Source organism: Nannobrachium achirus (genome assembly GCF_963921795.1).
Source record: "Nannobrachium achirus genome assembly, chromosome: 23".
NCBI lineage: Eukaryota > Metazoa > Chordata > Actinopteri > Myctophiformes > Myctophidae > Nannobrachium > Nannobrachium achirus.
The window spans coordinates 35,833,476-35,940,721 of NC_137830.1; the positions used below are offsets into that span (position 1 = coordinate 35,833,476).

Below are 107,246 nucleotides of genomic sequence, written 5' to 3' on the forward strand. Positions count from 1 at the left end.
CATGCCCTGAGCTACATCTGTGCAAAATTTTGCACTTTTAGACTGATTAGCACGAGAAAAAAAACCCTAAGGCCTCCGACTAACATGAATACTCACCCATACGTGTATTGTTTTCTGAGGCCATTTCTAGCCCACGGAATGTTTTTTGTGCAAAACAAATGCCTGCAATGGATTCAGCATCATGACAAACCCCTAGTTAGACCCCTCAGATCCTCCTTAAATACCCAGAAAAAAATCTTTTTCTGGGTATTTTCTTCCTGTATAGAAAGTCGATGGGAGCCCAACTTGATTTGGCCGCTGTGGCGACCCCGAAGGTCGCAGACTCGGGCGCCCTAGCTAAATCATTAGAGCAAGCCCTGGGCTACATCTGTGCAAAATTTCGCGCTTTAAGTCAAAATTGCACGAAATTAGCATTTGCTCCCCTTAAATCCCCACACTATAGTGACTATATCAGTGAAAATCCAAAATGAATTAACTCCCAGATTTAGTCGCTCTCAGAGTTAATTAAACTCTAGGAGTGAGTGTGTCCTCCAGCGATTTCCCCTAGTAGTTTTGTCATGGGCCATTTTTGGACTGAATTGAGAATTAAACTAGCATAACATTGTCTTTGAGTTCCCTTTGTTATGTCCTGAGTCCCAGAGTCCACCCAAAGAAGCTTTTGGATCTCCCCCCCGGCTTCACATGATAAGCAAGCCAGGAATGGGCAGTACCAGCAGGTCTGAGAGCTGGGGGGGGGGGCAAGAGAGAGAGAGAGAGAGAGAGAGAGAGAGAGAGAGAGAGAGAGAGAGAGGGCGCAGCCAAGGAGACGGAGAAAAACGTCCCCCCAAATCCTCACACAGAGCTCACAGAGACGGAGCAAAGGAAAGACGCACAGACAAAAGCATTCTTGGCTTTCAGTAAAAAATTCAACCAAAAAAAAAAGAAAAAAAGAAAAAGAAAAAAGAAAAGAAAAGAAAAAAGAGAGAAGAAGAAAAAACTACAACTAAACAAAACTATAGAAAAAAGAGAAGAAAATAACTTGGCGAAATAATTTAGACTACTTTAGCCTACAGATTTTAGGAGAAAGGCGTGACAGCCAAGCTAGAGCAGTGTCGCTCAACATCAAGACTGTTGCCGCATTTGTGCAAAACATAACGGATTGCAGGCAGCGCATCATTGAATGAAGAATAACAACACACTAACCTGTGTGAAAGAAAACCAGAGGCAGGATGAAAACGACAGCGCGAATTACGTGGGCGCTTGTATCACTTGGTGAGTAACATGGTTTTGTCTATTTTGTTTGTGAACTAGTCGATAATATAGTCTACCATTGATTAGCAGAATCACTTTCATAGTCTGCGATACTGGCAACACTTGATGGTCCAATAATGACCTGGCTGTCGCTGACAGTTAAAATCCAAACTTCTGCGCTGTCACACTAACAGCCTAGCTTCTGCAACAGGTGCGCACGCTTTGGTCTGTAGCCAGAGGCGTCACAAGGGGGGGGGAAGTGGGACTGAGTTATAGGGCCCAAGCAAGGTGGAGGGGTCTTAATTATTTTACACTTTAGCTATTGAAAAATAGCAGATCTACAAGCTCACGGTGCCGCCGAGCTTGTAGATCTGCTATTTTTTTAAACGTCGTGAAAATGTGTGCAAATCTTTGAATATAGCCTATGTATATTTTAGGCAACCATTACATTGTGTAACTCAAATTTTGCTTCTGGGGGGGTCCCTGGTCCCTGGAAATAAATATTTTTAAGTTGGGGGTCCGCGCCGCGGCCAATACATATCATTTTGGGGGTCCTTGATATGAAAAAGTTTGAGCACCACTGACATGTTTCTAAACCCATGTATAGGTTTTTCAAAAAACCTTAAAGGAGTAGTTCACCCCCAAAATGACTTTCTTTCTATTGATTAGTCATGCCATGGAGAGTAGAGTTCAATAATATTTTTTGGTTTTTGTCACATTCCTAAGACAAAAATTTGATTCGAGTAAATTTACCCCCATTGATTCCGGATGGTGACCAGTTTCGAAACGGGTCACCATCTGGAATGAATGGGGGTAAATTTATTGTTATCACATTTTTGTCTTAGGAATGTGACAAAAACCAAAAGAATTTATTGAACTCTAGTCTCCATGGCGTGACTAATCAATATAAAAAAAAATGTCATTTTGGGGGTGAACTACTCCTTTAAAAGGATTTGAAATATTCAGACTTCATGATCTTTCAAAAATAGCAGATCTACAAGCTCGCAGCACTCGGCTGTGAGCTTGTAATCCTTGTATATCTGTGATTTTTCAATAGACCCCCATTTGAAAATATATGCCAGGGACCCCCATAAGAGAAGATTTTTACAGCTCTAGCAGTGATTCTCAACCTTTTTATTTTCAAGGACCCCTGCAGTTTGACATGCATTAGGCTGCGGACCCCCCATTTAATAACATTTCTATCTCTGAGACCCCAATCTATAAATCAAGGACCATTTGTACACTCTCTGAGTTACAGACCCATGCATAGCCACAAGGGTCCATTTGGTTCCTAACTATCATTTAGCTGGGGACCCCCAGGGACCCACTTTGAGAACCACTGCCTACCTGTTACCTGCAACTGTTCTAATTGCAATGAATAAAAGTAATTTGAACCAATACGGTAGCAGGCATAAACATTCTGGAGTGTTCAGACTTTGGAGGTGGTCTCCCTACCCTTCCACTAAGACAGGGGTCTTCAACGTTTTCAGGCCAAGGACCCCTAAGTTGAGAGAGAGATGAAGCAGGGACCCCCACAACCTTTTCATAGATTCCATATAGTTTCATCATTTGACAGCACAATCATCATTGTATTTTGAATTCATCTAAATGTTTCAGATATTTAACCACTTGAACCGTCAAAACTTGATAAACTTGACATCCTTTCCCTCCCTCTACACCAAACCTCTTTGCCGAAAATACCCGATCTACAAGCCCACAACGCCTTGCAGCGCGAGGCGTTGTGAGCTTGTAGATCTGCTATTTTTGGCCAAAGTTCTCCGAATATGTACGCAAAGTATATAAAAAAGGAGAAAAAAGTTTCTATCACTCAAAGATTTGGAGGACCCCCTAGTAACTCTGAGGTAGCCTGGCGTTGCGGACCCCCTAGGGGTCCCGGACCCCCTGTACTAAGACATGACACTACCATGGTGGGTAGGACACATACTGTGTGTATGGCTACTGGTTGACAAGAAGCCTAGGTACTTGATCTAGTTGGCCTAGTACAGCCTGAAGCTCATATACTAGTCTATTGGTTCTAAAACTAGTACTTATGTAATATATTTGGTAATATATTTGACCCCCATTTGAGAATATTTCGTGCCAGGGACCCCCATACACGATTTGCGTAAGGGTAGTGTTCTCACACTTTTTGAGCAGTGGTAAACCGCTCCTAAGAGTGGCTGTGCGTGTGTCTGTAGCCACTTTTCCTCAGCGTTTTGCCATAGCAATGTGTTTTCCTCAGCGTTTTGCCATAGCAATATGTGTGTGTGTGTGTGTGTGTGTGTGTGTGTGTGTGTGTGTGTGTGTGTGTGTAGCCATATTACATCATATTACATCACCAATTATCTGTAGCCACTATCTGTAGCCACTTTTCCTCAGCGTTTTGCCATAGCAATGTGTTTTCCTCAGCGTTTTGCCATAGCAATATGTGTGTGTGTGTGTGTGTGTGTGTGTGTGTGTGTGTGTGTGTGTGTGTAACCATATTACATCATATTACATCACCAATTATCTGTAGCCACTTTTCCTCAGCGTTTTGCCATAACAATGTGTTTTCCTCAGCGTTTTGCCATAGTAATATGTGTGTGTGTGTGTGTGTGTAGCCATATTACATCACCAATTACATCCTAGACCTATCTGTAGCCACTTTTCAGCGCTTTGCCATAGCAATGTGTTTTCCTCAGCTTTTTGCCATAGCAATGTGCGTGTGTGTAGCCTGTATTACATCACCAATTACCAATTGAAGACGTTATGCAAGCACGACCACCGCTCACTTCACATTGGGTGTGATTCTTTTCATGTTTATTTTTGAAAATAGCAGATCTACAAGCTCACAACCTGTTGCACTGCGAAGCGTTGAGAGATTCCATCTTGATAACGGTTTGATTCGGTTGTCCTATACTGACTGCAGCTTTAAACATGCAGTTTTAAAGCTGCAAAGGTGCGAGAGGCACACTGATCGTGGAAGTAAAAGATCTGCCCTCCTTCTCACCACCCCTCCCTCAAGTGCCCAGAGACACAACAGGCCCGAATAATGAAGTGCACCCGTGACCTCGTATTGGAGAGCCCTCCTGCTCCTCCCCGGTCCACGGGAGGAAAGTGTTTTTCTTTAATTATGCATGGTTCGCACCTGCCCCCTCACCAACAGTATGTGAATTCGTTCAGATGGGGGAACCAGACGGGACGGGAGGCTATTGTTTCTGACCAAAGGAACAACACAAGAGGCCTACAGCTGTCAGCACATTGTCAAAAACGAAGAAAGAAAGAAAGAAAGAAAGAAAGAAAGAAAGACTTAGTTTTGTCTGACGATATAAGAAAGAAAGAGTTAGTTTTGTCTGACGATATAAGAAAGAAAGAGTTAGTTTTGTCTGACGATATAAGACATACACAGAATATCGTTACGGTCTAGCTGAAACCTTGTATCTCCAACTTTCAAATATGCATGTTTATTTTGTAAATTAAAGCCCTGCCTCAAAACTAGTTTGTTTAGTTTAGTTTATTAACACATTGACCGCCATTTTAACATACCTCCGTACTCCCACCTGCCATTCGTCTCCATAGACTTCCATGTAATTGGGTGTGCACGGATCATGCACACCCATGCCTAGATAATGCACCACGTGTGTCCACATTGCTCACAGCTTTCAAACAAAAAAATCCGAATGGAAATCCGTTCAGGCATTCATGAGATAACAGCCACTATGTTTAACAAAGATGGCTGCCAAAATGGCTGCCATGCTTGAAAGATGGGGTTGCTATGGGGGTTAAACATGCAATTTCGCGATTGCTATCATGCCTACTCCATTTTTGGGGGTCAAAAAAAAAATTTGAAAAATTTTTTTTTGATTTTTTTTTTTTTCTTTTTAATTCTCGGGACTATCGGGCCTGGCGGGGAAAGACATTGGAATAATCTCGGGACTATCGGGCCTGGCAGGGAATGAGTTAAGGATCCCCATTAGTCTACACCGTAGTGGAGACTATTCTTAATAAAACAACATCACAATACAAAAAAATAAAATGCAATACAGTATTATATTAAATCATATACAGCCTTTCCATGATGGACTCTGCATGGCAGGGGCGTCCTCTTCCCTGAGCCAGGCCTAAGCCTGACCGCATACCAAAAAAACATTATGAATGTTACACAGACAGATGTTACAGAAGAATTGAAACAATAAAACAGGTTTGTCTGTCCAAAAAGTGAAGTGAAAATTGCCGATCTACAAGCACACGTTTGTAGATCTGCCATTTTCACTTTTTTTTTAATTGTTTTGTTCTATAATGATGAATAAAAAATGGTGTTGGACATACAAGGTTTCCACTCAACAACAGCGATCATATACTGTACCACGCATCGCGTTATGGATATGCTGTTGAAAAATGGCTGTGTCATTATTACTATTATCAGTCCTCTCCAGGGGGCCTGAATTGAACCACTTCCTAAAGTCACAACCACACCATGTCATCTTCACGCTGCGGGGTCGCCCTGGTTCACGATGTGCCTTTTCCTGCAAGATTAAGACAGCCAGGATGTCTTGCCTGGTCAGCGGCCATGCTGGTGTTTCGTGGCATTGTTGTACCAACATCCTCACTCAGGCCCATGTGCTCGAATAGTTAGTTCTCAAACCTTTTCGTGCCAAGGACGCCCAAATTGGTATGTATTTGGCCGGGAGCGTGTTGCTGTTACTACATGTTACATGTTATTTTTTTCTTTTTTTTACACCCGACTAACCCTCACCCTGACCCTAACCTCCGTGGAGTGAGTCGCTAACCCTCCGGTCGAAATGATGGTCGTTCGAAAGAGCGTGATTTCCCCTATATGGCCACGGACCCCCCATCTGAAAAGACTTTGTGCCAGGGGCCCCCAGACGTCAACGCATTTTGGATAAAGTGGTTAAAAAGATTATGGTGTACTACTTTAGCTGGGGACCCCCTGTAACTCCCCCAAGGACCCCTGGGGTCCCCGGACACCACTTTGAGAACCACTGTGCCAGAACACTTGTTCCAGTGGTTCCCAGACCCCCAGGGGTCCTCAAGGGGGTTCCAGGGGGTCCCTGATTGATAGCTACGTGCACCCTTATGGGTCTGTAAAACAACAGCGAGTGTACAAATGGTACAAATTGTTCCATTTGTACACTCAGAGTTAAATCAACACTGGAGGAAAATACAAATGGGGGTCCACCATGGCCTGAATGCATATCAAACTTAGGGTCCTTGAAATGAAAAAAAAGGAGGACCCCTCCCTCCGCAGGGAGGGAGCAGAGAACAATTGATAGGAAAACGTTATCAACAAATCCCCCCCTGTTCCCATGGAAGGTGTGGCACCAGACAGCCTTGGTTTCTCGTCTCTCCCACTCGTTGCACCACCGGCGGCTTCGAGGGGACAAGTTTTCCTGCTGCCGGACGGACGGACGGACAGACAGACAGCCGCGGGACAAAAGCGCGGGAGGGGAAACGTGTGGAAGTGGGAAGATTATTTAACAGAGCATATCCATCACACTGGGCCCTGTGTTTTGAAAGGTCAGAGAGCTGAGACGAGAGGAGAGAGAGAGAGAACAGCAGGGACGTGCAGAGACTGTTAGAGAGGCAGGGGCTGAAATTTCTAAAAAGGGCCTTTTGGTGATAATATAGAAAATAGCAGACCTCCGAGCTCACAATTGGAGTTCGGCTATTTTCAGTAATTGATACCACACTAAACTAAGCATACAAAAGGCAATACTGGAGATGTGGCGTACGGCATGGATTTCTACATGATACATGTATGATATGAGTTCAGGAGAGTTTGGACAAGGCAATTCTCTTGAATGCTGCCTTCAAGTATGGCATGGAAAGAGGGGAATTTGCATTTCTTGCACCATAGTAAAAACTTCATTCATGGTCTAGAGAGGGGACTTTTTACAGACTATGTATAAAAGGGCAGGGGCTCAAGCCCCCTTTCATGTCTATGTGTGCACGTGCCTGGAGAGCAGTTTCTTTCAGGGAGCAGCGATGCATTTCATCACTGTCCGACGCCACTGATAAAGACCGGCTCGCCCTCACCTTCCACTGTAACCTTGCACTCCCTAGTCGTGGCGCTACCCAGCATGCCGCGCTGCATGCCCAGGTGTCCGCTGATAACCGCGCCTGTGGCTGGTACCACCACCGCGGAGAGCTTCACTCAAATTCCACCTCCCTCCCTCATCCAACTCCTACTCATCCTCCTCATTCCTTAGCTCTTGTTTTCTCTTTCACTCGAACCCCACTTCATCTCCCTCTCCGCCTTGCATGCCCGTGCAATGCAGTCACGCTCCTGCAAGATGTATACATTATCTACTAGGGCATTAACCAAAAAGTCCACAAGTCGACTCAGTAGACTTCATTACACAAGTCGACTTCCACCAGGGATATATAAAAAAAAACTAAACATGTATTTTCTCATCATTATGTTTGCTCCATGTGTACGTGTGTACATCATTTACACTGTAGGATTGCTTATTGACAGAATGATTCTCTCCTTTTCCAACTGTGTCTTTTCAATGGAATTGAGCACAGGGTTTGGGGTTTTGTCCCCCGTTGACGCTCACCCCCGTGTGACGACGTCATCAATCAATAAAGTTGACTTCACAAGTCGTTAATGCCCTATTATCTACACTACTGGTTCTCAACCTGGGGTCCGGGGATGCCCAGGGGTCCTTTGGAGGGTTCCAGGGGGTCCGTTGCTAAATTATGAATTGTTATGAACCAAATGGACCATTACGGCAGGCCTCTAACGTAAACTATAACACTGCTTTTGTTTTCTTAATACTTATTACTCCTGCCTCATCACTTTCATGGCAACTCCCAGCACTTCTAAGAAAGAAAACAAAGCAGATGTTTCTTCATTAGCCAGGCAAGCAAAGTGTCAGCTTATTCCCAGTGTTGAATTAGTCTTGGGTCGTGCCCAGATCACAACATTTAGTGCATTTGAAACTACATCGCAGTGCACATCCTCCTGTGAATTGTTTTATTTTTGTTTATTTCGTTGCTGAGTGAGGTCAGCAGACTAAGTGACGTGAGTGAGATGAAAAAACCTGGGTGAAATGTGCCAATCTCAACAGGAAACATTGGTATGTGTGTGCCTACGTGTTTTCCAACACGACCCATGGCTGAATAAAAGGCTGGCCTTTCCACTCTCCTTGAGTGGGTTCCAGGGGGTCCCCAGCTTAATGACTGATAGTTAGGATCTATCAATTCCATGACGGTTCTATTTGGACACTCTCAGAGTTAAATTCAGAGAGATGAATATTGTGTTAAGTGTGGGGTCCAGGTAGGACATTAAGAAGGTTGAGAATGACTCCTCTTGCACTCCAGGTTGTGAAAGCGAGGTTGACTGATGTCTTTTAGAGGTCAGTAGATTAATGGGCCTCTGGCTTCTGCTGGAGGCCTGTTGCTCATTTCGTACCTCTCTCTCCTCTCCCCCACCTTTCTCCCAGAGAAGGAGGAGGAGAGAGGTGTCATCATAACTGCAACATTGAACTCTATTGAACCTCACCATCAGAGGAGACCCCCACAGCTCAGCCTATACATAAACACACACATAGCAGCCTGGTTACTAAGGACGGGGAATGTGCCTGTGTGTTGGTTGACAAGTGCCGGTAGGCTATGTACATGCGTGAAAGGTTGTGTGTGTGTGTGTGTGTGTGTGTGTGTGTGTGTGTGTGTGTGTGTGTGTGTGTGTGTGTGTGTGTGTGTGTGGTCAGTCGTTTCCATTTGGCAGTTAGATTTACAGTGTCTAAAGAGACCTCTCTGTCTCTCCTTGTCCCGCCCTGGACTAGCGCTTCTCTCCTCCCTTTTCACTTGTACCTCTTTCATGCCTGCGGAGAGTTTTTGCATTCACAGCTTCTCTCTCCCCTCCTTGCATTGAATTACGATGCACTCAAAGCAAAGCAAAGAAAGAAAAAAACTCTCTCTCTCTCTCTCTCTCTCTCTCTCTCTCTCTCTCTCTGCTATTTCTTCAAAGTCGTGAAAATGTGTGCAAATCTTTGAATATTGTGTATTTTTTAAGCCAACATTTGCAACTCAAATTTTGCTTCTGGGGGTCCCTGGAACTAAATACATATCATTTTGGGGGGTCCTTGACATGAAAACGTTTGAGCACCACTGACATAGAAACAGGTTTTTCAAAAAAGATTTGAAATATTCAAAGACTTGCACACATTTTCACAATTTAAAAAAAATAGCAGATCTACAAGCTCGCTGTGAGCTGCAGTAGTGGAAGCAAGGCCCCCAGCCACAGCAGGGGGGGGGGCCCAGAGTGAGGCGGTCAGTACCCTACCCTGGCAGAGCCACACGTGGGGCGAGTGGGGGCCTTTGTGTGGGCTGTCACCGAGCTAACGGGGCGGCTTTTGTCCATCCGGAGCGTCTGAGCGACAGCTACATTTATTTATTTACTCTCTCTTCCCCTCTTTTGGCGCATATGGAGCAAGTTTACGCTCGGACACACGTTAATCTCTGGGGCCCGGGCGTTCCTGGCACCACTGCTGACTGAAACAGCTAACTCTGCACAGTAGAGCACACACACACACACACACACACACACACACACACACACACACACACACACACACACACACACACACACACACACACACACACACACACACACACACACACACACACAGCTCACGGATGGGGTCAATAACATCCTATACTCCTTAAATTACATTATGTTTTAATTACTTGAGCCCAATTCAAAAACTGATCTTCAGGCACACAACACACAACAGTGTGTATTATGAGCTCATTGAACTGCAAGATTTCCATATATTTTTAAAAATGTATACTAAAAATCAAACCTCGGTTCGAAGTGGAGCGGTGAATCTGAGCAGCTATACCCTGTGTGTGTTGCTAAATGCCTAAACTGTAAACTGTAAACTGTGCCTGTGAGTGAGTGGTGAGTGTACCTGGCCTGCACAAAACAGCGCCCCTCCTTTAACTAGTGTGTTGTGTGTGGCCACTCAAGGTATTGCCAGGCTACGGACACGGCCAGCCACCCAGCCACCCACCCAGCCACCCAGCCACCCACCCACGGACATACCCACGGACATACCTGTCTATTGGGAGCGCTTTCACCGCTCCAAAAACCAAAAAAAAAAAAACACTTTGCATATAAGGACTTGCTTATATGCAAGGGACACCAGTGTCTGAAATTGGTTAAGTGTTATCAAGTCCCTTTTGTTCTTCCCTCAAACCACTGTGTGGGGTCTGGGGGTGTTTTTACAGCATGGCAGACAGGAAGGCAGGACAATTCAACAAGTCTCCACCCTCTGGCCCTGATTGTCATGCTGCTTTAACTGTGTACGGATGGAGCCTCCGCACTAAACAGGATTGGGTTGACGCCCGCTGGAGCCAAACAACAGAACCTCCCGTGGGGAGGGCAGCGGGGAAGAGCGCCCTGTGACCTTCTCCGTGGCCCCCACTCGCACCCCCACACGGCACAGTCAAGGTCCAGGGCTTTACTATTATGGAACCATAGGCTTCAAAGGTAGACGGGGGTCAGGGATGCCATCATCCATGGTTCTAGGAAGATACATCCTAGCCAGGGCAGGGATTTCATGGATGCCATGAAAGGCCATGGCTGCCGTTGCCCCTCAGTTAGGCCTTGTGCCCCTCAAAGAAATGGCTTGACCTGAGGCCACAGTTGCCTTAATGCCCAAGCTGTCTGTACCACTTTCTCCTCTGTCTCTTTCTTGTCAATGTGTAGACAGTAGACACCGGTGTCTCTTTCTTGTCATGTAACACCAGAGTCCCCATCTTTAAACCAATGTGTGACTTTGATTGGTGCAGGGATCAGATAAATGTAAATACCATCATTGATCTATTTCACTGCAGATTAGGTTAACCCTTAAATTCAACAAATTCTTTCAATGGACTAAAATATTGTTTTATTTGATGGCCTTTCTGCCCTGGCATTTGGCCTTTGTGCCCTCAAAAAATGGACACCACCAAAGGCCAAGTGGCCTTGCCCCTAAAATGACGAGATTCCAGGCCTGATCCTAGCACTCTTGTTGGTGCATGTATGCCGGTGTACCTGCTGCAATCCTCAGTGTCATTTTAACTCTGAGTCAGAGAACGGGTCCATTTTGGGTCACCGTGCACGCGTGGTGTCTCTGGTAGCCCCAGCTAACCTTGAGCCACAGCTAGGAGTGAATGGTGAATGTTATTATGCCCTGGAATAAATCCCCTGAACGCACGCACGGACAGAACGCACACATGCACATACTGTTACTGTATACACACATGCACGCACACACGCTCGCGCGCGCACGCACGCACGCACGCACACGCACACGCACACACACACACACACACACACACACACACACACACACACACACACAGTAAAGTAAAGAGAGGTTGTTTCCTTCTGTGTAACTGAGCCAAGGTTGGAAAGGAAGAGCTGTAGAAAAACAGAAGGTTCTCACACCCTCTGCAGTCTGTCCCATGAGACGATCCGGTTGATCATCTCAGCCCGCGGGGGGGGGGGGGGGGGGGGGGGGGAGAGACCTAGCGGGAGAGCAGCCTTTCTCAACCAGTGGACACGGTGACCCAAATGTGGGTTGAAAGTCTAACACACTGAGTAGGGGGTCCCGACTCCTGTATTCATCATTGATGCTCAACCAGTCGAGAACCGCTGAAATTGATTGAAAAAGAGTTCTATAAACACTAGCTCTGTGTGTGTGTGTGTGTGTGTGTGTGTGTGTGTGTGTGTGTGTGTGTGTGTGTGTGTGTGTGTGTGTGTGTGTGTGCGCGCGTGCGGGCGTGCGCGCGGGCGTGCGTGCGTGTTTGGTGTAGCGAGGAATGTCCCGGTGAGGTAAAAGCAGTCTTAGAGCTGATAACAGCAGTATCAGGGGACGCTGTGCTGTCACCTGCTAAGAAACAGGCACATCAGTGACACACGGGGTCAACTAGGGTCATCCCAAATATGACACCACACCTCAGGAAGGGCGAGAGGGGATGGGAGCTAAGTGGACAGGGTCAAACTAGAGTGAAGATGTATTATTTGTAGCTTCAACTTCTGAGGGTCAAATAAACAACAAATTGGTACAATGCAGGGGTCTTCAACGTTTTCAGGCCAAGGACCCCTAAGTTGAGAGAGAGATGAAGCAGGGACCCCCAAAACCTGTTCATAGATTCCATATAGTTTCATTGTTTGACAGCATGATCAATCATCAGTGTATTTTGGATTCATGTAAATTTGTGTTTTCAGATATTTAACCAGTAACCACTTGAACCGTCAATACTTAATAAACTTGACCTTTACTCCATACTCTGCTCTTTTTCCCTTCTACACCAAAGCTTTGCCGAAAATAGCCGATCTGCTATTTTTGGCTAAAGTTCTCAGAATATGGACACTAGGGTTCAAGCGGTTAATATAGAAAAGGAGAAAAAAATTCTATCACACAAAGATTTGGAGGACCTTCTGTAGTAACTCTGAGGACACCCTAGGGGTCCCAGACCCCCTGTTGAAGACCCCTGAACTAGAGTGAAGATGTATTATTTGTAGCTTCAACTTCTGAGGGTCAGATAAACAACAAATTGGTATAAAGTAAATATTCAGTCTAGAATCTATTGGATTGTCATTAGGAAAACGTGAACCATGAATCCCATTTGTTCATGTGTTGAATGAAAATGTCATATAGCAGAGCGTAGCAGCAGTATTCTAAACAAGGCAAAGATGTAGCCCCTCCTCCAACTCTGCCTGAATTGAGCGCATTGTGAGCTTGTAGATTGTCTATTTTTGGCGAGGCTATTTGGTGTAGTAATAATAATAACAATAATAAACATTTAAAAAAAAACAGAGCTACAAAGCACTTCACACAGCAATAAATATTAAAAACAACATAAGAATTGTGCGAAAAATATGGAAGCATACAAATGTGCAAGACACAATAAAAAACACAAAAGAAATGAGAGAGAGTACAAGCAGTGGTGTGTTATAGACTTTTTTTGAGGGCATACTATAATCTATGATCCGCGGCTATTCGTGTGGCCAGGGCTACGCCAGTGCATAATGCCTATCAAATACGTTACTTTGAAAGGTTCACGAGGGCAGACGCTGTTCATATTTTTAATTCTGACAGCAGACGCCGTATACGTGCGTTACAGGTAGAACACAGCACTGAGTACAAGGAATATTAATCCATTTAGGCCTAGAATTATTGAATGCTTTAACTATTGAAAAATAGCAGATATACAAGCTCGGTGCCGCGCTGCGAGCTTGTAGATCTGCTATTTTTTTTAAAGTCGTGAAAATGTGTGCAAATCTTTGAATATAATGTATTTTCAAAGCGAACGTTTGTAACTCAAATTTTGCTTCTGGGTGGTCCCTGGAACTAAATATTTTGAGATACGGGTCCGTAGCCAAATACATATCAGTTTGGGGGTCCTTCACATGAAAAGGTTTGAGAACCACTGACATAGTAGTCTCTCAAGAACAGACTTAAGCCTCTATCAGAGTCGGTACCGCGGTGGTAAGCTATCCACCGCGGTGTAGTGCGGTGTAGTCTTTTTGAGTCATAAAACTACAACGTTAACGCTCAAAAAGACTACACCGCACTACACCGCGGAGCCGACTCTGATCGAGGCTCAACTGAGCTCCAGTTAAGTTAAAAGGACCTTTTCTTTGACGATTGCTGGCCAGATTGCTGACATAGAAACATAGGTTTTTCAAAAAAAGGATTCAAAAGACACATATAGAATCGGTTCAAAATTCTAATTTTCACGATTTTTCAAAAATAGCAGATCTACAAGCTCACGAGTGCCGCGCTGCGAGCTTGTATATCTGCTATTTTTCAATAGTTAAATCATAAAATAATGATACACAAAATGTGTGCCCGTTCTGAATGGGTTAAAACATAAAGCTGCGTTAGAAACATTATGAAAGAGCATAAAATGTGCAAGAAACATAAAAACCACAGGACAGGTTATGAGAACCATTTATAATGTGGAGGACAGAACAAACTGAACGCATGACTTCTTTATAAGCAGTCTTGTGGGGACAGTATCTACTGTAGGGGCAAGAGGAGGATGTACAAATCATGTCTGTAAGTGTTTCTGCAGATACAGTCAGGAACAAATCGTCACTGTCAGGCAGAACACCTGTTGTTATGTTTTTTTTTTAAATTAAAGCCCTACTTCATCATACAAAAGTGTTGCACAAAAGTAGTGAAAATAGCCGATACAATGCCTCGGTTTCCACCCGACAACAACGAAATAGTGCATCCAATTTAGCCTCGGCATGGAAGGTAACAGAGAGGTCACATGCATTGTAGAGGCATAGAGGCATTGTTTACAACTTTATCAATAGTGTTAAACTGTATTCCTGGGTTGTGGGCGTTTTCAGAAATGAGCCTGGACAAATACTGAACTTGCGCGTCCACCACAGCATTCAAATTAATACGAATATAGAAAAACGTTTAATTCAAAAGCTTTCCATTTCCTCTCTGCCTTTCCCTTAAAGTGACTACATTATCTAGGCTAGGGTGGAAGGGTGAAGTTTTCTCTGTACACATTAGCACGTATATGCAATAATGATGGAATGATGGGCTACATGACAGATCAGTAATGCTCTTACCAATATCAGAAAAGGTTCCAGGTATGATGCACTACAAAAGGTGTTGCAACTGCAAGGATGGCTGCCAATAGATAGCCTACTGCAATAGCTTTGCCACATGTTGTGTCAAAACATGTTGAAATTAAAACTCTTTAACCACACCAAAATGACAGCCATCATGGAAGAAGTGTATTATTCAACGTATACAGAAAAGAGAAGGATTGCTTGAGCCTACTGTACCTTAAGAGAAGCTCACATTGACAACCCGTTTCTCTTTACAAGCTCATTGTGTCTCTTTATGTGGCCCTCTTAAGTTGACAGGTGATGTCACTTCACCCACCATTGGTGGCTTCACTATTTCCAATGTGACTTCATGTTTACTACTTTTTTCTCTCTTTTGTAGAAAGTCATACAAGATTTACCATTTTGTGTCATAAGTAACACAAAATGGTAAATGTGTCCCCAGTCTCTTCACTTCCATTTTCCACAAGTCAATAATCCTCCTTGTTCATCTGCAAGCAAGCATGCATGCACGCACGCAGGCAGCCATTGTTCAAAGCACACAAGCAAGTGTACTTGTGATGATGAGCTTAGCTCAAATGTAAATTTGAGTAAATCAAGGAGGTGTGCTGTGACACCTGTCACTCAGTGTCACTTACCACAATGAAAGTGAATGGAAGTATATCTGGGCTGTATAAAATCATCTCATATACATAAACATTTTGTCCTTATAACCCTGGTCAACCAAGTATACTGTATACCAGGGGTGGGCAACTTTCATGATGGCCACTAAATTTCCAACTTCACTCCAGAGGGCCACATTGCATGCGCTGCGATGCGTTTTGAGCTTGTAGATCGGCTATTTTTAGCTCCTTTTGAATTGGAATCCTGAATAATTTTTTGTATAAATACATTGAACATAAAAAAATACATTTTAATACTACTATACTAGTCATTAAGCTACTAATATAGACTGACCGAATTAAAGCAGATCAAGGTTGTAATTGTAACAGCTGAAATCAATAATATATCAGTATTCCAGTATCAACCTGCAGGCCGCATTGAGTGAAGGTGGGGGCCGCATGTGGCCCCCGGGCCGCCAGTTGCCCATGTATGCTGTATAGGGTTAGATGCTCACAACACATCGCAACATAGAGCGTTGTAGATCTTTGATTTGGTGTAGATACACCAGATGAAAAGTACAAAGACAATTCAGGTCTTGTGTGTTTGCTTTCTAACATTGTATTGTATAAACATCATTTTTTCCCCCAAATATTTTCCAGTGAAAATAGCAAAAAAGTTCTATAAACAAATGGTAAAAAAGAAGAAATAGCATATCTAACTAAGCTCTGTGAGCTTGTGGATCAGCTGTTTTCACTATATTGGAAATATGGCTAAAGCGGTTAACTCATAATTTACTTTTTCCCTTCCTAGAAATGTAGTGGAGACAAAAGTACAATACCGGTATTTGCCTTGGAATAGTGGAGTGAAAGTCGTAGTCAAGTCAAGGATTCATAAATACAGACACTCATGTAAAGTACAGATACTCAAGTCAACAGTACACAAGTAAATTAACTTCATTACTGTCCACAACTGGTTCTAGGTCCATGAACCATACAGCAGGAACTGTGGCTGATATTTGGAGGCCATTGTTCTCATTCCACTGGGTTGCAGCCTTAAGATGGAGCCAGGATTGTTCAGGGTGCGTTGGGGTAAACCTTCGCTGGTGGGTGTGGAGCTTCCTACGTTATTGTTTGGAACATCCTGGCCTGTTGACTATAAATAGAGGAACAGACGTGTCTGGAGGTTCGTCGCTGGAGCTTGTGGCTGTTTCCCAAAAAGCCTATTCAGACCAAAGTTTAGGCGAAAATGTTTTAACCCGAAAATAGCTGATCTACAAGCTCACAACACGTCGCCCTGCAACACATTGTGAGCTTGTAGATTGCCTGTTTTCACTATTCGTCTCATGACAAAGTATAGCCTACCATAGGGGTTAAACGAGTGGTGCTCACCTTTGGAGCTACATAACCCAGAGTATATTCAAATGAATACATTATTATGTCTTTACAACTACCTAGTTTGTATTAATAGACCTACTATTCATGCAGCACCCAAAAGTAATGTTTCCTGTTTCTTCCCTCTAGGCCTTCTTTGTCACTGCGTCTCTAATTCTACGGCCCAAGACCCGGACGCCACTACGCCTAAAGCAACGATCACCACAGCACCTTCTGAAAAAACCACAATGGCACTCACCACGACAACTGCCGCTGCCGCTGCTGCTGCCGCCACCACCTTGCCAATCACCTCTGCGACTCAACCAACCACATCACCCCCTGTAGCCACGTCTGCCGCCAAAACAATCACCACCAACCCCACCACAGTGACTCAAGGCCCTTCGGCAAAGGTGACGACGATCGGTGCTGGGGCTGCCACGACACAAACGGATCCGGGTCCTAACAGCTCTGGGTCTACGCCATCTACGCTCGTCACCCCAACAAAGCAGCTGACTGGCACCGACCCGGCTACCACTGCGCCGACAGTGGCAGCCGCCACATCGGACAATTCCAGTGCGACAGTCGTAACCCAGAATACGTCACCGGGACTGCCAGTGAATGACCCTAGTGTCGCTGCGACACCCTCCGCCGCCGCCAACGCCAAACAGAGCACGGATGGTACTTACGACCAGCACTGTGTTAGGAATAGGATGCACTTTTACTACCCAGTTATAAAGTGTGGGATGAATCACTCTATTGGCCCAAATGAGCTTAGTAGCAATTTGACAGTGTGGGTAGACACAAGATTATAAAAACAGACCAAGTCTGATTAAGGTCGGGTGACCAGATGTCCCGGTTTGGACAGGTTTGTCCCGATAGCTGTGTGTTCTGAGTTCCGAAAAATATCTCTAAAACACTAATATGTCCCGGTTTTCATCATTCACTACGAAATTGTCCCGGTTTCTGTCAGAATTAAAATAATAATAGCTGTTTCCAGTGGTTGCATAGAAGTTCATCATGTTCTTTTCGTGTAAACATGCTCACCCAACCTAACCAATCAGAAAATATAAACAATTTGCGTCTCTGAATTCAACGCTGAGGCTGATGTTTGTCAATTAGTCGCTGCCTGTATGCAACACCTATGGTGCGTACTTACCGTATCTACTGTACTTGTGTGTGAGGAGACCAATACACATTTTTGACAGGGAGTCACAATCTTTTTTTTCAAAAGGGCCAGCGTGGCATTATCTTACTCTTAACCCAAATTACAGAAATACATACATTCCACTTTTTTATTTTTAGGGTCTTTTCAGCATTTCTTGAATCTGCTTTTAACCCCTACTTCAGGGGTCTTCAACAGGGTTCCTCAGAGTTACTACAGGGGGGCCTCCAAATCTTTGTGTGATAAATTAACAACTTGAAGGAGGAGGACTTTAGCCAAAAATAATAGATCTACGAGCTGAGCTTGTAGATCGGCTATTTTTTGGCAAGTAGGTTTGTTGTTGAGGTAAAAAAGATAGTCTACCAAGTACAGAGTGAAAGATCAAAATAATGTACTATAAGTATCAACGAATAGTTGAATGTCTGAAAAAACACATTAACACAAATCCAACATAGACTGATGAAATCTGCAACACAATGTTATACAATATGTAGTGGGGGTCCCTGCTTTATCTCCCTCTCAACTAAGGGGTCCTTGGCCTGAAAACGTTGAAGAACCCTGCCCTACTTCATTAGACGATTATTAAAAAAAGCGTTGTGATGTGTTGTGAGCGATTAGATATGCTATTTTTTTTCTCTTTTTGAAAATGTTGAAATCTTTTGAACATTATTGTTGATTAATTTGCCTTTCATGACATGCCCAAAATAGGAATGGCGGGTTGAAAGCGGTTCATTCTACCACAGGGATGCAATGGTCAAATTATCCTCATGTGGGACACAAGTCCCCACAACTTTTTTGAAGCAGTTCTGTTGCGTTTTCTATAAACCAATTCTTATTCTTTTGACACAAAGGGACATCAGGAAATGTCATTTCCACGGCATTAACCACAAGCCCTGTGAAGACCACATCCAGGACTCCTAACCCGTCCGGGGTCACACCTACTACTATTGCTGTCACAGAGAAGAAGGTCACTACATCACCAGTACAGCAGTCCACAATGACAGCACCAGCCGCTGTGTCCACCACCTTCAAAACAATAACACCACCAACACCAACAACAACAACAGTTGCAGCCATAGAAACCCAGACACCAAAGACAATCTCGGTAAGACTCAGGTGACAATTCCAGATAGCCAGTGCTGATGTGTGAGAAAATAACGGCATAATTTGATATTAACCGGAGATTTTTCATCACTGTACACATCTGTGATGATACTCTGAAGCCAACACAGACCTCTAGTTCACTGGTATCTATTCTACACGCAAATAGAATGTTAACAATCTATTCTCTGCTGTTTTTTTTTTGTTCGCAGTTTACTAAAGGGCGAGAGCGAGGGGTAAGATGTTTTTGTAATTGCACCCATTGGCCTTAACCCTTAAAGCTTTCTTCACAAATGTATTCATAAAGGTGTCTACTATCACCTCTGAACTTTGTCAAACACAACTCCCTTGACATACTTTGTGGGAGCCAATCAAAGTTGGGGGTATCGGGATTCCCAGGGCCTTGGATTAAAGGGGGAAAAATAAAAAATTGACAATATGAACATGTGAGGTGTGTAATTAGGGTATTGTTGGGCTGCTGAATCCATTCCAACCATTAGTTATCAGTAAAAATGACTCCTTGGCCAAAAGAATGCCTAATTGGCTAAGGCTTAGCCAATCATGTCATTCGAGTTCACCTGTGTCCTGTTAGTCCCTATGTTTTAAACCCTGTTTGAGTGTTCCTTGTCAGATTGTATCATGTTATCCTGTGTGTCATGATGTGCCAACCCTAACCCTAACCCACCTGATCTTGAATAGTTTTCTTGAATTCGAACCCTACTCCAACCTTTTTTTATTGCCATTATATCATGTCTCATGGACACACAAAAGTAGGTGTGGCCTATTTTATGGCCAAGGAGTCATTTTAACTGAAAAATAATGGTTGGAATGGATTCAGCAGCCCAAAATTACCCAAATTACACACCTCATACGTTCATATTGGCCATTTTGTATTTTTCCCCCTTAATCCCAGGCCCTCGGGATACCCAATAACTTTGATTGGCTCCCACAAAGTATGTCAAGGGAGTTGGGTTTGACAAAGTTCAGAGGTGATAGTAGACACCTTTATGAACACATTTGTGAAGAAAGCTATTGATTTAGATTTAGTTCCCAGATTGGTCTAGCAATAGGCTAACTTTCCCTTACTAAATGGGAAGTGGGCTTCTTACTATTCCAATCAAATGTTTTATACAGATTCTTTCAAATGTCTTCTTCAATTTGGAGTGTGATTTAAATGATCTTAAAATATTTTTTTATTATACATGCATTCCATACATTCCATATAGGGTGTGCCAAATGTAGTTCTAAGAGCGGCCATTTCTTGGGTAAACACAGCCTTACACAGGTGTTCTGATTAGACTATCAAACATATAATTTTCCGAATGTCTGTCTGAGTGTCTGTCTGTCTGTCTGAGTGTATGTCACAGCGTTTCTCCTCAGTGGCTGGAGCAATTGATCTGAAATCGCATCACCATTAGCATATGAACACACCTGACATAACTGTGAAGCCCGTTTGTCACTTTCACAAATCATATGCTGTATATTAGCATTTTTATGGTGTATCTATATCTATTCTGCATCTAGCTTGAGGCATGTCTATTCTGCATCTAGCATGAGGCAACATGTTTAACCAGCTCTGTGTGTGTGTGTGTGTGTGTGTGTGTGTGTGTGTGTGTGTGTGTGTGTGTGTGTGTGTGTGTAGGCGGGTGGGCAGGCAGGCGGGTGGGCGGGGAGGGGGGTCGTTTGTCTTGCCCTGTTACAGATGTTGTCCAAAAATCATGCAGATCGGTACACAGTATCTCTATAGCCATTAAACGAAACGGGTATTTCTTACATTGATGCTCCTACATATTATCATGCAAGCACCAGTTAAAGTTACTTTCCATCCCTCATATACTGTGTGCACAGTGCACATCCCATAACCCACACACTGCACATCATTTCGGAGCTCATATCTTTGAACGGGTAAGGGCTAGTAGCATTAGTTCTATGCAATCAAACAATTGAAACACCTGTGTTTTTACCCAAGAAATGGCCGCTAAGGACTACAATGACGTAGCCGCTGGCACACACTATAGGGACAGACCACACATGGACAAATGAGATCATCAACTTGCGACAGGCATTTCCCCTATTTAGTGAAAGATTAGCTATTTCTAAAGTCAAATATTTAAGGTGTTTTTTAATTTTATATTGTAGTTATAGGGGGCAATTATAATGTCATTATATTACTGCTTTAGGAATGCGACAAAAACAACAGTCTCCATGAATTCAAGGCTTCGTGGTTTGTAATTGATCGAAATTAACTACTTTCTTGGGTGAACGATTCCTTTAAGTCAATTTAATTAGCTCAACCCATGCATTTAGCCATGTTTAACCATGTTCACACACAGTGGCTACATACGATAGCCTTGCAGTCCAGGGGTTGAACAACCACACCCCAACAGGGTGAGTTTTCCTGGCAGTGACATATATTAAAGGACAACTCCTCCCCAAATCACTTCTAGGCTCATTTTCCCACTTATATTGATCCAAAAAGTTTCCCCAGCAGAACCCAGCAGCTCTCATAACATAGAGTGGAGCTTATAAGCCTATCGCTTTTACACTATTTGTTGTGGTCAAAAGTGTTCTTATTTTTCATGAATGTGGTACTAGTTGTCATTTCAAACACATCCATGTCATCGTTGTCCCACACAAGCCCTCACACTCTGCTAAACAGATGTTATTCTCTTATGTGTTTTGCCAAGTCCCGGAAAAGATGCCCTGTGATTGGCCAGTACAGTCACTTTGATTGGCACTTGTGCCGAATGCTCACCCCAAAACATTATTTATGAGATTGTGGTGGCTTGTGTGGGACAACCAAGGCATGGATCTGTTTGTAATGACAACTAGTAACACATTCATGAAAAAGAAAATCACTTTTGAATACAACAAATAGTGTAAAAGTGATAGGCTTATAGGCTCCACTCTATGCTATGACAGCTGCTGGGTTCTGCTGGGGAAACTGGACAACAGTGGCATTTGTGCCTAATAGACCCCATGGACAGTCATTTGGAATCAATATAAGTTGGAAAATGAGCCTAGAAGTGTTTTAGGGAGGAGTTGTCCTTTAAGCGCAAAATGGCCACCATGTCAAATTATGGTCAGTGGACCAAAGTGCTGGTCAGCACCAGACCGCGCACACATTGGAAGCATAATTGCAAGTCAACTGTAGAACGAACAGGGAAAGGGAAGAGGAAACACTGATGTGATCTTAGACATTCTGTTTCCAGCTACAAGGCAGGAAACAGTGAAGCAACGCTTTAAAAATAAAAGGATTCCAGTCGTCGGGTGGAAAAACTATCTTAATGGGAACCCTTCCTGCCTTTCACTAGTTTCCTACTTTCCCACACCTCTTTCAATTTCTGTCTCTTTTTTTGGGACTCGCGACTCGCAGCTGCGCGTCGTTCTGTAAAACGCCAGGAATAATCCACACATCACAACAGAGGAAGTTATGACCTCAGTGTCCACCTTTGACCCCTAGAACACAGTGTGATCAAAGGACAGTGATGTCACATCAGCAGAGCAACCATTGTTACGTTGACAGTTCAGGGCAAGGATGACAATGGGATGCATAGAATCTATGGGTCAATGTGACTTGATGTGTGAGGTACGTGTACAGACTTTATATTTAGTTGTGCGCTGTCACAAAGTGGCTATTTTTAAAGGAGTAGTTCACCCCCAAAATGACTTTTTTTCCTGGATTGAATTACTCACGCCATGGAGACTTGATTTTGTTCTTTTTTTGTATTTGTTGCATTCCTAAGACAAAAAAAAATGTTTTATAGTATATTTACCCCCATTGATTCCGGATGGGGACCCAAATGCATTTGGGTCTCCATCCACAATCAATGGGGTACATATTGTTATCAAATATTGTTATTGAACTTTAAGTACATGTCATTTTAGATGTTTTTGCTATAATAGCACATTAGTTCTGAAAAAGTACTTTGGCTATTCAAAAATAGCAGATATACTAGTATACAGGCTCAGCTCAGCGCGTCACTTTGTGCCGCAATATGAGCGTGTAGATCTGCAATACTTTTTAAATCGTGGAAATGTGTGCAAATCTTTGAATATATATTTAAAGCAAACATTTTTAACACAAATCTTTGCTTCTGGGGTTCCCTGGAACTAAATATTTTGAGATGGGGGTCCACGGACAAATACACGTCATTTTGGGGGTCCTTGACATGAAAAGGTTTGAGCATCACTGATAGACGGCCTCAGTCTTAATGGGTTGTTGACATGTTTGGTCTCGTTGTCAGAACAAAGAAGAGAAGGAGCTAGAGTACGTGTGCACCAAACTGATGGCAACCATGCACGCTGCAAACTGCACCGTGACCGTACGACAACACGAGGGCAAGACAAAATTCGAGAGCGTACAAATCGAGGGCACAGGTAACCCACCCAACTAAACCGTTTCAGCAACTCATTCTGCTAACCCAGTCACTGAACTGTTGTGGATTAATCATGGTGTACAGTAGGGCATTAAGGACTTGTGATTTTTGTAAGTTGACTCGACCCAGTAAAAAATTGAGTTGAAGCCGACTTTATTGTTTGATGACGTCATCACATCATAAACGACCGCCCAATTATTTTTGAGGGTCCCCAGATGATTAACTTAATGTGCAACATTGTTTTCTCACTCAACTGTAAACACACCAACATAAAGTTTAAGTGTATTTCTAAAGTGCAAATTTAAGGACTTTTTAATACCTCTAAAATGGCAAATTAAACATTGTCCAAATTGTCAAATATAGAGGCAGAAATTGTGAAAATAGCCGAACTACATGCTCACAATGCCTTGCATCGCGAGGCGTTGTGAGCATGTAGATCTGCTATTTTCACAATAGAAATATATATATATATTTTTTTCAACTTCAACTTTCGACTTTCTCTGGTGGGAGTCGACTTGTGTAATGAAGTCGACTGAGTCGACTTGTCGACTTTTTCGTTAATGCCCTAGTGTACATATGACCTAATATTATCATCTGCTCACATATTATGATTATGTCCTTACAGTGAATCCCTCTCTTGCAACCCAGTATTATGAAGAATTCACAAAGTCAAACACAAAAGTAAGTCACCTTGATTTGTAGAGATAAAAATATAATGATATTGGATTCATCAGGTCTTATTGAAACAAGATCAAAAACGTAAGAACCCTGGTGGATATTAGTTCAGTGTGGTCGCAAGGAACAGGTTGCAAAACATGTATCCTTTATCTTTTTATTTCATGATCAAACTAAGTTTGGACAAAGATTTGATGTTTTTGTCTCGGAAAAGGCCCTGGTACCATCTCACCTTCTCTCTCCCTTTACCTGTGACAGAAGTCGGGTGACAACTCGACCCTCATTGCCATCCTGGCATCTTGTGGAGCTCTGCTCGTCATGATCGTCGGCCTCGCCATTTACGCCCACCACCGCAAACCCTACAATGAGAACCAGGTACACTGTGACTCTGCATGGCCAAACCCTGAGTGATCATTAAACACAGAGTGTTGAAATTCTTCACGCTCTGAGTTTATATTAAATCATCACATACTGTAGGGTTTTGCAGTGTATGTAGACCCAACACAAATGGGCCATTTTAAGAGTGATGAGTTAAAGGAGTAGTTCTTTTACACACCTCATGAAGCCTTGGAGATATTGTTGTCACATTCCTAAGCCAATAATTTGATGACTCAATTGAGACTCCTCTGGTCATCAAATGATTGGCTCAAGAGTGCGACAAAAACAAAAACAATCTCCATCTCCTCGAGGCTTCACGGGGTGTGTAATTGATAGGAAATACGTTTTTTCTTTTGCGTGAACCACTCATTTAAGGCTTGTCTCAGAATGCTCCACAGAGTGTACAAATGTAACCAAACAGACCCACAACAGTCTATTTGGTTACATGTATGAGTTACAAATGAGTATATTAACATTGAGGATTTTACTGAGTTACCGTAAATTGCCTCCAAGGACCCCCGGAGCTCCAGGGACCCCCAGGTCCCTGGGGGACCCCCAGATGTAAAAAATGACCAAATGCGCAAACATGACCAAATGACCACCCCAACGGGGCTGCTCACGGGGAATTCCCGGGGACCACCGACTCCTGGTGCTCCAGAACGGATGCAAAAGTGGTGGCGCCCCCAGTGGAGGACCCCCTACACTGCAGCTCACATAAAATGCCGTAACTCCGGCTAGGAGCGACCGGGACAGCCGGGGCCGGTACCTATTCGTCCGCCTTGCCGGCGCGGAGACCCCACCCCTCATTTCTCACATGGCCCTCTTCTAGCGCCACCATGAGGCCGATTCTTGCAAAACACATTTTTGGACACTGCTCCTACAATTTTCGCCCTAAAATCACGCAAATCGGTACACAGTATGTCTACACTCATCCCATCAACATGAATCTGTCCCATATAGCGCCACCTCCAGGCCGATTTTTAAAAACACATTTTTGGACACTGCTCCTACAGATTTTGCCCTAAAATCACGAAAATCACTACACAGTATGTCTACACTCATGTCATCAACATGGATCAGTAAGATTTTGGCAAAACACATTTTTGCCCTATTTGTGGAGATAAGTGACCTACGGTCGCTTATCTCCCGATTAGGGAGCCTTACTGGTATTTGTAGTTTATGGCAGGGGTTTACAACAGGGGGTCCTCCAAATCTTTGTGTGATAGAAACTTTTTCTCCTTTTTTATATTAACCACTTGAACCCTAGCATCCATATTTTGAGAACTTTAGCCGAAAATAGCCGATCTACAAGCTCACAACGCCTCGCAGAGGTGTAGAGGGTAAAAAGAGCAGACTAAGTACAGAGTGAAAGGTCAAGTTTATTAAGTATTGACGGCTCAAGTGGTTAAATATCTGAAAACACAAATTGACATGAATCCAAAATACACGCTGTCAAACGATTAAACTATGTATATGGAATCTATGAAAAAGTTGTGAGTCTCCCCGCCTCATCTCTCTCTCAACTAAGGGGTCCTTGGCCTGAAAACGTTGAAGACCCCTGGTTTATGGCAAGGCCTGATCCATAGCATGGACATTCAATAACTGATTATAAACGTACCTTCTTTGTCTCCGCAGCAACATCTGACCGAGGAGCTGCACACGGTGGAGAACGGGTACCACGACAACCCCACGCTGGAGGTGATGGAGGTGCAGCCGGAGATGCAGGAGAAGAAGATGGCCCTGAACGGCGAGTTCAACGACAGCTGGATCGTCCCCATCGACAACCTGCTGAAGGAGGACATCCCCGAAGAGGAGGACACCCACCTGTAGGGACGGCGAGGAGGAGGAGGAGCGACAGAGAGAGGAGAACAAGACAGAAGGACAGGACCCTAGAGCTAAAACCGCCACCACCACCCTGAACTACGCTGCTCATCAGTGACTCGCTGACACTGAGAGTGACACAGATAGAAATACATCCCGTAGAACTGAGAGTGAGAACTTCACGTCATGTTCTGTTAGATTGTGTTGTATCTGCTTCCTCCACCTTCCGGTCTTCAAACCCACCGATAAAAGACTTTATGGAGCTTTTAGCATCCGATGGCACAAAACAAAGAGGAAACAAAAAGAAGAGTTGAAGGATTGGAGAATGTTATACATGTTGTATGTCGACAAATACTTGCTGGACGGGGTGGGGGGGGGGGGGGGGGGATACCCAATCGGGAATATGGGGCGGGAGGGTGGGGGTACCCAATCGGGAATATGGGGCGGGGGGGGGGGGGGGGGGGGGGGGGGGAATACCACTGACATAATGGCTTTGGAAATGTGATGCACAGAGCAGGAGGCTGACTGACTTCCGTCTGTGCCTACTTTTAATAGGCTTAAAACAAACATTGAGACCTGGTGATAACCTACGTAGCACAATTTAAAATCCCTAGTGCCACTTAACTCATTCTGTGCCAATCACGTGTATACACGTGATATATTAGCGCATCCCACAGTGCCAATCACGTATATACACGTGATTCAAAAAAAAAAAAAAAAAAAAAAAATTTTTTTTTTTGAAATTTTTTTTTTTGGACCCCATCAAAACTAGTGAACATGATTTCAATCGCGATTTTGCATGTTTAACCCCCATACAACCCCCATACAACTCAGGTAGCAGACCTCCAAGCTCACAACAGTGTAAAACATAATGGCTATTATCTCAAGAATGCCTGAACGGATTTCCAATCGGATTTTTTTGTTTGAAAGCTGTGAACAAACTGCACAAACCCACAACAATGCAATCCAGGATTGCATTGGATTTTTTAGAGCTCATTCTTCTCTGTTTTTTTCCCATGCATGAGGTGTGCAAGGTTTAATCATGGCTAAGTTGACGAAAATAAGGCTTTTAAAATGCTTGGTAGCCAATAGCTAACTTCAAGCTAACTTCATCCTCTTCCTGTACATGCACAAAGGAAAGTGTTTAGGCAAGTCATGGCTGCAGGGCTTCTGCATATACCAGCATATCTCTATGGGATTGTCTGTGGCACACTGGGCCCCCTCTAGTGGTGAAAGGGTGGCATTAAATGAGTTAATAGATTTCTGACATTCTAAACTATAGATTCAAGTAAATTCAAGTGATCAAAATGAAATGGTCACTGACAAATGTTCAGGTAGAGGCATGCACTCCAACGTCTCTTATACTCACCAAAAGAGTGTTGATTTATACATAAGCACCTGTAAATAATATATTTAAAAAAAAAAGTTTAGTCTTGTGAAGTAAACAATCTTTCAAACGTATCAACTTGCAAGATTGTCCATATGGAAACTCATTTCCATCACTGAATAAAAATAAACAGGCTTGAATTCTTAAAAACGTACTTAGCCACTTACTTTACCACTTAAGCCCAACATGCGATGCAACACATTGTGAGCTTGAACAACTTCCATTTACGCAATTTCTGTTAATATTTTAGTTTTTTTCTTCTCACAATAAGTAAGTATACCCAATTAGAAGAAAAAGAAGAGCTATAAAATGAGAATTGCACGAATAAATAATCCAGACATTTTTATTTTATGGCAAAAATGGGCTTCCATAGGCATGTGATGCCAGGGCAGTCTTGGACAGATAGATAAAATCTTAACAGCGTAACAAACAGGCCTGACAGTTTTATCTTTTAGAACTAGTACGTTAGAGCTAGATGACCTCAGGATAATCTAGTGCCTAATTTCTGCTTGTCACATGCCAAAAATAGCAGACCAACAAGCTCAGTACGCATTGCAACCGCAAAACTTAATGAGCTTGTAGGGTGGCTTTTTTCGGCATGCAACGCCAAAGTATGAATCGGGCTCAACTCATCCTGGTGATTTTGACTACTGTATATTAGCTCAAGGACCTGCCAATGGCTGTGAAGGCCACAGTGGTACACATTTGAACTTATTGATGCAGAACGATAGTGTCGGTAGAGACAGAAGTTTCTGGGGAAATAAAACTAAGGGAAATAAACACTGTAAATAGAGGGTATGCGCGCAACATCATCATCATACCTGGAAGTTATGCTGGAACGCCTACTGACTGAGTGGCAAAAAAACTACTTTCTGGCCTTGACAGCCCAAACATCCAAACAGAAAGGTCCTATCTGATTGCATTAAACATTAAACTCACTTTGCATGCGCATACCCTGGATGGTTGTAATTGTTGATGCTGGGCATAGTTGAGCCATTTTATATTCTGAAAAGGCAGACTGAACCACACAGCTTTGTGTGTACATTTTAAGACTTTTTTAATTTAATTTTTGTTGCCGTTTGATTGTTTGCACTGTCAATCAACTCTTTCACCTCCCCTTCACTCACTAAAATGTTATATATTTACATTCATACCACAAGCTTCACCTTATCGAAGCAAAATCAATCACCTTGGGGACAAAGAAAATACACCCAATTTTTGTCGTGTACAGTCTCACTTTTATACTTTTTGATGTTTTCACCAAAGTATGTACCAGTATTTTATATATTTATGGTTTGTTTGCTGATGAAGCCAAGCAACAGGGGTCTGACACACTGGAACTTGTAAATTGTCAATTGCCTTGCAGACTGACGAAGGCAATAACATTTTCTTGTAAGATTTGCAAATAAAAGTATTTTTTTCTTTTTCCAATCAAATCCATGGCAGGACTATTATGTACAGTATGCATGATCACAATGTTAATAAACATTGCAGAGAGTGAATTAAGAAAACCTGAACAAAATACAATCTTTATTCGTTATATACAATACATACAATGCAATACTACAAGGATTTCTACACATTCACGTTATCCACAGAGTAGTGCTTCCCGACCCAAGAGTACCAGTCTACTCCCGAGTCAAAATCAAGGGTGGAGGAAGGGTAAAATGAAAAGAAAAGAGATGAAAAAATAACATTCCATCCAGCTAAATTTGTGTTAAGAATCTTAACGCTACAATTTGCACACAAAAAAGTGAATTTGGCATTTGTTCTTTTTCTTTTTTTTACAAAAGGTGCTTTCCTTTCTTTCTTTTTTTTAACAGTTCTCATTTTCTTCAGGCATAAACAAAAATAAACAAATCTCTAAGCAGTCACAATAAACCCTAGAGTTTTGTGAAATGATAAATAGAAATTCTCAAAGTAGCCTTTTGTTTTTGTACTTTGTACCAGTACCGGACGGTACATTGTTGTTGATGATATGACAGAACTTTCTCCACTCAGCTTGTACGAGGGCAGCAGACACATAGGCATACATTTGCACAGACACAATACCAAACACACATACTCTCAAAAAACATATGCATGACAATGGTAATGGCCAAGAAACGGAATGCTGTGGACTTAAGTGATTGCATAGTGAAATCACCAGGTCTAACAGATTAATTGGACCTCTGATCATGAGATTCAATCTTGAACAGATTCCTTCAGGACTAATTTTCAACCACATGCGTCTGGCAGCAACGTTGAGCTTGAGTTGGCCTGCAAATGTTCTGATGTCCGTAGTACCAGAGAGATTTCAGAGAGCTTGTAAATCGCTGCGAGCTTGTAGATCTGCTATTTTTTTTAATTCGTGAAAATTAGAATTTTGACCCGATTCTATAAGTGTCTTTTGAATCCTTCAAAGGTTTTTTTGAAAAACCAATGTTTCTGTCAGCAATCTGGCGAGCCATCGTCAAAGAAAAGGTCCTTTTCACTTAAATGGAGCTCAGTCTGTTCTTGAGAGACTACTATGTCAGTGGAGATTTCACTGTGACAGAACAAAAATTATTCGACAGATAGATTAAAGGCGTGTCTACAAAACAGCCATTCCTCCAGACAGTTTACACCGGAGGTTTGCTTGTCAATTCACCCTCGCGTCACTATTCTGGGGGGCGAACATTCGGCACAAGCAGATCTATAGTTTTTAGATTGTCCATTTTCTGCAAAGAAATTCGTGGGGAAAAATGAGGGGGGCAAGTATAGCACCCTTAGGGACACCGGTCAACTAAGTCATATAGGGTTTAAGTGGTTAAACTTCTTAAAAACCAATCTCCACAGATCTGAACCTTTCCCATTTTGTTTGTTTGTTAAACCACCTTTGCCTGTATGACATGTCCAAAATAGGAACGCCAGCATGAAAGAGGTTAACTCTCCGATTACTTATTTGACAAAAAAAAAAAAAGGTTTTGTTAGCAGTTAGCGCACATCAATTGAATGATTAATGGAGTGGATCTTCAGTAGAAAACACCCCACATTATCCTATGTTTGTGGTTGAGAGGACGTGTACTGTCGAAATAATATATTGCAATTTGAAAATTCTGGTTGATACAAACATAATTGGAATAAAAAAAATGTTACTGAAATATAGTCTTATTCCATAGATAAAAAAAAACATCACAACTATTCTTAGTGTATCATCAGGAGAGACAGTCGGGTGTTGCTTTATCAATAAATAGTTTTTATATTAAACAACCCAATAGTCTTATTGAGAGCTATGGAAGACGGTAGGTTTTTCTTTTTTTGTATCACTGTACACAGATATTAGACAGTAGGTTCACTTCCACAAGCATTCTATTAATGACCAGGGTGGAAATCACAACGCCTGTCAAATTTAGCAGCTTATATAACAATAATAATAATTAAATAAAAAAGGATTTCACAAGCCTTCCAAGCGGGCAAGCCTCAAACAGTTCCTAATGGGTCTGAATCACTGATTCTTCATGTCACTATTAGTTCCCCGTAGACAGTTTGAGAAGCTAGTGTTTTTATAAACAGATATTACTGTGTGGTGAATTTCAAAAGTGTACATTTTGCATTAAGTGGGCAGAGAGCACCTATGATCAGCGCATAGAGCCAGAGAACAAGGTTATGTGTACAAACTTTGACCACTTGATGTACGTATGTCAGAACCCAATGAATCCCTTTAACTGGATTAGACCAAACTAGAGCCGTCTGCGCGTGCACGTGAGAAGTGTCGTTTAAAATTTATATATATTCTGCCTGCTCCAACTATGGGAAAAAACGGTGGTGAACACTCAAGAGTCTTGGAAGAAAAAACATTGGGGTTTTCATCCATTCATATAATCACACAGACCATATGCAATGGCAACATAACAGGGTAAATAGAAGAACAGCTTCTCCTACAAGAAATTTAAATAAAATGTGATTATTGGCACTGGCAGGCTCAAGTCACACACACACATATATATTTTTATAAATTATATATTGTATATCTTAGGATCATTCCGCTATTCTTTCTACAGCACTAATAAATGTTGACCACCCATGTCTGAACGACCATCTGTATCATAGATAGGATATTAAGGGCAGTTAGCGAGCAAAAATACAAACATACAAACTAAAGAATCATCTAGGACTATTTCAACATAATGTTGTTGTCTGACATAAACCTTGTATCTCCATATTTAATATATTCTTATGGGGTTTTCTTTCACCATAATGTATTGCTCTATTTTCAATTTTGTAACGTGACGCCACCACAAATGCCCCCCCCCCCCCCCCCCCCCAAAAAAAAAAAAAAACTTGCAGAAAAAAAATTACAGATCTACAAGCTCACAATGCGATTCGGTCTGTTACCATTTCTGCTACTTTTGCGTGACACAAACATCATGATGAGAGGGTGTTGTGAGCTTGTAGATCTGGAAAATATTTCACTGTACAATGACATGCCCAAACTACTAGGTTGAAAAAGTCTTGGTGGTTAAATCTGTCTGTGGGTTTTTATGAATATATATTTAGATAAAGTTAAATATACACTAATTTCTCACCAAATAATAATTATAATGGATCCATCTATTATGGTTTTGGACATACAAGGTTTCTGCCCAACAGCAACGATAATCTTAACAAAAACACGTCTCAATGGATGTCATTTCACCATCTACTCTCCCACAACGAGGACGAATGCCTATGCCCGTGGTCGACTGCACGTACGTCCATGTTTTCCATTGGAGAACAAAGAGTAAGGAGTTGGGGGGGATGGGGGGGGCCAACTTAAAAAACAGGGAAGAACTACACGAACATGAGCAAATAATGCCAAGCAAACGTTGCGTGCAAATCCTCTTCATGTAAACCTTCTGAAATCAAGTGAAAACGTTTTTAACACTAATGCTACGTTTGGCAGAGTTCGATGGGGTTCTCTACGCACTCCCAATTCAAACGAATTCTTCGTAAAAAAAAAAAGATATCAGGACCTCGAAAACACAAACTGACACGGGCTGCTGTGGCGTTTTAGTTTTTTCTCGTAATCAAATAAACACAGTGTGGTTCAGTATTCGCGTCCACCCGCCTCCTCTCTTTCAAACCCACGTACGCGTGTGTCCGCTTATGGCCCCCAATTCGCCCGCCTGCTTCAGTACCACAGCCAAGAGCGGCTAAGGAGAAGAGGAGCAGCAGACGAATGCAGTCCACGGGCAGGTCACGGTCGGGCGACAGAGAGCGTTCTCGGGTCATAGAAAAATAACCCGCTGCGCCTCCGTTCGACGGGGGGAAGTCCCGTTGGGGCGAGGGCCAGCGGTGTGGCTGTGTTTTGGTAGCGGGACGGGGCTACAGGGTGATGAGGTCCACCAGGTTCCCCTTGGGCGGGGTCATGCTGTCTGGGAAGAAGTTGACCAGTGTGTCGAAGAGCTGCGTGCGCTGGGCGTAGGTCTGGTCCACGTCTGAGAAACCTGACGGAGGTGGAGGAGAAATAGAGAGAGAGGAGGAGGTGGTGAGAAAGAGAGAGAAAAAGGAGATGTGCAGAAAGGAAAGAAAAACAGACAAAGAGGAGACAGAGAAATGGAATGAGAGAAAAGACACGAGTTCAGCAGTCAGTGGGTGGAGGATTTTTACAACTCCATTCCAACAGGAAGGTGTGTTCCCACAGATAGTTAAAGGTCAGGAAACCGTACAAAAGGACCCATGGGATCAAAGAACAAGGACTTCTTGTATATTGTGTTTATAGTACTGAATAAATGCGTATGAGACGGTTTACATCGCCAGACACCAGGCCTAATCATATTGGTGTTTGGGTTGAAGGACATGGCTAAAGAATTTGCTCTCCACGGGGCCTCCGAGTTAAATTAACACTCTGGATTTTGCTGTGAGGGATAGTGAATAGGACATGGACTTACCCAGTGGGATGAAGTCAGAGCTGGACTTGAACAGGGCTGAGGGCAGGAGCTGGAACTGAACACAGTGAACGCACAGTGAATCTCATTTAATTCATGCTCAATGGCAGTGACTAAGCAGTTCCACCTGCAGGCGTGCTAATAGTTTATCATTAATTTATCACAGAATTCTAGGGATGGGACGATATGAAAAAGTCATATCACGATTATTGTGACAAAAGAAATCGTGATTTACGATATTATCGCGATAATCAAAATGTGTGTGTGTGTGTGTGTGTGTGTGTGTGTGTGTGTGTGTGCAACAGCGCCCCTCCCTTAACATGTGTGGTCAGAAAAGGTTACTGCAGGCTACAGACAGACAGACAGACACGGAGACACGGAGACAGACAGACAGACAGACAGACCCACACACACGGCCACGTATAGGAGCGTTGTGACCACCGCTCAAAAACTGTAGATCGGCCAATTTTTTGTCAAAGAGATTTTTTAGAGAGTGAAAAAACTGTATCAAGTTTAAGTGGTACCGGATATGCAGCTCGGCAAATAAAAGGTGAATTGATCCCAGTGCATGACGGAGGACGATATCACGATAAATCTCCACGATACGATTATCGTGAGTGTTTTTTATCACGATGAACGATAATATCGCGTATCGTCCCATCCCTACTGAAATCCCCTCCTGGATAAAAAAAAAAAATCACAATCAAAATGTACAAAGCCACAAAACGTGATGTACCGGGCCTGTGGAACAGCCTTCCTATCTATTTCAGAGCACTGCAGACCCTGGACTCTTTTAAAACAGGCCTAAAAAACGTTTTTATAGCAACTTTTTGTGTTAGATTGTTGTGTACACACTAAACCAGTAACCACCCAGTGTCAGCAATATCCTTTTGTGCTTGACCTTTTTAAACGCCTTCTGTGAATGATTTTGTGTTTTAAAATTTAGCACTCTGGGATGGGGGAATAAAAAGTGCAATACAAATAAAATGTATTATTATTTCCACTCACCTTTGGTCTACAGTACACATATTTCATGCTTGTAATGAGGGGTTGAAATAATTATAAATGTCAGATAGCTCCACGTTCTTCTTTATTTTCCTTTATATTTTGCTCGCCAACGCACACTCGATGACGTCAACGAGCTTGTTGTGCAAACAGCAACTCCATGACAGATGTGCTGCTCTGCTTTGTATCTTAGTATCTGCCAGTGTGAACGCAGCATTAGGTAACAGGTCAGAACAAACTTGGCCCGCCAGTAAAATGAAATTATTTACACAATATTCTATTAGTAATTTGACAGTCCCACAAATAGGCTATTGATTCTCAAAGTGGGGTCCAGGGACCGCCAGGGGTCCTTGAGGGGCTTCCAGGGAGGGGGTCCCCAGCTAAATTGTACTAAATTGTTTGGAACTAAATGGACCCATTTTTATTTTTTATCGCAACGATCTCCATCTGCTGTAAAAAAAAAAAACGGATCCGGTTTCCAACAAGAAACAGGAAGTAGGCGTGATAAAAAAAAAAAATGGATCTCCATCCGCTCTCATGTTAATTTTAGCAGGAAAACACCCATATTAATACAGTATCTGGCTTAAAGTCCTATTCGCAATTTGGTGTTAGGGGAGTTTCTCACCTGAACTGAGTCAGTGGGTCCCTAGACATGAAAAATCACTGAGGTGCTCGTCCGCCATAGTGCCACGAATGGCGCAATGGCCAAATCAAATATGGCTGCCATCGGCTATGATGAAAATCCAACTTTTCTGTATATGCACATGTAATACCTCCATTTGGACTAATTGGGGTATGGGGAATTCATTTCTGATATTGTTTTGACCATTTTGGGTGATTTGGACCTCAAAAGGTCATGGTCAAGGTCATTTTGCTATTCCGAAGACCGTGGGCCATAACTTGGCCATTGTTAGGAGTAAAAACAGGTGCAGTAGGTCTAAATCAACTAATGCTGACATGTATAATTCATTTCTGACATTGTTTTGACCATTAAGGATCATCTTGTCTTTGAAATATCAATGTCAATGCCATTTTCCAAAAACGATTTTGTTCATTACTTGCACTTTTATAGTATTTTTTGTAAGTTTGTCACTATTTTATAGTAAGTTTGTTTTGTTTATAACAAAATACATACTAGTGAGAAAGACAACAAGTAAACATCCACATTTAACTTTAAAGGGGGGTTTTAAATGGGTGTTTAAATGAGCAGATAAGACTATTTACGAATAAAAGTGACAAATAAAATTACACAACAAAATCACACACAACATTAAATAACAATTTACCTCAAAGTGCACCATATTGTGATTGTGTGCATGCAAGTTAGTATGAGGTGTTTTTACAGGATGGATTTGTCATTGTTCCATGGCAAAATATGATGCACAGAACTCCATCAGTGTCGAGTGTCTTGCTTCAGACATGGCAGGAGTGTACAAAAGTCAAAGTGCTCCTTCCATCCATCAGAGCTTGACATTGACTTTTTGAGGCAGTTGTCCTTTGGACAAGTATATTTCCCATTCACTTGTCCGGGGACAAAAGTCACTTGTCCGGATAAAAATGTCATACATTGAAATAATAACAAAAGGACGGCTAAAATGAACCCCCTTGCTCCCTCCACTCCATAGTATGGGCACTTGTCCCAGACAACAGGACAAGCCTTTATGTCATGTCCTGTTCCATGTTCCATTGGTTCTAGTCTTTCCTCAGGTTCCTTGGCTGTTGCAAGCAGGTGTCAAGAAATGCGCTAGAAAGGTGCCTTGTTGGTCTCAGCAGTTGTACTTCTCTGCTACCAATGCTGTGTCTTGTTCTGTCAAGGTCTTTGCCTCTCCAAAGTGTGTTAGATATTGTATTCAGTCAGAAGCCATAACTACATGTTTAATCCTCACCTGGCCCATGCAGTCATCTCCTGTATCCAAGGCATATGTGCCTTGATCACTGTCTTGGCTAGTGGTGCTCCAAGATCAGACTGCTTGATGCAGTAGAAGTGAGTCTCACCAGAGCCATACTGCTGCCAGATCTCCTTCATCCCCAGTGCTTGGAAATATGGGGTGTAATATAGCAGTAATGTGAAGGAGACAACAACTCTCTGGGGTCCGCTCATAGTTACGACATCTCATTATTCTGACCATTATGTTAGTGAAGGTTAGGGATAGGCTTAGTTATAATGGAGGCTGAACATGCACCAGGTGTCAGCCTCCTCAATCCTATTCAAGATGTCTGGGATCTCTTCTCCACTAGCGACATCATCAACAGAGACAACAGAGCTGATAATGGTAAATGGACTGCATTTACAGTATATAGCGCTCTTCTCCAAAGCACTGTACAATGTATTTCACATTTGCCCATTAACACACACATTCACACATACATTCACACCATGAAACCATGCAAGGTGCTCACCGGGAGCAGTTAGGGGTTCAGTGTCTTGCTTAAGGACACTTCGACAAATAAGCAGGAGGAGACAGAAATCGACCCTGGAACCTTCAGATTCCAAGGCAGCCGTTCTACCTACATCGCCACAAGCTTGAATGGACACCATATTCCGAACACAAAGCTGGAGAGCTGTGTGTTCTCCTCAGACACCCAGAATTTGTAAAGTTGATGAGGGATGGGTGCGTCTGTTATCTCTGATGATGATGAGTGGCTCCCTGCAAAAGGGGCTGGAGGTGAAGAGATCCCAAAGATTGAACTAGATTGAGGAGGCTGTCACCAAGCTGCTGGTACATGTGGATTGTGGAGTCAACTGGCCCTATTATAACTAAACCTACCCGTAACCTAATGGAGGGAATAATGGGTCGCCAGGATTATGAGTGGACCCCAGAGAGTTGTCGTAGTGATACTTCCAAGCACTGGGGATTAAGTAGATCTGGTAGCAGTATGGCACTAGGTGTGCAGCGGCACATGCTTCTACAGCATCAAGCAGTCTCTCATCTTGGAGCACCACTAGCCAAGACAGTGATCAGGGGACATATGCCTTGGAAACTGGAGATGACTGCATGGGCCAGGTGGGGACTAAGCATGCAGCTATGGCTTCTGACCAAATACAATATCTAACACACTTTGGAGAGGCAAAGACCTTGACAGAACACGACACAGCATTGGTAGCAGAGAAGTACAACTGCTGAGACCAACAAGGCACCTTTCTAGTGCATGTCTTGCCACCTGCTTGCAACAGCCAAGGAACCTGAGGAAAGACTAGAACCAATGGAACATGGATGGATGCAAGGAACACTTCGACTCTCGAGGATATGGCTGCCTTGCTGATGGATATCGGTGCATCATATTTTGCCATGGAACAATGGCAAATCCATCCTGTAAAACACATCATACTAACTTGGATGCACACAATCACAATATGGTGCACTTTGAGGGAAATTGTTATTTAATTTTGTGTGTGCTTTTGTTGTGTGATTTTATTTGTCACTTTTATTCGTAAATAGTCTTATTTGCTCATTTAAACACCGATTTAAAACCCCCCTTTAAAGTTAAATGTGGATGTTTACTTGTTGTATTTCTCACTAGTATGTCTAGTAAACAACCTTACTATAAAACAGTGACAAACTTACAAAAAATACTATAAAAGTGCAAGTAATGAACAAAATCGTTTTTGAAAAATGGCATTGACATTGATATTTCAAAGACAAGATGATCCTTAATGGTCAAAACAATGTCAGAAATGAATTATACAGTCAGCATTAGTTGATTTAGACCTACTGCACCTGTATTTACTCCTAACAATGGCCAAGTTATGGCCCACGGTCTTCGGAATAGCAAAATGACCTTGACCATAACCTTTTGAGGTCCAAATCACCCAAAATGGTCAAAACAATATCAGAAATGAATTCCCCACACCACAATTAGTCCAAATAGAGGTATTACATGTGCATATACACCCAGAAACAGAAAAGTTGGATTTTCATCATAGCCGATGGCAGCCATATTTGATTTGGCCATTGAGCCACTCGTGGCACTATGGCGGACGAGCACCTTGGTGATTTTTCATGTCTAGGGACCCACTGACTCAGTTCAGGTGAGAAACTCCCCTAACACCAAATTGCGAACAGGACTTTAAGCCAGATACTGTATTATATGTCCGTTTCCTGTTTTCAGGAGGGTCTGCTTTCTAAACATGCTAACTATAGCTCATATCTTTGGAAAGGCTGGATCATTTAAAACAGCGCAGTGTTTGAGATCGGACTGGATCTTACTTGAGATAAATATGCCGTGACTACTTTTAAAAAGGTAAGAGTCGTCGTTTGGCTAAATATTCTGGCAGTCAATGAGTTAAAAGCTCAGTGTGTACAAATGGATCCAAATGCAGCCGTTCCATTTGTACAATCTCAGAATTGTGGGGGTCCGTGACCTAAACATTGGAGAGATCCTTTTAATTAAAAAGTGTGAGAAGCACTCTACCATAAATGTACCATAAATGTCAAAATAAGAGAATCTGCCCCCACCGTAAGAATGTTGGCAGTGTGATTCACAGGCAGGTGTTTCATAAAGTTTCTCTCCATATCTAGGAAGAGACCTTGAGCTCCTATTCAATGAAAGAGCTTTTTTATCTCTGTTCAAAAGGGAGTACGTCTGTGTCTGACCGTCTACATTTTTTCAGAATTGGCCTTCACAAAATGATTACCCAAATGATATGCATCAGCCTGTGATATTTGTACGTGCACACACACACACACACACACACACACACACACACACACACACACACACACACACACACACACACACACACACACACACACACACACACACACACACACACACACACACACACACACACACACACACACACACTCTCAGAAGAAGTCGCCAGCACACAAGGAAATCCTTTTCACATGTGAAAAAGTTCAGATCTTAGGTTCATGTGAAAAGTTAAGGTTCAGATCTTAAATTAATGTTTAGGCCCGTCTAACCCAGACTTATAGCAAGTACATTTTCCTCAGGCCAATGTCTCTCTAACCCCTGCTGTAGTTTACCACACCCTGAATTCTCACTTAATCCAGCCACACTAATCTTACCCAGTTCAGGTGCTTTGTACAAGCTCATGATTGCCGATATATCTCTATTATTTGACTTTTTTGGTGACGTCTGTATCTGCGATTATGCTGTTGATGTGCCACTTCAACCTCTATTATGGGCATGTCGTTATAGGCCATAGTTAAAACAAATTTGAAACATTAGTGTACGTATCGCACTGCCGCAATAGGGCTTGAATGGTTAAAGAAAATAAAGTTCACTTCATATTTTCTGTATACGTACGTTCTGAAATAGAAAATGTAATCATATCAAAAAATTATTTTTACTGATTAGAAAAGAACATCAGTCAAAACATTAGTAATCTGTGGTCTAGGATTCTCCCAAATCGGGTTCGGAAACAAAAATCTGGCATCGGCCGGTCTGTACTTAAATACTACCATTACATCTGCTGTAGCGTTTCCCTACCTCTTTGGTCTCCTCTGGGTCACTGTGGTCCACAGTCAGAGACAGGTCATTCTGCAGGTACTTCAGGGCGTTCAGTGGTTCTGACTGTGCCTTCTCCTCAAACCTAGCAATCGACCCGGACCCCCCAAAAACAAACACATCAACTGTAAAAGTCAAGAGTGTTGGTCTGAATGGCATGGAAACTGGGCTGTGGTTACAAAAACCGAACACTAGAGGGCAGTAAACGCCAAACAATTCTTGTCCTGGCAGTGTCAAGTTCAGGGGCATGAGCACACACTGGTGGAATAGCACACCTGTATTTTCTGATGAGGTATCTACAGTGGCGGAGGAGGTATTCCTTGGAGGGCCGGCACAGTTTGAGGGACCAGAAGTCATCCAGACGCATCTTGGGAGAGCAGGACTTTCCCGGGTTACCACCAAACAGGTAGTGCACCTGGACACAGGATGTTGAATGAGTACATGCTAAGCTAACCTGGTCCAACTCTTGTCTATGTCCGTGTGTGTGTGTGTGTGTGTGTGTGTGTGTGTGTGTGTGTGTGTGTGTGTGCTGTACTTTTACTATATTTAGAGGCCTGAACAGCCATCAAAGATTCCGTATATATTTTTTACCAGTCATCACAGGGGAAAAACAAAACTAGTATCAGAGATTTACACTTTTAGGTCCTTAACCACTTAAACCCTTTAATTATGCATTTCGTTGACAGGTGTCCCCCAGGGCTCTGTACTTGGCCCGCTCCTTTTTTTTGCCCCCTCTACGCCAAATCTCTTCGCTGAAAATAGCCAATCTACCGTACAAGCTCACCACCTGTCGCGATGCGTTGTGAGCTTGTAGCTCGGCTATTTGTTTTGACGCTAGGGCTGATGTAGTTAAAACCGATTTAGTGCCACCGACATGAAAGGGTTAATTGTTCAGCGTGCCGGTCGATTGCTCCGTCCGCGGCCAGTCTCTTATTTTGAAGGCCGGAAGTAGATCGACCTAACAATTCCTACTTGACGATCTTCAAGATTCACCCGGAAGTAGTTCTGGTCTGAAACGTAAACAGTGATGGAAGATGGATGCCTTCATGCTTGTGCTATTTTAGCGAGAATCCAATGCCATCCTTGGCATCAAAAGTGTTTTTTGGAGAAAACGGACTGTAAAGATGAGAAAGACCGTTGGTTTCTATGGGATGGGATCACTATTGTGTGCACGTGGATGCGTGATGATGATGAATCGGCGACTTCACCCGTGCCAGCGTATTTCAACGGACGGTAGGTAGCCAGCCCAGCTTTACTGTATATACAGTATATTTCGCGAGTCATCCCGCGATCGGCACTGTAAATACTTTTGATATTTCGCGAGTCATCGCGGGATCGGCAATATACGAGTTAAAAGAAAATGGATGGTGTCACCTTGTGCATCTCATCGTAGACCAGCTGGTGGGCGAAGCGCGGACAAGGCTCCTCCTCCTGCAGAGCTTTGCTGGGGTTCTCTTTCACCGCTTGATCATTCTTATATACACATGACCTGAGCGCACACGCACACGCACACACACACACACACACACACACACACACACACACACACACACACACACACTTTAGTGGTAATAATAAAAGCCCTGGAGCAGGGATGGGACGATATGAAAATTTCATATCACGATTATTGTGACAAAAGAAATCGCGATTTACGATATCATCGCGATAATCAAAACCCATTATCCTTGGGTGGAACATTTGCCAAAAAATAGCAGATCTACAAGCTCACAACTTATAGATCGGCTATTTTTTGGCAAATACATCTGATAGAGAGTGAAAAAAAGACTATCAAGTACGTACATTATAAGTATCTTTTACCAATTCTAGAAGGTTTAAGACTTTAAGTTGTACCGGATATGCAGCTCGGCAAATAAAAGGTGAATTGAACCCAGTGCATGACGGAGGACGATATCACGATAAATTAAATCTCCACGATACGATTATCCTGAGTGTTTTTATCACAATATACGATAATATCACTTATCGTCCCATCCCTATCCTTGAGTGAACGCTGTACATCTCTCTCCCCCTAGTATAGAGGAAAGGGTACAGATGAACATTATGCTTGAAGTGTCTTATGGACTTATTTCAGTGGACACGCTGTAACAGTTTCTGAGACAAATGTACTGGAACTAGAGAGGCTACATACTGTTCTTACTGTTCCAAACAGCTTACATCAGAGAGAGCGGAACACTGAGTTTCACTACTGGTTGCACATGCATGCACACAACACACACCCCTTGTGTGAGGGATAATTATGAAGTAGTTTTCGGGAGGTCAGGAAATCCTTTGAAGTATGATACGCTGCGGTGGCGATTGTATCGAAAAGGTCTTGACTAAACCGTTTATTTGTATGCAACTTGTTTGTGTGTGAGAAACAGAGAAAGAGAGCGATAAAGACAGACTGAGAGAGAGAGAGCGAGCGTGAGAAAGAAAGCATAATACTTTTGGTTACCAGTTGTTGCGGGCGATGTCGTAGATCCAGAAGGAGTTGCGGACGTTCTCTTCCCGCTTGTCCTTGTCCTTGCTGAGGCCTGACAGGACGTGGATCTCGTTAAGCTCGGGGTCTATGGTGGCTCTCTGGGTAAAACCTGTCATTGGTACTGAGGGGTGGGGCAAGGGCACACACACACAAAACAACAGTAGCGCTTAGAGATGGAGGTCAAGTCAAGAAATAACATCACATTCCTTGTCCAAGACTAGCAATCCATTCCAAACTACCCCCTTTAGCACAGTACAGTAGGTAGGAAAGCTGCTTGGGTCAGCAGCCAGAAATGACAGATATGGTAATGTTCAGAAGCTAGCTGTGCCAGTAGGACAGATTAGCACAGTAAAACATAAAGGAGGCGGCAGAGGAGCATCAACTGACATCTCTGTGTAACGATGCACCTTTTAATGGGGTATTTTACAAAACCGTTAAACCAATGGGCGGATGGAAGTACGAGAGGCGAAGCACAACAGCTTGATAACATAGCAACATGCCGCCATGGCAACGTGACCCGGAGGAGCCGGGGAAAAGAACACAGGACTGTGATGTAAATTTCAAGCGGAGCGATCATCATCCCTGGCCGCAGTGCCCTGCAGTACACATCGGTTCAATGGATAAATGTCAACACATGCTGGACTTCCTTCTGCAGAGTAAACATGGCAAGGGAACAGGTTAGATATGGAGGTGGCTGACAAACTCTGCTGGCCCAATGAAATGGATTGTTTGGACAGTGAGCCGCTTTGGTAGATGGTACAGAAACAAGTCATCTTAAAGCACAACGGGGATCCAAACACCAGCCAGCCTTCGTAGGTTTTAAAACATCCATCTGCTTATGAATTTTTCAAAAGCACCATAAAGAAAACAAGCCGTTTCTCTAGTGAGCTTGACAAAGCCAGGTTGTTGATCTATTATTCATCCATGCTACGTTCCAACGCTGACATTAACTTATTATTATTATTTTTTTTTTAAGATTTGTTTTTGGGCTTTTATGCCTTTACTGATAGGACAGTAGACTGACAGGAAATGGGGGGAGAGACGGGGAGTGACATGCGGCAAAGGTCGTCCGGATCGGGAATCGAACTGGCGACGCTGCCAGGCATCCATGCCTATGTGGTATGCACCCGGACCAGTAGGCGCCCAAACTTATTACTAATACCAGGCCTAGTAAGTAGGTCAAGTCACCAGGACTGTGTGTGGCATATCATGCCATACTGACAAACGTTTGCCAAACTGAACTGGCTCGATTCTCGATTTCTTTCAATTTAATTTGAAGTGAATGAGATGAGAGCAGACACACACACACACACACACACACACATACTGAAGGCAGACAGGCTGCGCCCCGTACAGAGGAAGAGCTCATTAGGCAGCAGTTATGAAATGGAAATGAACAGCGTGGAGATGTTGTTGTTGCAGCGCTAGTACGTCGTCTGGCCCCGACCGCTGCACCCATAAACATTCAAGAACTGTTACGAGACAGAGGGAGGGAGGGAGAAAAGACAGACAGAGAGACGGAGACAGAGCAATGTTCGGGCTTGCAGCTTTCTTCTTGCCAAAATACATTGTGTTCTTCCTCTCTCTCTCCGTTTCATTCTTGCTCATCCCTTCAGATATTTTCGATTCCTTTGCCTCTCACGGTAAGGCCCGTGTCCGCAGCCCTGCCCTCCCTCTCCCCATCGTCCCCCGCAGTGTTGATTTTGTTGACTAAAAACTATGACGAAAAATGTTTGTCGACTAAAACTAAGCTGTGATGACTAAAACTACAAGTAGGTCGGGAGTGGCTTATTGTCGGTATCAGCCGGTAACACGCGGGAGTCTGTCCCCGTTACAATGCGCTAGACCCCTGGGAGATGGACTGCTGAGGTGGAGCGCCACACCTACCATCAGCTCCCAGTACTTGCCGCACGACTTGCCAAACCGTGCTACTCATACGCTGAGTTGGCGGTGCCCGGAATCGAACCCATGACCTTGCGGTACAAAGGCAAGAGCTCTACCGACTGAGCTACCCGGGCACACAAAAACTAAGACTAAATATATTGACAATTTCGTCAACAAAATAAAAACTAGACTAAAACGTTAGGGAGGGACTAGTGGAGAAGAGTCATTTTATGTTTCGTTGCTGAAAATAGCTGATCTACAAGCTCACAACGCGTCGCAGCGCGTGTAAAGTCCGTCATTATGATGCCATCAAGGCCTGCCAAAATACATTTTAGTTGACTAAATCAACTGCAGATTTAGTCGCCAAAAAACGTATGATATTTAGTCGACTAAAATTAGACTAAAACTAAAACTTTTCAGGTGACTAAATTATGAATTAAATTACATTTTATTCAAAAGACTATGACTAAAACTAAATCAAAATGTGCTGTCAAAAACAACACTGGTCCCCCGCTCCCTCCCTGCTGTTAGGGCTGATACAGAGCGGCACAAGGCCCCATGGATGGACCGACGTCTATTTATACTGTGCTGTGGGCGAAATCTGCCGGGGTGGCAGGGATCACACTCAATCTGTCTATCTGGGCAGGAAGTGGCCGACTGCTGCGCTGCCGGAGCTTTTAACCAGGTGCTGCAGAGAATCTGTCACATCCTCTCTCTCACAGAGGACAGGAACAGATGCTATCTCTTTCTAGAAACATCCACATCTACATCTACACACACTGGACCCTGCAGTGGCCATTTAAGAGTCTTCAGCATAGTGTATTCGTGTTCGGAGATAGTTGGCGGTGGGGGGTTGTTAGTCGGAGTGTGGTGGGGGGGGGGGGGGGGGGTTATTTTGTCCAATGGAGTCACAGTCTTGACGGGAAAGGACACACATTTACCCATGAGACTACGGTGCCGCCGCTACACTAACACACACACACACACACACACACACGCGACCGCTGATGAGTCAGCTGACGGCCTGTAAATGGAGCGCATTGTTGTTATTTGCGGGGCTTGATGTTCAGGCCAACACACGTGCTCGCCTCTCTGTCAGACAGGAGAGAAGAGGATGCGGAAAAGAGGGGTCTTAACTGTTAAGAGGGCCTGCAAGAAATGTGCAGGCTTGTGTTAAAACACTTACTTAAGCCAAAAGAGCTACATAATCAGTGTTTGCAATGCATACAAGTTGAGTAAAATCACACAGAATGACTGGGTGTGAATTTCTTTGGCATCGATTTGGCCCGGACTAAATTTAAAATTCCTGTTACTGATTAAATCGATATTGTCCTCTCTGGGGGACATTTTACTGTTCCCAAGGGCAGCTTCTGTCATCACTAATAAACACGGCACGAAAGGACACCATTTACAATTATTTACAGTAAATTATTCCAGCAATTCTGATTTAGTTTTCCTTTCAGCACCTTTTCAGCTTTCATATTGTCACTATTGACTCTTTATAGAAAGGGGCATTATCATGTGTGTAAGAGGAACTATATAAATATATATATATATATAATAATTATTATTATTATAAAATAATAAATAAAACAAATGGTAGACTACGGGGTGCCATGGCATTAGTCGGAAATCCCATTGTTCCTACATCCCATTAGTCCGAATCTGGTGATGTTAACCTGGTGAAAAATACTATGCCTAAACCTAAACCTAACCCTAACCTAAGTAAAACTATGCCTAAACCTAACCCAAACTATGCCCTAACTATGCCCGGTGTCCCGAAAAATATCTCTAAAACACTAATATGTCCCGGTTTTCAACATTCACTACAAAATTGTCCCGGTTTTCGCCAGAATTAAAATAATAGTAGCTGTTTTCAGTGGTTGCATAGATATTTATCATGTTCTTTTCATGAAAACATACTCACCTAACCAATCAGAAAAAAGGAACAAATTCATTGCGTGTCTGAATTCAATACTGAGCCTGTTTGTCAATCACTCACTGCCTGTTTGCAACCCTGCGGTGCGTGTGTGCGCATGCGCATTGCTTTTAGGGTCCCAGTTTTAGACAACAGTGTTTTGCGTCCCGGTTTGAGTGGCTGAAAATATGGTCACCCTAGCCTAAACCAAACCCTAAAACCTAACCCTAACTAAATTCAGACTAATGAGATGTAGGACTAATGAGATTTCAGACTTATGGTCAGTCCCCGACAAGGGACAGCATGGCTGGCAGCCAAACCGTCCAGAACAGGGTTTGTCTGCATTATCTGTATGGATGTACAGCATGTCTGTCTCCTCAAAAGATCAATCACAGGCTTCACAGGCCATGCCACTATGTGCATGAAACAGATCACCAAATGCAGCATTAACAGTCTGGCCGTGAAAACTGTGTGAAGGTTGGTTTTGCAGTTGATAATCTATGAATGTAAAAAATGTATTCATTTTCTTTCCTCTTTCCTCCAGTGAATCTCTTACATCAGGGGGTCTTCAACAGGGGGTCCGGGACCCCTAGGGGGTCCTCAGAGATACTACAGGGAGGCCGCCAAATCTTTGTGTGATAGGATAATGTTTTTTTTTACATTAACCACTTGCACCCTAGCATCCCTATTCTGAGTGGAACATTACCCAAAAATAGCTTACAACACCTCGCAACGTTGTAAGCTTGTAGATCGGCTATTTTTGTCAAAGAAGAGCAGACTAAAGTATTTGATATTTCAAGTGGTTAAATGTCTGAAAATACACATTACTCAAACATGATGACAGTGACTGTCAAACAAGTCTAAGCTGTCTAAGAAATCTATGAAAATCTTTCTTCTGCAACACAATTTTATACAATACGTAGTGGGGGTCCCTGCTTCATCTCTCTCTCAGCTAAGGGGTCCCTGGCCTGAAAATGTTGAAGACCCCTGTCTTACATTGTTCTTGTTCTTTGTGCCATTTCCATTTGGCCAAAGAAGACACGTGAGTTGACGTGCGTGTTTACGGCTGTTATGTGTCAGCCATTGTTTGTATACTAATTACACGTCTGATGAAGATCTCACAGTGACAGAAACTCTTTGTGGTTGCCTAGCAACAAACCCAAAAAGCAACTAGGAGGACAATTGCCTTCTCCCCTGGCCTGGCGCCGTGCCAAGCGGGCGATCGCTGTGCACACCACGTCCCATCTGAGGGCTCAGGTTTACAACACTCCAGAATCTCAGTGCTAAAATCAGTTCCTGCTTGGAACTGAACGAAAACACTGTGCTTGGAGGTTATCAGCCAAGTTTACTGCCATTTCTGCCTCATTTGAGCCATTAAAAACAGGAAATATATTATAACATCACATTGATTGGCTATTCAAAAATAGCAGATATACAAGCTCGAGCTTGTAGATCTGAAGATACATTTTTTTCCACCCAATTTTACACACCTGTGATGTGACAATAACGTCTGAATCTGAATTACTGACCTCGGACCAGATGTATGTCTTCCTCATTTAACCCAGTGGCTCTCAACATGTGGGTCGGGAAAACCAGGGGCGTCCCCAAATACTTTTGGGGGGTCCCCAGATGATTAACTTAATGTGCAAAATTGTTTTCTCACTCAACAGTAAACAAACCAACATAAGTGTATAGAGTGTATAGAGGGCATATATGCACATTTCTAAAGTGACAATTTAAGGACTTTTTAATACCTCTAAAATGACAAATTAAACATTGGCCCAATTTTCAAATATTAAGCCCTTTGCACACAGACGTGTTTTTCTCGCACAGAAAAAACGGACGATTTTTTTTTTTTTAAAGAAAACAATGATTCTCTATGACCTCATGCACACCGGCTACGAATTTGCCATGCGGCAGGTGGCTGTGGCTGTGCGTTTTTTCCCCGATCTAACCCAGTTCGATTTGTGCGTCTTGTCGCATGCGGTAAAAACCCATTGACTCCTTTTATGACTCCTCTTCGGATCCGCAGTGTGGATTCCGCACAGCCTTGCACACCAAATCCAATGCGTTTTAATCATGCAGCAAACGGAAAGAAACGAAACGGTCCTGTGTGCAAAGCCCTTTAGAGTGAGAAATAGTGAAAATAGCCGATTGCGAGGCGTTGTGAGCATGTAGATCGGCTATTTTCACAATAGAACCGTGTTATACAAAATGTAATGCCTCAACTCTTACAACTCCAATTGCTCGTCAGGGTGGCGGGGGGGGGGGGGGGGTCCCCCAGTTCAAATATGATTATTTTCAGGGTCGTGACCTGAAAAGGTTGAGAACCACCGATTTAATTTACCAGCCCTACTAGCAGACATGCATGTCACAACTCTTACCCATGCCCGAGTCCTTCTTGGTCCCATCAGATATGATCTCTACGTGGTCCCCGTCCACGTCATAGCTGAAGAAGTCATTCAGGTACGTCTTTGACCTCTGACCCCCAAACACGTAGAGACAGCGGTTTCTCTGTAGAGAGAGAGCGGGCAAAGGAAGTGGGACTTTTAGTTGAACAAAGAGGCGAAGACAGGGTGTGAGAACAACCGAGGGTGAAGGAGAGCATAGACCAGCCAGGTCAGCAGCACCGCATTCACGCCAACACTCTAAATAGCTGACATTTTCCCCACTGTTCCTATTTTCCTTGGCTCATTGAAAGCAGAGGAAATGTGGTGCGCATTTCATGCAGTTCATGGCTAAGATGCAAAACGGAAGGAGTGTCCTCTGCGTACTACATTGCATTGGTTTAAGATTTGTGTCCCCCTCCCATTATTCCACATTATCTTTGGCTACAATCTACGAACTGGCCACAACAGACGTCTGGCCTCTGGCCCTGAACAATGTTGACCAAAAAATAAATAAACTCAACCAACATTTACAGTACAATTGGGATTGGCCAATCTGAATACAATTAAACGTAATTTCCCTTTTGCACATATTGATTTGTTGACCACAGGCTGACCATAGCACCAAAACACAGCTTGGTCACAGAATGAAATGCATGGTCAAATGTGGTAAATCACAGCAGTCAATACCATTTCTTTCTTCAACTACATTAATACAATGCACAAAAAATAGAGAAGATAGCCCATCTACAAGCTCACATGTTGAGCTGTGAGCTTGTAGATCTCGCTACAGCATTTTGTTATTTGGAGAAGGATCACTCACGGTGTGGAAGAGCATGCAGTGACCGATGCGGGACTGGATGTCCTCTGGGCCGGCGTTGCAGGAGTCCTCTCGCAGCAGGCTCCACGTGCCAGCCTGGCACTGGTAGGCGTACAGGCCACTGAACTGAGGCTCCGACGTCCGACTGTCCTCCACGCTGCCGTTGCACGTCAGGATCCGACCCCCGAACGTATAGATCATGTGCTTCTCCGAGTCCATGCACATCTGACGGGGGGGGGGGGGGGGGGGGGGGGTGATTAGTCCGGTAATTAAAGTAAAAGAATCCACTCAGGTTGGACAAAATTGTTTTATTTTGAATGCTGAATCCATTGCAAGCATTTATTTTGCACAAAAAAACATTCCTTGGGCTAAAAATTGCCCCAGAAAACGATGGTTTAGTGATGAGTCATCACTTTTTCACAGTTTTGTGGGAGTTTTCTGGGGCCATGGAATGTTTTCTGTGCAAAACAAATGCTTGCAATGGATTCAGCATCATGATAAACCCCTAGTTAGACCCCCCTTTTTTCAGGGTATTTTCCTCCTGTATAGAAAGTCGATGGGAGCCCAACTTGATTTGGCCACTGTGGGTATTTGCCATGAGCTGATTAGGGTAGATTTTTTATCCTGGCTAGTAGACCTAATGTCCTGTCAGAATCAGTTGAAAAACAAAATAAAACAATTTTATCCAACCTCTGCCATTTAATTACTGGACTAGATATGAAAATGTCATATCACGATTATTATGACAAAAGAAATCGCGATTTACGATGTTATCGTGATAATCGAAATCCATTATCCCGGGGCGGAATATCTGCCAAAGAATAGCAGATCTACAAGCTCACAACGCGTCACAACGTGTTGTGAGCTTGTAGCTTGTGGCAAAGACATATGATAGAGAGTGAAAAAAACTATGTATATTATAAGTACCTTTTAGAGGGTTTAAATGGTACCAGATATGCAGCTCGGCAAATAAAAGGTGAATTGATCCCAGTGCATGACGAAGGACGATAGCACGATAAAATAAATCACCACGATACGATTAGCGTGAGTGTTTTTTATCACGATAAACGATAATATCGCGTATCGTCCCATCCCTAGGTGGGGGTGTGTGTAAGAGACATCCCAGAGGAAGTGGGAAAAGGAAAACAAGAGAGGTTACTAAAAGGACAGCGGGATGAGACTCTGGATGCCACTCTGTTGGATTTGGAACGATGGATTACGGTTGCAAATATTAAAACATGTCTGCCTGAATTCTAGTTTCTGAAGAACCGCTGTTGGCCTGTGTGCATATCATCAAACAATCTAGAGGTTTTCATGAACCCGTCTGATTTGCCAAAGAAGCCCAGAGATCTGTTGGCTTCTGTTCGATACAATCCTGCCATTAGTATATTATAAACATTTAGTAGTCTGTACTTTACTGTTTTTGTAAGATTGTCTCTATTGTCTTTCAGACTTGCACTGATAATTTGTTGCCTAAATGGACAACTGAATCATCATGGGACTCCACCCATTGAGCTGCAACCACCTGAATGTATTTAATATGAGGGCCAGTGTTGGCTGAAACATATTGGTTTTCTATGTTCTACTACAGTGTACTAGCCAAGCCATAAAACCTGGCTTTAAAACAAGAGCTGACTTAGCGTTTCTCCATCTTTTTCAAATCTAGAGGTTTCTTGGAACCCATCTGACTCACTAAATGCCTCACAGAAGCCCAGACAGACATCTCTTGGCTTCTCTTCTGTCTATGCCTGTTTTGTCCGTGGGAGCCAGGGCGGGGAAACATTTCTGCAATGGGTTCCGAAATTCACCAGCCAATTTCATCATCTAAACAGGCAACATCAGTCTCCACTCTCCAGACTAATGTGATCTCTGAACACCTGCTAGTACTGTACCTTGCCAAAGAAGCAGATCTGTACAAGTAGTTGTAGTAGTTGTTTTACCTGCATCCATTCATCGAGGCTGTTGGTCAATGTTGTTTTTGACAGCACATTTTGATTTAGTTTTAGTCATAGTCTTTTGAATAAAATGTAATTTCATTTTAGTCATAATTTAGTCACCTGAAAAGTTTTAGTCTAATTTTAGTCGACTAAATATAATTTTAGTCGATTTAGTCAACAAAAATGTATTTTGGCGGGCCTTGATGGCATCGTAATGACTGATTTTACACTTGGTTGCGTGTTGAAAATAGCAGATCTACAAGCTCACAACGCGTCGCAGCGGGTTGTGAGCTTGTAGATCAGCTATATTCAGCACGCAACACCTGAGAGCATCTAAACATACGTAAAATGACTCTCTTCTCCACTAGTCCCTCCCTAACGTTTTAGTCTAGTTTTTATTTTGTTGACGAAATTTAGTCTTAGTTTTAGTCATCACAGCTTAGTTTTTATTTTGTTTTATTTCGTTTTCGTCAGTGAAAAAAAAGGCAGTCGATAAACATTTTTCGTCATAGTTTTAGTCGACAAAATCAACACTGCTGTTGGTCCTAATTTCCAAAGCTACGATAGATGAAAATAAGAGGACACGGAGACGGAGGCGGACTGACCTGGTGGTCGAACACCAACTTGGGCCCGCCGTCAGCAGACGTGTCCTCACTGAGCAGCGTCCAGGTGTTTGCGTCGATGTCATAGCGGTAGAAGTCGCTCTTCAGGGACTTGCTGTTTCTGACACTGGAGTCCAGGTACCTGCCCAGAGTGTAGATCTGTCGCCGCTGGGAATCGATGCACATCTTGTGGCAGGAGCGCGCACTCGGTCCGCTCTGCACAGAGGGCAAGAGAGATGGCTGTAACCGATCAAACATGTTTGGAATAGTCTCTTAACGCAATAAGTTTTCTGGCGCTAGGTCTGGATGCTACTGGATATTTTCTCAGCAAATAAAGCTACAATAACAATTTAGGCATTTAGCAGAAGCTCTTATCCAGAGTGACTTGCAAGTGTGAGATCAGAGTAAAACGGCATGAACATCCTCATGGCTTAAAGCAAAATAAAATCTCAGGACTGAAAATGTTTTTATGACGAAGTGATAATGTGTGATTTGTGAAACAGCTGTTTCTTAACACCTGGAGTGCCTAACACCTTCCCACAAGTGTTAACGATTCCCCCCCCCCCCCGTTATCACGTTACCTGAGGTGTTAATTGGTTACCATGGTAACGGTAGCCCCTGCTGCCAGGAGTGAGCGAGGGGACTCAATTTCCCATGAGGCCTCGCGGAATACTACATCCGCCGCCCATTGAATTGTATTCATCCTGGCTGCAGGAACATGGATATATCTTGCCTTATTTTCCCATATACCGCGTTTGGTCAAAACGGCCTGTTTTTCTAAACATATAGTGCTAGGGGGTGAGGTGGTGGAGTATGAACAGGTGAGTTGTCAGACAGCGGCAGAAAATGTGGAGTGAGTCTGCAGTTCCGGCTGCAAGGGAGAGGTCATTCCACAGCTAATGCTGTGTCCAATAACAGTCCCCTCCCTGCAAGACGTTGCTTTGTTAATAGAAAACCTTTCATTTTGAGATTAAATAACGTATTTTCTTATGTTTCTTTTGGTACGGATCTGCTACAAAATAAATACGAAATAAATGCTGACAAACAAATCAATACCAAATTGGTACGTATCAAATGATATTTTTTTCACATAACCTAATCTGACACACATCGGTCAAATCACCACCATAATACTGTACTGCCCTGAATTTCTCATGCATTCTTCCAGTCTCACCTCTTTCTCTGTATCTCGAGAGATGCAGGCCCACTGGTTCTCCTGCACGCTGTAGGCCCAGAAGTCAGCCAGGTCCTGTGTGCCGTCCCAGCCCCCAAACAGGTACACCGTCTCTGTAGGTCAACACAAACAGCACCGGTCAAACGGGTGCACAGCATTCAAGCTTCAGCAACAACACATCAAAGTTGTTGTTTGCCATCTTATGCCGAGACCTTGCTTGAATGTGTGGGAACTGCAACAGGTGCTACTTGATCCAAGAAATCCAGACCCTCTACTCTGTAAACAAACACTCGTTGAGCCCTCTCTGACTGAATAAGAGCGCAATGGCAATGGGACTGTGCTTCCACTGTAGTCCTCACATTTAAAATAGATTCTAACCATGTGTGGCTGGGCTGTGTTTGGCCTGGGATATAACCCCGGGTCTCTGGGTTGCTGCAGTGCGTTTGAACCCATTATGCCCTATTGCTACCAAAACACAGAGCTCAGTGTCTGAGAGCTGAGACACAGACCATGCAAGGCTCACACACAATATACAGACACTGCATCTCACACGCACGCACGCGCACGCACACACACACACACACACACACACACACACACACACACACACTGCAGGTCTTTGTGTTTTGTGAGGCCAGTGGGGAAGTACACCACTGAAGTGCTTAGCCAAATATTATAAAAACAATAGTTGTGTGTCTGTGACTAAACAATGGCAGTGATTAATGTGCTCTTTTGAAAAGCCCCCGGTGTCAGCGTTCCTTTTCTTCGGAAAAGGGAAGGTAACTTTAATTTGATTAAACCACTGATGATCGTCTTGTTATGCTAGGGCACAGGACTCATGTTCAATGTGTCGCGGTGGTCACCGCCAGACTCACCGGTTTGAACGTCTATGACCATCTGATGTCCTCCCCTCATGCCTGGTCTGTTGTCATCACCGTCACCTGAGGGGAGAAGGAGGGAACGAGGAGACAGCGGGGCGTGAATGTGAGGGGGGGTGAGGTGGATATAGATAACGGGGGAGGGGGGAGAGCGTGAGAGAGGCACAGATAAATGGGATGGAGTTAGCGAGGAAATGACAGGAGGAAGCAAAGGGCAGAGGGAAGTGGACAGAGACATCACTTTAGCTAAAAGAAGGCAGTGGCTTCCATAGTGCACTTTCTTTATTTTTTTAATCTGTTGGGAAGAGATTTCCCTGCTTGAGAATAGATGGTCTCACTGTTCATGTCGTCTTGGTTGGGTTCTTGCGCGGGTGTACCTTTGTTACATTTGGGGATGATCTGGCTCCATCTGGGCTTGTACTCCTGCTGGCTGATATACTGATTAAACAAGCCGTCTAGCGAAAGGGGGGGAGAGAGAGAGAGCGAGCGAGAGGTCAAACATTAGTGCAAGCAGTGATATTCAAATGTTTATGTTCCTGCCCTTTGGAACATTCAGCTCTATACCGTACACTGTGACCGAATGCTGAATATGAGAGCAAGTGGTATATAAACTACATGCATGTAATATGTCAGCCTGTATGTAGTCTCGCGTGGCCAGACTGTTGCCTCCGCGATTTGGGCAAATGCTCCCGGCATACAGTCTGGCAAACGGAAATAGAAACGATGAGTGCGAGATAAAGCGGATGTGACGCAACCGCTCCCTTGGTGCACTAGCAATAACATGTCCTACTGGAAGCGTTATGTCTCCTTTCAATATTTCTGGGGGCGTTATTTCGTCATTCTCTGGTGTTATTGGTGTTACCTCCATGATGTTTTCAAACGTTTTCTTAAACTATACACCCATAACAAGAATAGGCCGCTCGAATGACTTTGTCTGAGCTATTGTGTTTCTGTTATGTTTCCAATGGAACTACATTTCAGTGCAGCAGTACTACTGCTGCACTGAACGATACTCGCCGTTCGGGAGCTGCCGTTCCAGACTCTATATAGCATTCGGAGATTGTGGAATAGTTGTCTGGCTACGCGAGACTAGCCTGTATGTAGCCTGTACTGAGCTGCTGCACTAAATGGGAAGTCCTATTGTCCCAGTATGATGTGTGCCTTCCATCAGATGTACATCAGATGTACTTGTCAACTATCACACTGAAATGACGTGATTATGACTCCGCCATTGGGAGCGCTGCCCTTACGGTCATCGACACAGTACCTCCCACAGCCTTGTCGATGAGCTCCTCGCAGGCGTCAAAGTCTCCGCGCAGCACCAGCCGGTCGTGGAGGTGTGTGAGCATGGGATGCTCCAGGGCTATCCGCGTCTTCTTCTGCAGCGACTCGAACGCCTCCGTGTAGTTATGCTGCCGGAAGTGCTTGAGACAAAGGCGGATGGCTTCCTGTTCTCTGTACTGCAGGGACAGGCAAGGAGAGGGAACAGGAAGGAGACAGCAGAGTAATACAGTGTTGAGCTTGTAATGATGCCAAGACGAGTTCCTACCAACACTCTGATTGATCCCACTGTTAGGGCTGTCACAATTATTACATAATAATCGTCTAATCGCAATTATTTGACATAATCGCAGATATTTTGTCATAATCGTGAATGTTGAAATATGTTCATACATAGGCGATTCTAGCCTCTTCTAGAAGGGGGTGCAAGACTGGGTTCCTCAGGCGCGCACACAAACATTTTCGGATTTTGTATGGTTTATCCTGTTGTTTTAACGGGGTTCTAAGGTTTATTTTTTAACCTAATTGTGACACAATATAAAAGGTGCTTTTCTAGACACCATGAGCATATGCCTATATGATTTATTTACTCATTTTTGCAACAACTTGTGTGTAAAATACACTTAAGAGAGAGGCTTTAGGAGCAGTTCACCACCAAATTCGACACCAGAGCAAAATAACAGACACTTTTTTGCTCCGTGGAAATTCGTTGCTTGTGGTATCTTGCAATGACTTTATGAGGTTGTTCACACCCCTGGCGGCCAGGGGGTGCAAGTGCACCCATAGACACCCCTTAAAATCGTCTATGTGTTCATACATTTACAAACATTTTCAGAAATATTGGAAATAGCAGATCTACAAGCTTGTAGATCGGCTATTTCCACTATCAATGTTATTTTTTAAGTAGAAGGTTGTCAAATATGTCAGTAATTTCTTTGTATATTTAGGTTATGTGTCGTATCTGCCATGTGCAACTTCAAAGCCTAAAAGCCGAACAGAAATGTAATTATCAAATTATTATTTGAGTGACAATTAATCGTCACGTAAAATGTCATATCATGACAGCCCTACCCACTGTAACAACTCCTCTGTATGTGTGTGTGTGTGTGTGTGTGTGTGTGTGTGTGTGTGTGTGTGTGTGTGTGTGTGTGTGTGTGTGTGTGTGTGTGTGTGTGTGAATACCTTGCTGTACCAGTTAAGGCAGGGCTGAACCACATCAGGGTCTTCAATGCCATGCAGCTCTATGTACCAAATGCTGAAGTTAAAACTAGGACCCCAGGACATCAGAGGCACTATCGCAAAGAAGGGGCAAGGGCAGGGCAGAGAGTGGCAGTTAAAGGTTACAGGACAGTAAGAAAAAAAGACTGTTGTGTACAGCCGAGCAACAAAAGCAAACAAGAAGAATCAACAAAACAGGAGAATCAACCATACAGAGCAATTAAGTTATTAGTGATGCGCGGGTCAGCTTTTTTTCATAACCCGCACGACCCACAGCCCGCACGAAACGTAACCCGCCCGCGCCCGCGCCGCAGAACAATATATAAATCGACGAATCCGCCCGCCCCGCAACCCGCATTTAAAAAAAAGATGGTATATCATCTCCACAATAGCTCATCTTTATATACGGCTCTCTAAGTACCCAAAGTCGCTTTACAGAAAGGGCTACATTAGCACAATATTGTCATGGGCTAAATAAACAAACGTGGGGTTTAGCCTAAAAGACATTCATTCAAAGACGTTCATTCTCTCTGGGGCATCGTCGGGGTAAGAATGGCGTTTCAGGTTTTATGTCAATCATATTTATACAGCGCCTCGCACTTTGAACAGACAGCAAAAGACGGACAATATTAAATCCTGTTGGTTATTGATTAATCACCAGATTGGAGAGATGGGAGCGACTGGAGTCTCGAGGTGAGCGTGGTTGGTTCATTCAGTCAAAAAATCCGTCTCACTTGTGAAAGTTGTGTTTCAAATCGTATCCGTTGACTGGCTGGTTATATAACTTAACCGACACACACAAAGTATTTATAAACGGACTTGTGTGGATGACAGAGACTTATAAGTGAAATCCTGATCAGTGACACGCGCTGAATTGTTTGTGCATCTTCTCTGCTGTGCTCACGTTGTGTCAAATGTTGGCAAAATGTGGTTCGCGGCCCCAACAGGAGCGGAATTGGGACGGTCCTCGCACCAAGGAGGAGAAACCTCGCTCCTCTCTGGCGCATTTTAAAACTCGCTCGCTCGTCGTGCTCGTATTCAAACGTAGTATTCTTATTCTTATAGGCCTACTCTTTTTAAGAATAAAAGGCAAATAAGAACAGGTGATTATTCGTATTTATTTTTTGCACATGAGAGTGGTGATAACCCGCCCGCCCGCCAATGGAGTCTGAAAACCTTGACCCACCCACCCGCATGCGGGCGGGTGGGGGCACCGGGTCAATCCGCGCATCACTAATATATATATACACACACACACACACACACACACACACACACACACACACACACACACACACACACACACACACACACACACACACACACACACACACACACACACACACACACACACACACACACACACACACATATACATAAAGTGTCGAGACAGAACACAACACAACACCAAAAAAGTAGTACTAACGTTTCTGTAAAGGACTGCAATTTTAAGGGACTTTTCTAAGCATAATGCAAACTCAAAGAACTTACAATGGTCCAGTCATTCAAACATTAAGAACTACTTCTCGACATAAAGTGCAACACAAAACATATACACATATATACAGTATGCATAAGTGTTTGCACCAAGACAGTAATAATAATGCTTAGCCTAAATAAAAGAAAAAGTGCAGAGCCAAAGAAAAAAAAGTGTCCAAAAGTATGTGCAAAAAAAATAAGTGACCAGTGTCGAGTAATGGGGGTGGGGTGGGGGAGTAATTTGGATGGTCCGGGATGGAAGTTTGGAACAATAACGTGGAGTTGTGTGCACGTTGCAATCGTCCTTCCGAGCCTCGATAGTAAATGCACACAAATAACTCTGCGCAGTCAGTTCTATTTTGCATGCCTTTCTAAACTGTTCGATCCTCGCTATAATCAAGTGCTTTACAGAAGAATAAATGAAAGCAGAGTAAATAAAGACAGCTACGGTATAACACTGAATATGTCCATAGTATAAAATAATCAAAAATAGAATAAAGGAGGGAGATGCAGCAATCCATACTGTTGTGAGTAAATAAAATGGTGGTTATGCCAGTGAGCCACCAGAATATTACTGTTCTCACCTATTTTGACAAATCTGCAGGGAAACATCTGTTCGTCAATCTTGTGCTTCAAGGTGAACGTCTCCTTGTTGTAGTCATTCTTAAGGCCACTGGAAGGAAGTAGTAGAGACATAAAGATGATGGAGTCATTCATGAAGCACATTACATGCTTTATGGTATCCAAATGCATGCCAGGGATTTACTGGCAATTTGTGGCAAAGGTATAAAGTTTAATTGTTTAGAGAGTCAATCAATATCACTTGCATAAAAAATGCATAGTAGCGGTTTCCAAAGGGTAAAGAGTTTTAGGTGGCTTTGCACTTTTAGGGCAGTTGATATTCTTTAACGAGGATACAAGATTTACCAGCAATAATAAAACATTAGTATCAAGAATTCACACATCAATTACATTTTACCATAGAGCTAATTTAATTTTATAATATAAAGAATATTAGTATCATTTGTTGATAATTAATTGATTCATCTTTAATCTAATATGATTTTAAAGAATGTTACCAGAGCTGTAAACAATATGTTGGATTTAACAAAGACAATATTTAAGTATCTCACCTGGACAGAAGTTCTGTCATGTTCTCCTCACTCATCCCACCAAACACTTTGAACTTCTTCAGGTTACAAACATGAGTCTTCTCATACTTCCCGAACGTGATGCTTTGAACGATTGCAGGCCTTTCTAGTTTCAATATTAAGTACTGGTGGAAAAAAAAAAAAAAAGATATTCAATTAGTGATTCTGCAGAAATTACACATACATTCACAAATACAGTATACACACTTTTTATGTGTAATATAAAGTTACAATATACTTAAAGTAGTACTATATTATTATTTAGTATATTCATTCAAAAGTAATTTTATCCATGTGATAACAAATATCAATACATGGTTTGGAGGCACATCACTTGCCATTTGTTTCCTAGCTGTACAGGACAATTAACAAAACATCAATGGGGAGACTTATGCTTAATGTATTTTATACTCTGTTGTATGACGGTGTCACTTGCCGAAAATAGTCCATCTAAAAATAGGTCGGCATTTTCAGATGTAGAATAGAGAGATTGGAGAAAGCACAGTCCAGAGTCATGCAGATCTTAGAACAACTATTGTATGCTGTATATTCTAACAATGTAACATCTGCAGAGAAAACAATGTCCCCTCCTCCTAACTGTATTTGCTGGAGAGGCCAAACCGGAGACACTGTGGGAAAATGTAATCCCTGTCTCCACAGTGGTGGGCAGGACATTTGCACCACCTGGACGCATACTTCAACAGGGGGTCCGGGAGGGGGTCCTCAGAGTTACTACAGGGGGCCCTCCAAATCTTTGTGTGATAGAAACTAGATTTTTTCCCCCTTATGAACCACTTGAACCCTAGCGTCCATATTCTGAGAACTTTAGCCAAAAATAACAAATCTACAAGCTCACAACGCCTCGCGCTGCGAGGCGTTGTGAGCTTGTAGATCGGCTATTTTTGGCAAACTGCTTTGGTGTAGAGGGGAAAAAGAGCAGACTAAGTACAGAGTGAAAGGTCAAGTTTATTAAGTATTGACACAAATTGACATCAATCCAAAATTCACTGATGATTGTGTTGTCAAACGATGAAACTATATGGAATCTATGAAAAAAGGTTGTGGGGGTCCCTGCTTCATCTCTCTCTCATCTAAGGGGTCCTTGGCCTGAAAACGTTGAAGACCCCTGATTTAGTGGATGAGCTTGCTTGCTTGCTTACATAACATTTGTACTCTGCACGGTAGTGGTTAACTTATGTTCTGAAAAGCTTCATTTCCTCTTGCCATACAAAAAAGAAAAAATTATCCTCTGCTCCTAACCACAAAAAGACTGTCAGAGTATGTCAAGACATTTGACAATCAAAATTAGGCAATTGCTTAATTGGACATCTAAACAGACATGTCAAGAGGGTATGGGAAGTGACAAAAGGACAGAAGGTGATATGGCGCATTAGCCCTGACACAGAAGTAGCTGACCAATCAGCACAAGCTGAAGTGCCACCACACACTGAACTGTCACCATGAGTAACCTTGCTGCGGAAGGAACTCAACATGACAAACAGACAAAACTCGGCTACCAAACATGGCGGATGTGGATGGCTTCGTAGAATTCATGGCAGAGGAGACACTGGAGTTGTTTACCCGGACAAAAAGGAAACAACACATGACATGGTTCAAAACAGGAAACTTTGCCAGTCCACAGAATGACAACCAGGGCGAGGGCCACCAGCAGCAGCACCTGCCATTTTCTCAACCATCTCCCTCCCCAACTGTTGGAAAATCCTATTAGGAATACCACTGCAGTTCCTTGGTGACAGTAAATTAATGTCATGTCATGTTATGTCATTCAAATGCTATTTTCTCTTGATTTGGTGAATGAATAAGGCTGAGTATGTGAAACACAAATACACACACATACTATAATACACAGGGGTGAACATTCTACATTCATAGAGTATTACAGTATTACAGGGGGGTGCGATGAAATAAGCAGTGTGATATTGACACCACATCTTAATGCAGTGCGCAGCGATATTGTTCATTTTTACTCAAGCATTGTTTCGCAGTATTATATGTTGTAACAGAGATGAAAAAGATCATTTTAGATTTTAACCCTTTGGCTATTCAAAAATAGCTATTCTAAATCCTGACCCAAAGTTTTTTGAAAAACGTCAGAAAAAAAAAGTGAAACATCAGAACTTTGTGTGGCGTTACCCAGTGTGGCACGTCGCTGATTGCCCACAGCTGGGGCGCTACTAGTGTGGCACACTCACTCACTGACGGACGGATGGACATGAACTGCAGGTTTTCATCGTAACTGCAACCTGGCGGTCGCAAGAAGTGTTCCAGTTCTAAATGGGTGGGTTAAAAGATAGTAGCCTTACCTGTGGTGGATAGTTGCTCTCAGAAGACCACCTGGAGGACTGGTCGTTGGGTTTATCCACCAAGATGTTTCTACAAATGAAGGGAAATAATTAGCCATAATGCCATATCAATCTGGCATCTAGATTTGCAATACAAACCCTGACAACCCAATCATCCAAAAAGTCCAATCTGATTGTATTAAACAACATTAAACTCACCAAGATTGCAGTTGTACAGAAAGCTTGGGTTATCTTATTTGCATCTGTCAAGTTTTTGTTTAAAACAAATGCACCATAGACATGTTATGAGCTACTTTCTTATCTGTCAATAAATTCTTTGCAGGTAATTGTTTTTCAAGTGTTGGAGTTTGGAAGCACTCGTTTTCAATAATGCAATGCCCTGCTGCCTCCTGCATTATGTCTAATTTCAGGTGGTACCGGTACGCAGGACCGTTGAGCCATTCCAATAGAGTTTAGTGTGACACGCTCTTAACATGTATAGGGTCATTTTTTTATGAAAAAAAATAAAAAATGACAGAGATACAACTTTGTATCTAAGAGTATAATCCAAGCTTTCTGTACAGCTGCAATCTATTTGAGTTTAATGTTGTTTAATAGGACTGTTCTATTTGGATAAAATGGGCTGTCAAGGGTTGGTATTGCAACTATAGATGCCTGGTAGCATTATACCATCAAAGAGTTGCTTGCAGCTAGGCGATAACAACCAGATAGGATCATCTAATTTTGCATTAAACAATGGAATGAAAATATATATTTGTCTCTGCTTTAGGCCTTGAAAACAAAAATGTTTCACAGAGCAGATATGACAAATAACTAAAAGGTAGACTCGACCATGATTGGAGGAAGGGTCCACTCTATCCTGGTTGGAGGAAAACTTGTCACCCAACAGTTTTTTAAACTGCTTTTTTCTCCTCACTGAAGTCCAAATATGGACCAAACGCTCGAGTAACTAGTACTAGCAGAACAACCCATTTTGTTATTATTTGAATTAAATGAAATCCCTTACCCTACCTTTAATTATACAACGAAATGACTGACATATTAAATTACTTTAAACGTTCAAAATGTTGAAATACTGTAGCTGAAACGATTATGACGATTATGCAAAGATAATAACGATTGTCACATATAATTTGCGATTAGGCTATTACGGTATGTAATAATTGTGACAGGCCTATTAACCTGGTCAATGTTTTCTAGCCTAACCAGTATGAGGTTCAGTCAGTGCCATGACATTATACATCTCATATTGTACACTGTCCAGCTGTTTAACAGGTGATAGTACTAGTAGTATACATAGGGTTGCCAACTCCCAGAGTTTCAAATACGGGACACTTTCTAAGGAGACATGCGCCGCCGAAGGCGGCGCCGAAAAATCGGATATCTTCTGTTATAAAGTTGGCTAAAACGAGTATTTTCCTATATTAAATCATATTTTTCCTTTCACAATATTAATTCGGGTGTCTTTGGGGCGAAAAATCGGATATTTTTGGTTATAAATTGGCTAAAACGGGTATTTTCCTCTATTAAATCATATTTTTCCTTTCACAATATTAATTCGGGTGTCTTTGGGCCAGCTAACCTATTACCTTAAAATCATGTAGTGTAGTCCTATATTGTATTTCTCTCAATTTTCCAAAACATATCGCCTAGGTCTACCTGGTCCTAATGTGCCCACTCTCTGGTTACCCAACACTAGTTTAATCATATTGGCATACACCAATAACCATTAGGTTTTAAAAACAAAATCAACGCATGCTTATTTCACATACCAGCCTGTCTGGGGTCGCTTTAGTTGGCAGACAAGATTACTGTAGTGTTCCCAGGAATACCAATATCCATGGCTTATTTTCTGTTGCTTGCCTGCTTTTTCACCTTTTTGTTTAGCCTATCACCTATCATAGATTCATGTCTAATATGTTTGTACACAATCTTCTGGCACACGTTTTTTTTAAGACATTAAACAATGTTCTGAGCCGAGCACTGTCGTATGGTCGCTCGCACGCACTCGTATCGTCTCTCGCAGCCTCAGGCAACTTGTGGAGTGAACCTACAGCCCATGCTTGGGAAGGGAGTGTGTAGGGGGCGGAGAAAGTGTCTTAGCAACACTGTGTTAATAAGCCAATCAGCTGCTTACAAACAGCGCAGCGCCTCTCACAGCAATGGGATGCAGCACTTATCGTCTCAGAGGAGAGCAGAGTGGAAGTGGAAGCTCTCTGACAGGCAGAATCGCTGTCATTTCTCAATTAAATCATCCCGTCATTCATATTTATCCCCCAACCTTAAAATACGGGACAAAGAGCGTCCCGTTTCAGTTCAATACGGGACACGTCTTTTAGTTTCCAAAAAAGGGACGATCCCGTATTTTACGGGACGGTTGGTAACCCTAAGTATACATAGGCTACTTAACTTATACACCATATACACAGTCTGAGGGCGAAGCAACAAGCAAATATGTTCTATTATGGATACTATGGTTATGGGCATGTAACTCTGAGAGACTCTCAGAATTAAATTAACATTGATTTTTACAAAACTCGGATCCCAGAGATAGAAATTCTATTAAATTGGGGTCCGTAGCCTAATGCATGTCAAAATGGGGGTCCTTGAAATTAAAAATGGTTGAGAATCACTGCTAGAGGCGTAAAAATCTTCTCTTATGGCGGCCCCCTGGCATATCTTTTCAAATGGGGGTCCGCGGGCTAATAAGTGTCAATTTGGTGGTCCCTTGACATGAAAGGGTTTGACAACCACTGTAGTAAACAACCTGCTTTAGCAGCATCTGCTAGCGCAGAGCTCTATGGATGGACCCCGGGAGTCACACAACGTTCGCTCGTTTCAGACCAGAGCCGGGCCACCGTCTGGTCACGTGGGCGGTCCAGGCCGTGCAGTTCACATGCCGATGGACAGTGGTGGAAAAAGTAGGCTACTCAAAATGTTTTACTCGAGTAAAACTGTAAAAGTAGTCCGGAATTCAAAATGTAATTGTGTAAAAGTACAAAAGTATTGGTAATTTGGTATCAAATTGTACTTAAAAGTACCAAAAGTAAAAGTATGCATTGTGCACAAGCACAATAAAGGTATCTATCTATCTATCTATCTAATGTAACATTTCAAAATGTTACATGGAAAATCATTTTGAAAATAGCCGATCTAAAAGCTTTGTGAGCATTGTGAGCTTTTAGATCGGCTATTTTCAAATGGCCGAAATGAATGTATGTTTTTATTTTCATTTTGTTTTTAATTAAATGTAATGTATAATAATAATGAAAATCTACAAAGCAACTAGTTAGTAACTGAAGTTTAGACTAGAAGTGCAATATGATCCGAGATGTAGTAGTAGTGGAGTAGAAGTAAAAGTACTGGAAATTGGAAATACTCAAGCAAAAACTAAAAATTGTACTTTAAGTAAATGTACTTAGATACTTTACATCACTCCACATTAGGATGTCAAGTCATTGACCAATACACATGTCAACACCAGGCAACAGCTACAAATGCTGTAGTATACCCACCGAGAACCAACACAAACATAACGGTGTCAACAACAGCGGGCGAGCAGAGCAGGTACGTAAACCAAACGCGCCTTGTCTGTCAGCTAGCCGCACTGTAGCTAGCTAAGCTAGCAGGCCAGAGCAGGCCAGGCTGGGAAACAACTGGTGAATAAACAACACGCGTTATGTATACCAAGGAAAAACCCAATGCATAACGTGCGGCCGGCTGTTACGTGCATTACTCACTCCGGTAAATATGTGGAGGAATAGGAGCTCCATTTAAACACGCTGAAGGAGAGGACTCTGTTCTCGGGGACGACGGCCATCTTGTTGCAACAAAAATAACAAGCAGAAGCTAACAGGCTAGCAGGCTAGCAGCAAGCCGAGAACGGCTGAGCCGTGACGTGACGACACATCTTAAAGAGACAGTGAGTGCCTGTGCTAAGGCTTGAGGGAATACAATCACCCTAAGGACAACACACCATTGAGTGACCTGACCTCTCTAATATATCTGGCTTTACTCTGATTTACACCCTACCTTCGATAAAATAAATAAAATGTCCATGTACAGTAGGCCTATGGGCATTCCCAGATGATGCCCTGTTAGGGTACCCCCGTTATGCCCATATATGGAGATCCCCAGGCATCAAACCCAGGCCCTAACTTGCCAAGGCCCTAGGCTGCTTGGCTTTACTAATTAACATATGTTTTATGCCCATATATGGAGATCCCTGTCCCAATGTCATCAATATTAAGAACATATCTGGGAATGCCTGTATTTGGTAATGCCCATATATGGGCATGTTTTGACATAACATTGTTGACTATCATGCAGGGGTCTCCATATATGGGTAACTGGTCCTATATAGGCTACATGGCCAGATGGCCAAGAATTGGCACGACCTCACCCTTTAGGGCGAGGTTGCATGTCGCCCTGAGGCGTATTTGGAATTGACACCAGGCCTCCAGGGAAACCCCGCCCACCGAAGCTTTTGATTGGCTGAAGCGGAGCTAGGGAGCGCTCAATTGTAGTCGCTTGGACAGGGCGTTTATCGTGGGCTTGCCCAGGCCTTACGGCCTGGGCATAAATATAACGATTGCATTCACCACGGCTTCGTAACTCGCGCGGCGCTCCGCCGGCCGCGCGGCCCTGGCCCGCTCTTCGCGGCCACTCGCGCCTGCGGCGCTCGGGGGCGAAGAGCAGGACCAAGGTCCGCTGGCCTGCGCGCCGCTTGCAGTGTCGTGGACAATCGAGCGGCTCCGTCTGGAGGCCTGGTGTCAATTCCAAATACGCCGCCCTGAGGCTTCTTACTAGTTTAACTCAGTTAAAATGGATACATTTGCATTAACCCCTGATTTTACTGTGTGTGTGTGTGTGTGTGTGTGTGTGTGTGTGTGTACTCTTTTTGAAATGCCCATCATACAGGTGACCTCAGTCTTAAAAGAGTGATGAATCATGTGGTGACTGGGGAGTAATGATGGCACGCTGGCACGATTCCAGAAAACACAAGCTCTTTTCCGGTTACTGTAGTATCTGATAATCACGACCCCCTCCCCTCCGTCTCCCCCTCCCTGTTCGTTCTCTCTCGATCCGTGTCCAGCTCTCCCTGCTTCTCCATCTCCAAGGTAAAAAGGTCAGTGGTCCATGACTGATTGGTTGATGGCAATTAATTATTGTGAAATACCCCCCCCTGCTCCCTCTTGTAAATAAATCCATTTCACACTGCACAAGCTAATGTATACATTTTGTTTTACAGTGCTGTACAAGCGTAATATAAGATAATGTCAACAAACTGTTGTTATTTCATACCTTCACAGGTTGAGGACACAAAGAGGCCACTTGTACTTGGCAGTGTCACTTCACCAGCCCTGGCATGGGAAAGAGAGGGGAGGATAAGACAAAAACGAGCTGAGGGGAATGGAGAGGTGTCTTTTGTTGGTGAGAATTGTAATCCCCCTCTAATTCAAACCACAGGGGGTCCACGAGCCACAGAAACACTGGACTTCTGGTATGTTCACACGGTCTCGGCTGGCAGTATTTGTGGGGCGAGGCGCGCACTCAAAGGAGCCACCATTGGGAACTTGGGAAGGGATGGATAGGGGTCTAGAAGACCACTGTTTCCCAAACGGTCGTGGACATAATTTTCATGGGTCCCTTTATTTTTTGTGTCCTACAATTTCTTTTGAATTATTATTATTTCCAAAATATTTTCAATATTCATTCATTCCTATTTCTTTTTACAAAATTCTATTATTTTTTCATGAATTACATGAAGAAATCAAAGAAAAATCTAAGAAATTCCATAAATTAGAAAACAAATGTTTAAAGGAGTAGTTCACCCCCAAAATGACTTTTTTTCTATTGATTACTCATGCCATGGAGACTTGAATCCATGGATATTTTTTTGTTTTTTTCGTATTCCTAAGACACTAGTTTGATTACAATTAATTTACCTCCATTGATTCCGGATGGGGACCCGAATGCATTTGGGTCCCCATCCAGAATCAATGGGAGTACATTTACTATAATCATCTTTTTGTCTTAGGAATGCGACAAATACAAAAAAATATTATTGAACTCAAGTCTCCATGGTGTGAGTAATCAATAGAAAAAAGTCATTTTGGGGGTGAACTACTCCTTTAAAGTTAAGCTATGAAAATAGCCGATCTACAATTCACAACACAACGCGGCACGAAGCGACGCTTTGTGAGCTTGCAGATCTGCTATTTTCACTAGTTTGGTTCCTTCCTTGGCAAATGTTCTCTTTTGGGTCACAAGCTTAAACGTTAAGGAACCACTGGTATAGACAACGTAGATACACAGCTTACAGCTCTGCCTGCCCCACGCTATGAGCATTATGTTAGACATAAGTTAGCTCAGTTTGACTTTGATGACTGTATGTCCCTCCCTATAAGACATTAGCACAAGGCTTGGCGATGTCAAAAGAACGATATGGCTTTCTTTCTAAGTGCCCTTCCACTCTTCCAGCAATTGGCAGGCGCCCTTCACTTACTGCAAATGGAAGGCTAGTGGTCAAGTTTAATTCGTGAGGTGTAAGCCTGGTCAATGGGTCGACAAGTGAGACACTGAGAATGGTTTTATTGTGGGCTCGCCTATAAGGCGAGCACACTTTAGATATTGTCATTATTTATCTATCAGGCAGGCAATCAACAGTAGACGGGATTTCGGTTCCTTTCTACTCCTACATACTTAGTGAGAAAATGAAAATAAAAACATCAATGTGTTCAGTTTACAGTGGCGAAGTGTGCTATTATTTTCTATAGCAATCGGCCAAATGGTGGCGCTGTAGGAAGCCTTCGAAAGTGCGATCTTTGAACAGGTATAGCTCATGCTGTGTTATACATACAGCCATGAAACCTTTATACACTTATGCGTCTCCTCATGCCGAACAACTTTTACCCTCTAACTTTTGACCTCTGACCTTTAGGTCTCCCACAATTCGGAATTATATGAAAAACAGTAAAAATCTATCTCCTCCTGGGTTTTTTTCGTTACACGCACGAAACTTTTTTCACATGAATACGGTCAGATTGATCAACCAGATTTTTTTTAAAGTGAAATATAATTTTTTAATAATTCAATCAATATTGCGGTTTTATGCAAATTATTCTTTTGCCTCTAAATCATACATGCAAAGTTACACGTTCATGGCATTTGGCAAAGATGTAGAGGGTTAGTCAAAATATCACTGCAACCAATCTTATTCCAATCGGCCAAAGGGTGGCGCTATACGAAGCGTTTGAAAATTCAAACTTCAAACGGGCATAAGTCATGACTCATTTCGTTTGAAGACATGCAACTTGTTACACGCGTGCTTTGACTCGAGCGGAAGACATCTGTGTCGTTGTTAAGTAAGCTCCGCCCTTCGATTTTCCGCCATTTTGAGCAGTTTGTAAAACGCGTAAACCCGCTTTTATTCTGGAATTTTCGCTCCACGTGCACAAAACTTTTTTTACGTGAACTTTGGACCGATATCTAAAGATCTGTCAGATCGGATTTCTTTAAAATTGAAACATGCTTTTTTAAATAAATTCAATGAATATTGCAGTTTTATGCAAATTATTCTTCTGCCTCTAAATCATACATGCAAAGTAACATGTTCATGGCATTTGGCAAAGATGTAGAGTGTTAGTCCAAATATCACTAAAACCAATCTTACCCCAATTGGCCAAAGGGGGGCGCTATATCATTTTGAGCAGTTTGTGAAACGCTTAAACCCGTTAGGATTTTTTTTGCAATTTGCATGAAACATTCTACACACAATCTAAGGACCTTTATCTAATATGCCTATGAAGTGCACACACACACAAAAAAAAGAAAAAATAATGAATATAGCTGCAAGCAGCGATAAAGTGGCCAAAGCCAAAAACACCTCAAATCATGAACACAGCCTGCAATGTGCGTGAAATCTTGCAAGCACATTCCCAATAGGTCAAGGAACAGATACCACCCTTGTTACATTGGCCTGTTATAGCGCCACCAGCGGGTCAACTTTTGCACAACACATTTTTGGCACAAAATGGACCAATCTTTGACGTCAGTAACGTCAAAGAGAGCACTGCCTGCGATCTTGACATTTTGTACTTTTATAGCCATTGTTTTCTGGCTTGAAGCGAGCCCACAATTGTTTCGAAGGAACAATATTTTTCTAGTTATTGAGTAAAACTGGCAAGGTCAACTAAACTGAATCCTTAGGTAGAGGTTAAACGGGCATACATTTTCAGTACATAAATGTCTCTCGGACATGGAGTAAACTACGGTAGATGTAACATTGGTTTCGTTCGGTTGTTCTTTATTGAGCTGTAACAGAGGTGAATATAAAGTTAGTTATGCTATATGAGGAAGAATGTTCTGTATGTAAAATGTTTTAATAGAAAACAGAAAAAGATCAAATCAGAGACTCAGAGAAGAAGGTAGCTATATCATCATTTTTGCTTTTAGCCTATATGGCATTTCACTTTATCTTATTAACACGCGTGCAGCTAGCCATAATGGCTAGAAGTAATCTTTTCATAATCCTTTGATCTATTGATTATTTTGTGATTATTTTATTAATCTAATCAATTAATTTAAATGCCACAAAATGATGGTAAAATAAGGTAATCAAGTATAAAATTATGGTTAATGCCATAAGAATTATCTGAACCCAGACATATTTACCCAGCAATCATTTTATGGAACAAAGACCAGGATTCACATTTTGGTGAAGTAGTAAATAGTGGATGTAATGTTTACAGATACATCACTTAAAGGGGAATACCACTCATTTTCAACATTCAACTATGTAGTTTATATACCTTGCAGCTGTTAAAAAAAATTAACAATATGAATTAAAAATATGAAAAAGGTCCTCCCCTTCTGTGTTGCCTGGAACTCGAGAATTGATTGTTTGTGATCAGTGACATACGGAAGGTGTACTCTTTGTCTCCGCCCTCTAGGCTGACTCATTCACTAGAATGGGGAATCTCACTTAGTCACTTCCAGCTGAAACAGTGTGACTTTAATAGTTTATATGGGATATGGCATATATCATTTTTCACAAGAGGGAGTTCTTGTTGATAATAGAAATCAATTGGCTGAAAATGCTCTCTAACAACTCTTTCCTTTATTCAAATCATACTGTTTCAGTTGGAAGTGAGATTCTCCATTCTAGTGAATGAGTAGGGACTCCCTTTTTTGCAGGTCTTTCAGTCCGAGCGTATCAAAAAGGCTACCTCGGTTAAGGTGCAGGAGACAACCTCCCGTTGGTCCGACCAGGTTAACATTCAGCAGGGTTAGGGTTACTGAGGTTAGGGTTAAGGTTAGGTTTAGGTGGTTGGACCAACGGGAGGTCAAACCAAAACAGTAAATCTTCGTCTCCCTTCGTCCCCCTCCGCGCAGCCCCCTTCGTCCCCTCTGCCCTGGTGGTTTTTTGATACACTCGGACTGAACGACCTGTGCAAAACCGAATGAGTAAGCCTAGAGGGCGGAACCAAAGAGTACACCTTCCGTATGTCACTGATCACATGACCCAAACAATCAATTGTCCAGTTCTAGGCAACAACAAGGGGAGGACCTTTTTTTCACATTTCCACATTACAGCTCTAAGGTATAGCCTATACACGACATACTGTAGTTGAATGTTGAAAATAAGTGGTATCCCCTTTAACCGGTTATTCGAATTAAATAATGAATTAGATTACATTTCTATCTACTGATTTAATCAGTTGTTTCTCCCTTTAGGCCTATACTGTATTTAAATAAAAATGTTACACTTATATTTTAGGCATTAAGCTAGCTGACGCAGAGCAATTTACAGGTACAAAACTCCAGTACAACACTGAAAGTAGGACCTATATATAGGCTACTACCGACAGTATTGGGGAATACCTCAAAGTCACAATCATAGTGTCAGACAGTCACTGTAGGTATTATTCTGTCTGACATTCTCTGGATGCTGAATGGTGCATGCATGGAGGCGGGCCCTGAGGTCACCTCTTTAAACTATTTCCCAGCTGCATTAGTCACATCTTGTAATGATGTCATAAACACAACATGAGATCATCGAAGATGTAAGAAATGACCACCGGGGTAGCCTTTATGGCACCATCTCGCCACTTCGGAATCATAATTTTCATCTGCCATATCATTCATTTTCCTCCTCTAAAGCATTGGTTTTCAAAGTGGGCCAGACCCCACTTTGAGAACCAATGTTTTAGAGGAGGAAAATGATGACCCCCAGGGGTCCTTGCAGAGAGTGTAATGGAACCAAATAGACAATTTTTTTTGTTTTTTTAAAGATTTGTTTTGGGGCTTTTATGCCTTTATTGATAGACCGTAGACTGACAGGAAATGGGGGGAGAGATGGGGAGTGACACGCGGCAAAGGTTGTCATGATCAGGAATTGAACCGGCGACTCCGCCAGGCATCCATGTCTATGTGGCAATGCCTAAGTAGTATGCGCCTGGACCAGTAGGCCAGCGGGCACCCCAAATGGACCCTTTTGTATACTCTCAGAGTTAAATTAACAATGATTTTTTCGGCTTCAATATGAATTGGTGTCCAATATGAATTGGTGTCCCAGAGATAGAAATGCCATTAAATGGGGTCCGTAACCTAATGCATGCCAAACTCGGGGTCCTTGAAATTAAAAGGGTTGAGAATCACTGCTAGAGCCGTAAAAATATTCTCTGATGGGGGTCCCTAGCATATCTTTTCAAATGGGGGTCTGCAAATAAGTAAATGTAAATTTGGGGGGTCCTTGACATGAAAAGGTTTGAGAACCACTGCTCTAAAGCTAGAAACTATTTATGACAAAAGTCGTGTACATTCTTGTTTGAAATAGCTAGTCTTCATTCATTCATTTCATTCATTCATTTTTTTAATGACAGATCAAAGATGTCATCATCTGACACTGCACAGTGCACAGCCCTGCCGTGACTGCGCAAGGAGCGCATCACGTGGGAGGTCCCTTTAAGTTTCCATTGACACTGAGAGGAGGCCGGAGCGTGTGTCACATGGACATGATGATATAATGAAAAGGCAGGAACCAGCAAGACAGAGTGTACTCTTCTTTGGCTGATGAAAAGGGATCTAAAAATCTACGCGTTCATCTGCAAACACCCAACACCTCCGCGCACCAGAGAGAGGAACGCAGCGGGGTCAGGGGCGGTCCAGCAGAGCGCTCCGCTCCGGGGCAGAATGCGTCTGATCAACGCACTGACGGGACTTCCAAGCTTCGCAGCTTATTGCACCTGTCATCTCTGAAACACACTTTTTAGTGGAGAAAAGCGTCGCCTGCCGAGCACTTGTTTTATCCATTCTTCTTCACTGGGAGCTGCAGAGAAGGAGCGCGTTTTCAGCGTGAGTTGAAGTTGAAGTGATAAATAATAATATCCCCGGGGTTGTTGCAGGCAGCGGCTGGGTTTGATACTAGCTCTGGTCCATATCGGTAGAAGGAGTTCTCCTTAACGCTATGTCACCGATGAGCCGTTGCGCTCACAGCCGCGGTAGCCCAGGCTGCTCAGCCTCTCGTCTGTAGTAAAAAATAAAACATACACTTTCGCTACTCACCAAAAACAAAGACGGTTGTAAGATGCTAGAAGCCTACTTTCCTGGTGGCAACACTCGGACCCCCCCCCCACCTCACGTCTAAAATACACTTTTTGGCCAGAAAAGAAAACATTTCACCGGAGGTTTTAGCTACTCCATAGCGCCCTCTGCAGGTCTTGTCAATAGAAAATCCCGTTGACCAGATTTTGCCTTCCGGCGAAATCTTTTTCTTTTCTGACTAAAACGTGTATTTTAGACGTAAGGTGGGGGGCTCAGAGTGTTGCCACTAAGGAAAGTAGGCTTTTAACTCCCTGAAGCCGTATTTTATTTTGATGAGTAGCGAAACGATATTTTATACATTTTTGCTACAGACGAGGGTGCGCAGCCTTTCCTGCGGCTTAAGGGCTCATCGGTGACATAGCGTTATAAAGGAGAGCTAGGTTGATACGCAGGCTCAGTGTGAGGGCTCTGTGTTCTGGGCTGGCTGTCATTCTCTACCGCAGGTGCTTTTGCGCGCTTGTGTGCATGATGATGGGTGGTTGGTTCAACTTGGTTGTCTGGAGGAATCGGATCCTCTGTTTCGAATCCCATCTATGTTTTGTAATCGCCTGCTCTCTCTCTCTGTTCCCATGCGGGAGATGCATGATCGGTGTTGCCTTTTCCCCACTCGTTGGTTTGCCAATGTCCGCATTCCAGGTGGTGTTGCGCAGATTGAAATGGAAGTTGAAGCAAGTAAACAACTGGAAACGAGGCCTTGTTATTATGACTTAGGAAAAAAAACAATGTTTTGATGATCACGCCACTTCATCATAGCTATCACACCGTCACACGCCCCCATTGGCTGCATGCTACAAGGTAACCAGTATCAACTTGTTGTTGATTTTTCTTCTTCTTATCTGCATCTTGTGAATAGGAATTTGTAATGTTGCGGATGAAATCATTTCGAAATGTCATGAATTTTATTGTATTTATCAGGCACACAATCTGGTTAAAACATCTGCATAATAGACTTTGAGGACTCAAAAAAATCACTTTATAAATTGTATGTAGGCAGGGTATTATTATTATTATTATCTTGAGGGGGTTTGTTTAGCAAGGCTCCAATCGTATTTGCATAGCCTACTACTACGGGATGTTTTGCAAATATCTTATGTCGTCGGTTGAAGAGTGCAGCCACCAGGGGCGAAAACATCATGATGCACCTGACTGCCTTTAATGAGCTCAGCGACGCGCTGGCTGCTACACTTATTGCGCAATGACTTCCACACACGCACGTCAACATGATTTCGCTGAATCACAGTGGTGGGAAAAAGTAGGCTCCTCACATCTTTTACTAAAGTAAAAGTATGAATACTGCAATGTAGAAACACTCTGTTACAAATAGAAGTCCGTAATTCTAAATTATTACTTGAGTAAAAGTACAAAAGTAAAGTAACAAAAGTAAAAGTACTCATTATGCAGAATGTCCCATTTCAAATGTACGAACATCTTTTGAAAAGAACAGATCTACAAGCTCACATTGATGTAGATCGGCTATTTTCAAATGGCCAAAATTGATAGACCTATTCATAATATGTCTGAAGTGGTTATGTATGCTTTGCAATAATAATCAAAATGTAGTAACTAAAGTGTTCAAATAAATGTAGTTGAGTGCTACAATATTGGAATCCGAGATGTAGTGGAGTAGAAGTAAAAGTATTGGAAATTGGAAATACTCAAGTAAAGTATAAATACCTCAACATTGTACTTAAGTAAGTACAGAACTTAAGTAAATGTACTTAGTTACTTTACACCACTGCTGAATCATTCTCATCTTCACATTGATAAACAACTCCGGCCCACGCAACATTTCAACATCCTGATTGATCGTTGTCCATTGGCTTCTTCATGCTCAAGAAGAGGAAAATAACTTGGTTAGTGAACATATCCCTTGATTCCCTTCAGGAGAAGGTTCCCATCAGGCGAGCAACAGAGTGCTTTTATTAAGATGCTTGCTGTTCAGCTGTTAGCCTACTCCTTCTTAAGCTCTGGTTGCTAGGTGGCTGTCCACACATAGACATTTAATTCATCACTGTAGCCTACAAGAAGAACGGAAGAGGTTCCTTGGGTATATTCCAGGTCAGATAACTTTGTTAAGTCCTTGCTCATGGGAGAATTGTTGGGAGCAAAAATAAATCAATAACATAACAATCAATATCATCGGTAATAATGCCTATATAATAACCAAGACGGTAAAGGCAAATAATAGAACAACTAGAACAGTCAGGTACATTCAGAAAAGTACGGCTACCTCACTTTACCGCCTACTATAGCCTTTAAAACCTGGAAAAGTCAATGATTATTTCTCATTTGGTGATGCATGTATGGATATAATATGGATATATTGCCTATAGCCCTAATGTAAAGTGTCATCATGAGATAACTTTTGTTATGATTCGAGGCTTTGTAAATGAAGATGACTTGACTGATCCATATCCGTAGATATGCCATGTCATATAATATGATATTGCACCGTCTTAGAGCGAAGGCACCATGTCTTGTAGTTGCTATTTATACTAAAACATTCAACTGCTGTCTACTAGTAGCGGTGGTAGATTAAAGCATCTGTGGAAATGACGAACCATTACAGAGCCGTAGTTGTGAATGATTTTGTACGAAGTAATTACAGTATTGTTTTTATAGGCTCCTTGCAACCACTACTTACTAGTTGTGTATATACTATACAATATATACTGTATAGTCCTATATTGACTTTTTGAAGAATTGTCCCTGAAATATGTTCCCTCTAGGTCGTCCTCAGGTCATCTATAAATTAGTTTTACATGGTTAAGGTTGTAGCTTAAATGGTTTGTTTACAATTAGGCCTACAATATTGACAGTTCATTCAATTCATGTTCCCGTTTAAAAATGTTCTGTAAAAGTACAAACTCTCAGGAACAGATTACGTTACTTAAAGTGGTTCTTCTAAGGTTAACTTTGATATACGGTATACTGTTGTGCTGGCTCATAAAACACCTGGGCGTGACCAAATTAAATTTTTTAATAAGAATAGAGAAGAACACGTCCTGACCTGTTGTTACTATGTCTGAAATAAGGATATGATGAATTTAAGGAGAAGTGTGTGTGGTGCATGCATGTGTGTGGGCGTTTTGATGGCTGCGGTCACTGGTTCCTGGTTCTGTGGAATCACTGTGGGTTTGTGTTTCCTGCGAACCGTCTTGCTCGTCCCTGCTGTCTTGTCTTCTTCCTCATCGATTCAGGCAAATGTATTTATCATGCATTCTGGGCAGATTGGTTCTTTCTTGCATATCCCATTACACCAGGGGTCTTCAACAGGGGGTCCGGGACCCCCAGGGGGTCCTTAGAGTTACTACAGGGGGGCCGCCAAATCCTTGTGTGATAGGGTAATTCTTTTAAATAAACAACTTGAACCCTCGCATCCCTATTCCGAGGAGAACTTTTGCCACAAATAGCAGATCTACAAGCTCTTAACGCCTCGCAGCGCGAGGCGTTGAGAGCTTGTAGATCAGCTATTTTTGGCAAATAGGTTTGGTGTAGAGGTAAAAAAGAGCAGACCAAGTACAGAGTGAAAGGTCACGTTTCCAAACTATCGATGATTTAAGTGGTTAAATGTCTGAAAAAAACACATTAACATGAATCCAACATAGACTGATGACAGCGCTGTCAAACAAGTCTATGAATCTATCTGTGAAATTGTGAAAATCTCCATCACACATTTATACAATATGTAGAGGGGGTCCCTGCTTCATCTCTCTCTCAGCTAAGGGGTCCTTAGCCTGAAAACGTTGAAGACCCCTGCATTACACAATGCACCAAATTTGCCCAAACAAGCTGGTTTCAAACACGTTTTTTTTACAGCATTGCGATTCCACTGAATTGGCATGAGACTGACCATTATCCAAACATCCGTTGTTGTAGCTCTTATTAGCGGGGAATAATAATCCAACTGAACACCCTTTTACTGTTTAGTTTCAGATCCATTAAGCAGTTATTTCCGACCGTGACAGCATTACTTAGCAAAGCTATGCACAGAACTCTGTCAATGTGATGCTTGTAAGATAAGTGAAATGTTCTAAATGGCTGTGTCACTGGAGGAGTGTGTGTGTGTGTGTGTGTGTGTGTGTGTGTGTGTGTGTGTGTGTGCGTGTGTGTGTGTGTGTGTGTGTGTGTGTGTGTGTGTGTGTGTGTGTGTGTGTGTGTGTGTGTGTGTGTGTGTGTGTGTGTGTGCGCGTGCGTGTGTGTGCGTGTGTGCGTGTGCGTGTGTGTGTGTGCAAGTAGGTTGTTTGACTGTCTTTCTGCCTGTGTGTTCCTGTAACATGCAGGCACGGCTGCGTGCGCACATGAATCTGCTCTAGCTGGAGAAGGACATCACCATCTGCGTCACAGACAATTATGACGTCTGTTTACAGTCTCTCGTTGTTTCAACAAATATGTCAGTTTCAAGCTGCTATAAACAAGCCCGTATTATTCTCATATGCCGTGTCCGCATGTACAAACGACTATCCCCTGTGTAATCCATAGTAGAATTATTATAATTTTCCCCCCAGTTTGTCCTACTAAACCCGCCTTTTCCCCCAGTGCCTCTCACTAAATCCTCATATCTCCAAGCCCCCTGTCCTACGCCTGTATCCATTTTGCCCAGAATCACAATAAGCCGCCACAGCAGCCAGAGCTACGAAATTGTTCCGCAGAAAACCGATCGGTTGCTAATCTGAGAAATTAGCCCATTAAGTTTGTCAGTTGGTTGTCCGCTGCGTGTGTGTTGAATAACTGAAGTAAATGGGGCATTTCTTCATGCAGCGAGCGTCTCTGTAATGCCAGCTGCCAAAGTTATGCTTCCGCTGTGTTTGTATGGTCATAATTAGCTGCTCCCATGTGACCGACTCTTAGTGTGTGTGTGTGTGCGCGCGCGCGTGTGTGTGTGTGCCTTGAGTGCGTGTGATTGCCTTTGTAGGTGCGGGCATGGGTGTGCTTGTGTTTACATGACAGTGGAGGGGAAGTGACGCAGGAAGCAGCGGAGGGGCGAGAGCTGCAGACATTACACCGCTGCAGAGAGAGAGAGAGAGAGAGAGAGAGAGAGAGAGAGAGAGAGAGAGAGAGAGAGAGAGAAGGCAGGAAGACCACAGACAGATGAAAATGGGAGGCAGAAAGAGTCAAACTAATGAGTAAATGGTTGCTTCGTGGCTGTCATCTATTGACTGTCCTTTTATAGCCTTCCATTGCTCCTGCATCCAGGATAAACAAGCACACACACAGCAGAAAGTGTCCTCTAGAGATGGGATTTATGGCTGATCTACGATCTACAAGCTCACAATGCGAAACAGGACATTCTGCATAATGAGTACTTTCTACTATAGGTACCTTAAGTACATTTTGATACCAATACTTTTGCACTTTTACTCAAGTATATTAACATTCCAAACTTCTACTTGCAGAGTATTTCCACATTGATTGCACTATTGATATTTTTACTTGAGTAAAGAAATTGAGTACTTTTTCCCACCACTGAACGGCTCCCTACTGCGAACCGGATCCCATCGTTCTTTTCAAAGAGCCGTTCAAAAGACTCGATTCGTTGGCGAACGTCCCATCTCTAGTGTCCACAGCCTTGCCCATTTAGCTGCTTTCAACTAACCTCCTCTGTTAGTCACAAGTGAGCTCATCATCTTGCTGGCCCTTTGCCCTTCCAGACTGGAACAGACTAGAACTTTCTTGACTTTAGAGGACTTTCATAACAGCTTTGGTAATGGACACTCCTCAAATATTTTTTGAGCAAACATTGGGCTACCTAAGAGATGGAAACCGGACATAGGCTGAGTGGTTGTGGACATGGACTTAAGCACCGTCTTACGGAATGTTGCTGAGTCTATTACACGTGCTCTGTTACGCTGTACATATTTCTAAATGATTAATCTACTGCTGGTAACACCTCAAGGGCTCCCTGATTAACTAATGTGAGCAGAGTTTCTATGAGCGGAGGAGGTGATCTGCAGATTGCATTGTTAAACACTCTTTGGAGGACAGAGGATGAGTTGGCAGAGAGAGAGTCTGAGTTGGCAACTGAGCTGCTTGGCATACGACCTGCCTGGGGAGAACCTGAAATGAAACCTCAGCAGGGTACTGGTAATGGAGGAGAAAACTGCCCACATCTTTATTACAGGGAGGAGGGAAGAGGGGAGAAGGGAGTGTGTGTGTGTGAGAGAGAGAGAGTATGCGAAAAATGAGATTGAGGAAAAAATTGCTTAAACCACAGTATATTTTCTCCTTGTACTTTTTGCAGTTGTTCCCCTTTTCCCCGATTTCTTCTCATTTGTGATACTGTCCTAGTAGAGCCATATAGTTGCCCAAATAACGCTTTAAACTGTAATGGCAGTAGTCCACTGTCCACATGCTTGGTCACGGCAATTAAACCGGGTGCAGCATATGAATTAGAAATGTCAACGAGAGAGAGAGAGTTGTCATGCCAGACGAGGTAGTGGCAGAGAGCTTGGGTTGAGACGGGGAGCAGAAGGAAGAGCAGTGAGTTAAGCACTCCTGTGAGTTTCTGTGTTTCCCAAAAGCTGTTGCGTGTTCTGTGAGCTTTCCTTGGCAGGTCCAAATGTCTCATCCGTCCCCCCCTCCCCTCGCTGTTTGCTTTGATTCTCAGCAGAACAAGACGTTCTCATTCCGGAACCCATCCCAGAGCCTGCCACCAGGAAGTGGAGTGAGTGCTCAAAAAGAACAGAGCGGAGCAGAGATAGTCTGGGGGGGAAGTGCAGAACGCTGCCGCCGGCTAAGTAGGCCAAAGGCGCGCGAACCGCCACATGAACCAACGCTGCTATGTTAGCCATTCCCTTAGTGTCTTGTTCATCCACGGAGAGTGGGTCACACGTCGTTCACTGGTTGACGCGCAAGACTGACACCCAAAACCACATTGCAGAAAAGGGGAAATGCTCATTTCCATTGGTCTCCCCTAACCCCACCCTCCTCATCCCCCCAAGACCGCACTGACCTTTTCCTGACCATTTCTAAAAGCAGCACCAGGGGGGACATGAGCGTTTGAAGATTAAGCGTTCGAAAGGTTAAGGGTTCATGTTCAATGCTTATTCGAGGTCACACAGGCCACCGAGAAATGAGGTCACTTCCTCTTTGCCGCAGCGACCCGTGGCTAAACTGCGACTGTTCGCGTTTGTTTACCGCCTTGCATATTTTGCTATCTCTCACCCCCACCTAACCCCCGCCGACGCCCTCTGTGAACCTCTCTCGGCCATCGCCCCTGCCAGCATCAAGTGAGGGAGATAAATCCCCCCCAGGCAGCAGAGGGAGACGGCCACACCACCAGCTTTGGGAGATGGGGAGGCAGAGATAGCCGAGGTGGGAGGAGGGGGGGCAGGGGAAATAAGGAAAGAGACGGAGAGCAAACAAATACACAAACTAGGGATGGGACGATACGCGATATTATCGTTTATCGTGATAAAAAAACACTCACGATAATCGTATCGTGGAGATTTAATTCATCGTGATATCGTCCCCCGTCATGCACTGGGATCAATTAACCTTTTATTTGCTGAGCTGCATATCTGCTGCATAACCACTTAAACCCTCTGTAATTGGTAAAAGGTACTTATAACTTGATACTTCATACTTGATACAGTTTTTTTTTTCACTCTCTATCAAATGTCTTTGCCAAAAAATAGCCGATCTACAAGCTCACAACGCGTCACAACGTGACGCATTGTGAGCTTGTAGATCTTCTTTTTTTGGCAAATGTTCCGCCCCAGGATAATGGATATTGATTATTGCGATAGCATCGTAAATCGCGATTTCTTTTGTCACAATAATCGTGATATGACATTTTCATATCGTCCCATCCCTAACACAAACCAATCGATGGGCCCCATTTTCAGGCCCCTGCTGCTGACAGGGCCATATTTGCATTTGGATTTATTTCCTCTACTGTGTGTGTGTGTGTGTGTGTGTGTGTGTGTGTGTGCGTGTGTGTGTGCGTGTGTGTGTGTGTGTGTGTGTGTGTGTGTGTGTCTGAACACATCCGTTTCTGGGTGCCGGCTGGGAGAGTTTCTCAAGCCTGTCATCTGTCTTTGTGTAGCTGAATGGGAGCCTCTCTCTGTCCACCACCAGCTCCTAGTGACTGGAATGAAACCCAGGCTGCTGGTCACACTGGTTCTCAGTACAAGGCAGGGAGGAAGCAGGGTCACGTGGGGACAACAGATACAGGGGGAATGAATTCACAGAATGGGAGAGACTGGGGATTGCAGTGGCTTCTCTGGGGGAAAGAACAGAAGCTGCGGGCAACTTGTTGACAGCAGAGGTGGGAAAAAGTACTCACATTTTGTACTTAAAGTTGTACTATGTAACTTTTTTTATAAAACAAATCTTAAAATTCTCCTAACTATTAAATCACAAAAGTTTTAGAAGATCCGCGCCGTGAATTTCAGCCTGTAAAGCCTTCTCTGTATGTAAACTGAGATCCTTGCCGTGGACCGGATCTCGCGCCAAAATTGCGTCATCACACTACCGGCCAATCACAGCGAGGGTTATACAACTGCCGGCCAATCACAGCGCATCTTGAAGTGGGGTCGCTATGGCAGCCATATTTGTTGTCGCCCGTTTGTACCATCCCTTCTCTAGGTAATTTCGCCTACCAGGCAGGGTGAAGGAGTCCGTATCTCTGGAATTACTGAACGCACAGGAACAAGGGACCCCTTAAAAGATAGATCTCAGCGAGGTGGAGGCAGACGCGGGGGTCTGAAGGTACGAAAAACGTCCGAAAGACGCGGACGCGACCGCGGTTTGCTAAAGGGCTAATGACCACTAGTTGGGCATCTTACACAGTATGGCTTTAAGTGAAAGTATCAATACTGCAATGTAGATGTAGGCTACTCCGTTACAAGTAGAAGTCCAGAATTCAAAATGTACTTGAGTAAAAGTATGAAAGTATTGGCATCAAAATGTACCAAAAGTAAAAGTACAAAATGTTTGAAAATAGCAGATCTACAAGCTCACAACGCGTCGCGTTGCATTGTGAGATTGTGGATCGGCTATTTTCAAACAGCCTAGGTATGAAATAAGGCTAAAGTGGTTCATTTATGTTTTTATAATATTACAATTTATATCTGCAGAAAGTAACTAGTAACTAAGTTTCCAAATAATTGTAGTGGAGTAATAGTACAATATTTGGATCCCAGATGTAGTGGAAGTAAATTATAAATACTCAAGTAAAGTACAAATACCTCAAAATTGTACTTAAGTACATTACTTAAGTAAATCTACTTAGTTACTTTACACCACTGGTTGACAGCACGATGCTACAGTGTATCGCATGCACTGTAATGACACGCATGTCAACACCAGAATGCTTATGAACGGTACACTGTCATAACCGTACACGGATGCCCACCAGCAAAGAGGATGATCACATCTACAGTTAGTTTATGTTGATGTGCAATGCCACAGCTCCCCTCACCCTCAGCACGGTCTTGCGTCACAGTGACTGGCCTAGATCGGTGAAAACGGACCTGGAACATTTGCCATTTATAGCCTTGTCTCTGTTTCTCCCCTATGTAGCACTGGAGCACGACTTTACCAAAAAAACTAGTTTTGCTGCCATTTGCTGACACAGAGCAAATACTATAGTATAATAAATGTTGTGTGAGCTGTGGGACAGCGTTTGCAGGTTTGAGTTCAATTCCATCACATTGTCCTTTGTGTTTTGATGACATCATCCACCATCACACAATCATTTTAACCACTTTATCCATGTATAATACGTTGGCTGTTCAAAAATAGCAGATCTAAGCTCACAACACTTCCTGCCACGCTTGTATATCTGCTACTTTTGAAATAGTTGAAAATATTTGAACAATTTTGATTCTTTTTTCCCCTTCTCTTCTGGGGATCCTTCTTGCACAAGACCTTTTGGTGGTCCGTGGCCAAATTCATTTAAATTTGGGGGTCTTTGACTTGAAAAACGTTGTGAACAATTCAAAGTTACACAACCTGAGTGCTCTCTCTCTCGCCCTGGCTTCTCTATCGCAGCGCAGGCCTTTGACGCCACGGCAACCGGATCCAGACACGTAGGCAGGCAGGCAGGCAGGCTGGCTGGCACACGTGCATGCATGCACAAACACACACACACACACACACACACACACACACACACACACACACACACACACACACACTCGCATACAGGCACATAAAGCCTCTCAATCAGGCACGTGCAGACATAGACATCAAATGGGGCTTGAGCCCCTGCCCTTTTACCCGTCTGTAAAAAAGTGCCCTCTCCAGACCATGAATGCAGTTTTTAGGGATGGTCCGATCAGGTTTTTTGGAACCGATCAGCGAGCATCGATCACAAAAGTTTGATCACCCGATACCGATCAATCACCGATCCGATCAAGTTATTATTTATATTTTCTAAATGTTAATGTTTTAACTTTAATGCATTATTTCACTCATGAATTCATTTATATATTTGCCTTATAGTTATTTACCAGCATTACTATGTATTTATTATCATAGCAGTAACTAATTATTCCTTCAGCACTGTGGAAATCAATACCCCAAAGTGGCCTCAAGTGGGCATACTGAACGGCTGGTTGATCGGATGCACCGATCCGATCGGATCGGTGAATTTACCTTTTGATCTAAACCACCGATTATCGCCGATCACGCTTTGATCGGCCCGATCCGATCCATTGCCGATTGATCGGTAACATCTCTAGTTTTCACTATGGTGAAAGAAATGCAAATGCCTCCTTTCCATGCCATACCTGAAGGCAGCAATCAAGAGAATTGCCTTGTCCAAATTCTCCTGAACTAAATGCAGCATCTTATGTTGAAAGAATTGCCCTCACTGTGTAGAAATCCTTGCAGTATGCCATGTCTCCAGTATTGCCTTTATTTATGCTTCGTTTAGTGTGGTAATAAGTACTGAAAATAGCCGACCTCCAAGCTCACAATGCGACGCGTTGTGAGCTTGGAGGTTGGCTATTTTCAATATTTTCACCAAAAGGCCCTTTAGAAATTTCAGCCCCTGCCTCTCTAACATTCTCTGCATGTCCCTGCTCTCAATTGGTCACATAATGTTGCTATCGGGCAGAAACCAGAAATTATCTCCATATTTTGAACGTGTTTTCTTTGTAAATTAACACCCTATGTGATCCTACTTACAGAGTCACACAAAAACATCAATAGTAGCAGATCCGCTTTGAGCTCATGGATCTGCTTCTTTTGCTACTTTTGAAGTGTAATCCTCAAAAGTAACAGTTTTGGACCGGTTTCCACCAGACAGAGACGATAATCTGTTCGGAACACTTTGTGTACATGCATGTGCAGTACACGTGTACGGTACACACAAACCGAAAGACTCACACTTCCTATGTTCAAGTCTATTGTGGGAGGAGGAAATTATTTGTGTTGTTGCTGTTGCTGTCATGGCCCGCTGGCCTTCTCTCAGCTGCGGCAGGCTGAAGCTTTGAGCTGGGGGGGGGGGGGGGGGGGGGGGTCGACGTTGCTATGTCGGAAAGACCTCCAGCACTCTGTGTTCCAAACTTATCAGTATCATCTTGTTAATGTCCTATAGCTCGTCTCACTCTCCCACTCTGTCGCTGTCTCTCTCTCTCTCTCTCTCTCTCTCTCTCTCTCTCTCTCTCTCTCTCTCTCCCCCGACTCTCCCACTCTGTCGCTGTCTCTCTCTCTCTCTCTCTCTCTCTCTCTCTCTCTCTCTCTCTCCCCCGTATAGCTATTCCCTCAGTGACATGTGGCTGTTGATTGTATGTTACATAATCACTGCTGTGCCCGCGGTGCTTGGCAGCAGCAGCAGCAGCAGCAATGCACTCACAGCAAAAAATCCAGGGTGTTAATTTAGCTCTGAGAGTGTATAGGATGGAGCCTCGCGGTTCCACCTTTTGCACTCTCAGTTTTAAATAATCGCTCCGGATTTGAATGTGTGGACACGCACAGGAAATCACACGTGAAAGGCGCAGCTGATAGCCACACAGGCCATAATCCCCATACATTAGTGTTGACAACACTGATGGCACCCGCAGGCATGAACTCAATGATCCTGCTGAAGCAGGATGAATAGATGATTGATTGATTGATTGATTGATTGATTGATTGATTGATTGATTGAATACTTAATTAATCAAAAAAAATTAAACGGCATGAAGTAGAGCATTTAGGCTAAAAGGGTAGCACAAAAAGTTCTGGGGACTTGTTTCCAAGGTGGTCCTGTCCCTGAACCCCAAGTGGTGGAAGTGCAGTGGTGGAAAGTATCTAAGTACATTTACTTAAGTACAATGTTGCAGTATTTGTACTTTACTTGAGTATTTCCAATTTACAATACTTTTACCTCTACTCCACTACATCTCCGATCAAAATATTGTACTTTTACTCCACTACATTTATTTGAAAACTTTAGTTACTAGTTACTTTGCAGGTGTAAATTATAATATTATAAAACACACATCAAACCACTTTAGCCCTATTTTATACCTTGGCTATTTGAAAATAGCCGATCTACAAGCTCGTTGTGAGCTTGTAGATCTGCTATTTTCAAACATTTTTGTACTTTTACTTTTGGTACTTTAAGTACTTTTTGATGCCAACACTTTCTTACTTTTACTCAAGTACATTTTTTATTCTGGACATTTACTTGTAATGGAATACAACTACACTGCAGTATTGATACTTTTACTTAAGTAAAAAAAAACAGAGTACTTGTAATGTAGTTCATTCCCACTAGATGGGAACAGCACACACATTGGAGGATAGAAAAAAGGTTTTCATCCAGGTCTGTTCAATTATGTTTGCCGCTGTTATAACTGGCAGCGCACTCATTAGTTCAGTGGTGAGTCTCTCGAGTGCGTGTGTTTAATGATGGGTACAGTGTTGTGCGATATGATACACCTGTTTACTCATTTCTTCCCAGTCTTTTAACACAAATCATCTTTCTCCCATATCTCAAACAGCGTGACAGGCCATTTCGAGCACTACCTCGGTTGATAGTAATGCATGGCGTCATTAGAGTTGTGAAAGGGAACTAGCGATCGTTCAAATGCAAAGTGGAAATGTGTGTGTCAGGCATGGAATTTCGTCATTTTAGGGGCAAGGCCACTTGGCCTTTGATGTTGTCCATTTTTTGAGGGCACAAAGGCCAAATGCCAGGGCAGGAAGGCCATCAAATAAAACAAGAGTTTAGTCCAATGAAAGAATTTAACGGTTAGGGATGATAACCTAATCTTCAGTGAAATAGATAAATGATGGTATTTACAATCTGATCCATGCTCAGCCCTGCACCAATCAAAGTCACTGGATTTAAAGATGGGGACTCGGGGGAGTTAAGATTACAGAGTCTCAACAAAAACACTGGTGTCTACATGACAAGAAAGAGACACTGGTGTCTACTGTCTACACATTGACAAGAGAGAGACAGAGGAGAAAGTGGTACAGTCAGCTGGGGCATTAAGGCCACTGTGGCCTCAGGTCATGCCATTGGTTTGAGGGGCACAAGGCCAAACTGAGGGGCAACAAAGGCCTTGGCCTTCATGGCCTCCATGAAATTCCTGCCCTGGTGTGTACACACACAGTCCCTCACACACGCACGCACGCGCGCACACACACACACACACACACACACACACACACACACACACACACACACATATAGCGATGTCCTCAAATCCCCTTTAATGGCATTAGTCAGGCCTCTCCGGGGGAAACCAGGCCGCTGTTCATTTCAATTAGAGCCATGTCAAGGTCTGATCCCACACTGCGCTGGAGTGTGCTCACTGCTCGGCCTAATTGAGCTCATTTCATATTTATGAGGGAGAAATGCAGGCAATACATAAACACGCCACCCCGTGGCTCCCGGGGTAGGTTTTCTCATTTCAAATGAATGGTGCATTTATACCATTCACTCACACATTCATACACCGACGGCGGAGGAAACCATGCAAGGCACCAACCTGCTCATCGGGAGCAATTAGGAGTAGAGATGGACCGATTGCAAAATTCTTGGCCGATTCCGATTTCCGGTTTTATTAAATTCTGATCTGCCGATACCGATTTTTCCGATACCGATTTTCTATCTAAGAAAGAACAATAATTATACAATACACCATATATTTTTTGGCTTGAGTACCCTTTCCATGATTTTTTTATCCAAGTACTCCCTTTCCCAGACAACATTTTGCTTATATAACTGCAATTAAAACCACAACTATGGTAGGCTATATGCATAACACCCCTGTTCAACAATATAACATCACAAATAAGAAATGGAGTGAGTTTCAAACAGTGCATCCTGAGCAGATTTATTTTCAACACTGACAATAAGATTCAGTCAGTTTTCATGTCAATAACTAGTAATCAACAACCAATCATCATCAACTGATCAACAAAATTCAAAAACACATCTCAGTTGGCTGGTATTCTACCATGTAATTTCTTCAGTATCCCATGCAGTACCTCTGGGTATCACCAGGGGTACTCGTAGTACCCCAGTTAAACACTGGAATACCGTATTAGCCCGAATATAGTACGACTCTGACTCTTTACATCATTTTTGGAAAAAAATATATAAATATTATATATTATATATTAGGTTATTTATAAAGAAAAACGTTTTTATTGGAAAATCATCATAGAAAGCTCATGCAGAGATAACATTCTGCTGTATTGTATTGCATTAACCAATTCATACTGAAAATCAGCTCCTCATAATGTGTATCAGAACAGTCCACACAGCATACTGCTGGGGAATAAAAAACACTACATTTCCCATCAAGCTCAGCGGCTCGTTTCGTCATTCAGATGCGACTCTTAACTGTAAACAGGAACCAAAGGCTACCAGGCAGCCACCATTAGCTTCATTGGGCTTCATTTACTGTTTGGATTAAACTTCCACGCTAAAGATCTCATGTGCGGCCGTCATCCACGCCGATGTTCGCGAGGACAACGCACACGCACGCGCCTCGGTAAGTTCAATGCCAAAAGTCATCCGACTTGCCAAACGGAACGTGAAATGAGCCGGGTCCAAATTTCGCTGCGCAGTTTGTAGACAGTGTACGGTAACCACCGTCACAGCGGCCCAAGCGAGCTGTTACGGTGGTTACCGTACACTGTCTACAAACTGCGCAGCGAAATTTGGACGAGGCATGGTCAGCGCGCGTTGAGCCACATGTTGCGTACTGTTTTTGATCGGCGGAAAACCGGAAATTACGTTAGGACCGGCCGGTCACCGATTGAGGCCGATTTTATATAATACCGGCCGATTTTCGATACCGGCCGATACCGATGTCCATCTCTAATTAGGAGTTCAGTGTCTTGTGTTTGTTTTGTTTTATTTTGGTGTGTGCTTGCTTGTGTGAGAGAGAGAGAGGGAATGCAAAGCTGACGAGGGAGATGAGTGCTTGGATTCTCACCTGTTGTTCTGGTGAAAGGTTTCAAGGTTTATGCGCGAGAGATGCTGTAATGGGCAAGAAAGGCGTCAGGTCCACCGTCACTGTGCTGTGCTCTACAGCAGTGGTTCTCAACCTTTTCAGGCAGAGACCCCCAAAATAATCATACCGGTATTTTAACTGGGGACCCCCTCACCCTGACGAGCACTAAGAGTTGAGGAATTACATTTTGTATAACACGGTTCTATTGTGAAAATAGCCGATCTACATGATCACAATGCTTCGCAACGCCTCTAATATTTGACAATATGGCCAATGCTTAATTTGTCATTTTAGAGGTATTAACACATTCCCCGCCATTTAACAATACCTTCGTACTCTATGGTGCCTCTGGTCTCCATAGACTTCCATGTAATTCATAGTGCACGGATCATGCACACCCATGCCTAGATAATGCATCACGTGTGTCCACATTGCTCACAGCTTTCAAACAAAAAAATCCGAATGGAAATCCGTTCAGGCATTCATGAGATACAAGCCATTATGTTTTCCTAAAATGTAAACAAAGATGGCTGCCATGTTTGATAGATGGGGTTGCTATGGGGGTTAAACATGCAATTTCGCGATTTCTATCATGCCTACTACATTTTTTGGGGTCCAAAAACATTTTTGAAAAAAAAAAAAAAAAATCAAAATGGCGGAAATTCTCGGGACTATCGGGCCTGGCAGGGAAAGACATTAAAATAATCTCGGGACTATCGGGCCTGGCATGCAATGAGTTAAAGGGATATTCCTCTTTCAAAAAAACTCTGCCTTGCATGGGTCTGCCTCCCCAGGCTCAGGGCCTCTCCACATACAGTACACACCCAGATAGATTCATTAAAAACACCCATTATTATTTCTGGTGACTCATATTACCCTCCTAATACGTGAGCAGGCCGTGTTTTTTTCCATAACCTTTTTCATTTATTTTTAATAATTTTGTTTTGTATTTAATTGTTCTAATTTTCCCAAAGAATTATTAAAAATAAATGAAAAAGATTATGGAAAAAACACGGCCTGCTCACGTATTAGGAGGGTAATATGAGTCACCAGAAAAAATAATGGGTGTTTTTAAATGCTGTTGGTACAACATAAGTTCAGGAGGGAAGACCACACCGGAGAACTATCTCCCCACTACGTTATTGCCTTCAATCTGGCTGACTTCTACTCCTCCCAAGCTCACCTGCTCGTGATCCCATTGATAACAACTCCTCCCTTATCTCCTCCCTGAAACCAACCAAGGGTTGTATTTATACACGACCGCCTCCACCTGCTATCCTCTGATCCGTTTCTCGCATGGACACACACAAGCTCAGGCTCACCAACGCGTGCCTGGGTCAACCGAACCGATTAACAATATTAACTACAAACGTAGGCCTACAATTCCTCCTCCTACAACCCACAACAGATGCCTCGTACTCCAGCGATGCCATCACTTCTATCCAGCACCAGCAAGCGAGACCAAACACCAACCTTACAGTCTGTTTTCATTCCGTGGCCACTAACTTAACATGTTCGCCAGCGGCCCGGTTCACACGCCGTCTCGCGGCAGTCCCGGCTCGGCACATTACAACACCACCCCAGTCCTATCCTCACACAACCAGTCAGTCCCGTCCCGACCGCCACGGTGTTTCAAGTCACCTCCGCGGCTAGCGAAATAGCCTACTTCTCCCACGCCGCCATTCAAGCCGACTCGTTCCACGGGACCTCCGCTAGAACCCACAGCGATGACGTCACCCCCGATCCAGAGTTCTGTCCAACACCCAAAGCTAAGTATTTTTCACACACCCGACTCCTATACCCACAGCACGTCCTCACCTACTCATTTGCCAACCTCCATCATTCTACATTGATTCACTGAATACTATCAGTCCCAACAACAATACAGGCTAGAGCAATGGTACCGTCGTGACTGGTTCACCTTGTCACATTTCACTCAGGTTTTTCATATCACTTACTTCAGCCTCCTCCATACCAAATGCATTTCTATGTCACAACGTTTTCACGTCACAAATGTTCAATAAATGCAACTCTACTGGCGCTCCGTACCCGCTCTGTAACAGCCTCCATTTCTAACCTCCATTCCCCCCGTTAACCCACGCCGGTTAATTCCATTATTCATTCCATTATTCACTCCAGTGTATTCATTCCAGTGTATTCATTCCAGTGTATTCATTCCAGTGTATTCATTCCAGGTCCAGTATTCATTCCAGTGTATTCATTCCAGTGTATTCATTCCGGTGTATTCATTCCAGGTCCAGTATTCATTCCAGTGTATTCATTCCAGTGTATTCATTCCAGTGTATTCATTCCAGTGTATTCATTCCAGGTCCAGTATTCATTCCAGTGTATTCATTCCAGTGTATTCATTCCAGGTCCAGTATTCATTCCAGTGTATTCATTTCAGCGTATTCATTCCAGTGTATTCATTCCAGTGTATCCATTCCAGTGTATTCATTCCAGTGTATTCTTTCCAGGTCCAGTATTCATTCCAGTGTATTCATTCCAGTGTATTCATTCCAGCGTATTCATTCCAGGTCCAGTATTCATTCCAGTGTATTCATTCCAGTGTATTCATTCCAGCGTTTTCATTCCAGTGTATTCATTCCAGTGTATTCATTCCAGGTCCAGTATTAATTCCAGTGTATTCATTCCAGTGTATTCATTCCAGGTCCAGTATTCATTCCAGTGTATTCATTCCAGTGTATTCATTCCAGTGTATTCATTCCAGGTCCAGTATTCATTCCAGTGTATTCATTCCAGTGTATTCTTTCCAGGTCCAGTATTCATTCCAGTGTATTCATTCCAGTGTATTCATTCCAGGTCCAGTATTCATTCCAGCGTATTCATTCCAGTGTATTCATTACAGTGTATTCATTCCAGGTCCAGTATTCATTCCAGGGTATTCATTCCAGTGTATTCATTCCAGTGTATTCATTCCAGTGTATTCATTCCAGGTCCAGTATTCATTCCAGTGCATTCATTCCAGTGTATTCATTCCAGTGTATTCATTCCAGCGTATTCATTCCAGTGTATTCATTCCAGCGTATTCATTCCAGTGTATTCATTCCAGTGTATTCATTCCAGGTCCAGTATTCATTCCAGTGTATTCATTCCAGTGTATTCATTCCAGTGTATTCATTCCAGTGTATTCATTCCAGGTCCAGTATTCATTCCAGTGTATTCATTCCAGTGTAAACTCACTGGGTTCATTCCACCATCCATCAAACCATTCACTCCTCTCCAACCCGGCCAATCCCCCCATCCACAACAGCAACCATTCACTCACCACAGTCACGGCGTTCCGCCGCCGTCCTGTCACCTAAGCAAAGGCGTTTCCGCCTTCTCCCTGTCACCCAAGCAAAGGCGTTCCGCCTTCCCCTCGTCTAAGCAAAGGCGTTCCGCCTTCCCCTCGACTAAGCCAAGGCGCTCGCCGACCTTCCTGTCACCTAACCAAAGCGTCGTCGCCGCTTTACTTAGCAGGTGTTGTCGCCACCTTCCTGTCACCTAACCAAAGCGTTGTCGCCGCTTTACTTAGCAGGTGTTGTTGCCACCTTCCTGTCCCGAGGCACCTCCCTGGCCTCTTCTTTTTCCCCATTCTACCTCCAAACGTATTTCCATGCCTCCATGTTCTCCAAATAGAAAAGAGGTCACTGCTACGATTACCCTAACAGGTCCGGTATTTTTTCCAGGTCCAGTATTCATTCCAGTATTCACTCCAGTATTCACTCCAGTATTCACTCCAGTATTCACTGCTACGATTACAGATCTTGTCGCGGCTTCTTTTGGGCCCTGTACTGTCCAGCCGCTCCGTCCTCATACACCCGTACAACCACTCGTCACTCCTATCTACACCCCATATCGTTCACACCGATCGAACTAAACTAACCTTCCTTCACTCTCCCGGGTTGTGCCCAGGACAAGATCTCAAGGGTGTTTGCCTCTAACTAATGCATGGATCAACATTCCATCTGACTTAACTTACAACTAATTCACACCAATGATGCTATTCATCCGAATTTCTAGCATGGCCCAACTACCTGTCCACTTCTCACCCTGTCCTGTCTCCCACCACATGTTCTCTCCATACCTCCCACTATCCCATAATCAAATGCCTCGATCCTATACCTGCGAAGTCCGTCTACATCCGTTCCAGTGGTCCAACCCTGCCCATGCCATGTGTTCGTGACAAAGCAAGCACCACTTTTTGGGGCCTTAAAGCGTAAATCGGCGCCACTCCAGATCCATGGACCTCGGTGCCACTCCAGATCCATGGACCTCGGCGCCACTCCAGATCCGAGGACCCCAAAGCCAAACACCCAGGGTTCATCGCCCCCTGGAACCACTAACTGCTACCTGCTAGCACCCAGATCAACAAGCACCCATGCCTCTTCAACCCATCTACATCACACAACCCATCTACACCACACCATCCTCAGTACATCCCTCAATCAGTCTCCATTCATACACACCGTATCCATTCAATAAATACAACCCAACTGATATTGTTTGATGGTGTGGTCTTTACTAGTGAAATGCTGTTGGTACAACATAAGTTCAGGAGGGAAGACCACACCGGAGAACTATCTCCCCACTACGTTATTGCCTTCAATCTGGCTGACTTCTACTCCTCCCAAGCTCACCTGCTCGTGATCCCATTGATAACAACTCCTCCCTTATCTCCTCCCTGAAACCAACCAAGGGTTGTATTTATACACGACCGCCTCCACCTGCTATCCTCTGATCCGTTTCTCGCATCCCTCCACCACCCCAATCTCCACACTTTTCTCATGCGCTCCACTAACATTTCCTCATCCTTTCCTTCAGGTTCCAGGGGGGGCCTTAAAGCGTAAATCGGCGCCACTCCAGATCCATGGACCTCGGTGCCACTCCAGATCCATGGACCTCGGCGCCACTCCAGATCCGAGGACCCCAAAGCCAAACACCCAGGGTTCATCGCCCCCTGGAACCACTAACTGCTACCTGCTAGCACCCAGATCAACAAGCACCCATGCCTCTTCAACCCATCTACATCACACAACCCATCTACACCACACCATCCTCAGTACATCCCTCAATCAGTCTCCATTCATACACACCGTATCCATTCAATAAATACAACCCAACTGATATTGTTTGATGGTGTGGTCTTTACTAGTGAATGAATCTATCATGGTTAAATATGGAGTTTGAAGTTACAATGGGTGTGTATGTGGAGAGGCCCTGAGCCTGGGGGGACAGATAACATTTACATCAAATATTTAAATATTGAATCAAGCAAATTAAAAACTGTTCAGGGTGTTCATAAAAGCCTGATTAGATGATAAAGTGACCAAAGTTTTTTTTTAAAGTGGAATATCCCTTTAAAAGGTCCTTAAATTGTCACATTAGAAATGTGCAGATACCCCTCTATACACTTAAACTTTATGTTGGTTTGTTTACTGTTGAGAGAGAAAACAATGTTGCACATTAAGTTAATCATCTGGGGACCCCCAAAATAATTTGGCGACCTCCCTGGGGTTCCCGACCCACATGTTGAGAACCACTTCTCTACAGCAGTGCAATAAAACGCCTCCATTCTGCACTCTTCCTTATCTTTACAACCTGCCCCTGTTCCAACTGCGTCTGCTGCTTACGCCACCAAACCCTGCTCAATAAATACAATCGCTGCACATCCAACACAGAGAGTACAGTATTTACTCTATGCAGTCACATTGCCTGCAATCCCATTTTCCCATAATTTGGTTCCTGGTCACGTATTCCTTGCATCCGGCTTGCAGTAGGAGGCTGATTCGAGGTCAGGCGTTCAGTTAAAGGTATATTCAGTGTTTGTATTTCATTCAAATAAAAATATAATTGGTCAATTTTCCATTAATTCTCCTCACTAGAATGTGTGCTGACCATATAAGGACTTCCACCATGGCCCGTGTTACAAGCATAGCTAGATTCGGTTTTCAGAGGTGGCCAGCCAGTCCTCGACCAATCAGGGTAGAGTATGGCCGTAGTTATGTTATGATGTTTAGTTATGATGGTCAAAATAAAAGTTTTGAGAACCACAGTCACTCTGAATCCGCCCAATTCACGGCCCGCCCACTAAGCATCCCACGGGTGCTGAAGTCACATTTTGAAGGGGTAAATCCTACCATAGCCTATGGAGTTGGCACAGAAATCGCAAATTTAATGCAATTTCCGAATAGTAAAGTATAAAATACGGCTAGCATGATCAAGAACACAAGATACTAAACGGCACAAAGCACTATAATTTACTTTACTGTTAGAAATAATGATTTGTTGGCTTTAAGTCCAGTATAGTTTCCCCTTCGAATTGAAGTCAGCACCCGGGGAAAACTGAGAAACGGAAGTAGGTGGGCGGGCCGTGAATAAGGCTAATTAAGAACGTCTGCTAAATGCCTAGATTGTAAACTACTGAACTCATAAAATGCCACAGTCTCTAAGTAAATCAGTATCATACATATCCTGAAGCTGGAGACGTAGGCCTACCGATATTCAGTGATTGGGTGGAATGATCAAAACGAGAACATTATAATGGTGTAAAAAATCTATAAAAAACTAAACATTTCCACGCTGTAAGGCTAGTAAGGGACAAGATGACCCCCGGCCACTTTCATTATCACTGAATACACCTTTAATGTCTTCCTAGTATCTGGTGTGACATACTGTAGGGATGGGACAATAAGTGATATTATCGTTTATCGTGATTTAATTTATCGTGATATCGTTCTCCGTCATGTACTAGGATCAATTCGCCTTTTATTTGCCGAGCTGCATATCCAGTACCATTTAAACCCTCTATTGGTAAAACGTACTTATAATATACGTACTTGATACAGTCCTTTTTTCTCTCTCTACCAAATCTCTGTGCCAAAAAATAGCCGATCTACAAGCTCACAACGCGTCACAATCTGCTGTTTTTTGGCAAATGTTCCACCCCAGGATAATGGATGTTGGGTATATTTTGATTATCGCGATAATATCGTAAATCGTGATATGAAATCTTCATATCGTCCCATCCCTAGTGTGACATGGCATGCGTCTCGGTCTACCGGTCGGCCTCTTGGGACTTTTTTTCTTCTTCTCTTATTTCATTACTTCCTTATAGCTTAGATACGGAGCAGTGTTGTTGACCTTTGGGATGGTGGCGGAAGTGTCATGCTGTCAGCACATTTTAACCTAACAGGCACCGGACATTAATGCACCAGACAGGAACCGTGAGAAACGGTGTATGTCTTGTGACCGAGAGGTAGAAAACAGAGAAATGCAAATATTAAAAAGGAGAGCGAGAAATGAGTGCACTCTGCAGCAGCATCCTGTCGGACTACTCAGGTCTATCCTCTGGCCTGTGACGTTTCAGAAGACAACACTGAAAGCTCTGGGGGGGGGGGGGGGGGGGGGGGTTCTTTTCATTTGGATGTTTCACTCAGCATCCAGGGGCGTCACAAAAAAGTGGGGGGGAAAGTGTGACTGAAGTCGTGAAAATGTGTGCAAATCTTTGAATATATGTACTTTTTAAGCGGACATTTGTAACTCAAATTTTGCTTCTTGGGGGGGGGGGCCCTGAACTACATATTTTGAGATGGGGGGTCTGTGGCCAAATACATATCATTTTGGGGGTCCTTCACATGAAAATCATTGAGCACCACTGACATAGACAGTTTAGAAACTTAGGTTTTTCAAAAAACCTTACAAGAATTTGAACTACTCAGACTCCGCACAATTTTTCAGAAAATAACAGATCTACAAGCTCGCAGCGCGGCACTCGGTGCCGTGCTGTGAGCTTGTATATCTGCTATTTTTCAATAGTTAAAGCTCAAAATGTGAGCTAATCCTTGTACCCAGGGCCCAGAATTTGGTGCGACACCCCTGACCAGCTCTGTGGGGTCTCTGAATCGCCCTCAGTTGGTCCACATCGACATGTCTCTGCCAGTCTGCCCGCTCAGGGAGGGAGGGGGAGGGAGGGACGGTCAGCAGGAGCGCTTCTCATGGCATGTCTCCATGGCAACAGGATGGAGGTCAGTCGCTGGTAAAGCATGCATGAGTCATTTTGTAATAAAACTTCCTTTATTGTTTTTGTTTGTTTTGTTTTTTTCGTTCTTTTTCACTTTTTTTTTTCACTCTCTCCACTGTCCACAACGTAAACATTCCTAAACTAATACTAGGGGATGAGGGGGAGGGTGAAGAGAGAGAGAGGTTTCCCACATGAGAAAAAGGAGAGGAAAGAGCAGAAGGGAACATTGAGGCAGGCTTGGCAACCAATAACGGGCAGGGAGAGTTTAAAGAGAGTATAGTCGCTTTAATAACGGCTTTCCTTTCTCAGCGACTTGGGTCCGTCCGCGTTGTCCTCTGGTTTATGGCCTTTTCGTCATGTGACCTTGACTGCTTGGACAGGGACTGTGTACACTTGTGATGTGTCACTGATTGTTTGACTGAACGCCCATGAGGTCACTTTGTCCTTCATTGCAACCGCGGCTGCTTTGACCACTTAAGCCCTAATGCTATACGTTGTGATGCATTGTGAGCTTGTAGATCTGCTTTTCTTTTTTTCTTTTTTTAATGGCCAAAATTGGGAAGCGAGAGTTAACACGGTTAAAGGGCAATTCTCCTCGAACCCTTCTGTTGGTTTTGACTGACTTTAAGCACTCTATTTAATCTATGTGCACTTGCTAATTACAAGTTAACTAAGCTGAATAGTGAATATTGGGGAAAGCGTGCAGTTCTGAAATGCGGTGGATTTAAGCAGAGAGAGCGATGTGCTTTTGGGATATTTTGCATTTATCTGCAGTATGATATTTTTATACCAACCAAATGATTAATTCTCAGCAGGAGATGTGGTGGTTTGACACAGTGTGAGCACAGAAGAGGACACTATGTCAACCTCACAGCTACACCAGGGAGTTGAGCTTGCCAAGGACAAATCATTTGAATGAGTATGCTGATCATTTCATTTATGCCATTATGTGGAAGTGCAACATTCATACAACTGACCAGGAAGTGTCCATTGATAAAACCCAGGGTTGAAGTGAAACCCATGTTGATAAAAGTCAGTGCATCTGATTTATCTGGTTCAGGCCTTTTCTGGGAGCCCTTTGAGGCATTTTCACACTATTTTTGGTATTCTGGTCGTGGTGACGTACTATTCAGAGCCTTGGGCAAAGCCACAGCACAGTGTCAGTGTGTATGAGTGTGAAGATAGCAACTTTCTTTTACCCTTTTTCTCCCAAATTACCGTTCTCGTTATGGCAATTAAGCACCTACTACAACACAGTACACACTCAACAGTGTTGTTTTTGACAGCAAATTTTGATTTAGTTTTAGTCATAGTCTTTTGAATAAAATGTCTTTTAGTTGTAGTCATAATTTAGTCACCCGAACAGTTTTTGTTTTAGTCTAATTTTAGTCGACTAAATATCATAAGATGTATTTTGGCAGGCCTTGATGGCATCGTAATGACTGATTTTACACTTGGTGGCGCGCTAAAAAATGCGTTGTGAGCTTGTAGATCTGCTATTTTCAGCGTCCAACACCTGAGAGCAACCAAACATAAAATGACTGTCTTCCCCACTAGTCCCTCCCTAACGTTTTAGTCTAGTTTTTATTTTGTTGGCAAAATTGTCAATATATTTAGTCTTAGTTTTAGTCATCATAGTTTAGTTTTTATTTAGTTTTCGTCAGTGAAAAAAACGTAGTCGACAAACCTTTTTCGTCATAGTTTTAGTCGACGAAATCAACACTGACACTCAAGCACGACGTCAGTGGTGATAAGTGTTGAAAGGTGTCTGACTGTGGCTGAAAATCTGGTACAGGCGGTGTGTACACAGTCACGATGAGTCGTCAGTTGTAGTGAGGTGTTGCTCGTCGTACGCCGATAGCAGCGCGGTGGGTATAGACGAATCCACGGAGCGGCAAGCATAACTGGGGTGTCAAGCGGCACCGCTTGGCACAGCGTCAGCGACTACAGGGCACTGAGGGCAGCGCTCTGGGGATTCGGCTTTATGGAGGGCAGAGAGGGGATAGAGCTCGCTGGTTGGCTGTTTAGCCTTGCAAATTTTATGTTGTCCGCATAGACATAGACATACAGTATGCGTATGGTATATTGCTAGTACAGCGTGCTACATGTTTGCTGAAAATGCATGCACAGTAAGTGTGTGTGTGTGTGTGTGTGTGTGTGTGTGTGTGTGTGTGTGTGTGTGTGTGTGTGTGTGTGTGTGTGTGTGTGTGTGTGTGTGTGTGTTGGGCAGCAACTTTTCCCCTGCATCACCTGATAGAAATGCTAACACATTGGCATAGAACACTGGGTTTGTGTGGGGAAACCCCTTACCTGTTTGCAGTTTGGACCTTCGCCCTTACCTCCCGGTCACCAACTTGTTCACCTACCTGTTAAAACACTGTCTATTAATACTAGACCATTTAACATAATGGATGTTAGTTGGTTATTGATTTCCATGACGTGTGGATCTGTGATATTCAACAGGACACTGAGTAACCTTGCAGCATCTGACTCACTATCTACCTATTATCTCCTCCTCTCCTTTTAGTCTAGAATCATCCATCAAGCCTGCTATTGTGTTGGATGTGTCATCAAGAGACTAGGGATGGGACGATAAGCGATATTATCGTTTATCGTGATAAAAAAACACTCACGATAATCGTATTGTGGAGATTGAATTTATCGTGATATCGTCCTCCATCATGCACTGGGATCAATTCACCTTTTATTTGCCAAGCTGCATATCCGGTACCACTTAAACCCTCTATAATTGGTAAAAGGTACTCATAATATACGTACTTGATACAGTCTTTTTTTCACTCTATCAAATGTCTTTGCCAAAAAATAGCCGATCTACTAGCTGTGAGCTTGTAGATCGGCTATTTTTTGGCAAATGTTTCACCCCAGGATAATGGATTTTGATTATCGCGATAATATTGTAAATTGTAAATAAATTGTCGTGATCGTGATATGACATTTTCATATCGTCCCATCACTACAAGAGACCTGTAATGTCAAGTCTGACTCTTCTCTCTCTATCTCCCTCTCTCTCTTCTCTCTCTATCTCCCTCTCTATCTCTCTCTATATCTCCCTCTCTCTCTCTCCCTCTGTCCTTTGTTCTCTATCCATCAATCTAGCTTTCATTATCATTTCTCCAGAGAGTGAAACCAAAGTCATTTTTTCCACATTGGAGGTTTATGTGTTTGACAGGAATGTCGGGGATTTTCTAGTTCTATCAGTAATCTTTTAGACTGTGCTACTACAGTGACCCTCATGCGTAGCTGTACTAATATGCGAGCTCATAATGCTTCCCCCTGGCCAGCCGGGGCGCCTGATGGAGGGGAAAGGAACTGTTTGGAATAACGTGTTCCTTCCAAGCGCTACGTCCAAACCGGGGAAATCCCCACTGTCAGGTGAAACGAAGCAACTTGGACTCTTCATGCATAGAAGGAAGCATGAAGTCAGTCCGTTGTCTCCCCAGGCGCGGCAGAGGGAGAGCAGAGCCCAGGATTACATAGGCAATTGGCACTGGGTGAAAATGGGTTACAAAATCGTGGGATAAAAAAAAAGAAAAAAAAAGAAAAGAAAAACTAATATGCAAGCTCACTGCAGAGCTTCTTGCATGGACCGCAAGATGACTCGGCTCACCAGCCGACCAGCGACACACAGCATCCAGGAAGTCGGAGCCATGGAATTCATGCCAGTGTGCGTGTGTGCGTGCACTGTGCCAGCATGAATAAATACATGAATGCTTTTATCGAAAATGGCCCTCTTTTCCTTGTATTACATGTTATTTCCCCCTCATAACTCCCTTATGGGTCTGTTACCACAGGATTGCTTCCTGTAAACCAGTCCAGGGGCGTGACACCATCAAACTGATACAGGACACCAGATCAGATTAAAGACTTAAGGAAATAGTCCTCGGATTCCCCGGAAAACCCCAGGATGTTCTTGTTGACACTGAATAACGTGTTTAATCACACGGTATGACATTCCCAAATGTTTGGCCTTGTGCAGTAAGTTGCGTCACTCATTGCATTAGCTTTGTGGACCACTCAATTAGAAACCTCTTCACAGTTGTGAGACATCACATGCATCTGACTGAGATGGTAATTAGTATGAAAACCACAGTGGTGCTACAGCCGTTTGGCAGTTAAATGAGGGACAAAAAGTACCTGATCCCTTAATGTGTCATCAGGTTCAGATTTGAATCATGGTAAAGCATGCTTTCGGGAGGTCGAACCTCACTCTGACCCTGAATCATTATCACAGCATAGCATTGCATCACAGTGCTTACACTTTTATGACCCATCGATTATTAGAATATACTAGAAGCTGGGGCGGCCCAGCGTCTAGTCGGCGACCTGGCCAACTCGGAACAATGTAAATAGGGAATGAATGCCCCGCCCTTTAATGCAAACCCCATTATACCTGTTTTCATAGGACCCGTTTTGACCATCTGTCTGCCTGTGTCCATTTATGCCCATATATGGAGATATCTGTATCTGTCTGTCTGTCTGTCGGCGTCCATTTTATGTCCATATATGGAGATCACTGCAGTTATAGTTCTGGGTCCATTTTATGCCCATATATGGAGATATCTGTCTATCTGCGTCCATTTTATGCCCACACACTAAAAACGGCTGGGTTGAAAATAACCCGATCTGGGTTGTATTATAACCCACCCCTGGGTAACTATTGGACCTACCCAACAGTAGTAAATCTTACACAGCAAAATGGGTAGCCCAGCACCGTAGTAAGATATTCTACCACATCCTGGGTAGAATTTTTTACTCACTCTGGGTCAACCACTATTATTTAGTATATATTTTACCCACATGTGGGAAGTATATTTCACTCATCGTAAATGACCATGCTAATATTATTTGACATTAACATAAGATAAGATTTGTTTCAGGATTTTTTTCTCACATTATTTGTTCCAAGTATAGCATTATCAACATAAAGGTACATAATTGCAACAATGTTGAAAAGCTATAATCAGAGAAGTTTAGAGTAGATCAACATAATAACCTCAAATGTATCATGAGTTCTTCTCCTTCAGAACAGCAGGGGGAGGGAGCTCAAGCATAAGCTAGCAGCCTAGCAGTTACAGTTAGGGTTTTGGCTCAAATACTGACAAATGAAATTCTGACATATGACAGTCAGCTTGCCAAGGCAGACACATGGATATGATACATTTAGCATTTTTAGCTACCAAAAGCTTAGAAAATATCCCTGAAAACCTAGAGAAATGCTTTTCCCAGCATGCTTTGCATACCAGGTGACCGACTTAAGTTTAAAACTACCCATACTGAGTGAAACAATTTAACTCAGCAGCTGGGTAATGTATGAGCTGTACAAAACAACCCATTATACATACAAACACCATTATAATAACCCATAATGGGTAAACCATTTTTTACTCAGATTTTGGGTAGATGAATCTACCCAGCAGTTTTTAGTGTGCATATATGGAGTATCTGTCTGTGCCTCCAACTGTGTTGCAGACACAGTGCCGGTTCCCCCTTTAATACAAACCTCATTATACCTGTTGTCATAGGACCCGTTTTGAACATCTGTTTGCCTGTGTACATTTATGCCCATATATGGAGATATCTGTATCTGTCTGTCTGCGTCCATTTTATGCCCATATATGGAGATCTTTGACCATCTGTTTGCCTCTGTCCATTTATGTCCATATATGGAGATATCTGTATCTGTCTGTCTGCAATCCATTTTATGCCCATATATGGGGGCATTCATTTTATGCCCATATATGGAGAACGCGCGTGCCCGTGGGACGAACGGTTCTCGAGATACGCGGATTACATACATACATACACAATCACAGAGATTTTTTGTTGACTCATGTGGCGTACGTGATGTCAGAGCCTTTTATGAAGTGATGTCACAATGAGTCAGAGCTTTCACCGATTTCCTCCGGAACAGCCTGATGTCAACAATCAACCCCGCATAAGGAGATTCCGAACGTTTCGCGCCGGTTCGGGAAAACCGCGCGTCGGGTCGGGTCGAGACCCGGCACTGCACTCCGTGCCGCGGCGGGGAACGCGCGTGCCGAATCTGAAGCCGGTGGGACGAACGGTTCTCGAGATACGCGGATTACAGACACACACACAGACAGACAGACACAGACACACACGCAGAGACTTCTCGCATTTATAGATAGATAAACACCAGGCATATGGGACACAATCTCTGGTTAGTTTAAAGAGGTGGTGCCATAGTTTTGTACTTTTTCAGTTTTCCATGTGTCTAGGAGGTTGACTAGGAGGTTCATTAGACCCCCTGGTGTGGTTGTTATGAGGGAAGACATATTTGCATATTATAACCACACCTGGGGGTCTATAAGAGTATTGTTAACTCCATAGACTCATAGAAAACAGAAAAAGTACAAAACTATGGCACCACCTCTAAGGAAATGATAATAATAATAACAATGTGGCGGCAGTAGGCTAGTGGTCAGTCCAAGATAAAAGGTTAAGCTTAGGGTCACTGGTTTGAAGCCTGGCTTGGAACACGTAGACAGGAGAAGTAGATGATTAGACACAAGCTCCTCTCCCCAAACAACTGCTATGTTGAACAAGGGCTCTCTGCCCCCCTAATATTCCAAAAGAGCTGCTCAGTGGTATAGAACAGGGGTTTTCAACAGGGGGTCCAGGACCCCTAGGGGGTCCACAGAGTTACTACAGGGGGTCCTCCAAATATTTGTGTGATAGCAACTTTGTTTCCTCCTTTTTTATATTAACCACTTGAACCCTAGCGTCCATATTCGGAGAACTTTAGCCAAAAATAGCAGATCTACAAGCCGCGAGACGTTGTGAGCTTGTAGATCGGCTATTTTTGGCAAAGAGCTTTGGTGTAGGGGGGAAAAAGAGCAGACTAAGTACAGAGTGAAAGGTCAAATTTCTTAAGTATTGACGGTTCAAGTGGTTAAATATCTGAAAACACGAATTGACATGAATCCAAAATACACTGATGATTGTGCTGTCAAACGATGAAACTATATGGAATCTCTGAAAAGGTTGTGGGAGTCCCTGCTTCATCTCTCCCTCTCAACTAAGGGGTCCCCGGCCTGAAAACGGTGAAGACCCCTGGTATAGAGACTGCAGTTGGTCTGGGGAAGCTATCGGCTATGAACGTTTTTAACGTGTATCAGGCGTGTGTGAAATCAGGGCGTAGCTGAGAAAGAGCAAAATGTGTCTGGCAAATCACCTTCCCTGGGTAAATAAATACCAGCCTAACAACCCTGCATCTAAATTCTAATATCTGGGACCACACCCTTGACAAGTCCTAAGGTCACTGAACATCTCCTCTGCTCCAAGGTTGACTGTTAGGTGTGTTGTTATCATAGACTGTAAAAAAAATATGGACGAAGCGAAGCCATTGCTTTCTATGCGGCGAAAATTATGTTTTTTTGTCCCTTGTATGGGAGTCGCCATCATTGTTTGAAAGGTACCCCAGGAATCATAAGGAATGCTATTAGCTGCCAACGGTCACGTGGAACCGCAGGGATACATGGGAGAATGTGGTCGGAGCCTCCCGAAATACAGCACACGAAGAAGAACACAGCCGGCTGGTATCAGCTTAGTTGGCCACTCCCCCCGCAAATTTATCATCAAGTTAACATAAATGGGACCATATTTGCTCAAAACGCATATCATTGTGATTGAAAGGGAGTTTTTCACTAGCGACAGGAACCTAAAAGTATTCATGACAACGTTTATTAAGGTTAGAAAATCAAAGGGGAAAACGAATGGGGTCCAATGTAGACACATTCGTGTTGGTACCTCGCGGGGGGAAAACAGCGCAACTAGCGGCCAAACATAGGAAGTTTTAGTTCCGTATTGGATTCGTTTTAAATCGGCGGAACTATGCCCCTGGTTGTTATGATGGGTTGATGAGATCACAGGGGTCACGCAGCAAAAGTTCAAAGTCTATTATTGGCTGCGCTTCCAAAACCAGCAGATTTTTAGCCCTGCTAGTGACGGGGTTCTAAAGGATGGAAGATGTCATCCTGTCCAACATGTTGGTCCCAAACAGTGTTGTTTTTGACAGTACATTTAGAATTTGTTTTAGTCATAGTCTTTTGAATAAAATTTAATTTAGTTTTAGTCATAATTTAGTCACCTGAAAAGTATTAGTTTAGTCTAATTTTAGTCGACTAAATATCATAAGATTTTTAGCGAAAATAGCAGATCTACAAGCTCACAACGCGTGGCAGCCACAACACCTGAGAAAAACCAAACATAAAATGACTCTCTTCTCCACTAGTCCCTCCCTATTTTAGTCTAGTTTTTATTTTGTTGACCAAATTGTCAATATGTTTAGTCTTAGTTTTAGTCATCACAGCTTAGTTTTTATTTCGTTTTTATTTCGTTTTGTCAGTGAAAAAAACGCAGTCGACAAACATGTTTCGTCATAGTTTTAGTCGACAAAATCAACACTGGTCCCAAACTGCCATGGAATTTGCTGCGCTCCTTCATGCTACGCGGAGGATGAACTCTACATGTTTTGGTGACCCCATTATGTTCCAGAGTAGGCAGAGTAGTATGTACACTATACATTTTCAATTGATAATATTCTTGGCATCCCTATTTTGGTTTTGTCATTATTGACAAAAGAAATCTAACAACAATAGCTAAAATAGCCAGGCTAATGGCTATTTGGGGGTCCAAGGCATGGAACATTTGCAAACCCTTTGATTAGAGTTTAGTTTAGTGTGGTAGGCTGGTAGCAGATGGACTGAGTGGATAAAAAATAAGATGACATTCTAGGAAAGGAATGTGCCAACTTGATTATGTGTATTTTTCTTGCGTTTACACATGCAAAATTTGTTTGCATGTCTCCACCTATTGTGTGTGTGTGTGTGTGTGTGTGTGTGTGTGTGTGTGTGTGTGTGTGTGTGTGTGTGTGTGTGTGTGTGTGTGTGTGTGTGTGTGTGTGTGTGTGTGTGTGTGTGTGCGTGTGTGTGTGTGCAGTCTTGGTTGGTACAAGTGTCAGAGGTAGCAGAGCTAACAAGTGGTTTATTGCAGGTACTAGTAACCCCACCCCACTCCAACCACACGTGTACAACATACACACAGTTCTTTCCCCCACACAGAGGGAACACAACTATCAGCCAAACATAGTCCCAGTCAGGGGTGTCGCTCCAAATTCTGGGCCCTGGGTACAAGGATTCACTGTGGGCCCCCTAAGAATGTTCTTCATAGGGGGAGGGGGTTTAACCCTTTTAGACTGGGAACGCATTATTACACATTATTTTGTGCTTTAACTATTGAAAATAGCAGATATACAAGCTCACAGTGCCACGCTGTGAGCTTGTAGATCTGCTATTTTTGAAAAATCTTGAAAACTTGTGCAAATCTTTGAATATTTCAAATCCTTCTATGTTTTTTCTTTTTAAATATATGTTTCTATGTCAGTGGTGCTCAAACGTTCTCTCTCAAAATGATATGTATTTGGCCACGGACCCCCCATCTCAAAATATTTAGTTCCAGGGACCCCCCCAGAAGCAAAATTTGAGTTATAAATGTTTGCTTAAAAAACACATATATTCAAAGATTTGCACACATTTTCACAAAAAATAGCAGATCTACAAGCTCGCAGCGTGGCACTCTGTGCCGCTCTGTGAGCTTGTAGATTTGCTATTTTTCAATAGCTAAAGTATAGAATAATTCCAGGCCCCTCCAACTTGGGCCCTGGTAACTCCCAGTCCCAGTCCCAGTAGAATTCGGTTCTTCTGAGAGTTGTTCCAGAACATACTCATGTTCTGCCCGCTGGATTTCCTGTTTTGTTGTTGTTTTGCTGTTTTTCTTTTTTTTTCTTTTTTTTGGCCGCTGCGGGATTGCACCATCCATCCAGCTAGAACAACACATTGGGTAACACCACCACTGACTTGTGTCACTAAAGACCATGCCTCTCTGCCTTGTGCCTGAATGGCCCTCAGCCCAACCCCCTCCCTTCCCTAGAATTCCCCAGAGAACCAATAGGAGAGATCAGTTGCATTTCACATCAGGTCGTCAGAGGTGGAAAAAGTACTCACATTTTATAATTGAGTAAAAGTATCAATACTGCACAGTAGATGTACTCGTTAAGTAAAAGTCTAGAATTCAAAATGTACTTGAGTAAAAGTATGAAAGTATTGGCATCAAAATGTTCTTAAAGTAGCAAAAGTAAAATGTTTGAAAATAGCAGATCTTGTGAGCTTGTAGATCGGCTATTTTCAAATAGCCAAGGGATAAAATCAGGCTAAAGTGGTTAATGTATGTGTTTGATATATTATAATGTACTAGCCCTTACCCGTTCAAAGATATGAGCTCCAAAATGATGTGCAGTGTGTGGGTTATGGGATGTGCACTGTGCACACAGTATATGAGGGATGGAAAGTAACTTTAACTGGTGCTTGCATGATGTAGGAGCATCAATGTAAGAAACCCGTTTCGTTTAATGGCTACAGAGATACTGTCCCCCCCCCCCCCCCCCCCCCCCCCAGCCCGCCCGCCCACCCGCCTGCACACACACCCGCCTGCCTGCACACACACACTCACACACACACACACACACACACACAGAGCTGGTTAAACATTTTGCCTCAAGTTACCG

The 107,246-nt window shown here is 43.1% G+C and overlaps 3 protein-coding genes across 5 annotated transcripts in view; 2 read left to right on the top strand and 1 right to left on the bottom strand.

Moving 5' to 3' along the window:
- The first annotated feature begins 851 nt into the window (after positions 1-851).
- podxl (podocalyxin-like) lies at positions 852-26,651 on the top strand. Of its 2 annotated transcripts, XM_080753961.1 has the most exons (8): positions 852-1,251; positions 16,945-17,472; positions 18,808-19,061; positions 19,270-19,293; positions 23,305-23,437; positions 24,062-24,117; positions 24,370-24,486; positions 26,125-26,651. In XM_080753961.1, exons 1-8 carry the CDS (start codon positions 1,209-1,211, stop codon positions 26,317-26,319), a joined length of 1,350 nt encoding a protein of 449 aa, XP_080610087.1. In that variant the 5' UTR covers positions 852-1,208; the 3' UTR covers positions 26,320-26,651. The 2 variants fall into 2 exon arrangements, with proteins under 2 accessions (XP_080610087.1, XP_080610088.1); XM_080753962.1 differs by lacking the exon at positions 19,270-19,293.
- Positions 26,652-29,212: 2,561 nt separating this feature from the next.
- mkln1 (muskelin 1, intracellular mediator containing kelch motifs) lies at positions 29,213-65,417 on the bottom strand (the record flags this gene model as incomplete). 2 transcript variants are annotated; one of them, XM_080754053.1, is made up of 18 exons in its annotated part: positions 29,213-33,144; positions 33,589-33,643; positions 40,045-40,147; positions 40,338-40,477; positions 41,437-41,551; positions 42,518-42,665; positions 48,731-48,860; positions 49,557-49,778; positions 52,096-52,308; positions 53,267-53,379; positions 54,142-54,207; positions 54,522-54,599; positions 55,412-55,604; positions 56,608-56,717; positions 58,707-58,795; positions 59,256-59,398; positions 61,598-61,667; positions 65,338-65,417. In XM_080754053.1, the coding sequence occupies 18 exons, from the start codon at positions 65,415-65,417 to the stop codon at positions 33,023-33,025; spliced, it is 2,190 nt and encodes a 729-aa protein (XP_080610179.1). In that variant the 3' UTR covers positions 29,213-33,022. The 2 variants fall into 2 exon arrangements, with proteins under 2 accessions (XP_080610179.1, XP_080610178.1); XM_080754052.1 differs by having other exon boundaries at positions 54,483-54,599.
- Positions 65,418-96,546: 31,129 nt separating this feature from the next.
- LOC308308896 (inhibin alpha chain-like) overlaps positions 96,547-107,246 on the top strand; it is a gene marked incomplete at both ends in the record, with an annotated part of 71,605 nt that continues 60,905 nt past the window's right edge. Inside the window, one exon of the mRNA XM_080754352.1 lies at positions 96,547-96,644. Coding sequence (XP_080610478.1) covers positions 96,547-96,644 — 98 coding nt within the window. The remainder of the gene's footprint in view (positions 96,645-107,246) is intronic.

What these genes read in the sequence shown, in the direction of transcription:
- podxl (XM_080753961.1), top strand. Translation starts at nt 1,209, where the DNA reads ATGAAAACGACAGCGCGAATTACGTGGGCGCTTGTATCACTTG. An exon ending in CGCCAAACAGAGCACGGATG is followed by an intron (nt 17,473 to 18,807) that starts GTACTTACGACC and finishes TTTGACACAAAG; the next exon opens with GGACATCAGGAAATGTCATT. An exon ending in CGTACAAATCGAGGGCACAG is followed by an intron (nt 23,438 to 24,061) that starts GTAACCCACCCA and finishes ATGTCCTTACAG; the next exon opens with TGAATCCCTCTCTTGCAACC.